At 37.0% G+C, this 144,179-nt stretch overlaps 1 protein-coding gene across 1 annotated transcript; it reads right to left on the reverse strand.

Moving 5' to 3' along the window:
- Positions 1-15,059: 15,059 nt before the first annotated feature.
- Positions 15,060-118,681, reverse strand: CABCOCO1 (ciliary associated calcium binding coiled-coil 1). The gene is made up of 8 exons (XM_084903333.1): positions 118,565-118,681; positions 111,269-111,372; positions 103,501-103,670; positions 96,029-96,173; positions 91,148-91,220; positions 23,229-23,351; positions 22,664-22,804; positions 15,060-15,951 (listed from the first exon to the last, which is right to left on the reverse strand). The coding sequence occupies exons 1-8, from the start codon at positions 118,646-118,648 to the stop codon at positions 15,877-15,879; spliced, it is 915 nt and encodes a 304-aa protein (XP_084759459.1). The 5' UTR covers positions 118,649-118,681; the 3' UTR covers positions 15,060-15,876.
- Between the last annotated feature and the right edge of the window lie 25,498 nt (positions 118,682-144,179).

The raw sequence follows: 144,179 nt of genomic DNA on the forward strand, positions 1-144,179 counted from the left end.
TGGATGCTTGGAGGGCCAGTGGCATTTTTATTTCCTGTTGTTTAAGTAATGGATTATTGGGATTTTGGAATAACAGTATCTTTTTCCTCTCACCCAGACACTTTGCATCACTGGAGCAACACACTTCATGGCAGTCAGGCAAGGGTCTGGAGCACCCCAAAGGCAACCCATTTGGGGGCTGTTAATGACAGGAAGCCCTAAATTGACAGGTGAAGCCTGACCCTGGGCATCATTACTGTAATAAACCATAGGCTTTCCAAACAATCTGAAAGAGCATTTGAAAGTTTCTATGTAACTTTGATGTTTTTAAGTGTTGAAAAGTTCCCAGTGGCATGGCTGGTTGCCTAGACTACAGCATTTTGTTGACAGCTCTGGTCCTTTTCCTGGCAACTGAAAAGTTGGACAGTGACCAATGAGAGGGCAGCATTCTATCCTGGACTTTCCATTAGGCTGGTGATTCATTTTGAGACCCACATTTTATGAATGCTGTGAAGTCAATGCAATGTAGCTGTTGAGGTGTCTACATTCAAATTGGATTCCATTAACTTTACGGTGTGATTAACTGTCTGCATCATAAGGACTCAGGATTGAATTTATGTGCCTTCTGAAAGCACTTTCAAGACTGGCAGCTTTGATGAATGCAATTTGATGCATGGGATTGAAAGAACAACCCTAAAATGATATCAAGGATATCTCAAATATAACAAGGATCTGAGAATCGACATTTGAGAGTTGAGGGTAGTCACTTTCAAATGTACAGAGTAGAGCTGTTTGTCAGCATGCAATTTTTTTTCCTTCAGAATACTCAATTGTTGGCATTAGAAGGGGCTTGGTGGTCTGCCATTACATGCTTTTCAAACTAAGTACTAAGACATTAATTTTGGTGCTTGTTAATAATGCCAAGTTCTAGGTCCTGCCCTCTGATTCTGAAGGGCTGGAGGAATGATAGACCTTTCTGGGAGAAACACTGCATTAATCACTTTACATTTGGAGAGGTGATGGGCCTCATCCCTGGCCCTGTTAGAGCTAGTGGTCAGAGAGGAAGACTCAGAACTACATTTCTTTGTGTTCCTCAGGGATCTTTAATCATTTACTTAGTTCATGTTCATCTAGATCAGTGGTTCTCAACCTTTCTAATGCCGCGACCCTTTAATACAGTTTCTCATGTTGTGGTGACCTCCAATCATAAAATTATTTTCATTGCTACTTCATAACTGTAATTTTGCTACTGTTAATGAATCATAATGTAAATATCTGTGTTTTCCGATGGTCTTAGGCTCTACAGCAGCGGTTGCATTAGAAAGGTTGAGAACCACAACCACTGATCTAGAGATATATATATATATATATATATATATATATATATATATATATATATATATATATATATATATATATATAAATTCCCTCCCCCCCCCATGTTAAAAGAGGAAATTTATTCCGCACTAACGAGTGAGACAGAAAAACCAGGATTAGAGGAGAAGGAAGAGGAGAAGGACCCGCTGGGCTGTCTCGCAGACTGGCGAGAGCAGCTAGATCAATATTTTTGACATGGGAATTGTCAGATGGGAAAGCTACATGTACCATGTTAGAAAAGTAGAGAAGAACATGGGGTGATTGAGCAGCATTTTGCAATTTACCAAAAACGAATTCTAATATCTCATTTAAAAATGTAACGTACCCCTCAACACGTAGGAGTTAAGTGAGAACTGCAAATACCAGTCATATTTTAGCCAATTTGGAGCAATTCCTGCCATAAAGATAAACAAAATACTTTAATTTCTATTTTTCTTTACAAACTTCTTTGGCTTTAAATATACCAAACACATAGAATTTGGATTTTCCAAAATTGATTAAATATTTTTCCATTATTGCTGAAAATTTATTATTTATTTTGTGAATCATTTGTTTAGATCCACTGGGAATTTTCTACAGAATTATAGCATTTTTTATTGATCTTAAATAGCAATTTTTTAATATTATAGTTATCAACTCCATATCTGTCACACATCTTGCTGAAAGTATTTTTATCAGATTTTTGTTTACTTTTATTTTTACATACAGTGAATTTTCTATTATAAGGAGCAGCTCAATTTTTTCCCTGTAGTTAAAATTATTCTTTCTGCCTGTTTCTGGGATGCTATTTCATTATTTTTATTTGTTGAAGTCCTCCCCATCACAACACTATAAAAAAAAATCTCTCCAAGTAGCTATTTTATAGTGTTAACATTTACATTAATGCTTTAAAACTTGTTGACATATTCTGCAAAATGTAATGTATAAATGTAATTTAAATGATAACATATAAACCGTTTTCTTCAAAAAAATTAATTCTCCCAGCATCATTTTTTATAGATTTCTTTACTTTACCTTGGTTTGATTACTACCATGTATTGTATAATCTGGAACTGTGCTAAATATTTTTAATGAATGTTCAATGTTTATGAATTTGGTCCTTACAACAACATTCTAGTATAGTTATGTTTATCCTCGTTTTACAGGTGAGTGAACTGAGGCTTAGTTTAAATTGCTTACCCACACGGAGCAGATCTGAGAGGGGATCGTAGGATTAAGTGACTCCAAAGTTCATGGACTCAGTCACCAAGTAGATTTCACTAGAAAACGAATTCTTAGTATTAAGGTCATTTTGGGGTTATCTATTGTTTCACTAATTTGGCTACTATTTTTGCAACTAATATTATACTTGTAAGTATTTTAGCTTTTTGAGGTTCTTAAGGCAGAAAATCTTTGCCCTTTATTATCTTTTCAGTATTTATGTTGACCTCAAAATCAGCAAATACAAATCCTGTGATTTTCAATAGAATTACACTTACAATAGAGACATCTTCATTCTATTTAATTTTTGCCTTAATGCCCTTTAGCAAAATGCCCTTTAGAAAAGTTTCATATTTTTCTTCAGACAGGTCCTTTACATTTCCTATTTTCATTTTAAATATTTTGTATTAGAAGCCCAGTGTATGACATTCATGCACTGGGGGAGGGAGTCCCTCAGCCTGGCACTGAACACCAGGGGGTATCTCCCACATTGAGTGACTGGTGGTCACTGTGCATCATAGCGACCTGTTGTTCCAACATTCGGTCAATTTGCATATTAGGGTTTTATTATATAGGATGTTTGTTTTTACCCATTATATTTTTAAGCATTATTAATTTACATAAAATCTATTTTTTATATTTATTTTTATATGGCTTCTTATTGATTTTTAAGAACAGTTTTCATGGGTTTTCAGTGTACATAACTTTATAATCTACTAATAATAATGATTTTAACTCTTTGTTAATTATACTTTAAATTTCTACATATTGTCTTATGGCAATGCTAAGAAAAGTTAAATATCAGTGGTAAAAATAGCCAACCAGTCAGTGTGTCTGCTTGTCTTCTGTTTTTTGTTCTGCAAAAATATTTATGAAGTGTCTACTCTGTACTAGGGACTGTGCTATACACAGTTGCTGCCCTCCTAGAGCTAAAGCCCAAACTGGGAAATGGACATTAAGTATTTACACAGTTATTTCATCAATTAGAACACATTCTTGATTTTAATGGGAATGCATCTGGAGTTTCAACTTTAAGCCAATTTGAGATATTGTTTTACATGCTGTGTTCCTTTAAGACTAGTTTCTAGTTTTTTTTTTGTTGTTGTTTGTTTTCAAATCAGAAATGCCCTTTGAGTTTCAGGGAAAGGCTTCTCAACTTTGCCTCCTTTTACCTATTGTCAGCCCATTTGTTTTATACACACTAAACCTGAGGTGCAGTGGGGGAATGAGACACACCCCACATCACACATTTGTGGAGACAGAAGCCTCTGTGGAATCTAGCTCTAGAAGCTTAGAAGTATAAATAAAGGCAACATGCCTCTGTATCCGATGCTGTGGGCATGTCTGTGTAACCAGTTTAGATGGGAAGTTTCTTCAGGACAGGAGGTGTTTCTAGGAGGCTCTTGGTGCTTCCCAGGGTCCAAACAGTGCCTGCCCCATTCAAATGGCTGGGGTTGTAAAGACACTCTACCTGCCCCATTTCCGTGGGCTGGTCCAGAAGCTGGTGAAGGGGCAATGCCACTGAAAGTGAGGGTGTAGCATAAACCTACTGTAAGCAATGTTCATTTCTTATTAAGAATGTATGAAAATTCAGGGGAAAATTAAATCACCTGTAATCTCATCATTAGAGAACACCCATTTTCTTTGAATGCCTTTTCTTTCCTATCAATTTCCCTCCACAAAACACACATATTAAATGATTGATTTTCCATCCTCTTTTTTCATATTACATCATATTAATTATAGATATTATATTATATTAATTATATTATATTAATTATTTAATAGTATATCATATCATGAACAATTTCCCAACACTGTAATTGCCTCATCATTTTGTTTTGTTTCCTCAGTTTAACCCTGACCCATGTTTTGCTTTGTAGTGTTCTGCTGACTCATCTGGCTGTTAATTTTGAAACAGTTGTAACAAATAAAGGAGCCCATGAGGACACCTTGAATAAAGACTCTTAACTGAATCTGAAATGGCCACACTTGGTTGAATGAATGATGACCATGTCATCAAAATTTCAGCAGATAGGAAACTGTAATAATAATTCAATATGAGTGTAGCACCTTAAGAGCAGAATAAGCTTTGGTTTCAAAAATTTCTAGCCATTTTTCATAGACATGTTGGAGTGCAGTAGCTTCTTCTATGGCAAACCCACTTATATTAATACAAAGCAAAACAAAACTAAAACCCACCCCTACACAGAAATAATAATGAGTACCAGTAGCAGAATCTTTGAAAAAGGAGATCTAGTTAAATTTGAAATTGAAGAATGCTGAGAAGGCTAGGCCAGTGGTCGGCAAACTCATTAGTCAACAGAGTGGTAAACCACAGTTTGCCAACCTCTGGGCTAGAACATTCCAAAGTATAAAATGTGATGCAGGTGAAATCACTTGGTGGACTAGACATGACAGTTGCCTACCCAATAGCCACTCTACCCTTCCCCCCTCTATCTGACAGAATCCCAATTTTGTTCAGCTATTGGCTGACAATGTGTTTCAGAGCCACTCCCCAGCTCCGGGAGATGAATGCTGACTCACCTAAGTCAATCCTGATAATTCTACTTCCCTTCCCAGTGTCTGGTTGAGGATTGGCCAGGTGATGCAGGAGGGGTTCTCCTGGCAGACTCTGGGTTAAGTTTTTCTTATTCTTATAGAGAAATGTAAAAAAAGAAAAAAAACTTTCTTGGAGCTTTTGGTTCTTCAGTGAGAATGTAGTTGCCACTTGGGACTATGAGGGGACAACTCTGAGGACAAAAGCTGAGCTGCTGAAGAGGACACCACAGACAAGTATCCGGGTTCTCCATGATGTCGCTGAGGATTTTTTCTTCCCAGTTTTCTTTTGTTTTAGATAATATAGTAAACTTTTGGTATTGTTTGATCCATGTGTTTAGAATTTTACCTGTTTATAGCCCAAAAAATTCTGATTAGGTGGTGGCTGATAAAAAGGGAATTAGTGATTGAGCATGGTTTCGGGAGGGACAAACTAAGTTCTATTTGCATTTCCAACCGACTGCCTTTCAGTTTAACCTTTGGAACTATCTACTATCCAAACTAGAATCACACCATATTAATACTGCTACTAAAACTACTACTAATATATTAGACTTTAAAACGGGATATAATTAATATCAATAGTAGCTAACACATTAATATTTACTCCAGTAAATGACTTAGCCAGGTACCTGGATTGGAATTTGGTAAACAATTTTTAGTGAATTAAGAAGTATTTCAACTGAGGAAATAGCCTTGACCTAAGGGGAAAACTATTAGCAAATTAATAATTTAAAACCTTGTTTATACTTTTCTTATTCTATTAGAGAAATCCCAAGCCAACCATAGACATTTAAAAAATTACTAGCCTCACTTAAGGTAGAAAGTATTTAAGGTGTGCCCTCTCGTGGGAAATTCCTGAGTGTACAATTCATCACACTTATATGGCTCAGTCAATTATTTCATAGAATGTCAGTTTAGGAGGGACTGTAGGCTTATATAAACTGAGAAGTAATTACTTATGCAATAAAACTAAAAGTAGGTCCCCAGTAAATGAATTTGCTAGTTGTTTTCCAAGTTTATAGACATTGACCCATATGAGACATATTACAAATGCATAAACACAGACAGACATATTCATTGCATTAATTAGGGCAAGTTAAATAGCTATATTAGATAGACCCAAGAATGAAGTCACTCTAAAAAATGGAAGCTTACTTATCCCTCATAAGACAGTCTGGAAGAGTCATCCAGGTTATTAATTGCCTCCTACCATGTGTTCTACAGTAACCCAGGCAAACAGTTGTTCTATTATCTTCAAATTGCCACTCTCCTCACTGCCATCCAGCCAGCAGAAAGGAGGAAGACAGAACATGGAAGAGGTGCTGTATGGTCTTGAGCAACACCCTTCAAGCAGCACATTTCATTTCTCCTCACATTTCACTGCCTGAAACTTGGTCATTTGGTCACACCTAATTGCAAAGGGCTCTGGGAAAGGGAGTCCAGGCATGTGCTGAGGAGTAATGGAAGCCTGAATTTTGAGAGACAGCTTCTGACATATGTGTGGTGTAACCGAAAGAGTATCAGGCTGGGAAAATCTCCCAACTGGGGTCACCCCATCCTTTCTAGTCTCTTTTCTGTTCTCCCCACTACAAGTAGAGTTATCTCTGCATAGTACAAATGTGTCTGCCCTTCACCAATCACCTCCATGCCTCTACTTAGAATCTTTCAAGAACTTTTCATTGTACTTAGGACAAAGACAAAACTCTTTATGCTGACATACAAGAATGCATAATCTAATATCCACTTACCTATTCGTTTCCAATTTTGGAAAGTGCCTCTTCTCACTTTTGAGGCTCCAGCCCCCTAGGCCTCGTTTTCACATTCTCTGCTTTCCACCTTCTCTTTCCACAGGGATTCTGTACTTGTTTTCCCTGTGCCTAAACTCTTTTCTCCCCTCTTTGCCTAGTTGGTGCCCATTTATCCTTTAAGTAGACTCTCCCACTGGAACCTTCTTTGATTTGGTCAGATTCTTCTAAATAAGCTCTCATCACAGAACATTCCTCCCCACAACCCCCAAAGTACCGATTACACTTATTCTTTTATAATTGTGTGATTAAAATCCACCTCTCCCACTAGACTTGATTATGAACTTCTAGCATAGAAGATGCTCAGTCAACATTTGTTGAAAATAAGCATATTTGAATAAATGAATAAAGGAAGGGAGGGAGGAGAGAAGGTAGGAGGAAAGAAAGGGGGGAGGGTGAGTGGTGGAGGAAGTTCTGGATTCTATTTCCTGCCACAAACTAGCACTGTGATCACCAAGACTTCATTTTTATGGGCCTCAGTTTCTTCATTGTGAAAGCATTCAATTAAATGATATTCCAGGATTTCAGCACCATGGTTCTATGGTCCTGCTATTTTAAAATTGAATCCCCTAGGTCAGTGATTTGCAAACTCAATAGTCAACAGAGCGGCAAACCGCAGCTTGAGAGCTGCATGTGGCTCTCGAGCCACAGTTTGCCGACCACTGCTCTGGGTCATTAAGTTTATTCAATCACCCAGTTATGTTTCCTAAGTAGATGTAACAAATTGTGGATCAGGCAACATGGAGTAAGAACACTTTTATTCTTTAATTTCAAATTTTTTACTATTACAGATTCAGCCCAAATTTTTACTTTATCCTAGTCCATAGAGTCCAATAACAATAAAAAAGGAGATTGGATGTTTGTGGAAAAATAATGGCATCAATTATTATACAGAAAAATATAAAAAAATAAAATCCACAATTGACCCTATAGGAAGATAGAAGATGAGTACTTTGTTCCTTTTATTCTGGTTGAATTTGGGCCTCCATATTATGAATACCATGTATTGACAATACATAATATAAAATTTTACTAGTATAAGAACAGAGGCTATTTTTTTCTTCATTTGATTTTGAATTTATATTTCGTTAAAAAGCTTAGGACAATTCTATAAGTGATTGGTCTTTTTTATTCAGCTGAGAGATCATCCTATCATGTTATATTTTAGAGAGTTTGTTATTTAAAAGGAACCAATCTTGTCTTTGCTTTTATGAACTATACTAGTACAGTTATAGAAAGTTTCAAGTTCTACCAAGGAACAGAAAAAGTAAGGAGCGGACCAGGACTGATGAAGTTAGAAATTTCCTCTTTAAAATGGGATGATCCATTTGACCCAGTGATCCCACTTCTAGGAATATATCCCAAGAAACTAGAAACACCAATCAGAAAGGATATATGCACCCCCTATGCTCATAGCAGCACAATTTACCATAGCAAAGATTTAGAAACAGCCTAAGTGTCCATCAGCAGATAAGTGGATTAAAAAACTGTGGTACATCTACACAATAGAATACTATGCTGCAGTAAAAAATAAGGAACTCTTACCATTTGCAATAGCATGGATGGAACTAGAAAGCATTATGCTAAACAAAATAAGCTAGTAAGAGAAAGATAAATATCACATGATCTCACTTATTTGTAAAATATAATGAACAACATAAACTGATGAACCAAAACAGATCCAGAGACAGAGAAGCATCGATCGGACCATCAAAACCTCAGAGGGAAGGTAGGGGAGGGTGGGGAAAAGGGGAGAGCAACCAATGCATGCATATAAGCCTAACCAATGGACACAGACACTAGGGGAGTGAGGGTATGAGTGGCAGGATCGGGGGAAATGGGGTGATAAGGACACATATGTAATACCTTAATCTATAATGAAAAACATTTTTAAAAATGGGATTATCACTTTCTCCTTTATAAGCATATATATTTCCCCTCTATTATTCAAAATGGTTATACAGTACTGATTTTTCATATGTCCTTTATAAGGGGGTATCATCCCATCAATAGTGAAATATGATAGTGGCCATCTTTTCTTCTAACAAATTTTGGTTTGTTTTCATCAAGATTTTTTGAAATTTTAACTTTTTTGAATAGTTTTAGATTTACAGAAAGATTGATAGTACAGAATTCCCATATACTATCTCCTTCCCTCTCTACAGTTTCCCCTATTATTACTAATTACTATTATTACTAATCTTATATTAATATAGCATATTTGGTATAATTAATGAACCAGTTTTAATAAATTTATATTAATTAATATGCATATTTTACATATCTCCTTAGATTTCCTTTTTCTGTTCCAGAATCACATCCAGAATTCCCTATTACATTAGTTGTCATGTCTCCTTAACTTCTTTTGGTTGTAACATTTTCTCATAGTTTACTTTTTTATGACTTTGATAGTTTTGAAGAGTACTGATCTGCTGTGTCATAGGATGCTCCTCTATTGGAATCTGCCAGATGTTTTTCTTATGAGTAGACTGGGATTGGTAGAAAGAACACAGAGGTAAATATTTTTATTTACCTATTATCTATTTTCTTTATCTCATATCAAATGTACTTGCCATCAATGTGATTTATGACTATTGTTGACCTTGATCATCTGGCAGAAGTAATGATGGTCAAATTTCTTAACTGTCCAGGTACTACCCCCCCACCACTTACCTTATTGTATTTTATTCTGTTTGAATTCGCCATGCACAGCCCACACACGATGAGTGGGAGTTATGTTCCTCCTTTTCTGGAGTGCAGTACCTACTTAATTTATTTGGAATTCTGCAAAGGAGATTTGGAACAAGATTTTTTTTAAGTAGGTGGGCTTATTTGGGTTGGGAGTTATACTGATGAGCATTTTATTTCTATAAGTCTATCTATTTTTTTTTTTTTTAAAGACAATCTGGTCATGCCAATGTGATGGAATGGCAAAGCACTAGATTAGTAGTGGGAGGATCTGAGGTTAAAAACCACCCTGGTTATTTCCCAGGGTCAGGCCTTGGGGATGCCCTTTTTCCTGAAAGCTGCTTTGAGTGATCAAAAGTTCTACTTAGCAATGCCACTTTACTTGATGTGTTCACTACCTGGATCAGAGTTCCCATGGGGGGGCCCATGGCTGGTGCCTTCTCTTCTGGTCAGTTCCAAAGTCATTCCTTTACAAGAAGAGCTCCTGGAGCACACCAGGTACAGTAGCACTCCCACATCCCAGAACCCTTTATCCCACTGGCTTTGCATTAATCATTGGCATTATTTACTGTTATCGAAGGTTACCTTATTTATTTACTTGCTTATCCAGTGACCTTCTGGTTCATAGGTCGATGCTTAATCACTGAGCCATGCCAGCTGGGCTATCATCTGATTCTAGATTATAAACTTTAGCAATTCCATGAACTTCGTGAAGTCAAGGACCTTAGTTCATCCAGTGCCTAGAAAGTACCCAGAATAAACTATATACTAGATTAAAAAGAAGAAACAAAAACCAATTGACCACTGGAGACATCTACACTGAACATTGTCTGGAGCCAACAAAAAAAGAAAATAACAGAATATTTTGGCAGCTCTGACAAAAAATGTTAAGCCAATCTCCATTGCTGGTATTTCCATGAAAATGGGTGGAATTCTAAAAGCATTCTCTGTTTTGGAATTTGATTTCCAACAAGATGGTATTCCTTAGATCTAGATTATTTTTGCTTAAGAAACTTAAATAGGTACTTTGGCATCCACAAAGGGGTTCTGACTTCTCTAACTTAACAAATCAATTAGGAAAAACCCCCACAAAACTTTGATGTCCAGAAGAGGGTCGTCTTCTTGAGACTCTGAAATTTGAGATGTCAGAAGTACTTCTCTGCTATAATTGTTGGAAAAAGGAGCATGTTGATTCTCTAGGGGAACTGAAGCATAATGAAATGCAATCTAAGAACATGCAAACTTATTATCTACCAGGATGGTTGAATAGTTCCAATCAAATGGAGGATAGAAATAGGGGCTTTATATTCAGATTTTGAAAGAAAAAAAAAATGACTCCCTAGCTATATTTAGGCACAATAGTGCCTGCAAATACCTGTGATAGTGGCAGACTGTGGTTTATTCTTAACATAATGAATATATTGTCTTTGAAACTTATCATGGGGGTAAGAAAAAAACACCCCAAATTATTCCTACAAATGGAAGAAAGATACCTTACTGTGGATAAGAGAAAGCCAGCTGCTTGTCTAAGTGATAGGTTAGTATTGTTTTTAATTGGCTCTTCAGAGGACTGCCTTTGTGTCAGAGACTGCTTAGAGTAGGTGGACTTTGTGACTTTAAAAAAATTCAGAATTTTTCTTTATTTCTCCCACTCTTGGAAATTGCTGAGAAGTAGAGCTATAGCACCATTAACAGTAGGAATCCTTTCATGAGAATATTTTTTTCCACATTTCTATGGATAGAAATCCTGGCACCAGGGAGATAGCCTTTTTAAAAATACTAATCTGATGTCACTTGCTACTTAAAACTTATCAACAAATGCCCATTGCTTTTAGGTTAAAAATAAAAACCTGTGTAGCCTATGGAACCCTGCAAGTGCTCTGGCTGTGAGCAACTGTACAGCCTCATTTTGCGGCCCAGGGACCTTGCACATGCTTTTCTCTCACCTGGACCCCATCTTCCTCTTTGGTCTTCTGTCCTATCCCTCAGACCCCAGCTCAAATCTCAAAACTCATGGGTCGCTTCCCTGACTTCCTAGATTAAATCAAGTTCCTTTGTCCAACACTTATAATTCTCTGAAGCTTGTCATTTTCACAGTTAGTATTAATTATCACTCCCACTGGATTATTAGACAGAGACCACATCTATTTGCTCACTACTAAGTGCAATGGCACATAGTAGGTACTCAATGAATTTATAGTAAAAGAAATGAATGCATGAAGGAATGAAGGGAACTGGGTAATATATTGCATCCTTGCATAAGTTTTATAAATATCTAATATGGTAGCAACATAAACAAATTTGTCCCCTTATTATATGTGGATAAGAGAAAGCCAGCTGCTTGTCTAAGTGATAGGTTAGTATTGTAGCGAAAAGGTCAGTTTTCACTTTGTTCCATATTGGCTATGACATAACTAGATAAAGATAAAAGTTAAGTATGTGGGTTTTGTACTCATACAGATCTAAGTTCAAAACCTGGTTCTACCATTTACTGGCTGTGTGGTCATGGGAAAATTACTTAAAATTTCTGTGTTTCAGTTTCCTCATCTGTAAAATAGGTCAGACCTGGGTTTGAAGCCCTGATCCATCAATTATTGTGTGACTTGGGTCAAGTTAATAATCTCGTAAAGATTCAGGCTTCAGAACTTGTAATAAAACAAGGCTAAAAATATCTGTGTATCTTAGGGTTATTATGAAAATTAATATGTATATATGTCTAATTTAAGTGTATATATATATATATATATATATATATATATATTATATAATGTGCTTATAAACATATGAAAGGTGCTCAGTCCATTTTGAGTAAAACAATAAAAGCAAATTAAAACAATATTGTAACACTAGAGGCCCAGTGCACAAAATTCATGTATGGGGGGTGTCTCTCAGCCCAGCCTGCACCCTCTCCAATCTGGGATCCCTTGGGGATCCCTTGAGAGATATCCGACTTCCCATTTAGGCCTGATCCAGATAGGATAGAGCCGACTGGACATCCTCTCACAACCCAGGACTACTGGCTCCCAACTGCTCGCCTGCCTGCCTTCCTGATTGCCCCTAACCACTTCTGTCTGCCAGCCTGATCACCCCTAACCACTCCACTGCCAGCCTGATTGATGCCTAACTGCTCCCTTGCCAGCCTGTTTGCTCTTAACTGTCCTCCCCTGCAGACCTGGTCACCCATAACTGCCCTCCCCTGTAGGCCTGGTACCACCCAACTGCTCTTCCCTGCAGGCCTAGGTGCCCCCCAACTGCCCTTCCCTGCCTGCCTGGTTACCCCTAACTGCCCTCCCCTGCAGGCTTGATCGCCCCCAACGGCCCTCCCTTGCAGGCGTGGTCCCTCCCAACTGCCCTCCTCTGCTGGCCTAATTACCCACAACTGCCCTCCCTTGTAGACCTGGTCCCTCCCAACTGCCCTCCCTTGCAGACTTGGTCCCTCCCAACTGCCCTCCCCTGCTGGCCATCCTGTGGTGGCCATCTTGTGTCCACATGGGAGCAGTCATCTTTGACCACATGGGGGCAGCCATTTGTGTGTTGGAATGGTCAATTTGCATATTATTCTTTTATTAGATAGAATTTGATAAGATAGAGGCCTGGTGCATGGGTGGGGCTAGCTGGTTTGCCTTGAAGGGTGTCCCAGATCAAGGTGGGGGTTCCCTTGGGGTGTGGAAGTGGTCTGGGCGAGGGGCCTGTGGTAGTTTGCAGGCTGGCCATGTCCTCCAGTGACCCAAGTGGAGGCCCTGGTATCTGAGATTTATTTATCTTCTATAATTGAAACTTTGTAGCCTTGAGTGGAGGCCTGGGCCAGCTGGAAAGCTTGGCTTCCTCTATTGCCAGAGGCAACTCAAGCTTCCTGCTCTCTCCAGCTCCATGGCTACCGTCATTTTTGTTAGTATTTATTTATCTTCTATAATTGAAACTCTAGTTATAACATACTAGAGGCCCGTTGCATGAAGAGATTCATGCAGTGGGCCTTCTTTCCCTTGGCTTCTAGGACTGGTTTTCCTCCAGCACCTGGGATCTAGGCCTTCACTCTGCCCAGAGTCTGCCGTCTTTGTCTTTGTTGCAGATTCAGGCCAATGTCCGTCATCTTCACTACAGACTGCCATCTTCATCTTTGCTGCAGACTCTGGCTGCAGTCTGCCATCTTGGTCTTTGCTGCAGACTCCGGAGTCTGCAGTTTTCATCTTCGCTGTGACCAGAGTGCTGCTCCTGTAGATCCCAGCCCCCTACCCCTGCCCTCTTTCTTATAGCAGGTGTCTTGCCCCACCTGGCCACTCTGAGCCTGGAGAAGCTGCATGGCCGCCATCTTTCTCCTTCTAATTTGCATGTTCCCTCCTGATTGGCTGGTGGGTGTAGCGGAGTGATGGTTAATTTTCATGTTTCTCTTTTATTAGTGTAGATTATCTCTGTGCAGTGTTTAGGGATCCTATTGCAGTTTTTAATATCTTTGGAAGCCACTTCGATCAGATCTATCAAAATTGGAAATGCAAATAAAATTTTACCTAGAAATTTATTCCTTTTAAGAGTCCTCAGTTTTGGACTCTTAATTTTTTATTTATTTATTTATATTTTTATTGATTTCAGAGAGGAAAGGAGAGGTAGAGAGAGATAGAAACATCAATGATGAGAATCATTGATTGGCTACCTCTTGAATGGCCTCAATTGGGGATTGAGCCTGTAACCTGGGCATGTGCCCTGACCAGGAATCAAACCGTGACCTCCTGGTTCATAGGTTAATGCTCAACCACTGAGCTACACCAGCCAGGGTGGACTCTTGGTACCTTTGCTCAAAATAAGCACTCTGTTGAAAATTCAGGTCCACTCTGTGCCAACAACTACATTTGGAGCTCTTTGGTAATTTCTAGAAGCTTCTCTATTCCCGGTTTGTGGTTTCTCTAGTTTCACTTCTGTTTTCCCTAGAGAAAAAGACTACTTGATGGAATCAAGATATGTGAGCACCCCTAGTGCTCTGCTGTGGCCATGAACATTGCAATTAGTGAAGAGAGCTTTAGGGGGGAAAAAAAAATCTCAGCACCTCTGCAGGCCTTCCCATCTTGGAATTACATGAGCAATAGACATGGTTTCATCTTTAGGACTTCGCTTATACTGCTGATCAGTCTACTTAGAAAATTACCAAATGCTGCCAGATCTGCCTCTCCTCCAAATAAACACATTTTGGGAAATCTCTTTGGAGCTGATGGAGAAGGTAAGGTTATAGCCTGAGGTTAGAGCATAGACAGAACATATCCAACCAAGTACCACCCAGATGCAAGTACCGTTGGTTCCAGTATAAACTGGAAACTATTTTAAGGAACTGTCCCCTCCTAGCAACCTCTCCATTCTGAAATACTCTGAAGTCTAAGATGCTTGGAAAGGGCCTAAGGAGTAATTAATTTAATTTGTCCAACTAGGGATAACCAGTTGGTAAATAGATATTTTTCTTTTGAAATTATATTTTAATAAAGCTATTTAAAGGCTTGAGATGTTTTCAATTATTCTACTGCAATATAATGGTTAATTTTAAGAGCTCTGTGTTTGATTTGTAGTTAAGATTTTTATGGTCTATATATAGGTTGGTCTTTAATAACCATTTATACATTGCTTCTTTTTATATAGGTCATGTATTCTCCTGGGAGAGTAACAAGATTAGAAATAACAAATACAGTACAGAATAAATTAAAGTGCTTCAAACTGCATTATGTAATTTTAGAAAATTGGTTTCACACTGAAACGTTCAAATAAGGAAACCAAAAGATTTAAGAAAAAATCCCCTAGTATATGCATTTGAATAGCTATTGTTTACTAAGTTTTATACTTTGTAGTGTGGTAATAGTATCTATCCACAGTGCTTCATTTATGGGGTAGTTCATATGAGTCAATATGGATAAAATTATCATTATTTGTCTTTATTTAGAAATGTTGGCTTCATTCTCCTTGAAGATGAATAATATTCATTAGTCAAAATGTCAAAGAAGTATTGTAAAAGTAATTGTATTTATATATATATATATATAATTCTCCAAACTCTTATATACAAAATGTTCTTATTACACTCAATGCAATAAATTCAGAGGCTGCTATGGGACAGGAGATAGCAAAATTGGAGCCAATGCTTTTCTAATTACTTACGATAATCAAAAGTGGGGCTTGGTTTTCCTTTCCCAACTAAATAAAGGAGATAGGATGCTCTAGAGAGTCTATTATTCTGACTGGTTTTGTTTGTTTCTGTGAAGTTTAGCATTACTCTCTTTGTACCGAGTCCTCAGGCCTTTTTCAATTTTTCTATTCGTGCATTAAATGCCTCTTCCTGTGTCTGCAGCTTCTCGTTTATCTCGGCCTGTGAAGACAATCATAAAAAAGTGGTTATGATGGAGCTATCTTTCGCTGCACATTGTCTTTGTGGTTTTGACATACTATAGTGCCTAAAGACAGACATTATCCCTCACACACCTTCCTGTTTTGCAGACATAGCTGTGTTTCAGCCTGTAGTGATGTGATAACACTTTATCATATTTCTCTGCACATTCCCAATGTATAGCATGTCTGCTATGAACAGGAAGTGGTATTTGGACAGCCATTTTTCACATAGCCTTGTGTTGGAAGATAGGATAATTTATCTGTATTTTCAGACAGACTTTACCAAGAAGCACCGAATCAGAATAACTGCTCAGGGTTCAGTTATTGCAATGTTGTTGGTGTCCCTACTCCTTTGCAATAAATGTTTTTGTCTCCTGTGTAGTACATTCTAAATGGGATCCCAGAAAGCTTCTGTTGTGAAATAGCAACACAAATAATCTCACAATTAGAACAATTTCCTTAATTAAATGTATTCATCAAACATTGTAACTCCTGGGATTATACCACTTGGTGGTATAGTTTTGGTAGAAAAAAGTCAGTGATTGCTGACAGATTCCAGTCCTTGCTGCAGCGGTGATGGCATTTAGCCTCTGGCAGTGATATTCCATGGACTAACATTGCTACCTGCACTTTCAGAAATACTTCCACATTAACTGAACTTTAGTAGTACTGGAAATGTCTGCTCTTTTTCATGATGGATAATAAAATCACATGTAGAGAAACAAGCTGTGGGCAATGTGGTAAAATTGGTGTTTTTGTTTAGATGATATAAAAAAATCTACAAGTATATGAAGAGTAAGTAGCTTATACATATGTGTTAATTACTAATTCAAAGTGTAGAATGTTCATGTCTATAACATAATTTGAAGTTTTCAGGGAATTATACTTTAAGAAACTCTTATTAATTTTACATAGAAATTTTAAAGATCAAATACTGTTTTGGTCCAGATATATCTTTCCATTCTTATTTCTTTCTCTATGAGGATAACTATAATAGATAGTTTTGAAGTACCACATCTTGATTGCCTTATCTGATGAGATTTTGTTTTACCTTCACAGTAAGGACTGATATTTCTGAAAAGATCACGCTGGTGTCAATTCTAGATTCTCATGTAATGCCAGAGTATCAAGTATTTTTTGTTTTGTTTTCCTTTGGTTCAAGTATTATCAAGCCTTAGATCAAGCTCTGTCCTCTGGTTTTCCATTTTGTTCTTTCTTGGTGATTGGGTGAAACAGCCAAAAAGGGATGAAAATGGTACTCCAGGTTACAAAGGAACTCTTGTCATTTTTTTAGGAATATCTAATCCCTCAGGCATGATTAGGGTAGAGCTAAAAGGAGCACACAGGTCTAGGAGTGTGGAGACCTAGGGATTAGTTTAGCTATTGTACCCCTGGGCAAGACACTTAACCACTTAGGGTCTTAGTTCTTACCTGAAATATTGAGCAATTAAAAATTAAGTATTAAGTTAATATTACATGCTAACTTTTAAATTCATAATTCTAATTCCTAATTTTGTGATATATTCATCAATGTTATATTTCAGTGACATGATGTTATGAAATATTTTAAAAATATGTTACTATTTCTTCATGCCATTCACCATATTAGACCATATAGGGATAAAATGGATGGAAGAATAATGTGGTCAAAATTCCAAAGGATTTGGAAGTTTAAACTAAACTGACTCTTCCCACTTTCAATTATAGTCCCATGCCACATAAGGACATTTTGGTCCAAGACAAACCATATATATGACAGTGGCCCCATCCTATCTAATAAAGAGGGAATATGTTAATTGACCCTCACACTGTTGCAAAGATGGCAGCACCCAGAGCCAATAAGGAGGGCATATGCTAATTGAAGCCACGCCCTCAAAGATGGCAGTGCCCATAACCAAAATCTGATGGCACCCAGTCCCTTCAGCCCCAATGGGGCAGTAGGCGCATGCCTGCCTCCAGAGTCTCACAGTGCCCTCAGCCCCCCAGTGATGGTCTGAGGTACAGGCAAGCCTTGCATGGAGGCTGGCCAGCTGCCCAGAGCCACCGGAGGCTCAGGTAACCAGGGCCAGCTGAGGCTTGCATTGCCGGCAGTGACAGCCGCAGAGGTGTGATTGATAGGGGTTGCCTTTCCCTGATTGCTGGGTAGCCTCCCGCCCCTAAGGGCTCCCAGATTGCAAGAGGGAGCAGGCCAGTTTGAGGGACCCCTCTCCAGTGCATGAATTTTCATGCACCAGGTCTCTAGTTCTATATATCGATAATAAAGAGCTATATGCTAATTAGATCAAACAGCAGAATGACCATCCAGCAGACCTTCCAGACGACCACCTGGATTACATTCTGGATGAGGCTATGAGGGGCTGTGAAGGGCTGAGAGGGCCAGCTGGGGCTGCAAGGCCCTGCGAGGGCCGGCTGGGGCTGCGAGGGCTGAGCCCCTTGCATGAATTTTGTGCATCAGGCCTCTAGTAAGATTATAATAAAGATGAAAAAAATCCTATTGCCAAGTGATAATATAGCCAGTAGAATGTCGTAGCATAGCACATTACTCACATGTTTATGGTGATGCTGGTACTGTATAAACAAATGTACAATCATATAAAGGTACTAGAGGCCTGGCGCATGAAATTCATGCACTTGGGGGGGGGGGCGTTCCTCAGTCCAGCCTATGCCCTCTCACAGTCTGGGAGCCATTGGGGGATAGTTGGCAGTTACACATCCTTAATGCTGACCACCAAGGGGTTAGTTCCTGCATTGAATGTCTGCCCCCTGGTGGACAGTGCACATCATAGCGACCAGTCATTCCACTTTTTGGTTGATTTGCATATTAGCCTTTTATTATATAGGGTGTAGCCCATACAATAATATTCAGTGCATACTACTTGATAATGACAATTAACAACTATGTTACTAGCTTATGTACTTAATATACTACACATTTTGTTATTATTTTAGAGTGTTCTCTTTCTACTTATAAAAAGTGTTTTCTGTTTCATAGGCAGTGGACTCATACATCTCATGATTACTATGTTTCTTGATTGCATCATTCTCACCTAAACTTAATCTTGTGTTGTTTTTCACAGTAACATGTTCTATATGCTTGTAGCCTAAGAGCAATAGGCTACATCACATAGCCTTGGTGATGTAGGCTCCATGTTGTTTGATGTTAAGTATACTCTCTGATGTTTGCACAATATTACCTAAGAATGCATTTCTCAGAATGTATCTCTGCCATTAACCAGTGGATGATATAGTGTTTTCTATGCCCATCAATAATCTCATTTCTTGCCGGGACCGGTTTGGCTCAGTGGATAGAGCATCGGCCTGCGGACTGAAAGGTCCCGGGTTCGATTCTGGTGAAGGGTATGTACCTTGGTTGCGGGCACATCCCCAGAAGGGGGTGTGCAAGAGGCAGCTGGTGGATGTTTCTCTCTCATCGACATTTCTAACTCTCTGTCCCTCTCAATTCCTCTCTGTGTAAAATCAATAAAATAAAATAAATATATTAAAAAAAATAGTCTCATTTCTTTTCAACTAGGGGCAGATGTTCTATCATCTACCAGCTTCTGTTTCACTGTCTCACCAGCGTTTTTTCACATTAACCTGGAGACCTTTCTGGTATTTCACTGAAACAGAATTCATCTACACAAGTGTGAGCTTTGGGGAAAAGATTCCTGGAGACAAGTTGCACACCTAACAGAATTGTGTACTGACAGAGGGGGAGTTACATTTAAGATCACCATTGTGGTGATTAGACTTCAGTTCAGGCACATCCAACAGAGCCGGACAAAATACTCCTTGTCTGGTCAAAACACATTGTCATTGGTCTACCAGCTCTCCTGGTTCTTCTTTAGAACCCTGCTGAACAGATAAGCTATCCCACACCCACTAGGCTTGGGTATGCTCTGTTTACTTCCCGGGAGAATGGGAAACATATGCCCTGGTTCAGTAGCCTCTCAGTGATCACTTCTTTGAGGTGATCTCACTCTCCAGTTTTCTAACCTGGAAATTCAAGTTGACCTAAAATCTCTACAGTCCCAAGATGACAAACTTCCCTCAAGGTTTTCACTTTATTTTACCCTGTTGCTTAGACAGAACCAACAGCCAACATTTAACAGCAAGAACTTAGTGTTAGCATTCATATTTCTCTGAAATGTAATTCTTTAAATATATTAAAATTTGCTCCATTGGGTATGATCTTTTATTATACAATATGGGGCCAAAATAATTTCATTTTCAATGTATCCTTAAAATTAAAATAGCTAAACTATATAACCTTAAATGTTTGCTCTATTCAGTATAATTTTAATTAACATATCCAGGCCAAGATAACTTCATTCTTTTGAATTTTTTCTTCATTCTTAATAAATCTCTAAAACTATAAAGTGAGTCAATGGGAAAGTAAGTGAATCAATATACAATATTTAAGGATTCACACTCCATTTTCAGAAATTTCTGAGTTACAGGAAGTAAAATATGCCTATAACCACACTAGAGAAGGAGCTCTGAAAAAATTGTACTTAAAACATGATTTCTCTACTGTCTTTTACTCCAAAAAAATATAATAATTATATGATTTTAAAATAAATGAGAAGAAAAACTATTGGAAAATTTTAAGCAGCTTACAATTAATAATTCAGTAAATGTTTCTACAGCAGACCAGTGTATTCAGGCCTACACACACACTGGCCACTGGCATGTGGCTACCTTTGAAGGGGGATGCGGCAGATTTTAAGAGCCAGTGACACTGGGAGGTAGGTTTTAGAATTGGAAAATAACTTACCATCTAAAACAGGGAGAGAAATTTAGGTAAGCAGAGAGTAATTACCCAACTTGGAATCAGACCAAGACACAAGGGCAAACACTGAAAAAGTGCCACACCACGGGAGTATTAAAATCCAAAGTAGTCTGGTCGTGATATTAGAGGTTATGTGGTTTTTGCGGATAGCTCTGGAATTCAAACTAGAACCCATTTTACAACTCCCATTCAGAGTCTTTCATCAGCTTCTGACCTTGGAAACTCTGAACAAATGACTCAGTCTTCCTGCATCTCTCCTTTTTCAATTTATTTGTCAGAGAAGTGCCTGCCTAATTTGCCTAGAGTTTACTAGAATAATTGGTAGAAAATACAGAAAAGGATTTGCTATCTTGAAGCATTGCATAAATCCACATCATCTTGTCATTTTATTGAAAAATTGGCAGTAATTTGGCCCAGGCTAATCCCTGAATCCACTTAATATGGAAATGATCGTAGCACCTTCTCCTCTGGTCCAGATTCTCTCTATGTCTAATTATACTATTTAGATGACCCAACTAATGAACTTCTAAGCCCAGTAAGCATCGCTTCAGGCCAATTGGACAATCATGTATGTTTGCAGCAATAATATTATTTCTGGTACATAGTAGTGTTGTAATGCTGCAGACTCTAATATTTTAAAAAAATCAATAAATAGTTAAAAACACACTCACTACGTGGAATATGGCCTTGGTAAAGATGTTTTCAATTTTTCAGGCCTGCAAACAATTCTATTACTGTCTAGTAGTTCCTCGGCAATAATTTCAGAGCCACAGGATTGCAAAGGAGCCCAGGGCCATGATTATACATAAACTATATTTAGATGAAATGTTATCACTTCTAAAAAGGAGATATGTTCTGAACTCAGCTTAATTCAACTGCACTCTGCCCTTCCACACAGTAACCAGTTATTACATTCATGGAGTTGCTAACAATACAGCTTTGTGTAAAACGTGTTCTTCCACTATTTCTGGTAAACACTAAATACTCTTTATTAAGCCAAGGACTTTGGCTGATTCTGTTGGCATCAAATCATTAAACGTTCATGTAAATAGTGCATTAACATTTGACGATTAAACAGTAACAAGGTATGCTTATGCCAAGCTAATCTTTTGCCCTTTCTAAATTAGTTGTTAATACAGTGTGCTTTTTATATACAGTCTCATGCTCAGATATCAGTAAATCGTTCCCTAAGATGCATTAATATTTTAAACATGCAGTAGACTGTCTTATTGATTCACGGTCATTTCCACAAGAAATTATAAATCCTCTCAAAATATGCAATTCACTTATTTAATCATTTTGCCTGGGCAATGATGCAAGTCTTTGTGTAGAGGTAGAAATGTGCTTTTTTGGATGGGGGGAAAAAAAAAAGCATAAAGCTAAGCCGACTGATCCATCATTGGCAATTGCTGCTGAGCTGGCTGTTGCCAGCACCGTTTTCATGCATCCTTTGGTGTAAACTGCCTAGCTATTAGTGCTATGTGAAAAGGAGCAAACTATATGAGAGGGAGTTCAAAGATTTGGTGAGAAAACTTAGCTGAGAATTATGCTGTGATCTTCAGTGTTTACCGCTTTTAGCAATGTACTCTAATTACTCTCGCATGAGCGATTTTGTTATGACAAGGCATGAAGTCTTTACCATGTTATTTTTTGGGTCTCGATGCTGAAAGATTTTTCAAACTGATAACACTACACTATGTGCTGTTGGCAAAGTTATTTTGTGATCTTATTGAGTCTCAGATGACTCAACTAAGAGTTATGTGGAGATGTTAAATTGAACTCTTCCATCATAAGCCTTGCTCTTGCTAGCTGAGTGTAGGTAGTGCTTACAGACATTAAGGATGAGGTTGGCTAATTAACCAGTAATGAAGTAAGCAAGCACATTATCAAGGCTGAGCACCTGAATGCCGATTAGGATGTCATCTGTGACTTGGGCAAGCACTGATTTTATATCTTCAATGGTGAAACCAGCTAAAACATCTGACTCTGAAGTGCTGGCTGCTGGCTGGGACTCCGTCGGGCCTTGCTCTTGATCCAATCCCTAGAATATGGAAAGAAAACAATGTTCAGGTGATATCTAGAGTATTCGGGGATTTATATGGAGCCTCAAACTTTGGGGTCATTTGCTACCAGGACTGATGTCAATCTGCCAGGAGAGTGCAATTTGAATCATCCTGCATTTTCATTATTTATGAGCATCATGACAGATCAAGTCATGGTGCTAACAGTGCTTACTTTGAGAAAGTGAAAGTGGAAACTGGGGAAGATGATGGAGTGGAAAAGATTAAAATTCCTGAACCAACCTCAGCTGGCCCACCTGCAAATTAATGGTAAATAAATATTTATATTTAGCTGGGGAAAGTCACAGGGAGAGAAAAATGGAAGAACATTTGCTTCCTTTCCTCCCACCCCTTAGAAAGACCCATGCTGAAATAGGTTGAATTAAGAGACAAAAGGAAACATACCTTCATTTCTGTATCCAATATTGGGGGTGGCTCTATGAATGTTGAGTAAATATCAAATGAGATTCCTTCTTCTAGAGGGTTGGGGAAAAGGCCACCTGAAGACTTGACAACCTCTACCATTTGCTGGAGGGGAAGAAAAGAGCTGTATTATGATAAAGCCTTTTGTGTGTAACCACAATTTACAATTTCAGTACCGCATCTGATAATTAGCATTTTATTCCACCCACTGTCTAATTCTCTTTCCATCCTATGTGGTTTAGGTCTTCATTTTGTACTTCTCTGAACTTTCATTGTTCATGGGTCAGTATCCCCTTCCTCCTGCTTACAAGCTCTCAGTACTCAGAGACCGTGGTTTAGATCCCCTGTATTTCTTCTCAAAGTTTGGCAGAGGGTTAGATGCTTAAAACACTCAATAACAGCCTGATTGTGATAGACGTTACCCAGTAAGATACAGCTGTTCTTGGAGGCAATAGTGAAATGATCATTAAGAACTTGTTAAAGGCTCTAGATTACTGTATAAAGCCAGCACACAGTAAATCAGAAATGCTTGCAAAATCAACCAAGAACAGAGAGGGTAGGGTAAAATTTCACTGTGAGCAATAATTCTATAGTAAGAGTGTATCAAATAGAGGAAGGGGGATCATGGTTGGTAAACATTGAAAATGAAGAAACAGGAATTAAAATGTCAATTTAAGTCCTGGCTGGTTAGCTCAGTTGGTTAGAGTATCATCTGATAAACCAAGGTTGTGGGTTCAATCCCCAGTCAGGCACATAAAAAAATCAACCAATTAATGCATACATAAGTGGGCCAACAAATTAATAAATTAATGCCCCTCTCTCTCTCTCTCTCAAAATAAACAAACAAACAAACAAATAAATAAATATAAATTTAAAAAAAGAAGTCCGGGGAGAGAAAGAGGATATGAGGGCACTGATTTCCTTAAACATCTGAATCATTTTATTAGTTCCTCTTGTTCTGATTCTAACCCAACATTTTTATCATAATTTGACTTTCCATCTCTCAAATGATCTATGAAGATATGCCTACTTTCGTGCTCTGATTCTCTTACTACATTCCTTAACACTGTAAATCAATAAATTGATGTTCTAGTTTATATAGTAAGCGCCATGACCCTGTTTTTGTGGCCCTGAGAGGATGCTATCCTATTTGCCGACAAAGTCAGACTGGGAGCCTTCCAAGTTTGAAGACAATACTCTGGAAATGCATAAATTTACCACATAATTACCATACCCTGTAGTCTGGAAAAATCCTAAAATCATTGTATATTCATTTTTAATTTCACAATAGTTCAGATAAACTTATATAATATTTCATCACTTAAATATTACTATTTATTTTTACTTATATGGGTTTTGAAATGTACTGGAGGCTAAGTTATTGCTTATTCATACCAATGTATCTTACATTGAATTCATATTTCTAACTTTAATTTGATTTTATAGAAAGTTGCTGCTTAGTATACATATAAAGTATACATATAAGTGTCCTAACTTTACAGTGAAGTGAATTGGAAACCAAGAGATTAAATGACTGGCTTAGTCAAATAATTGCTAGGTCTGGGAGTTAAACCCTGGTGTGCTAACTTATTGGCTTATCCAGTTTTCAGTAAACTGTAATGTGTCATCATGTTGCCATACTTGGAAATTATTGATGTTATTGAGCACTGAATCTCTATTCTGTTAGATGACATCATTCCAGATTGTTTATCTTCAGTTGACTAGTAAATGTTAATCAAAATAGAATATTAAGAAAAAGCATAGCAGAACGATTCTTTTCTCTAATCACATTCATAAGCCCCAGTTTTGTTTTTTTCCTAAATGGAGGCATTTTCAGCTTCCTACAAAATTATTTGTATCTTTTTTCATCACGCTTGATTTTTCATCCTCCTACATTTTAGATTGCTCTTTATTTTACTAAACTGGGACAATGAAACAGCTAAATGTATTTTAGTGCCCTTTGAAACATTATAGGCAAAATAAATATGCAGCACATGGGAATACAGAGCCAGGGAAGAGGACGAGTGATACAGACTTTAATATAGGCTGAGAAATAGAAATATGGGGGAGTGGTGGTGGGTGAGACATTGACAAAAGGAGAGAGAAAGAACTGAAGGGAAGTTACTGAATTTCCTGCAGGCATAGAGAAAATAAGCCTGAGCTAATTGGCAAGATACAAGTATGTCCTTTTAATGAAGCTAAATCTTATTTGTTGCTGTGGCCATATCTGTCCCACTGCTATGCACTTCCGTATACAGGCTAGGCCTTTCTGCTAATTCTCTCTCACCTGGAGGTGCAAGTTCTCAGTAGATTCCCTATTTCCTCTCCACCGTGTTAGGAGCAGATTCTACCGTCTGCCCACCTGTGCCCCATCTTCCATCAGATTATACACTTAAATGTAAGCAGATATTTGTGCTCAACTCTCTCATTTTATCCCTGCCAGCCCTCCCTATGGACTGGATTTCTTTAGGAAGCTACTTTGAACTACCTGCCAATGACCCAGCACTCCTGGTCTTCGGCGCTGGGGTGTATACTGGGCATGCACTGGGAAACTTGGAGCTCCTCAGGCCCACATCATTTCTCTGGTGGATGAAGTTCCCATTTATTCCTAGAACCTGGAGCTCTGACTGAGAGTTGGGCTTTTCTTCTACTTGACTTTTTGAGTGCAGCTAATACAGCTAAGTCACTTGATTTACCATGAGCACCAAGCTGGAGCGGGGAGGGGTAATTTCTTTTCTTCAGGGTGTTTACACTATCAGGGGACCAAACCATAACTACACTTTACTTTAAAAAGGTTTTTTTTCTTTTCTTCAATCTTACACTTTTCTTTTTCATGAAGAGTTACATTTGGCTGTGTTAGTAAGATACTGTTAAGGGAAAACATATCCTAATTTCAGGCGAGGGTAAATACAAAGCTGTTTAACTAATAAGAAGGTATACAGTCAAATATAGTTCACAGAAGCATCACAGTGATTTTTTTCCCCCCATTAAGTGGCATTTAAGAAAACCAAAACAGTTTAAGAAAAATTAGAATCAATAATTGTGGTGAGAGCACAGAGCCAGCCAATATATTTAAATGAAACTGTCTGATGCAATACTTTCTTTAAAAAAATACAATTAGGCCTTTGTATTTTTTTTTTTTTTAACAAAACCTCATGTTTTACAACATCACTGGTTCTGTAATAAAATCTATTTAAAACAGAGAGACATGGTCAGCTTTATTAAGTTAGATTTTCTGAAAGAACGTTATAATTTCCTCAGTCTATGAATAGTTGAAGCAAATTAAATAAAGCTAGTTTTATAACTATTTTTATACATTCCTATAGAATTGTAATTGTCTCATATTTTTTTTCCTCAAAAGCCTAATATGTTACCTCTTAAATCTAGAAAAATAAAAACAGAAAAAGGATCAAGTATGTTTATTAAAAAAACACTCCTATTTGGTACCCTGATTTAGCAACCGCCCTTTTTCTCTAAGAGAATAGCACCCATAATCTTCAGATTGAGAAACAAAGGGAACGACTTTAAGTGACTTGCCCGAGGCCTAATGCTGAGATTAAAACTCAGGAGTTTCTGATTATACACATACATCCATTTGGCCAAATGATTGGTTTTGCTTGACTTTCAAATACCCCCTAAATATTACTTTGAATGTAAAGCAATAAATGTGTTTCTCTTGCCATTTTTGAATGCTTGCACACAAGTGGATATAATAAAAACAATCATGTTGTTCCATGTGAATGCCATTTATATTTTTTCAGATAATGAGCAGACCATTTGAACCAAGGTGAGTACATTAAAAGCTCTAATAAAGAAGAGAATAGATTTCTAAACTGAATAATCGACTGTTAAGTGAACATACAATAAATAACATCTACAGATGTGGTGGCTAGAAAATTAGTTTTCTATAGCTTACCAATACATATTTCCTCCAGATGTTATCTGTTATATGAAAATTAACTTAAGTTAGTTATATTGTTCATTACCTGTACATTTCATTAGTGTTATTTAAGACGGTTTACATTCCAAGCTTTAGTTGAATCATGCTATGGAATTTAAAGAATATAAAGTAAATGGCTTTTTTGGCATAATTTAATACTTGTAAGAACAAATTTTCATTATCAACCATTATGTAGCTTTAAAAAAATTCAAGAACTGTACTTATAAGCCAAACAAAATCACTAGAAATCTTTCAAGAATTTTATTTACATATGCAGTAGGAAATGAACCTCTATCATGGGAATCAATGGTAAGAATTTTGAACCCTCTTGGAACTAAGTACAGGGTCAGTTTAGTTTTAAAAACATACTATACAAATTAAAGTCTGCTTTCAGATCTTACCGTGCCTAAGAACTATAAAGATTTTATCTGAAAAATGTTACTTCATGCTTTCTTTTTCTACTTTATGTGATAACATTACTAATAGTATTAATTCTGATTTATTTTTTCTGTTACATTTAGTTATTGTTTTTGTTTATTGCTATTTGCTTATTATTTTCTTTGGAGAAAGTGCAGGTGATCGGTGGGTAGGGTTTATACTGCTGAAATCTATGATTAAAGTGTCAATTACTAAATTATTCAAAATATTAAAAATGTAATTGAGATGACAACTTTCCATTGTTTTAAGTGGCAGAAAGCAAGATAAATCTGTTAAACCCTTTTGGAACTAGTGGAACACATACAAAAACACTGGCTTGCTTGAAAAAGACATTTGTTTGGAATTATCAAAGGATGGTGACTTCATGTAAATCAGAACTTACTAAAAAATGTCAAAGTTTCAAATAGCAAACTTGATTGCAAACTTTTCCCAATACAAGGAAAAAAGGCACATAAATTCCTGTGATGTTTTAAATATCCCCCCCACCCCAAAGAGAAAGGCATTACTAATTTGCAAGTCTAATTAAGAAGAACTTGTGTGATTCTGGAAATTTTGATAAAAAAATTGTAACCCGTTGCCCACAATATACTGCATGTAAAATAACAACATATGAATGCCACCTGCAAAATGCAATAAACTCTGCTAATGTCATACTAAGGCCATAAATTTAAAATCAAAAGGGAGTAAATTCAAAAGCTATGATTATCAGAGAAGCAAAATTAATTCATTTCTAAAGTGTTTTTCTTTTGTGTTCAGGCCATTAAAACTCTTAATATATCCTGTAAATGTAGAATATCAATTCTGCTATGAGATCCTCCTCCCCCTTTGCATTTTTGACTTGGAAATAAATTTGCAAATGCAGCACATTAATTTTCTTTCCTATGCTTAATATGCAGTATTTACATTTTGAAAAGGTTCAGAATGTTGCCAGGCTTCTGCAGAGTATGAATAGACATCTAATAGCAACTTCTATTTTTACTCACAGCATACTGGTAGTTTGAACATTTATAACTTAATAGAGCATTGAGACCATCAGATCCACATGCTAATCACCTAAACAGTGAACGGTAACACAGTACAAGTTAGGACAGGAAATGAAGACTACCCCTTCCAGCTGAAGCTGAGAGAGGAATTCAAGTTGGCAGGCCACAGTAAACCAATTTGCAGCCTGGCTAGGACACTCCAGCTAGCACCTCGTGCCCATTTTTATTTATATGTCTTCATTTGATCTTGTTTAACTTGGGCTTGGAATTTAAAAAACTAAAGTCAGATAATTAAAGAAACTGATTCCAGATTATTTTAAACATCTTCAGCATTTCAAGCGGTACTTCTGCTTCTGGCCAACACAATTTGAAAAGAAATCTGAGTACTCCTTTCTTAATGACCTAAGAAAACAAAATCCTCTCTAATGAATTTGAAAAAGAGTACCTTCTCAGAGTAAATGCAATTTAAAAGGGAAAGATCTGGCTCTTGTACAAACATTTCCTCAGGGATAGAACAGTTCTTCAGATGCCCAGATACTTTCTAACGACGGCAATAATCTGGAAGATAGACCACTGCATTATAGGCTTATCCTTGGCTCTATTCCTAACTGTGAGATGCTAAGAAAATCCCTAGGCCTCAGTTTATTTATCTGTAAAAGAAGGATAATGATAATTGCTACCTGGCTACTTCATCGAATTATTTCAAGCACAAATTAGATAATGTGGGTGAAAATAATGGAAGTCCTTCAAAGGGAAGCTATTATTAAACCCAAAGGTGTGTTATTATAATTACTGTTATTATTGAAAGGGTCTTCTCTCTAATTCTAGCATTGGAAAACAGATTAGAGTAGCCACGGGGAGAACACTGGCCCATGTTATTTCCATGTGTAATCGTTAATATTGCCCAAGGAGTCTAATGACCTCAGAAGAATTTGTTAATGAGGACATGCTATCAACCTGTTTCCATACAGCCAGTCTTGATAATATCAAACATATATTCAGTCCTATCTGATTTTAAGAATTCTGTGGACTCAACTTTTCTGAGACCTGGATACCATGGCATAATTAGGTAGTTACGTGGCATGGTCAGAACTAAGGCAAATCACCTATTTAGATAAGGAGAGTGTTTACATCTAACTTTTAAATGAGAAAAATCTGTCACCCCCTTCATAGCTCAATTTATTCTTCTTTTTTATCTTTTGTTTTTCAGCATCGAGTGTGGTCTGTGGTTGCCCAGATTGAGTTTATTTTTAAAAAATTTCCTTCAACAAATTTCATCAAAAGTAAAGAGTTAGGGCACAGAGGGCAAACTTTCAACAAGTCATCCTTTTAAAAATTGAAATACCAGAGATCTTCAAATTGCTAAATTCAAAACTGTATTTTTTATTCTTAGATTGACCTTATCCTCCAACTTCCTCAGTGTGAGAGATGGAAAGTATGGCAGGTTCCATTATAAATACTTAGAAAACAACTAATGCTTTTCAAAAATATTTTTAGAAGCCACTCAGAGTATATTTGTTTAGCTTACTAAATTATACTCTAAAAGGCATATCCTTGAACTCAGTTGTAAACTATTTCAATAGTTCTAATCATGGATACATTTTTGTTTGGTTTCATTTAGAGTGCTCTATTTAAATTTTAGGTTTTAAATATTTAAAGTATTTAAAACATTAATAGGAAATACTCTAAATTATCTCTTGTTTTAAGAATTTGAAATTAAGTATCAGTATCTGTCAATTATAATAAATATGAGTTTGCTATTATCTTTGTGGAAAACCTGTTTTGAATTATCTATACTAATAAAAGAGTAATATGCTAATTAGACCAGGAGACCTTCCAGAGACCTTCAGGACAAAGCCGGGGGCTTGGCCAGCTTGCAAACCACTCCGAAACGACCCTCAGCCCTTGCCCAGGCCGGCCACACACCCAGCGGGGAACCCCACCCTGATGGGGGCATGGCCAACCTGCAAAGGACCATCAGCCCCTTGCCCAGGCTTGCCACTCCCCACCAGCAGGGACCTGGACCCCGATGGGGACACAGCTGGCCTGCAAACCACCCAGCCCCTTACCCAGGCTGGCACGGCTCCTAGTAGGGACCCCACTTCGATGGAGGTGTGGCTAACCTGCAAACAGCCCCAGGCCCCTCGCCAAGGCTGGCCCTGCCCCCTAAGGGGATCCCCACTCTGATCGGGGACCCCCTTCAGGGCAGACCAGCTGGCCCCCACCCATGTGCACCAGGCCTCTATCTATACTAATAAAAGGGTAATATGCTAATTAGATCAGGAGACCTTCTGGGAGACCTTCCGGAAGACGTTCCGAAAGGCCTGGATGTCCTTCTGGACAAAGTCATGGTGGCAGGGCTGAGGCAGAAGTGGTTAGGGGCAATTAGGCCAGGAGGGGAGGGAAGCTGGGGGAAGCAGGCAGGCAAGGGGGGGCCAGTTGTGGGTGAGCAGTTTGGCAGGGGGGACCGTTGTGGGTGAACAGGCCAGCAGGGGTGGGCATTTGGGGGCAATCAGGCTGGCAGGGTGGGTAGTTGAAGGCAAGAAGGCAAGCAAGGGGGCAGTTGGGGGCGAGCAGGCTGGAAAGCAGAGTGGTTAGGGACAATCAGGCAGGCAGGCAGGTGAGCGGTTAGGAGCCAGCAGTCCCAGATTATGAGATCGGGCCTGTGGGGTCAGACCTAAACTGGCAGTCAAATATCCACTGAGGGGTCCCAGATTAGAGAGGGTGCAGGCTTGGCTGAAGGACACCCCTCCCCACAGTGCACAAATTTTGTGCACCAGGCCACTAATCTATATATATAAAAATCCAGTAACCAGAACACTATAATGACCCAAACAACGGGTCACTATGATGCCCACTGTGGCCAGCGAACTGGCCTGATCGGAGGGTGGGGCAGGCAGGCCAACCTCCTGCGGCCCCTCCCTCCAGCCACATGGCCCCTGTTCAGCATCTCTGACTCCTATCGAGGGCGGGGTGGCTGGCCAACCCCCTGTAGCCCTTCCCCCCAGCCGGCCCTGCCCCTGATGGTTCCCCACCACCTCTATCGGCCTGCAGCTCCTCACCCCCAGCCAGCCTGCCCCTGATTGCCTCCCAACCCCAATAGGAGGCAGGGCCAGCCAGCCAATCTCTTGCAGTCCCTCCCCTAGTCGACCCAGCCCCCACTGGGCCCGACCACCCTGATTGGCCCACAGCCCCTCCTCCCAGCCAGTTCTGCCCCCATCAGTCCCCCAACTCTGATCAGGGGCAGGGCGGGCTGGCCAACCACCAATGGTCCCCCAGGCTGCTGACCCCTGATCAGCCCCCACCCCATTCAGGGGCAGGGCCGGCTGGCTCACTGCCCACAGAACCTCCCCATGGCCAGCCCTACTCTTCCTCAGCCCCCACCACTCCAATCGGCCCACAGCCCCTCCCCCAGCCAATCGGGGGTGGGCTGGCTGACCAACCTCCCGCTGTCTCCTCCTGACAGGCCCAGCCCCGATCAGTGGATTGGCCCTGATCTGCTGATTGGGGCCGGACCGGCCAGACCCCACCCGTGTATGAATTCATTCACTGGGCCTCTAGTCAAATATAAATTTAAAAATTTTATTTTATATATGTTGCATTAATTACATTCTAAAATAGCTTATATGAAGATGAAGCTATTTCATAGCCTTCATATTTGAGAATATTCCTTTTGAACAAGTTTCTATATTTGCAGAAATCAGATGAGCTAATAAGCCCCAATGGTTAAAAGAGAAACTACAATGGAAGAAGCCTAAGTATTTGCTTCCAGTCTTTCTCTTCCTGGGCATCCCTGTTATTTTTCACAGTTTAAACTACCCGAGTAAGAGGAGTCTGAAACCTTTTGGTTAAGTATACATGTAATTTACTTAATTTCAAAGCACACTGAGTGAACTGCATTTCAGTGCTGAAGTCATCAGTAAGAATAAAAATCTTAAAACTATACTGAAACTCATTTCATGTAGAAATATAAAGCTTTTTTAGACAAAAAGAGAATGTTTGTAAAGTACTATGAAACCTTTAGAGAAGTCAACATAATATTATTCCTGTCCTCTTAGACCCAAGATGTCTATTTTAAGTAATCTGACATTAAAAATGTGCTGACAAATATAGATTAAAAAACAACACAGGAAGTTGTAAATCAGTTGGTAACCCTTAGCATCAAGGAAATAAGAGACCATGAAAATATAGTCATTTGCTTTAGTCAACCTCAACCTTAATTTTTAACTAAAGAAAATTTGCAGAAGGCATGATGTTTACATACTGGATATTTTACTCATAGTTTGTGTGTTTCCTTTTTCTCCAGTAGGCTCATAAATTATTACAAGGAAACATGTTGTCAGTTATAAATATTTCCCTCTCTGCTCAGCTCCCTCCACCATCCCTCCCCCTCCTTTTTCAAATCTCCCCTAACTGGTTCTGTTACTGTATTAGGCACTCTTCCTTGGTCAGCAGGGCATGGTTTTCTTTCTTCAGAGGAAACTGCTGTCAGTTACTCTTCTGTGCCTGACATTCTAGAAACAGGGCTCTTGCAGGAAGCACCCCACCCTTTCCTTCAGCAGCCCCTTATTATGTACACGGTGTCATTATTTTAATGACCTGAGAGGAGTCATGTCTTTCCAAGCAAGAAACAGCTCTAGGTACCCTAAGCTTCTGAGGCTTTTCGTGGAATCTGAATTCTTGGAAATCAACTTCAAAAGTGATTTTATAGACAATGGTTTATACAGCAATAAATTTTTCAAAAAAAGACCTTTCATTATAATCTGTAAACCATGCTAATTTAGTTAAAAACAAACAAACCAGAATAACAACAACTCTGAAAAGTTTACATGGTATCTTATTCCAGATCTGAATGTTTCAGAAATCTGGATCCCCCGCCCCCTCCCCCCCGGCCTCCCCCCCAAATGTGTGGAGCCCTGTCACTTAACAGAGAGTATGTCTGAGATGTGGTATCTTTACTTGTAAAATTAGGTCTTCTCTAGTCTTGTTACAGATGGTATATCCTAATTTACTTAATTTCAAGTGGCTTTTCCTCTATCCAAACAAGACTCAAAGTTGCTGGTCAGTGAGGATCCTCGGGTACAGTATTTTTCTCTTGTGGTGTAGAAGAATATTTGGATCACACACCCAGAGCTTACTGAAATTTTAGACAGGCTGAAGCTTGTCCATCTATTTCTACTTAATTATCTTCTCCAAACCTGCTCCTCCTCCATTTCCTTAGCTCTCAATGACATCAGCAGCTTTTTGTGACCGGACTCAAAACCCTGAGGTTGTCTTCAGTTGTTCCCTTTCCCTAACATTAAATCAACCACAAAACATGTTGGGGGCATCTCCGTGATGTCTGTTTCATCACAATGACCACTGTGTAATCCAGGGGCCTCATTGTTTCCCCTGGACCAAATCCTCTACTCTGGCACCCCCAGTCCCAGTCAATGTGAATGATATCCATTCGACTTGTGGCAGCATTTGCCTTCCTCCAGGAAAATGAACACTGAAGATGAAAAAAATAATAATAACCCAAAATAAAAACAGCTTTTATTTCCCAGAACCTACTCTGACTTTGGCAGTGGCCTACTTAGAAAGCACATTATAAATATTAGGTCCTTTAATTCGTAATGCATTGTGAGGAGAGGTTTAATCAACCTCAGTTTTTGAATGAAGAGCTTAAAGCTCTAAGTGTTTAAGTAACGTGGTCAAGGTTATACAACTAGAGAACAACAAATTCTGTCAGAACTTGAACTCAGATCTATTTCACTCCAAAGCTCATGCACCTAGTCCTTGGGGTAAATGGAACCCCACTGGCTCTTTATGATCCCCCCAAAACATTCCTCTCCAGTTTCTAGGGGAGTAAACAGAGGTTCGGGAAAGCAAGATGATAGATTGCACAGCAGGAATCTGGAGACATGGGTTCTCTGGGAGAGTCAGAGAATTTGTTCACTGGTTCCTCATAGCATTTCAGTGCATGTTCCAAAGTAAGCCAATGAAAGTAAGGCGGAGAGGACTGATTTTTTTTTTTTTTTTTTTTTTTTTTTTTAAGAAGGCAAGATATAAAAAGCATCTGGTTTATAGAGAAATCTGAGATCATACTTAATTCATTCATGTAAACAGGAAATATAGGAGCATCAGTTTGCTTTTGGTGACTAAAACTGCATGTTCCTGCTCAAATAGCAATTTGTCCTATTTGTTGTAATTTTAATTACTATTTTCATTGGAATCACAGTTTGTTTTTTTCCCCCCTAGAAACAGGCATGTAGAAAAACTACCAATAACCTAGACAGTTAAAAAGCACATTGAAAAATGAGTATGATTGTGCGAACAAGTCTCTTGTGATTATTCTTCCACTGTGTGCTGCAATGTGCTATAAATCCATTTCCATATTTTTAATTAACACTTAGTTCCAAAAAACTTTCTGGAGGCCATTAAAATCACAAATGGGGGGGAAAAACAAATTCATTTTATCAGAAAATTGACTGTAGACTATTTTGGTGGTTTTTATTATTTTTACATTTTAATGATTAAAATTAAATATAGCTCAATTATTCATGACAGAGGGCAGTGAAATAATTTTCCTGGATGATATAATTTTGAAGTCAAACCCGGGTTTGACTTTATTAGTTCTGCTGTGGATGAGTGTCATTGTCCATCCTGCAGCTCTAATTCCTGATCACTTCCAACCACTCATAAAGGAATCAGACAGCTGTACCAAGTTATACTTCTCCTAGAGACCCAGTGGTGCTTTGGCTTTATCTCAACAGCATTCCTATGGGGACTGTACCTTCTGTCCTATGAATTTTAGGCATCTATTTTCATAGTTTGAATCATTCATTTCTTTATTTCCTTAATGGGAAAACAGACAACGCATGAGGATTATTTGAAAATTTGTTGCACCAAAAAACAAAAACAAAAACAAAATAAAACAACAACACCTGCATCTTCTGCTATTTTGAGACACTTATTTTGTCCCAAGTAGAAGGTATAAGCAGCTCTCTGAGGCTACTTATACATTCCTGGTCCCACGGCAATGACCACTGTTTCCTCATTTAGAAAATGGGGGTAACAATAGTTAACCACCTCGTGAATTTTTGTGAGGATTAAATCAATATACATAAACCACTTAATTCAGTGCCTGGCATGTAGGAAGAGCTAAAAAATGTTAAGTCTGTTTTTCTTCATATTTTTATGTCGCATATTTATGTCTATAATGATGCTAAACAAAACTCTCCAAGAATAGGGATTTGGTATCTTTTGTTCCCCACTTCACTGCCTGGCAGGTGGCTGATAAATATGGGAAAGTAATAAATATTTATTGCTTAACTGTAAGAAATCATTATGGACTCATGATCAATAGATCATTTTACCTCTATTTTTCACCCTATTATGTAGTCTAATGAGATAGAAGGCACTACTTTTTTAAGATTTTTTTTCATTCCAGTCTCCTCCCCCCATTATGACCTATGACTCAGGATGCTCCTCATCTGGGGTCCAGCCCAGCTCCTTGACTTTACCTATTTCCCCCCTTCTGATGGTCAAGTTCTTCCTGTCCCATGCTAGATGGAGTTAAGCAAAATGAATAGATTGTAGTGGTAAGACTGGAATATCAGGATGAGTATAGCCTGTTTTTGATGAGCAACTTGTTCAGGCCAGGAAAACCCTCGAAGGATCATTCTGATTTTCATACTTGTATGAACACAGCCTTAGTATGAGGGGTTGCTAATGAAGCCACAGAATCTGGCCTAGCATGTTAATTTCAATTCAGGGACCTTCCAGGTATTTATAAATAAATTCCATATATTAGGCAACTGATATTTAGATAAGGAAGTCAGAAAGCACATGCTGTAATATAGTGCTTCAACAGATTATAATATCAACTCATTCTAGCAAAGCTAACATAATTAAAGTAATCAAAAACAAGCAAGGACAATGAGCTACTGTTTTGAAATTCTTCTGCTAGAAATAAGAAGCCAGGACTAAAACCATGCAAACAACAAAGTAACATTGCAAAATTAAACCATAGTATTAATGGGGTTTATCGGATTATATAATCTACGAGGAAGCCATAACAGATTTCAGATTGGAATACCTTTGGAAACATCAGTCACCTGATTATCATCATTGCCTTAAGAAAAGATGAAGGTTTACTTTGAAGGATCTGGTATTCAAGGCAAGTTTTGAAGAACAGATAGAGTATCAAAATATAATGAAAAAATACATTCAATTTCTTTAGCTTCTGTATCTATCTGAAACATTTTATTTTGTTTGGCTCAGCAATGACAGTAAACACTAAGAAATGATGGAAAAGAGTATTTTACAGTAATTCTTTAGTCTAAAAAATACTCCTTTCCTTATGGCTTATTTTGCTATAATTATTTATTTGCTTATTAGTAAATAATTTTATTTTGACTTTAGACACAGAAATACAATATTGTAACTGATTTATTCTTTTATGAGACTGATCTTTCTATTGGTAGAGCATTAGATATTATTTAAATAAGAATTTTTTAAAAGCATTGGCTGTTATATTTCGGAACATAGGAACTTCACCATCTCACTAGCATCTGTCAGATTTAATCACACACAGAACTACCTTATAAAGATTATCTTATCAGAAAAAGTGTCATCTTGTGAGCTTAGGTGTGAGAATTGCAAAATAAAGCTGACCCACACTAACAACTGCTGTGCTAATTTATTGTAAATTATGTTGTTTTTTTTTGTTTGCAGATATAAAACATGAGAAGTGTTTCTATCTTAGTAAATTCGTTTCCTATTATTTCAACATAAATACCAAACAGCTAGAAAAGAAAAAAGTGAGAACAGAGAATATTCTTTAAATTGGTTCTAGTGACAGTGAAATTTATTTTCTAAGCTACCGGTACCAGTCATGTCATGCCATTCTAGGTGCAGAAACCGGGCAACACAATTAAGACAAAGCATGTATGCTTAAAATGCTAGATGGAAATTGCTGATCGTCATATGAAGAGTGATGATTTATAGGATATGAACTGGAAATAATTGCATAGCAAGCTGGTCTACAACAAAGCTTTAATTCATTGGGCTGACACTGTAAACTCATAATGTGTCGACCTGGCACCAGCCATGATAGATTACAGCTGTTCAGAACACATAAGCATGTCCTTTTCATGAACATTCTGGGAACCGTAGTTCAGATGACCCCAGTAAAAAACTGCAATGTTTTTAACCAAGCTGGTTCCCTCAGAAATGTAAAAACCATGATGAGTCATTATATTATTAAAATTCAGAACCAGGTGGCAATGAATCACATGAAGTTATCACCTGTAAATCATCAAAGAGAGTATAAATTGGGTTCTATAAAGTACCACGAGTCGCAATGCATTTTAACAAGCTAACCTCTTATATAAACACAATTTTATTAATATATTTATTCTTATTATGAAAACTAGAGTGAAGTTTAGTGGCAATAAAAGTGAAGGGCTAATGTTGCTAGCTTGAGCCAGAAAGAGTATAGGCCTTTATTTGTATACTGCTTTATTTATGTAGTTCTGTCAGTAACTTTGACCTACATTTGTTCTTATGAGTCAATGTCAAACATAGGAAGTTGTATGTTTCTTTTAAAAAATGCATTAGTGGACTGGGCATGTGGCAAGAAACACTCAAATTCATTGTGTTTTTTTTAATCTAAATTAGAATTTGAACTCTGGTCTCAAGAACCAGTTATGGGTCAACCCGACTATTTTGCACACACCCCTCCACCACTTAAAAAAAGAAAAAAAATACACACACACACACACACACACACACACATATATATAGGATTTCAAAGAAAACGGGGTAGAAATACTATTTTTAAAAAAATTTGCTGGATTGCTGTGAGCTAGTAAGCTTTATGTTGTACCAGATCACAGATTTTAAAGAAGAATTTGCCTCTTATGTACGATTTAGATATCAGTTAAATTTAATTGGTCTGGGCGCATGCCATGCAGGCAGACACATCATAGGCAGACTTCTGCCTTATCAGGGATTACAGTCGAGAAGTGGAGTCAAAAGGCAGGGGATTCAAATACCTGTACAATCAATTACAATAATATGTGAAAATGGCTACAAGTGGGCTAGATTAGGGTACTATTGGGTCATTCATACTTTATTTAGCTGACAACTGAATGATGTACCAATGAGAGAATCAGACAGACGAGGAAAAGAGCTGGAAGGGAAGGGCATAGTGAGGTATGTGTCAGCTAGCTAATTTTTAAAAATCCTCACCTGAGGATATCTTTTTATTGATTTTAGAGAAAGAGGAAAGGAGAACGAGAGAGAAAAACATTGATTGGTTGCCTCTTGTATGCGCCCCGAGAGTGAACCTGCAATTTAGGTTTGTGCCCTGACCAGGAATCAAACCCACAAACTCTTGGTGGATGAGACAATGCTCCAACCAACTGATCCAACTGGCCAGGGCAGCTAGCTAATTTTTATAATAATTACTCAAAATCATAGGAATAAGTGACATTAAATCATTTTAATATAAAAACATGCTAAAATAGCCGAAACCGGTTTGGCTCAATGGATAGAGAGTCGGCTTGGGGACTGAAGGGTCCCGGGTTCGATTCCGGTCAAGGGCATGTACCTTAGTTGTGGGCATATCCCCAGTAGGGGGTGTGCAAGAGGCAGCTGATCGATAACTCTCTCTCATCGATGTTTCTAACTCTCTATCTTTCTCCCTTTCTCTCTGTACAAAATCAATAAAATATACTTAAGAAAAAAAATATATATATATATAAAATAAAATAAAAATAAAAACATGCTAAAATAAACTCAGTTAAGCATAATTGTTAATTGCTGATAAATATTGCTTTATTATAAAGATGATCAGAAGAAATATTTTTGGTTAATGGCTATTTTTACTTAAAATATTTATAGTTGGAGGGACACAAATAGACCTCTGTGGAAAACACATTTGATAGCTAAATATAAAAAAATCCAAATATTAATAACTACTGACATTTATGTAGTCTTTTTTTTTTCTCCCAAAGCTCTTGACAAACATTACTGACCATATACACACAGAAATAGTAGTGAAATGCTGCTACTCTTTCAAAGCACTAGACATTAATCCAAGAGTAGCAAATGGCTGATCTACTTAAACACAAATCTGCAGAACATAGTTATGTATTTGGAAATGAAAACTCACACCGCAGCACCTCCCTCTCAAGTGTTTGTCGTATTTTAAGTTTATTAAATAACTGGTGTTATCTAACTTCATTCTCTTACTAAAGTCAACAACGGTGTTTGCATTTTTTTTTTTCTTAGATGGCCTGAGCTGGTTTATGATTGATGTGAGGCAGTGAAGAAGTACAAAGGCTGATGGCACCTCCTCTCTGATATCCGTGCTTGCTCCTTAGCACCTCCTAGTGTGAGGATGGTTGATATGCAACCCAAGAGTGCCTCCAGATTTGGAACTAATCAATCATGAGTCAAGTTATTTGAGACAAGCCAGTTCAAACAAGTTTCATTTATAAAACACTAGAGGCCTAGTGCAGAGGTGGGGTCCCTTGGCCTGGCTGGTGATCGGGCCGATGGGGCCATCTCGCCCAGTGCCCATCAGGTTGGCCACAGGTTGGGACCACAGGAGGTTGGCTGTGAGAGCACACTGACTACCAGGGGGCAGCTCCTGTGTTGAGTGTCTGCCCCCTGGTGGTCAGTGTGTGTCATAGCTACAGGCTGGATATCCAGTTATCTGGTTGTGAGGGTTGTTTAGGTTTTTATATATATAGATTAGATCAAAATCAATTGTTGCAGGGCTGCTAGGTGACACTGATTAAAAAGATGCCATGTTTGTTGTACTTGCTTGAACAAGTGTAAATTACATGGCAATAATCATGTGTAAAATGTTTAATGTCTATATTGTTAGGGCTCCTAACTGTAAAATATTAACTATTTTATGTTATTCTCACAGTATGACTGGCAATGACAGAAATATAATAATATTCTTTAATTATATATAAAAATATATAATAATACTTTTTACATTTCCTGTAATGATGTTATACATTGGAAATTTTCAATTAGGATTTATTATAAATACTTTGCTTTAAGTTTTAACATCCTTCCTCTCCTCTATAAATCCAAATGTCTTTAAAAATTCAGCCTAACCCCAAGCTCCTCCATAAAGCTTTCATAATTTTTTTCAGAAAACAAGGCACTCTATGATTTTAAATCCTCATGATTGTATAAATGTATCTTCACTGAGCATGTACTGTCTAGGTCCTGAGGATTCAGGCACGACCAACACACAATCATAGACTTTTAAGGAGGGCACAATCTGTGTGTGTGTGTGTGTGTGTGTGTGTGTGTGTGTGGTTGGAAGGGATGACACACAAGGTAATTTGCAGAATAAAATAATCATTAGGATTATATGTAGGGTGTCTGAGACATATAGAGGAAAGATAGCATTTCACACTAGTGGGAAAGAAGACAGGAAGGGTTTTCAGGGAAAGTACAATATAAAGGGACGTAGGTTCCTGAGTTAAATCTTCAAGGGTAAGTAGGGGTTACTATACAGATAGGGTTGAATAGAGAGAAAAATCCCAGGTTGAAAGACACAGAGACATAAGGAGAGCATTCCAGGACAAGAGATGTACATGATGTTGGTGAAGAGCTGGGGTCACACAGGCCTGGGTTTAGTCCCAGCTCTAGTAATTATTGAATAACTATACAACCTTTGGGCAAATCATTTATTTTCCTATAAGCATTAGGTTTTGCACCTGTCAAATGGTTCAAATAACTTAACAACCATCAAATTGGCAGAGCCCATTTTCTTCAACATTTTGTGGGAACACATATAGAAAATTTTAAGATCACAATAGAAATAAAAATTATGGTGTTAAAGTCTAATAGTAAAATTGAAAATTTTATTTTAGGGGTGCTAATATTTTAAATATTTAAAGTTTAAAATGTGATTTATAGTCTTTTAGAGTAAGTTATGTCTACAAGTGTTTGTCATTTGCTATAGCTACATAAAAACAAAAAGTAAATAAAAAATTCAAGAGATTCATTTTCCATATGACCAAACAATATTCAGCAATTTAAAAAACAAGTTTAGCAGAAGTTAGAACAATGTATTTCCCTCATCATTTGCTGAGAGGAAGCCTACTTGATTAATGTGATTAAAGGGTCGCTTGTAACTCAAGACTCAATTTAAAAAAATAGATTTGGCCTTATTACTTTGCTTCCAACTGGTGGTTTTCCTAGTGTGATTTTTGAGCTACAATCTGTGGCTGCTTTGTTCATGACACATGAATTGTTTTAGCACATCCTTTCCCCTGCTGTGCATATGATTAAGAAAGCAGAGGTTAAATATTGCAGTAAAGAATTGGGTAAATTCATTCTATTTTTGCTCATAGTGAGTTTTAGTCCTCCTCCCCCTTTTCAGGACTTGAAGAGTACAGAAATCTATTATCTTCTCTTGAAATTCCTTAAGGTAACTTCTCTGCCACCATTTTCTGATACACTGATTTTGTGAGGCCTGTGCAAATGATATTATTATATTGGCATGGAAACAAAAGGTAAGTGCAGCGTTTTTCAACCGCTGTTCCGCGGCACACTAGTGTGCCACGAGATGTTGCCTGGTGTGCCGTAGGTGCAGACAAGACAAGAATTTTATAATTTTTCACTATTTTGTTTACTTAATATTTCATAATAAAGTAATTATAAAATACTTTCTTTGTGTTTATTTGTTTCCTATTCAAGAGAATTACTTTATATATAGTCAATATAGGCACAGAGTTAAATTTTTTAACATTTTCTAATGGTGGTGTGCCTCGTGATTTTTTTCATGAAACAAGTGTGCCTTTGCCCAAAAAAGGTTGAAAAACACTGGGTAAGTGTATCCTACCATTTATTGAGTGCTCATGCGTGCTAGGCACTGTGATAAGCATTTTATTTATTTATTTGTTTGTTTATTAATTTATTTATTATTTTCTAATCTTCACCCGAAGATATTTTTTTTCCATTGAGAGAGTAGAAGGGAGGGAAAGAAGTGGGGAGCAAGACCCATCCTCCCACATGCATCCCAACTGAAGCCTGGGATTGAACCTGCAACCCAGATACACGCTCTCTTAAAATATATATATACATTTATTGATTTCAGAGAGAAAGCGAGGAGTAGAGAGAGATAGAAACATCAATGATGAGAGGGAATCATTGATTGGCTGCCTCCTGCATGACCTTCATTGGGAATTGAGCCTGCAACCCAGGCATGTGCCCTGACAGGGAATCAAACTATGACCTCCTGGTTCATGGGTCAATGCTCAACACTGAGCCACCACGGCTGGGCCAAGGTACCTGTTCTTGACTGGGAATCAATCCCCAGATCCTTCCTTCTGCAGGCTGATGCTCTAACTACTAGGAAAACTGGCCAGGGCTGTGATAAGCATTTTAAATCCATTGTTTTATTTTTACTTTGTGATAATCCTATGAAATAAGATCAACCATTCTCATTTTTAGATGAGAAAGAAGAGGCTCTTGAGAGGTTTTGTTATTGTTCCAAGACTCCACAATTAGGTGACAGAAGCTAAGGTGCTAATATGATATTTCATTCTACATTTCACAGTCTATTTCATTCTAAACCTGGGTTCTCACCCATCTGCATTTTTTGTAGGTAGCATTTGACTCAATTATGGCGGAGTCTCTTATATATAGTTGGTGCAATACATGTTAAATTCAATTGAATGGAAATTGTATGTTTATGAGGGCAAAGAGCAGTCAGTTGCCCTCTTCCAATTTTTAATTTAATGTGGGGATGACTAAATAAAAGATGTAATATGGAAGCATGAACGCAGTGTAGTTTGTAGGGGAATCATGACAAACTCAGTATGTCCAAAGAAATTGTTTCTTCCCTTAAACCTGTTCCTTCCAAGTCTTCAGGGTAATGATGCTAATACCCACCCAGCTGTTCAAATTAGAATTCTAGGGATATCCTTGATTCCTCTCTTTTCCTCACATACAATTCATGATCAAGTTTTGTCATATCTGCTCTGAAATAGATCTGAAATCTACTTCTATCTTCCACCCTTCCAAACCATCACTACCACAGGCATCACCTTCTAACTGGCTTTCAGCTCCCTCTACCTAGTAAGACCCATGTACAAAGAACAGCCAGAGCAGGTTTTGTGGTACATGAAACTAAATTATGATATCAAAGTGAATAGATAGAAATTGCAGAAGTGACTATATAAAATGATAGATTAATAAAAATTATATATATTATAAAGCTGACAAATTCCACAAATTTATCTCTATAAATATATTTAAAACAAACTAAAAATTATTAAAAGCTTGACCCATAATACATTTTAATATATTTTTGGGCTTTATACTCTAATGCTCTTTAGATGCCAAAAATTTTGTAAGATTATTTTCACATAAAGAATAGAAAGATCATCTAGCCTTTTCTCTAGCATGATTATGGAAAATTGTTTTTATTAGTGATAGTAGAGGCCTGGTGCATGGAATTCGTGCACTAGAGTGGGGTTCCCTTAGACCAGCCTGTGCCCTCTCGTAGTCCGGGACCCCTCGGGGGATGTCCGACTGTCCTCCCATTAATGGGCCTAAGCAGGCAGTCAGACATCCCTCTCATAGTCAGGGATCCCTCTTGCAGTCTGGGACCCCTTGCTCCTTACCACCTGCCTGCTTGCTGCTCCTTACCACTCAGCTGGCTGCTCCTAAGCGCTGCCACTACCGCTGAGCTTGCCAGTTGTGAGCCCGGCTTCTGGCTGTGCAGCACTCTCCCTGTGGGAGCACACTGATGACCATGGAGCAGCTTCTGCCTAGAGCATCTGCCCCTTGGTGGTCACTGTGCGTGATAGCAACTCGTCATTCTGCCACTTGGTCTATTTACGTATTAGGGTATACATGAAAATTTAGGAAAATTTTAGCATCACAACTCACTATTTGCAAATCACATACATTTTTAGAACTAACGTCAAATTTCAGAGAATCTGTAGCAAGTTTCCTTCATACATGACCTGCAAGATTTAAGGTTCTTTTCAGGTTCTTTTATGCAACAAACAATTTAAAGTATTCTTTCCTTCTTGAATGGATGACACTAATTAACCAATTTGTGTCGATGTCTTCACAGAAGAGGTATTTTATACATTTGCTGTTATCTTCATTGATGTTAGAATTTTTTATAAAAATGCAAGAAATTTATCTCTCTTGAGACAGTGTTCATATGCTTCATTCCTCTTCACTAATTGGACTTATCAAGCAATCTAGAAGCCTATTATTGCTTCTATTTAAAATATATTTCTTCTTATTATTGAATTACTACTGTTGTTATGATCTGAATTCTTGGGATTACAATTTATTCATTGATGTCAGAATACTTTTCTATTGAATTTAATTGCTCATCAGTAATGCTCTTGTTTTATATTTTGAATTTTTCTCAGTTCTTTAATAAATCAACTCAAGGATGACAAAAGAAGGTACTCTGAATATAAGTCCAAATCAGAAGTTGTAATTTCCCATTTGTTGAACAAAAATATTCCAAAAGTCTGCCCAAATTGCAACTAAATTGGTATATTCAAAATTTATTGAATAAAATATTTGCATTTCATTTGCACTTGAGTTTTTACTCCAAGTCTTCAAAAATATATTTTTAGAGTTCTTAAAATGTCATTTAGTTTTTACTGCATGACTTGAATAATATTTTACACAGCTGATGATTATCAGAATTTTCCATAGATTAGCTTCTAGCTCCATACATTTTATACCTGTTTCTCTTCCACTACTTACTCTTGTCCAGAGTCTGGCCCTAAAAGACACTCACATTGCAATATGACCTTGGACCTTGCACCTTTGTATCATGATATCATAGTGAATGGTAGAAGCCATATCTGCACAAAGATGGTTAGATATAGTTTATTATACAAGATTTTCTTCTTCCAATTCAATCAGTGACCTTTATAATATACTTACCTAGCTCTATATTTTTAACTCTGTGTAGGAAGTTTCTATATTATCATTTCAGTATTACATTAAACTTAATGTGCTTAACATTGTCATCATCACAACTTTTAATATCATTTTGAAAAACTGTTTTTCCTAATTATGTCACTGACACAATTACTTTTAGATTCTTTGCACAAATCTGTGTAAGTTTTGGTTGACCTTAACTTCTTAGTCTTTTTCTTTCAAATGGTCATAATTTCTGTTAAATTTTCTTTGTAATATTTCTGACATATGTCCATTCCTTTCCATTTCCATTGCTGTATTCTGATAGTAACTGGAATAAACTGTTAATAAAATGTTACAAGTAGACACTCTGGATCTATTTTAATGACTAAAAACTCCCACTTCATTTATAATTAGCCATGTCCATTTGCATATAAACACTGAGCGCTGCCAAATTTAAACCTTGTCCTAGTCCAGAGAGCAAGAGGCTGTTTATAAACAGCCCTCATGTAATATCGTCTACATTATGTGTCTCTATTCTCTTATAAAGTTTTACTGTTAGTGCAGACCAGATTGATATGTCCAAAATTCTGAGTTATTTGTGTTTGAATTAACTAAGTTTTTACTGTTTATAATTTTAAAAAAATATTCAAAGTGCTATATCTACTGTCCAATATAATAGTTAACATATAATACCATGTATATAATAATTTTTGTGTTAGTATTTAAAAAATATAAATATTTTGAGAGGTGAAACTATAACATAATATTCTATTCTAGAGCTATTATTAAAATATTTTTAATGTAATTTTAAAAATTAAAAGTGGACAATATTTGTTCACAATACAAAGTAGTAACATTGATGTATTAGGTTTGCATTTAGCTATTAAAGTGACAGAAAACCCAAAATTCAGAAATGGTAAGGGAAGAGACTATAGGAGAGATTAAGTGAGAATTTTTAGCATCCCCTCAAATGTTCCTTTCTTCCCTCATTTATCTGACTTGGTTAACCATTCTCTTTCTCGTCATTCATCAAGTCTTCAGAGCAGTTTGGCCAAAGCTCACATGACAGAGTAAAGAGGGAAAAGGAAATCTCTGATTTAAGAAAGAAAAGTTTCCTGCAAGGAACGTAAGTGATAGGCAGTGATAACATGGATATACATAAGGTGAATCACTGGTAGGCAAGGCCTTCATCTTTTTAAGAACGCCAGGGTCTATGGCATGGTAGAAGCTTAAGAAAGGGCAGAGTGGGAGGGCTATCTACACTGTTTTGGCACCAGGTTGATTTAGTTCTCTAAGCTTGGCTGCTCCAAGGCTTCTGGTGGGAAGCTAAGACTCAAAATTTAAGGATTTCCATTATCTAGTAAGAGATGACTTCACCTCCCTGACTTTATCTGATTTTATTGACAGAAAACTGCTCTCAGGCCTGTCTCTCCCTCTAGAAAGAGCCATCAAGTTTCTGTAGATTCTGAATTAGCTTTCTGATTATGGACCATGTGATTGATGCTCATTTTGTAAATGGCTTTTGGGATTTATCTTGCATCCCTTTGAGGGAAAATTTCTGGCTGGGCCTCAAATTTATTTAATTGATTTTACTGTTCTACAAAGATACTTTAGATTTCACCATTGCTTATCAATGGAAATCTCTTTGTCCGTGGCCTTAGAAAATTCTATTCTTCTGGATTCTTTTAGAAAATGGAGGAACAAGTATGCTCAGAACTAAGCATGATTCATCCAAAATAATAAGATTAGCTTTAATTTCTCAACGATGGATCTAATCTTACCTGTTCTAATTAACTAAGCTATTTTTACTAAAGGAAACTAATACAGTCCTCCACTCTGTTCCACATTGTCTCATTCTATTTTTGCTTTAAAATATTCTTTTTTCAGCACTTCTAGTTTGGATGAGCTTACTCATAATCTCTTTGATCATGGCTATTGCTTCAGAAAGAGCTCTACTTACTTCTCTAGTCATGAGTGTTGCCAGTTACCTAATAGTCTGTAATTATAGACGTTTCAACTTTGAAAACCCAGTATTTTCTCCTTTCCATTCACAGGAGACAGACTGAAAGAGATTTATGTGAGGAGACAAAAATCCATTGTATTTGTTATTGACATAAAATGCTACAGATAGCTTTCTGGTTTTTGTCTTGGTGTTTTTCCCTACTACTTCTCCAAGAAATTCATAATTAGGTTCTAGTGCTTCTAAACACCTATTTAATTTCCCATTTAAGAAGGAGGTGGCCTTTAGGGTTTGAGTAGTTAGCAGGAATCTTTGGCCTTAGCAAATGGAAAAGGCTGGGAAGTAAAGCAGTGGGCTACTTGAGGAAAAGACTTAAACACAAAAGGAACCATTGAACACTAAAATCCACCCATCTAAGAATATAATCCACACTGAACTTGATTATAAATGTGCACCAAGAGTAAAGAGTTTGTGTGTGTGGGTGTGTGTGCATGTGTGTGTGTGCCACATGTGGTAATTAACTTCACATTTCCATATCCCTGAAACGAAGAGTAAAAGAGAGTTTAGAACTGAGAGGAAAAACAAACAAACCAAAGCTTTGAAATAAATACTTAATGTGTAACATTAATTTATCTCTAGAAAGAAAGTTTAAATCTGGGGGGAAAAACTTGGGTTTGAATAAAAAGTCACTTTTTGCATATTTCATTGGCAAATAGAAATGAGTATATATTCTAGATTAAATTTTGTAATTTTCTCTTTCATAAATTAAAAATATAGTCTTTATGCTTCCAACAATAAACTTCTGTTTTCATTACATAAATCTGAAAGTGCCTTGGCTGAATAATTTACCTTTCTATTTAAGTATTGATTATACCCCTTCCTTTTTATTAATTACTTATTTAGGGAAAAATCAAGAAATCCATTTTAATAAAACAATTAAGGAATGTAGATAAAAGACAACATGCCTCAGTTTGTATTTTGAACTGCAAATCTTCTGACCTGTCAATGCTTTCACATTGTAATAGTAATTTAACGTCGTTACAAATGAAAACAATGACCAAATTATATTGAACTTGGGTAATTTGTCACTTAGCTTGAAAATCAATCTCATGGGCACAAAAATGAAGTTTTAACCAAACCTCCACAGGAGGGCACTATAGTGTGACTCTGGTATAAATTGCAACTACAGCAACCTATTCTGTCATAATCTGGCCCTTGAGGGAACATCCAAAATAATGAGTCCTCCTGAATTAGAAAATTCTGGTTTGCAAAACTCAAGGTAGTTGATCTCACATGTGGAATATATTTTTTATTTGGTTAAAAAGGACTATAAGTAATTTAATTTTTCTTTTGTGGCATATATTCAACATAAAACATATTTCAAAATACAGCAAAATTTGTAAAAATCCATGGTCTGGATGAAGGAAAATCTAAATAGTTTAAAAGTATATAATATTTTAATAAATAGTGGGACTATTTTAGAACCATCATGTTAAGCAATCAAAAGGGAAAGCTATTACAATTGATAAATGCATTTATAGCATTATGTATAAATGGTATTTATAAATAGAATATATAAATAGTTTACATAAATACATAAATATCACTTATAAGGTTATTACTTATAATCATATGTCTAGATAACAAGACAATAGATAGGTAAATCAATATTAGTGAATATAGAAATATATCAAAACATATATACCAAAGCATTTCCTAATTGGTTCACCTTGTTTCAATAATATTCTAAAAACATTCACTGTAATGATAAATAAATATGAAAATTTGGTCTAAATGAAGGTTTGTAAAATGCCCTTGATCCTTTTAATTTCACTGGTATATTTTAAAATTGTTCCTCAGGAGATAAAATATTTTGATATTTTACTAGCATTAACTCAATATGAAATTAATTGTAATCGTTTCAGTTGCTATGTGTCTTTGTGGGCCTTGCCTTATTTTTTTGAGGACTAAGAATGCTGTACAATTCCAAGAAAGCTATATTAAATAAACAGTTTCATTAAATTAGAGAGTAACAAGAACAGTGGTTATAGATGTTACACAGTTCTATAACTTTACATAACAAATATGTTTCCATTAGGAAATTACTCATTACAGTTTTGCACCCTCAAAAAAAAAAATGGCATTTAGGTAAATTCTAACAATGGGGAAAGGACTGATGAAAATCCTTAACTTTGGAACAATACAAAGTTCTGCCTTTTTATAGACTAATATTGATAGCTTTAATATTATGGAATTTATAGTTAAATCAAAATAATCTCACCACTGTACAAATCTGACAGCTTTTTGAATCTGCATTCTACATTGATGGCATCATATTTTCATACCAATGCAAAGCACTTGCTCTAAACTTTTGATGTTGCACACCTGGGTTGAATAATTAAATTTGTTGATAATTAAAATACTAGTTCATCACTCCCTTGGGGATTTAAGGCAGATGGTTCGAATTTAAATATCTTTTCTTTTAGCTCATACTTAGATTCTTTAGCCAATAAAGACTTAAAAAGTAGATTTAAATGTAATAAAAAATAACAAAGTAAGGCTTGGATAATCTGCTTGCACATAATAAAAATTATGTTAAAATATTATTCTTATATAAAATTGGCAAATTATGTAGTTGGATACTTAAATAATAAAATCATACACAAAGTATGATTTCCTTTGCTTTTTAATCTGGAATCAAGTTAATCAGAACATTCAACTTACTAAATATTTTGTATTTTAGAACAAAAATCATTTAAAATGTTTCCTAGCTTTATTGAGGTATACTTTCATATACAAAAATTGCACATATTTGATGTACAGATTTTGATGAGTTTGGACATTTGCATACACCCATTATACCAATTCTACAATCAAGGTAATAAACATATCCATCTTCAAAAGATTTTGTGTCCCCATTTCTTTCATTTATTTTGTGGTAATAACACTATCTACCCTCTTTAACTATAGACACTATAGACAGATCCATAGAACTTATTCATCTTGCATGCCTGAAACTTTATACCCACTGAACAATTAATCCCCTGGCAACTATCATTCTATTTTTGCTTTGACTATTTTATATGCCCCATGTAAGTAGAATCATGCACAATTTGTCCCGTGACTGGCTTATTTCACTTAGCATAATGTTTTTCAGGTCCATCCATAGGTTGAATTTCCTTATTTTTTTTTTTAAGACTGAATAATATTTCATTATATGTACATACCACATTTTTTTTTTTATCCACTTGTTGGTTATGGACATTTAGATAGTTTCCTTATCTTGGCTGCTGTGAATAGTGCTACAATAAGCATATGAGTGCAGACATCTCTTTGAGATGCTGGTTTCAATTCTTTTGGTTATATATTCAGAAGTGGGATTGCTGGACCACACAGTAAATCTTTTTTTTTTTTTTTTTTAGGAACTTATAATTTTCTATCATGGCTACACCATTTAACATTCCTACGAACAGTGCACAAGACTTCCAATTTCTCTACATCCTCACCAACACTTTTCTTTTTTCTTTTCCTTTCTTCTTTACTAACCATCCATCCTAAAACGTGTGAGGTGATACATCACTGTGGTTTTGATTTGCACTTCTCTGATGATTAGTGATGTTAAGCACCTTTATATTTGGTGTCTATTTGTATCCTGCAGGATCATGTAACAAAATCCAATAGAAGCAGGATCCAGAAAATTCGGAATGAGCTTCTTTCTCCTCAGGCACATGAACATTGCCAGCATCCCTAATGATTCAGACCTTACTATTTTAAAAAGATTACAAAGAATTTAGGTCAAAATCTTTTTTTTTTCTGTTGTTTGTTTTATTTTTGAAATAACTTGTTTACTTGTGTCATAGAAATAATACAGTGTTCCTGTATAACCATTGAGATTAAATTGCAGACTAATGCTGCTTTTCTCATCAGACTTCAATGTGCATTTAAGTACAATGACACCACATAACAGCTATTAAAATTAACTTTGATCTAATATTGCCATATAATCTCCAGACTCTGGTAGTTTTGCCAATTATCCTATGTTGTTTATAGAGTCAGGATCCAATCCAGAAGCATGTTTTGTATTTAAATTTCTTTAGTCTTTTTCAATTTATAAGACTTCCTGAGCCTTTTCTAATTTTCCTTGACCTTGAAATTTTTGAAGAGCCAAGAACAGTTATTTTTTAAAATATTCCTCTTTTGAAGTTTATCTGATGTTCCTCATGATTTATGCATTTTTGACAGAAGCACCACAGAAGTGAAGGCATATTCTTCCCTCTGCAGCACAGCAGGAGGCACCAATGCTAATTTGCATCATTTCTTATATTAATGTTTATTACATGAATAAGATTATATCGATCAAGTTTTTCTGCTGTGAAGTTAATTATCCAGTGTGTTTAATAAAAAAATAGCAATTTCTATGAGAAGATATTTTGAGACTATGTAAATATTCAATTCTTTATCAAACTTATACCTTCAGTTTTAGACTAGTTAATCATTCAAACCTAAATAAGTTATTGTAATGCTTATCAAATGGTAATATTCTAATTTAATTACTTTATTATTTATTAGTCTCTTTCTACTGATGTACCTATTTCTCCCACCTATTTTTTAGATTTATGTATTTATAATAGTAATGCTTCATGGATATGTATTTTACTCAAATAGTTATAGACCATTAATATCATAATTTATTTTGATGTTCAAATTGGCTAGTACAGTGGTCGGCAAACTCATTAGTCAACAGAGTCAAATAGTAACAGTACAATGATTGAAATTTATTTTGAGAGCCAAATTTTTTAAACTTAAACTTCTTCTAACACTACTTCTTCAAAACAGACTCGCCCAGGCCATGGTATTTTGTGGAAGAGCCACACTCAAAGAGCCAAAGAGCCCCATGTGGCTTGCAAGCCGCAGTTTGCAGACCATGGGGCTAGTAGGAGACCCTTTAAGCTGATCCTGTGTCCTTTGGATAAGATCCCATCACTCTTGGTATATTCTTTTCTTTCTAGCTCATAACATAGCCCACACCTAGTATCTAAGTTTTTTCCTTCCTCAATCCCAGAGTCAGTCATTTCCTATGGAGCCCTAGTTTCTTCTATTGGACAAGGGCATTTAGAAACCCAGAGGTGAGTGTTTAAGCTTAGTGTGCTTATTACCAAGATATTGTTGCTGTGGGCCATCTCAGCAGGTAAAATTAGAAAAAATTACATTATATACTTTTATGATTATGATTACCTATCCATCTTAAAACCCATTATTTGTTCACACTGACATCTCCAACATCATGTAGTTTAATTGTAGCTTTCCCACTTACCAAATATGGAATTCCCTTCTCCTATAGTGACAAACCCCATTGTCCCTGACATATTTACTTATTTGCTCAGTTCCCCAACCCCAATTTTCAAAGCTGTGCCAATAAAGTTAAACCCTAGTCATATGCTGCCCTTCTGCCCATCTCCTCCCCATTGCCCCCAGCCAGGGGGCATCTAACCAGAATAACCATCTAACCAGAATAACAATCCAAGAAGGGGAATGGGAAGTGGATTAACAAAGGAAGGAGGAGGAATGGCTTAAAAATCTTGGCTCAGACATGTCAGTCCCCTATATTGCCCTGGTTGTGTTGACTGAAAAAGCCGGGCCCTGGATAGATACACTCTCTCTCTCCAGCCCCCAGCTGGGTATGTGGCAGAAACATAGCTTAGTTAAAATTTTTGAAAACCCCAATTCTGAAGTCATCTTTTGGAGTCTATTCAATATTAATTGAAACAATCAGGTTAGCTCTATAAGCATATAAAACAAACTAAATTTTTACATTCCCTTTCCTTAGTAATCTCAAGGGTCCAATGTATTTTTTTCACCTTGGAATTATGATTAAAAAATGCATAGAAATATTATAGATTATTCTTTCTTTTGAATTGAAAAGGGGATCAGTAATGAATTTACTTATGAGGTTAGCTCTCTATTGACATATTTTTGGTCAGAAATCTGCAATCACCTGGTAACATTTGGTGCTGCCTTGTAAATACTGACAGGCCAATTGCAATACTGGCAGCTCTGACTCATAGTTCCATATTTCAAGAATGATGTTTTTATTGCCAAATGTCTAAGAATTGATATGCCAAGTGTTAAAGACCATGAATATAAACATGAGAAGAAACTAACTTTGTGTATTTAAAAGAAAATTAATCAACAATAATAGAAAGAAAAAAAAAACAAAATCACATAACAGCACAAAATAAGACATACATAGCTAAAAGACTGTATACCTGTATCTTGGACCTCTGGCCAAGATAGTGGTGAAGGTAAACATAGTACTTGCCTTCTCCCACAACCACATCAAATTCTAACTAAACTACAAAACCACCATCATTCAGAACAGCCTAAAATCAGGCTGAATGGAAGTCTTACAACTACAGAATTAAGAAGCCACGCCCGAATCCTAGCTATTGTAAATTCTGCTGCTATGAACATAGGGGTGCATATATCCTTTTTGATTGGTGTTTCTAGTTTCTTAGGATATATAGCTAGGATTTGGAAACAGCCTAGGTGCCCATCAGCAGATGATTAGATAAAAAAAACCATGGTACATCTACATACTATGCTGCCAGAAAAAAAGGAATTCTTATCATTTGCAGCAACTTGGATGGAATTGAGAACATTATGCTGAGTGAAATAAGCCAGTCAATGAAAGAAAAACACCACATGATCTCATTTATTTATGGATAATAAGGAACATTATAAACTGATGAACAAAAAGATAGATACAGAGACAATAAAGCAGCAAACAGACTGTCAAATTACAGTGGGGAGGGGAGGGAGATATGGGGGAGATAAGAGATCAACCGAAGGACTTGTATGCATGCATATAAGCATAACCAATGGATGCAAAACTCTGGGGAGGGAGAACATGTATGGGATTGGGGGGGCGGAATTGGTAAGATATGTACACATATAATACTTTAATAAAAAAAATGAAAGAAAAAAAATCAACTGACTGTATAAGGATTTATTTCTGTACTATTAATTCTATTGATCTATGTTTAATCTATACCAGCACCACACTGTCTTAATAACTCTAATTTTGTAACTTTTGAAATTGAGAAATAAAAGTCCTTCAACTTAAAAAAAAAAAAAAAAAAAAAAAAGAAGCCATGCCCGAAAGGCATAGCTCAGTATTTGAACTTTGACCTATGAACCAGGAGGTCAGGGTTCGATTCCTGGTTAGGGCACTGCCTGGGTTGTGGGCTTGATTCCCAGTAGGGGGCATACAGGAGGCAGCCACTCAACAATTCTCATTATTGATGTTTCTCTCTCTCCATCTCCCCTCCTCTTTGAAATGAATAAAAATCAATAGAAAAGAAGCCACTTTGAAACTGGTAGGAGGGTCAGAGATGTGGAATGTGCTGGTTCCACACCCACGTGAGGCATATCAAAATTGGGAGGGATATATTAGCAGTGCAGGTCTTCCCTGAGGAATGAGGGGCCAGTCCCACCTCCCTATCCCCCAGCCCCCCACCCCACCCCAGCCTAGGGTTTCAGTGCCAGGAAGAGAAGTCCCCATAACTTCTGGCAATAAAAACCAGCCAGGATTGAGGCTGAGAGAGGCTGAGGCTGCTGGAGTCCCAGGCAATTCCTCTTAAAGGGACCACACATGGACTTACTCAGACTCACTCCCTCTGAACTCCAGAATGCGGGCAGCAGCTTGACAGGTACCAGAGACATACGGGGAGGAACTGAATTACTTGGCATCAGGGCAAGAACTGGAGAGGCAGATTTCTCCCAGACAGAAGTGCTGGCAAGAGGCCATTGTTCCTTTGATGAGCCTGCAGAGCCAGCAGACCATATCTGAGTCTTCATAAATCTGGCTCACTAAGTTTGCTCCATCCTGGTGATACCAGGAGGCCGCGCCCCATCCAATTTTCAGGCCCACCCAAGCTGCTTCCATACAAATGCCTATCTCAGATTTTCCTGCTTCAGAGTTTCCTAAAATATCTCAAGTGGCCTCTGGCCTCAGCAAGCTCCACACCTCTCACTAAGTGGCCCCAGGCCTGGCACTAACAGCAGCTGGCTTTGGTTCACAGCTTGGTCTCACCTAGGCACCTTCAAACCCAGCACAAGCAATAGCCACCTCAGACTGCTTTGAGCTTATGCAGGCTGGCCCTGGGCAGAACACAGGCAGTGGCTGACCGTAGCCTGCACCTCCCAGGAGGCCCCAGAGCCAGCATACCCAGTGGAGAGCTTCAGACCATGTCGAAGCACTACCACCCAGCCATCTCCACAGTGACACACTCAGGGGCACCAGAGCCCTGCTGAAATAAGTCCTGCTCTGTGTGGTGGAACCCTACATAACTGACCCTCCACAGTGGTCAAGATTGGTGGTCAGTATTAACAGCCAGTCCTTGCAACCAATTGGCCTAAGTTAGTGGTCAGTAAACTCATTTGTCAACAGAGCCAAATAGCAACAGTACAATGATTGAAATTTCTTTTGAGAGCCAAATTTTTTAAACTTAAAACTTCTAACGCCACTTCTTCAAAATAGACTCTCCCAGGCCGTGGTATTTTGAGGAAGAGCCACACTCAAGGGGCCAAAGAGCCACATGTGGCTTGCGAGCCGCAGTTTGCTGACCAAGGGCCTAAGTAAATCCCACCCATTGATGTTGCAACAGCAGTCAAGGCTCAACTACAACAGGAGAGTGTACAGCTATAAGAGGGGCACACCTCGGGTACCCATGGTGATCAGCAAGGCTGTGCCACTGGACCCTACAAGACACCTCCTACATTAGGCCACAGTACCTAGCCTGGGAGGCATAGCATCTCTACCCAATACATAGAAACAAACACAGGGAGACTGCCAAAATGAGGAGACAAGGAAACATTGCTCAAATTAGAGTACAAAATAAAACTCTAGAAATAAAATTTAAGCCAATTCTGAAACAAATGCTAATGTAAGTGATGCTTACTGGCATTAATAAAACTTTCCTTCCTTCTACTTATATATTCCATAATTATACTGTGATTTAAGTAGTTTATATATAGAGAAATGAATGTGGAACAGGAGAAAAGTATTCATCTATTAGCATTCAGAATACGTAATTCAAACATCTAATTGTTCCAGCTCAAGGGATATTTAAAAGCATTACCAGTTAGATGTTCGAAATTATTTTGGTTTATTTCTATTGAGTCATGCTGATCATTGACAAAATTAAAAAATGTTCTGGATCATCATACATGCACACTACAGAAAATACAGAAAAGGAACAGATGACACAATTATCAAGAAAGCGTTTCTGTTTTTCTTTTATTCTAGATACAATAAAAATCATTTTTTTAAAAACAGAGCTTGGGCTATTTGAAGACAGTTACGGATGAAAACAGATATTTCTAGTTATTATTTTTTTTTATATGAAAGAAATACTGTGTGTAAAGGGTTTGATTGTACATTCTTTGAACTCCAATTCTCTTTCAGATGCATTTTAATTAGCTTGGAACAGTTTAAGTCTTTTTTCAATATTCACAGAACACCAGTGAAACATCCTATTATTGTAAAAATTACTTTGAGATTAATTCATTAGCCAATTTATAGTCTTTCCCTTTGTAAATCGTGTAGAACTAAACTAAAATGGAGTCATTTATGTGAAGGACAAAATGGAGATGGTTAGTGCTGGTTCACAAAGGATACTTAACCTAACATTACAGGAATTCACAGCTTTCCTCAGAAACCACAAGGACAATAGCCAATTCCCAAACATCAAGCCATCTCTGGGCTTCCTTGTTCCCATGACTCCGCTACCTTGATCCAAATAAGAAAGAGGCCACTAGGTAACCAATCAGCTGAAAAAGCCAAATAATATCTTTATTTGTCCCATACAAATTCCTTAGTCTGTGATGTGAGCAACTTGGAACTCACTGTTCCTGTAGCCTTGAGTTTCCTGGTTTGCAGGATGAAACCTTGTAATAAACTCATCTTTCTGCTTTGTTTTATACAGTGTGCAGAGTTTGGTTTTTAACACTTAGATTATTTTAGATATATTAATTAGTATAGGTATAAAATTATATTTCTTGAAACGGTTTCAGTTTCAGTTCAATTGGTTTAACTCAATAAATGTTTACTGAGTACTTCCTTATGTTAAGATCTATAAGAAATAGTCCTAAATTCAAGAAGTTTATAATCTAATAAAAGGTAATAACTTAAAAATCACACTTTGTCTTTTATTACTGTAATTTATACAAGTATCATAAATGATGTGGAAGTTCAAAGGAAGTCATCCGATTCTGGGTAATCATATATGATTCCATAAAAAACAGTATTTTCTAACTATTATGAATGAGGAACATACCTCTATCATAGTATTTCCCCACCAATGAAAAGGATTTTATTATTTTCTAATCATAAAATCAATTAGAATGATAGTAAAAGAGATCAAGCAATCAATAAAAATAGCAAAAATATAAAAGAAAAGATGAAAAATCATCCAAATCCTATAAACCATTAACATTTAAACATTTTCTCAAATATTTTCTATATAATCAGATATTTATTAGTACATATATTGCTATATTTACTATTAAATATGTATGTATTTATTTTAAAAGACAGAATGATATAGGCATTTTATTATATTTCCTTTCCAATCTGTGTAAAAGTTAATGAGCTTATCATTTATAATGGGTGTATAGTCTTAAATTAGACAGATGTGCTTAATCAACTTATTAAAGAACACTGCTTTGCAAGTTTCCTGAGTGTAAAAACACTAGGATGAAAATCCTCACTAACATATCTCTGCACATGTTGAATTATTTTCTTGAAATAAAGCCTTCAAGTTAGAATTGCCAGGTCAAAAGTATGCCTTTCTAAAATTCTGATACATTTTAACAAATTACACTCTAGAAGAGTATCAATATAAATGTCCACAAACAGTGCAGGAGAGATTCTCACACATAGGGGAACACAGGGCTGCCAACCTAATAGACTGATATCAAATATCTTATTTGTATTTCTTTGATTACAAGTGAGCCTAATATCTTTTCCATATATTTTGGCCATATTATTTCTTCTGTTATGAAATGTTATTTATTTTATTGTTGGAATGTTTTAATTTTTTGTATTCACCTGTGAAATGCTAGGGATGTTATTAACCATTTGTTTAACATGTATTACAAAAAATATTTTTATTTAAACATTTTTCAAACTTGTTTTTGGTTCCTCTATTAAAAATGTAATTTTTAAGTTTTACAATGATCAATCTTTTGCCCATGCAAAATTATAAACAAATTAGAAATGAATTCACTCCTCTTTTCATTTTGTTTTAGTATGGTTTAATTGTAAAATTTTATATATTTTTCTGACATTTTCTTTGATTCGATGAGTGAGCTGATAATGAGCATTTTTCCATTTTCCATCATTGATTTGAATGTCATTGATAGCACATATTAAGGTCCAATATAGACTGACAGCTGTTTCTAAACTTTTTATTGTGCCACATTGATATATTGGTCCTTTCCAGATCCTATAACATTGTATTTGGTAGGATATGTTGCTCTTCATTATATCATATTTTTATTGTTCCAAGTGGAAGGATAATTTTGTTTTAATCTCTCATTAGTCTATATACTCCATATTGAAAGTATGTTAGCCACAAATTTTAATAGAATTTTAAATGGTATAAGAGCTTAAAATTTCACAATATTGAGTATTTCTATCAAAGAAGAAACTATGCCTCTTGTTCAAGCTTTCTTTTGTGTTCTTCAGTAAAGGTTATAGTTTGTTTATTTGAGTGTTGCAATTTATTTTGACTTTCATACATTTCTAAAACTTTTCTTACTTTTGTGAATGGAGTTTTTATTCTAATATATATTTTAATTATATTGTTTAATATATGTCATAAAATGTTAATGGGAATGTTTGTAATATTTCATATTTTAGCTTTTTGTTTTTAGAATTGCATACTTTTATATTATTCAGTATCATATTATATATTTTTAATTGAGGTAACACTGGTTTGTAACATTATATGTTTCAGGTTTATAACATTATAATTCAGTATCTGTATACATCAGAAGTCTAGTTTCCATTTGTCACCATTTATTTGACTCCCTTTACCATTTTGCTTTTCCCCAAGCCCCTTTCCTCTGGTAATCACCAAATGTTTTGTTTTATATTCCACATATGATTGAAATATGGTTTTTCCCTTTTTCTTAAAAAAAAAAATGTTTTCATTGATTTCAGAGAGAGGAAGAGAGAGGAGGAGAGATATATAAACATCAATGATGAGAATCATTGACAGGCTGCCTCCTTCACACCCCCTACTAGGGATGGAGTCCGAAACCCAGTCATGTGCCCTGACCTGTAATCAAGCCATGCCCTCCTGGTTCATGTGTCGATGCTCAACCACTGAGCAACACTGGCTAGGTGTCCCATTTTTTTTTTTTTTAAATTATTGAATTATTTTAAAGAGAAAGGGAGAGAGAAACATTGCTTTGTTTTTCCACTTACTTATCCTATAGAATAAAAAGGTAATATGCAAATTGACTATCATGCCCTCACAAGATGGCTGCCTACGACCAGGCTGGCAGGGGAGTTACTAAGGTACTACCAAACAGCTGAACAAGCAGGCTGTTGTGGGGTGACCAGGTCGACACAGGGAGCAGTTGGGGGTGACCAGGCTGGTGGAAGGGGAGCAGTTGGGGGCAACCAGGTCAGCAGGGAGGAGGGGGCAATTGGGGGTGATTAGGCTGGCAGGAGGGGGCAGTTAGGAGTACAGGCTGGCAGGGAGGGAACAGTTGGGGGCAACCTGGCCAGCATCAGGGGGCAGTTAGGGGTGAACAGGCAGGCAGGTGAGCAATTAGGAGCCAGAGGTTCCGGACTGTGAGAGGGATCGGGCCTAAATTGGCAGTTTTACATCCCCTGAGGGGTCCCATATTGGAGAGGGTGCAGAGTGGGCTTAGGGGACTCCCCTGCCCCCGTGCACAAATTTCATGCACCAGGCCTCTAGTTATTCATAATTTGTTTTACCAAGACCTGAGAAAGCAGTGATCAGACTACACGTCTGGTTTAAGATACAGGAAGTCAGGACTTTCTTAATACTTCCTAAAACTCTAGGCATTTAGAAGCAATTATATATTGGTATTATTTTACTCCATTAGTAACTGTATCCAACAGGTAATATATTTAACTGAATGGGTTTCTGTAAAATTAACAAAGTGTTTTTAAAGCATATTTATGAAAAGTAATTGATGAAAGTTTTCCATTTGGCAATTATGCTGGACTTTTTATTATTAATTGGAAATCAATTTCTAAGCACCTAGAAGATACAGGCATTTGATAAAAATTAACATTTTTTTCCTAAGAAATATATCCCATGAGATTAATAAAATTTATTTCTAAAATAAATTTGACAAGCTGTTAGAATAATGCCTGTATTAATATTTTCCACTAGGTAAGCTTACAGTGGCTTTCCCCATTGAATTAGTAAATATTTATTTTTAAACTTAGGGTTTTTTTTTTTTTAACTTTTTCCAGTAAATTGTCTATTTGTGAACTAAAATAACTAACTTGATTGGCTGGCTTCACTCATAGCACTAACCTGTCTTTTGAGCACCCACTTTAGAGATTAAAACATGCACACCCATGCCCACACACCAATACACACCACACACACTACACACCAAAAGTCTGAACTTTGCTTCATGTTTAAATAATAATCTCTATGGAAAAACGTGCTTATTTTTATAACTTTCTTTAACAAACTGGGACTGCTTTTCATAAATAATTTATAACTATTTTAATTTAAACATGGCTGATTGCATGTTTTCCAGTGAATTGACTACTTCTTCGATTGAACTGAACAGCTATGCTGTATCCCGAACCTGACCCTGACTTTGGAAATTAAAACACCCACACACATCATCGTGTTCGTGGGCACAAATACACACCCAAACACTGACCTTTGCTTCATGTCAAAAATAATAATCTCTTACGGAAAATCATGCTGCATTTATGCCAAATAGGTAGGAAGATTTCATTCCAACTGTGCTTCAGGAAGAATTTTCCTATGTTAAAACTCAGTCCAGGTCGCTTTAGTCCATTAAGTGCTCCTACAGGCAAGTGTGTAAATGGCTTCAGCTTGTTTACTGCACCAAGCCTGAACCACATGGACTAGCATCCATTTAAAGCCTGTCATGACCTAGCCTTTTACCCATTAAGTTGCATTTTCCAATATTCTCCAATACATAGTTCTGGTCAAGGTGAGCAGTCTCTTCCCTGTTTTCTGGTTAAAATGTAACTATCATTCTTGTTTTCATGCCCTTGCTCATACTGTTAATAATTTCCACCCTCTCAAGTATGAAATGGTCGTTGCTAACTTTCCTACATTCTGCCCTTCTTTGTAGGCCCTCTTCTATTCCTATCTCCTAAGCAATGTTTTATTCTGCTGTAAAATTCCACAATGATGCTTCCCTTTCCTGATCTTTTATCTTATTTTTAAACTAAAGCTTTCCTGTTAATTCCCTAAATACTTAATTTTACCTTTTCAAGTAGATTGCATATTTTCTAACGTCAGGTACTATATGCTACACTTAAAAAAAAAATCATCATCCAAGGATGTTTTGTAAATCCTCCCTTGATATTTTTCCCCTTGGTTTTTAGAGAGAGTGGAAGGGAGGGAGGGATGGAGAGTGGAAGGGAGGGAGGGGTGGAGGGAGGGAGGGAGGGAAGGAGGAAAGGAGGAAAGGAGAGAAAACATGGATGTGAGAGAGATACACTGATTGGGTGCCTTCAGCATGCACCACAATTAGGGCAGGGATTGAACCTGCAACACAATTACATGCCTTGTCTGATAATCGAACCAGAGACCCTTTGGTGTGCGGGCCAATGCTCTACCACTGAGCACACCAGCCAGGGCTGAAGTGTGTTTTTCTTCATTGATTTTAGAAAGAAAGGAAGGCAGGGAGAGAGAAACATTAATGTGAGAGAGAAACATCAATGAGTTGCCTCCTTCCTGTAGGTGCCCCAACTGGGATAGAACCAATAACCTAGGTTAGTGGTTGGCAAACTCATTAGTCAACAGAGTCAAGTATCAACAGTACAACAATTGAAATTTCTTTTGAGGGCCAAATTTTTTTAAACTTAAACTTCTTCTAATGCCACTTCTTCAAAATAGACTCGCCCAGGGCAGTGGTATTTTGTGGAAGAGTCACACTCAAGGGGCCAAAGAGCCGCATGTGGCTCGCCAGCCGCAGTTTGCCGACCATGGACCTAGGCATGTGCCCTTACAGGAAATCAAATCCACAACCTTCCAGTGTACAGGGAGATGCTCCAACCAACTGAGCCACCTGGCCAGGGCCAGATCGTTCTTATTTTCAACATCTTAAAGCACAGTACTGAGCACATAATAGTTTTTGGTTGTTAAAAGTATCAGAAATCTGTTTAATTTTCTCTATTTATAACTGGATTTTTACCTTGAGGTAGAGTCAAATTATAAAAACAAACACTAAGTTATTGTTAGGCTTTTCTTTTCCTGTATAAGTGTTTAAAGGATTTAATTTTACCTTAAAAATAACATTAAGGTAATATGAAGCCTTTGATGTTCCAGTAAGGCAGAATATCAATGATTTTGTTCTAAAAAATAAGAATTCATATAAACATGGGAAATGTAGATTCTAATTCAGAGGAAAGATAAACTGTTTTTTGTTTTTTAATATATATATATAATCCCCAAAGTCATTTCCTGAATCTGTTCTTAGAATCTGTCTTTGTTCCTCATTTCTTGGTTATTTCTTCCTTTTCTTCAAATCCTTGTCAGGCTGTTAGGAGGATGAAGTTCTCAGAGCTGTGCCTGACAGTTAGGAGCGCAGTAAGTGTTAGCCGTTGTGTTATTTTCTTTTGTTTCTTTTATTATGGCATTCCCTACCCCCCAATGTGAGCCTGGTAAATTATACAAAAACATTACTTTGTGTTATCTTGCTTATTGGTATCTAAAAATATGGTTAAGGATAAGAATAAGAGAGTAGCAAGCTAAATGCTCTCAGAAGTACCTAGTATTTGCCTATAAGAAAGTTCAGATTTTACTCCTACCTTTCTCAATAAATGTTTATTAATGATCTCATAAGTATAAAATAGTATGGGGAGGCACATAATATTCAAAATTAGATCCTGATAATTTTCTACAATATGACTATCTTATTTCAGCAACTAGAAATAATGTTATTTAAAATGTAGAGGAGGAGAGACATAAATAATTCAAGATTGAAAGTTAAAAGAGCCTCAAGAAAGGTACAGATAAAACCACAGTTCACAGGGTAATGGAAGAGCTATTTTCAGTTTAGGGGGTTAATAATTCATAAAAGAGAGAGGTTTTGAAATGAACTTTGATGATAGAGCTAGTTTTGGACAAGCATCCATTGGAGGGAGGTGGGAAGATGTGATAGATTATGGATGGCTGCAAATCTGTCATTCCCCACCTTGAGAATGTCCTTTACTTCCCCTCTACTTGAATGCTAGCTAGTTCTGTGACTGCTTTCATCAGTGCACCACGGGTGTGGTCAATGTGACACTGTGCCAGTTCTGAGCCTAACCTCTAAGGGACGTGGAGCTTCTGTAATTAGCCAAGCTAACCACATGGAGAGATTACATGTAGAGCCCATGTAGAGAGAGGACAGCTTCCACTGCTTTGCATTTTCTTGATGACTAATAAAGTTGGACACATCTTTTTATTTGGGTATCTTCTTCTATGAAGTGGATGCTTAGTTTCTTACCCATTTTTTCCTATTGGTTTATCTGTCTATATGGATTTGTAATTTTTTTTATCAATTATGGATATATCTTTTGTCACATACATTTTTATGAAAAATATTTTCCCCAATCTACCTGAAAATTTGCCCTAATTGTGTCTTTTGTTGAAAAGAAGTTCTCAATACTAGTGTAGTACAGTTTATCAGCATTTTCTTTTGTGGTTAGTATTATTTTGTGACCTATTTGTGGCCATGATGATATTTTTCTGGTTTCTTCTATAACTTAAAAGTTTTACCCCTTTTAAATCTACAGTGCATCTGGAATTGGTCTTTAACACTGTGAGCTAAGAGTCCAGATTCATTGTTTTCCTTATGAAATATACACTCAATCCAGCATCTCTATTGAAGAGGCCATGTTTCCCCCTTTGCACTATAATGACACTTTTGTCATAAACTAAATGGCCATGAAAGTGTAGGTCTCATTCTCCACTCTTATGCTCTTCCAATGGTCTACTTGTCCAACATTAAACTCAACACATTGCTTTAATTGTTGTAAATTTATAAATCTTAAAACAGGTTAGTATAAATACTTCAAGTCTCTTCTTCAAGATTGTTTTAGGTCTTTCTTTGCCTTTTGCAATTCTTTAAACATTATAGAATCAGCCTGTCAGTTACATGCACAAAACAGGTTAGGATTTTTAATGAGATTATGTTGAGTCTGTATATCAATTTGAAGAGAACTGACATTTTTACTATATTGATTCCTCCAATCCATATCTACTATGTATTTCTCCATTGTTTAGATGTTCTTTACTTTCATTCAATAGTATATATGCTTTACACATTTCCAGTTAGATATGCTTTTTTACTAATTGTTTGACTTTTAGAGAGAGAGAAAGGGAGAGAGAGGAAACACTGATGTGAGAGAAACATCAATCAGTTTTCTCCTGCACATGTCCCAATTGGGGACTGAACTCACAACTTCGGCATGTGCCCTGATTGGGAATCAAAACTGTCATCTTACAGTATACAGGAAGATGCTCTAACCAACTGAGCCACATGGGCCAAAGCCAGTTGGATATGCTTTTTGATGTGATTGTAAATTTTGTCATTTTATTAAATTTTATTTCCTAATTGTTTCTTGCTAATATATATAATTCTCTTTTTTTATTGATCATTTGTCCATCAGTTTAGAATATTGTTTTATATGCTTGAATAATTTTTCAGTAGATTCTTTTGCACTCTAAATATATAATCAAATCAAATGTGAAAATGAAAGCTTTAAAATCTTACTTTCCCTTATCTACACTCCCATTTTTCCCCCTGCCATATTGCACTGGCCAAGATTGCCAATGTATACTGAATAAAAGTTTGGCAGCAGACATTCTTATTTCCATTCTCAGGAGGAAAGGTTTCAATATTTGACTATCAGTTATGATAATTACAATTATTAATGTTTTTCCAGGTTTGCTAACATATTTTATAATGATTGGGTATTCAATTTTATGAAATGATTGATGTGTTTCTAATGAGATTGATTGATCCTGAAATATTAAACAAACATTGAATTCCTGAAATAAACTTAACTTGCTCATGGTGTTCTATCTTTGCATATACCACTGGGTGTGATTTGTTAACGTTTTGCTTAGAATTTTTACATGTATGTCGTAAGGGCAATACAGCAAGAATTTTCTGTTTGTAATGTCTTTATCAAGTTTAGATATTAAGGTTATGTTGATATTTTTCTAAACTTGAAAAGCTTATTTAAGATTAGTTTTATTTCTTTCTTAAATATGAGAATATATGGCCTTGGAAATTTCCTTGTGGAAAATACTTTAAAACTTTTAATTACATTCATTTTCTTTGACATGGAACTGTTATAATTTTCCCAATGTTAGCATTTTATCTAGTATAAAACTTAGACATAAAGTTCCTTATATCATCATCTTATTTTTTAACGTTTGTGTGATCTTTTGAGGTGCCCCAATTTATTACTGACATTTCATTCTTTCTAAAGAATCACCAAGTAGGCTTGTTAGTTTTCTCTTTTGGTTGTATAGCTTCTATTTTTATTAATTTCTGCTCTTAGCTTTTTAATTTCCTTCCTTATCCTTTCTTTGAGTGTAATTTGGTATTTTAAAAATTTTACTTCTCTAACTTGATCTCTGGCTCAGGAGTCTGGGATCTTTTGCCAGTATCCATAAAACTGTGAAAGCTAAACTGTAAAGTATGTAAAATCTCAGACCCTCCACAGTTCTTGACAATGCTATTCCCTTATTCTCTTTCCAATATTTGTAGACATTTTAGTGATGTCTTAAGAATCAGCCCATGCCTACAGTAGAAAGCTGTCACAGAGTGTCAGGCTGACTTCTATACACCCACCTTCTTCCTGTGATCTTTATCTCTTAATCCTAGCAGACTTGGTGTTTCCATACTCAAATTTTTTTCCCCTAGATTTATGAAACTGCCAAAAATTGGATTGGCTTCTCTGTTTTTTAGGGGCAGCCTTCGTTGTTTCTTGATTTTTGCTTTGTACGCCCTAAAACTAATGTCCCTAGGGGAAAAGCAGCACACAAGTATTGGGCTTACTTTAAAATTATTGGGCTCAATTCTCTCGGAGACCATGGTTCTTAAGTCTTACTTCCTTGGAAAATTTCCAAAGCCTTCAAATAGATTTTAAAAAATGTATTCACTTTTCTCTTTGCTCTTGATTAAAGCATGGTCTGTTATAAGATACTCCATCAGAGCTGGAAACAGATGTGCAGAATGGTTGTTTCTTTAAATAAACGATTTTTCACATTGGAAAGATATGTAATTATTTGTAAATTTTGTGCTTTATTTTTTAATGATTTCCCCCCCCAAAAAAACATGTTTCCACTATTTGAACAATGATAATATATTAGAGTTCACTGTATATTCAGGAACTATCAATAGTATCACAACTACTTTTAGGATCCAAACTCTGTTCAAAAGAAACTTAGGGTTTCAAAAGAAACTCAAGACATCCTTAAAGAAACTATTATAATGAAGTCTCTATCATTATTTCTTTCTCTATATCTATGTTTACACATACCCAAGTGCCCACATGAGTTCAGCATCTCTAGCCTCCAGTCACAATGCTGTGTTAGGAACTAAAATCTGTACATAGAACAAAAGGTTTCCATGGACTGTATACACCAAAAAAAGCTCACCAAAATATTTATTTAAAATAGTAATTAGGTAAGTTCTTCTTGTTTTTTGGCAAATAAATGCATTACAATCTTAAATCATTGTCTTCATTTTGTATATAAAAATTTAAACTTCTCAATTATGTAAAATGCTTATTTTATGAAGTCACTCATGCTTTAATTCACGTCCTTCACCCTTTAATTCACTTTATACTTTTGAAATAGCAAGTGGAGCTTATGTTACCACAAACATTTCCTTTAATCTAAAAAATATGTTTTTAGAAAAGCCACTCAACTCAAATAAGGCCCTAAGTAAAGCTTCTTTCTCTAAATCAGTTTAAATTAGTTGCATTTTAGATTGTGATGCAGTGCTGGAGCCCTAAGAAAAATGAGAGAAATAGCATTCAGTTTTGTCAGTTATGTATACACAAAGGCCTGGTGCACGAAATTCGTGCATAGAGGGGGGCTCTCAGCCAGGGCCTGCACTCTCTCACTATCCAGGACCCCTCGGGGGATGTTCGACGGCTGGTTTAGGCCCAATCCTGCAGGACAGTTGGACATCCCTCTCATAATCCAGGACTGCTGGTTCCTTACCACTTTTGTGCCTGCCTGCCGGCCTGATGCCCCTAACTGCTCACCTGTCTCCCTAATCACCACTAACTGCTTGCCTGCCTACATGCCTGATTGCTCCTAACCACCTCTGCCTCGGCCCCCGCCACTGCAACTTCATCTGAAAGGACATCTGGAATGACATCGGAAGTTCGTTTGGCTTTCCAGTCTAATTAGCGTATTATGCTTTTATTATTATATATTTTTTTCTATTTGTAGAGAAGAAGAGAAGTCATGCCAATGGCAACTTAAATAAATTTTTTTTTAATCTTCTTTTTGTCTTTGTTTTTAGTGGTTGTTGAAGTCCCTTTAGGTATGCAAACTGAATTTGTGTAAAGGCACTGATTTTGTGTATTTGTGTAAATGTACTATGCATTTACTGTGAAAATTTAACTGAGTTTTATGCTTATGGAATATAGCTAATAAAACAGTCCAAATATTTTAGCCATGTTTTAATCAAAGGTGACTATCTTAAACTAACTTAATTCCAAATGTCTGGCCTTATTTTAACTTAATGGGTCTATGTTTAAGCACTAATCTAATTTTAAGCTTTTTGTTTATTCCAAGTAAAGTCAAACAATATGCACATTTGTTAAGAATAATCTTTGGGCAACACTTGAGTTGACATATCCCATTAGAAATGATTTGGGGAGCCTCTTTTGAGTAACCTATCCAAACTGTTTCTTCTTAAGATCTGTAGAAATAAGAGGAATAAAATTAACTGTCTTCTACTAAAAATTAACTGTTGAATGTTAAATATTTTCCACATCTATTCATTTTGGATTTATTGAAATAAGTTTCAGAAGTGGGGCCTCTTCCAAATTCTTAGAGCATTTTAACCATAAAAGGCTAAAAATATTTTGCAATCCCATGGGCAGTAATCTGATATTTAGAAGTTTTTTTTTTTAAAGGAATTAATGGAATATAAACTTTCACAATTAGAACTCCATGTGTGATCCATCACAGACATTATTTTGATGCCTATAATGTGCCAGGAACTTGAGATACAAAAGGGGCAAAAGAAACGGAAATAAAATTTATGGAGTACTCCCTATTTTCCAGATATTTTAACTGTTACCTAGTTTACTTCTTATAGCATTCCTATAAGGATAGGAGGTGTTACCTCAATTTTAAAAACAAAGATCCCACAGCTCAGTAGGATTAAGTAATTTGTCTACAACTATAAAGGCAGCAGATGAAGATGGAATTTAAACACAGGTAGAGGAATGAATGGAAAGGAAGGTAAATCATAAATTGACCAATTGCTTTTCATTATCAAAATAAAACATTTACTCATTCATTCAATTATTCAAATAGTTGGTACCTGGTATGTGTCGGTCTATATGGGGAGCACTGGGGATGCAAAATGAGGTAAGTACTGGTAGAGATGGACCCTGAACTCAAAGGTTCATAGCACAGTGTGTGGCACTAGGTTGGAAGTGCTGTGAGAAAGGAATGCCCAAGATGCTGAGCCTAGAAGAAGGGAAACTCAATTAGTTTATTAGCTGACTCGCTCTCTTCTATCTTGCTTATCCTTATAGCTATGGGAGGCAAATATGATTCCCCTTATTTTATAGATGAAGAGCTTCAGAGATTGGGCTTCATAAAGATTAAAAGAATTGTCAATGACAACCCAATGAGAAGTGGGGAGGGCTTACCTTTGAACCAAGCTCTTGCATTAGTTTCTGTTTTCACTTTGTGCTAAACCTGAAGTAAGACTTAGTACTTGTATCAGCTATCAGAGAATATTTATTGAAGCGTTGTGTCCAATGTAGATCTTACTGGAGATTTTTTAAAAAGGATTTCATTCAGCACTCTTTTCTCACTAATACTATTAAAAATTCACTTAGTGTTTAAGAATGAACAAACACGTCATAGGAATGAATAATGTAATCTATATTCCAAACATGGTTCCCAATATCCCGGGGATGATGGTTAGCAAGCATAAACAGGTTGCACATTATTTAATCTTATGGAACAATCTGGATCCTCCCTCTCCTATGACAGGGAAGTTCTGGCGCATCTTCATAATTGACTTTAGGTCACCACTGAGTCCCAGCCTTCAGTTATCCACCCTAGCAGACTAATAAAGCCTCTCTGGGGTACTCAAGCCACACTTTCAAGACCTGAATTCTGAGTGAATGCCCTACGTGAGTCCGTACCTCCTGCTCAATCTCTATGATCTCATTACTTGTTTCATCCTCTTTTGTCTTGTACCATTAAAGTCAACTCAACCATGCCCCTTAGTGTTACATCACCCTTCCCCCCTCTCCTGGCTAATAAGTTGTCTGACTACCATACACATATTTGGACAACCCAGTTCAGAATCCCATTTTGAGGGTGAGTTTCCTGAGGCCACTTCTGTTATCAATTACTATGTAATGAAAAACAGCACACCTATGCTAGGTAATTGATGATAACTTAATAAAGGGCTATTTACAAATACAGTATATAGCCCAATTAGGGGAAAGTAACAAGGATGGTTTGGCATCTTACATGTTCTCAACCCTGGGTCTAATGGGAAGGCAAGGGAGCAGTTTCCAGAATAAAGAGAGAAGAGCTATATAGACAGGAGAGGAACTAACCTTCTGTAGAGGAAACGCCCAACATGCAGTCACCCAACTGGGAGAGAGTGGGGAGTAAAGACACCTCAGCTGCACTTTTTTCTCACCCATGTTGCCAACTGGCCCAGCTAGATATCAGAGGGTAAAAGTGGCTATTGGTGATTTCCATAAACTTTGGCCTTCTGAGCATAGAGTAGGCTATAAAAGGTAGAAAGTGGTTCTGAACAGGCAAACAGAAGACATCCAACATAACATATAGCATAGGGAGCATAATCAATAGCATTGTAATAACTCTATGGTGCCAAATGGGTACTAGACTTAGGGTGATCTAAGGCATATATAAATATCTAATAACTATGTTGTAGACCTGAAACTTATATAATATTGTATGTCAACTATGATTGGGAAATAAATTGCAAAAATACATCTATGCAATAGGCTAAATATTTAATGTGGGGTTGTTTATGGTATTTAAAATCTATGTAATACTATTAATAAAAATGTACAAAATAACAGAAAGTAATAAAAGCTTAAATAATTAAAAATGTATTTAGGAAGTAGGTATATTCAATTATAATTATTTTTTACCTATTTAACTAATTATGTTGAAGAGGTGACTGCACACATTTTGTGTAAATGGAACGGTTAAATATTCAGAACTTTAACCAGAGTTTATCTTAAGAAACATTTCAAGTTTTAAAAAATTTACATTTATATCACATTTATGCTCATTTGTAATTAATGACCACATTACTTTGAAACATTCATTATTTAACAAAGAATAATAAAGCACTTTCCTTCTTCTTTCCTCAATTTTGGCTGTAATTTAATATACAGTAGAGTGTCCATTTTCATAAACTATGTAAGAAGAAGCATACATATCTGGATAGCAGTATGTATTATACAAAAAAGGACATCTGGGGTTCTTGGGTAGAAAGCATAAAGAATTTGAAAAACTTGTAAAAGTTTTAAGTAATTTAAAATTACTTAGTTATAATATTATTTATATGATTCTTTACTTTTTTAGAGAGTATGTTTGGAGGGTAATAAAGTTATGCCATGTCCTCTTCTGTTTGTGTTTAATTGTTGAAACTTCTGTGGGTAAACAATATTATGACATACTGCTTCACTTAAAAGTGGTCTAAAGATTTCCTTAAACCAGCGGTCTCCAATCTTTTGGACCTCATGGACCACCAGTAACTTCTAGTCTCCAGATCTCCAGAGATCAAAGGAGTATTTGTGATCCATTAATCCCCAGTGAAAGCTCTCTAATACATCTCTCTATCGTTACCTGTATTTTTTTCTCTACAATTTTTGCTTATAACTATTTTTCTGTGGGTTTATTAATGTCCATTTCTCTCACTAGACTATTTAGAATTATTAGTAACTATATTTTGTTTTGTTTTTCTACCCAATGTCACATACAGGCAGTAAAAGTAATATTTATAAACAAACTAACAGTAAGTTCTCAAAACATGGCACACATACTACATTTATAATTCTCTTGATTATTAAAGGTGGCAATATACACAAAACTGAAAATTACAGGCAACACCTCGAACTAGACCTGCATTTACAAGACAGTGACCTTGAACCTGCAATTGTTCCTTAGGGCAAAGCTTGTTTAACATTAACTGTCTGGCATCATTTCCCCTCAGGGACTCAAATGCATACCCATTCCTGTTCCTGAAGCCAAAGAATGCATTGAGTTCAACATCTGCCTGGCTCAGGCGCCAGGTGAACTGGATAGTATAGTCATCATTAGTAAGTCTTGCTTATAAAAAACAGCTTCAAACACTTAAACACTTCTCTTTATAATTCTAGTCTGAGTTGATAAAAAAACATAGTTTTCAAATTAATGATTTTTGTTTGCACAACTCAAAAGAAATTGAAATTTGGTTACACAATGAACAGATATTTATTAAGCACCTTTTATGAGCAATCTAGTTAGGAGATGAGCTATGCATATGGATATTTCAATTTTTTACTAGAATTACAGGAGACTTCTTTGGGAGTGAAGAGCAGGCCAGAGTGCATGGTATAGAAGCAGCCTGACACAAGGGAGGCGAAAATAAAAGACGAAAAAATGAACATTTGAGGGTGATTGAAATAATGAGAAAAAGAGATTTCAGCTATTGTTGTGAACAAGAAGTATATTAGTTATCTATTGTTGTGTAACAAATTTCCCCAAATTGGGCAGCTAAAAACAACAAGCATTAGTATCTCACCATTGTGCTAGTCAGGGACCTGGGAGTGGCTCAGCTGGGTGGTTCAGGCTCAGGTTCTCTCATAGGTTGCAGTCAAGCTGCTGCTCTGTCTCGCAGTGATGTCAGGCTCACCTAGGGAAGATCTTCCTAGCTCACTCATGTGGCTGCAGGCAGGCTTCAGGGCCTTACCCCAGGGCCTCTCCAGAAGCTTCTTGCCTGTCCTCACCACATAGCAGCTGGCTTCACCCAGTGCAAACAATTAAAGAGAGAGAGAGAGAATGAGAGAGAGAGTGCAAAAGAGTACTAGCCACAAGGTAACCACAATTTGGAAGCCACAGTTTTTTCACAGCCTAATCCTGGAGGTGACACCATCATTTCCTCCACATTCTAGTCTCTAGAAGCTGGTAAACTAAGGCCAGCTCACATTCAAGGAGAGAGGAATACATCTCTTGAGAAATTTATGAGAAGTATTAAATTTGTGAACATATTTTTAAAAGCGACAGAGGAACCATGGAGGGACATGGAAATATACAGATCCCTTTGTGATGCCTTATGTATAATATCTAAAGATATAAAGAGTCAAAGTTGATTTCAACTCATAGGAATCAACTGGGTGTTTGTGTGTATATGTGTGTATGTCTGAGTGTGTGTGTTTCAAGAGGCAGCAGCCAACTTCAAGACAACCCTGCTATATTGAGATGACATACAAACTGACAGGCAAGGCATAATGCCTTAAGAGTCAAATCTCAAGAGTGGTTTACAGAATTCAGCATGGTCTAAGGAAGTCAAGAATGGTTTCATAGAGGGAAGCACGAGTTACCCCAGATTTTGCATATTACTATGTGATATTGATTTAATATAGTTTGCAATTTATTGACAAAAGATAATTCAAATCAGATTTTCACTGCTTAAATGGAGTAAAAATATCTGTATTCATTTGTTAGTTACATGTACAATTTTTCCCATCTAAAATATTTAATCTTTAAATTTCCACACATTAAATATGCAGGGCAGAAAAATATTCTCTGAATAATGGACAGTATCTCCCCACCAGCCCTGGCAGATGTATATGATCCTGTGTGTACTATCAGGCATACAAATCCCAAAATAAGCTACAGTAGGTTCCTGCTCCCATCTAAATTCTTGTTAGTCCAAAGCCATGCTCTGGGAGCTATGAAACTTCATATGCATCGGTTAAACTTGCCATGTTTGCTATTAGTACTTTATGCAAACAGAAGAAATGAGAAACTTAAAAATAAAACAAAACAAAATGCAAAAACAATCTACCCTTATCTTATTTCCTTGATCAGCTACAGAGCTAGTTTGCACAGAAAACTCCCCCCACTTCACTCCTATAGTGTCAATGGTGCTGATGCAGCCTAATTTGCATAGGAAGTTGCTCAATTCCAGTCAGAATAGCAATAAGGTGACCTGTTTCTAAGCATGTCTATTCTCTCTTGATTGACTCTTCACTTGCATGCTTTTCTGCACAATGCACACTTGCATATTCTCAGCCATCTGTCAAACATTCACCAAGCCTTAAGATTGGCCTAGCAATCAAATTTGAATACTATGGAAACATTGGTATATGGCCCAATATTATAAAACTATGACCAAAATTATTTTTAAAGAAAGTAATCAATAAAAATATATCACCCTACAGTCTCCCTTGACATATTTGATTACATAAATTTATTAACACTTAAGTCTGCCTTCACCAAGACAGAGCTAGCATTTATGACTTCCTACTTATAAACAACAATAGCTCTCTATCCACACTACTGTAGCAATCCAACATGATTTCCAGCCTGTAGGACAGAATCTATTTTGTCATTCTATTATCCAAAGTAAGACAGGCTCATTATAAATTGTGGACTTTACTACCAAAAAGAACATATGGAGGTATACTTATTGGAAGAATAGGACAAAATAGTGTATATTGGAATTGTCCTAGAAAATCCTAGAAGAATTTGGGATGGTCAGGTACTTATAAAAGACGTGGCTCAATCTCCTATCCAATGTTTATTTTTTATTTTTAATATATTTTATTGATTTTTTACAGAGAGGAAGAGAGGGAAGAGAGAGGGATAGAGAGTTAGGAACATCAATGAGGGAGAATCATCGATCAGCTGCCTCTTGCACACCCCTTACTGGGGATGTGCCTGCAACCAAGGTACATGCCCTTGACCGGAATCGAACCTGGGACCTTTCAGTCCGCAGGCCGATGCTCTATCCACTGAGGCAAACCGGTTTTGGCTCCTATCCAGTGTTTAAACAACTTTATAAAATATCTTTTAACAAAAATCCTATAGTTAAATTTGGAATATAGTCAATGAAGATATAGCTTATTACCTCATTCAATAGAAAGTATTAAGTGCCTTCCGTTTGCCAGGACCTGTGCTAAGTGTTGGTAGTGAAAAAGTGAGGAAGGTACATCTTATCCTTTCCATTTCTGGATATATCCATTGTTTAGATAGTGTTGCATATATTAGTCAAAATTTTCCCCAGAAGAGCCAGCCACTGGTATTTGGTCTGCCATCTGGGAGTTCTACAGATAAGACAAATCTTTTTTACTTTGCCACACTGTAGATTTGCAGACAGCTATTAAATCTTTGAATTTTTCTTCTTCAGAGGCCTTTGGTCCTGAAAAATCCAGGTTCTTTTCCTCTGAACACATGTTGATTTGAATGTATCCCTTTTAAAATGTGCCTTGCTGAACCTTAGTCTATTTTAGACATGTCTGGACATTTTCTTTAAACCAGAAACTTGGATTATTAATGGATTTTGCTGAGTATGTAATCACAGACTAGAGACATATTGATTTTTCTTAGACTCCATTCTTCCCCCTATTTCTCACCATCTATTAGCCAGATAGCATGTTAAATAATAGAATAAACCCCTGTAGCTAGATTCCTTGTTTTTTAGGTCTTATTGTGATCACCCTGGACATTTTGGTGATTTATATAACTCATGAATAATAAAATGCTCATCCTCAAGTAACAATTAAATCTTCATTTGCAATAGAACCTTTTGCTTTAGGGGAAAAGAACACTGCCTAATCACATAAACATGAAATGCACATCTACAAAACAAAACAGACATTTTCATAATGTTATGCAATCTTTTAAAGTTAAATAAGCAAGGAAAAAATAATACTGAAAAAACACACAAAAGGACACAGATAAAACTTAGACAGTTTAAATCTTTATCTTAAAAAGCAACTGCATTCAATAATACATGCTGATTGCCAAAAGTAATTTCAGGATGTATAGACAAGTGCGGGGAAAAAAAGCAAAAATTATCTGGTATACTGTCAACATCAAATGACTAACTGCTAACAATCTGATATTTGTCCTTGAGGAACTATTCTCTCTCTCTCTCTCTCTCTCTCTCTCTCTCTCTCTCTCTCTCTCTCTCGTATATATATATATATATATATATATATATATATATATATATATGTATATATGTACTAGAGACCTGATTCACAAAATTTGTGCAAGAGCAGGCCTTCCTTACTCCAGCTGCCTGCACTGGCTTCCCTCTGGCAGCCAGCAGGCACCCAGGAACAGGCTTCCCTCGCAGCCCTGGTTTCATCCGGAAGCTCGTCCAGTCTAATTAGCATATCATGCTTTTTATTAATATAGTGTCCTGGTGCATGAAATTCTTCCATGGGGGTTGGTTCCCTCAGCCCAGCCTGCACCCTCTCCAATTGGATGTCCCTCTCACAATCTGGGACCACTCACTCCTAACTGCTCACCTGCCTGCCTGCCTGCCTGATTTCCCCTAACCTGGGACCACTCACTCCTAACCGCTCACCTGCCCACCTGATCGCCCCCAACTGCCCTCCCCTGCTGGCCTGACCACCCCTAACTGCCTCTGCCTCAGCCCCCACCACCATGGCTTTGTCAGGAAGGAAGTTGTCCATAAGATGGCCGGTAGACCCAGTCTAATTAGCATATTACCCTTTTAGTAGTATAGATAGATTATATAAGATAGGATTGATTAAATGGGGTGTATGTAGGGGGGAGCCTTTTTTAGCAGAAGGAGATGCTCTTGGCAGACAAAAATACATAATCCCTAATCTAGACTGATAGCCAGCCATATGCACTATACTGCTAAACTGGTCATTAAAAATTGAACCACTTTCTTACACCTTACACCAAACAACTGTTGCCCTAAAAACCCCTCCTCAGCCCCCACCTTAGGTTCTGTGTTTCGCAGTTCACCCAGATTAGGTTCTGATTGGTCAGTTTCTATGCCTGTCAGCATCAAAAGCTCTGCCTCCTAGGCAGCCATTGGCTCCTTGCAATTCACCCAGATTTGGTTCTGATTGGTTGGTTTCTATGCCAGTCAGCGTCTCCAGGCCTATCACCAGGCCTGATCAGAGATGCGGGGCTGATCAGCATCCGCCCCAGACTGCTGGCAAGCGGGATGAACTGCTGACCTCTTGGAGAGAGAGAGGTCGGTCTAGCTGCTGGCAAGCCCTGGAGAAAGAGAGAGAGAGGCAAGGGCTGATCAACAGTTGCCACAGAGGCTGCCGATCAGACCCTGCTTCTCTCTCCAGGCCCCACCAGCAGCTGTGGCAGCTGCTGATCAGTCCCGCCTCTCTCTAGATCAGCAGTTCAGCCTGCTCTCCAGTCCCTGCTCACCTGAGCCTGGCATTCGGTTGTCCCTTTGGTTGTTGGGTGCTACAGACCCTAGCTCTTTATATATACTAGAGGCCTGTTGTACAATATTTGTGCAAGAATGGGCCTTCCTTCCCCTGGCTTCGCTCCCGCTCCCCTGGGAGCCTGCAAGTCCTCGCTCCTGGCCAGAGCACCGCTCCTGTAGTTCGCTCGACCGTCCCCCCTCTCCCCTCCCCTTCTTAGCAGGCATCCTGCCCCTGTCAGCTGCTCCACCATCTTTATTGGGTTAATTTGCATAATCACTCCTGATTGGCTGTAGAGATGTGGTTAATTTACATATTTGTCTATTTTAGGTAAGATATCTATACACTTACAAACTGCAATCACAATAGATACATTTAATAGTCTGTTTTTCACTTAACACAGTGTGAATAACTTTCCATCATAAGTACAACACTGTATGAGTACTCTTCATGATGACAGAATTATAATGAGGAATCACACATTTTTAAAACTTCCTGCTAATGATAAACATTTAGGTACTTCACCATCTGACAGTTTTTCTTCTATTATAAACAAATATATTCACACATAACTCTGTCCACTTCCCTGATTATCTCCTTGGGATAAACTCAAAGTAGTATAATTTTTGGCTCAAAAAAATAAACACATTTTAAAATTTGATATATCATGCCAAACTTCTCTCTGGAAAGTTTACCAAATTTACATTCCTACCATCAGTGTATGAGAGTCCCCCCTTCATCACTCTCTCACAAGACAATGTGTCAGCATTTTAATTTTTAAGAATCCGATTATTTTAATTTAGTTTGCATTTCTTTGAGTACTGCAAAGCATGAAATTCTTTGCATAAGTTAACTGGCTACTTATGTATATTCTCTTCTAAATATGCTTTGTTATCTTTTCCATTAGCATGGTCACCTTTTTCTCATTGATTTGTAAGAAATAATTATATAGGATATTAAGACTAGTAAGCCTTTCTGTCATTCATAGTGTAAATTTTTAAAAGTCTGTTTGATTTTTGTTTTTCGGTATTCCCTTCGTCAAAAATAGAAGTTTTAAATTTTGATGTGGTAAAAAAGATTAGTGGTTTCTGGGATCTTAGTCTCAATTTATAATAGGCATACCTTTTAAATATTAAACATTCCCAACGTGGTCCATAAGAAGTAGGAACATAATTAAAAATGACTAAGCATATTTTATTCTAAAATCAGCTTTTAATTTTCTAGATTTTCTAGTAATGGGTTTAATAATTACTATTTAAAAAGGTTAATTTAGATTTTTCAGTCTATACACCAAAATTATATTTCAAATAGAACATTTTGAAATTAATCAAGGAAATTAAAATGTCCTTTTTTCACATTGATTTAGTAAATAATTATTGAAAACTAGGTGAATGTATATAAAGTTGACCCTTGAACAACATGGATTGGTTCTGAGACCCATGAGAATACCAAAATCCATAGATGCTCAGGTCTCATAAAATGGTGTGGAACAATGCATAGAGTTTGCCCTCTCCTTTGGGATTGCCAACCCTGGATGAAAAATGCTCTATTTGACCTATGATTAGTAGAATCTTTGGATGCAAAACCCAGGAATAAAGAGGGCTGGCTGCATATTTATTAAAAACAACAACACATATGTGGACCTGCACAATTCAAATCTATGCTGTCCAAAAGTCAACTGCAGTTCCTATATTGAGAAAATAAGAAAAAGTGAGTTATCCAGGTCTCACAGAGTTATAAGTAGCAGCACTATAATTAGAAAGTTAGTACTGAGGAAATAAGTAAAAAGTAATGTCAGATAAAGTATTTTTCCCTCCCTCCATGTTTTCCTTTTTTTCTATTTTTTCCTGTCTTTCTTTGATTCTTTAAGAGAGATGTTCCTCACACTAAGCTGAGAGGAAATATATTTTGGTTGGCAGACAGAAGGTTGGAGAGCCTTTTAGGTAGTAGGAAGAGCTTACTTCAAGGCAGAAATAAGTAGAAACCTGTAATTATGAAAAGAACAACATAAAACTCCATAGAGAACTGGTCACAGCGGAGCTGAGATTAATGCTAGTTGGCCCATTGATGGGAAGACTTGAGTGACAGGTTCAAGAGTTTAGGTGCCATATGATCCTTGATGGAAACCATCTTTAAATTATGCTCCTGCCATTTATCAATTATTGTACTGGAGACAGATTCCTTGAATTTCTCTTAAAAGATTTATATTTAGGAAGGGGTGATTATTTTTCTGTGCTTTGGAGAAAAAGAACTAGGGTGAAGTTTGATAAATTGTATACCCAAGTGTCAACCATTTTCTTTAAATGATAGCTTCTAAAGTCAGTTAGTCACACATGCCAGGTGGAGCAGATTTTAACACAACCATTTTTGATTCATTTTCTTTAGCAACACCCAATGTGAGTAGGTCAAACTACAAATTATGTCCTGTGTGATTTTCCCTTCCAGCAGTTTGTTAATACAATCATCCAAAAAGAAAAAAAAGTGCTTTTTTCAAGATTACAAACATCATCTGGATAAGTTTAGATTATTTTGATAGGTACATCTCAAGGGTAAACTGAAGAGGAAAAAGTAACCTTTATAGCTACGCTTCAATTGCCTTCCTCCTCTCCAAAATATGATCCGACATGCAATGTTGTTTTTGCCTATTTTTTTTTTTTCCATAAAAGGGTGAGTGTTTACATAAGTCTCATATTTTGTTTATTTGGGAAACTATAACTTTATAAAGACAGAAAATAAAATTTATGTTTTTACCTGATCCTTTTCCCCTCAAAGCCTAACAATTTTTAAGCACAGTGTCACTTACACCCATAATCTGTGTTGATTTTGAAGGAAGAAAAAAAGTGTTTTCTTTATTTTGTTTTTGCTTTAGGAATAAGTGCTCAGAACATGAAATTATATACAACTACATTCACTGCTTTTAGAGAGGTCTGAGTTTTCTACATTTGCTGACTTTAAGTGGTATTATTTTGGGTTATGTAAGGCTGCCAAAATATGACTCTAGGCAAGGTAACTACTTAGGTATATTTATCATACCCTTTAAATATCTAAGTTTATCACATTTACAGTATTCAGGTTCTACTGTAGGACTACTTGTGAAAACGGCCTCCACCAACAGCTGCATAGACTGGGCAATGAACAACTCCATTAAGCACAGAGACTTCATTGTGAATAGTACCCTCTGGAATTATGTGAGGTTTGCATGAAAATGCCCATGTTACAAAGTAAAATTCTGAAACATGTAATGTATGCTGGCTTAAATGAAAACAAAACTACACCTATTACACTTGGTAAATTAAGGAAAGTATTAAGGTGGACAATCTTATGAGCTTTTCTACAGTGAAACACAAATAGGTGTATATGTGTGATTATGGATGTGTTTAAATACTTAACTATATAATAAAAGCCTAAGAGACCATTACAGTGGAACAACCCGAACAACCAGTCACTATGATGAGCACTGAGCACCAGGGGACAGCCACTCAATGCAGGAGCTACCCCCTGGTGGTCAGTGTGCTCCCACAGAGGGAGCATGCTCAGCCAGAAGCCAGGCTCAGGGCTGGCGAGCACATGGCAGTGGCAGGAGAGGCTAAGGAGCAGTGAGCCAAGTAGTAAGGAGCAGTAGACAGGCAGGTGGTAAGGAACAAGGAATCCTGGACTGCAAGAGAGATGTCTGCTGACTGGCTTAAGCCCAATCCCCGTGGGGAGTGGGCCTAAGTCGGCAGGCGGACATCCCCCGAGAGGTCCCAGACTAAGAGAAGGCGCAGGCCAGACTGAGTCACCCCTCCCACTCCAGTGCAATTATTTCATGCACCGAGCCTCTAGTATATAATATGACCGTTGAAAGTATAAATGATCCAAGATGTGATGTGTTGTAACATTGGTGAAATTATACTGAATAAATATTTTTAAAATGTGCTATATCTACATAATTCATGATATCAAGTTTATTTTCTTAGGGGAAATTTGGGATGTTACAGCATAACACCAGAATTTTATTCTATAAATAACTTATCAGCTAAATCTAGTTTATACTTAAAATATGGCAGCAACACAGTTGTAAAATATTTAATTGTATGGATCAATAGTTCACCTATTTTATCGTATTTGGTCTTTCATTTTATAAACACCAGATAATATCTCTCTGTCTGTCAATATATTAGTATGGAAGCTGCTTGATATGCCTACACTTAATGTACAAAATGTGCCTACATTCTCCTGAGAATGAACTAGGGAGCAATTTTACTATTGTACAAGTAATATATGGAGACATTCACATTATAAATGATTAACATAAATCTGAAATATACAAAATAAAATGTCCCTCTTTATGTCCTATCCAATTCTTACTTCCACTCCATTGCCCAAAGATATGCCATGTTAATGGTTAGTATAAATCCTCCTAGTCCCTTTATTATCACTTACATACATACATATTTTCTTGTTTAATCTGCATTTGAAAATAAATGTAAGCTATGGTCATATTGTTCTTCTATATTTTTTTTTTCATTAAGAATATGTTTGAGATCTTAACATAACCATACATTCCTTTTAAAGACTAGGTAGTTTCCTATAGTATATCTAGAGGCCCAGTGCACAAAATTTGTGCATGAAGGGAAGGTCCCTCAGCCCGGCCTGACCTCTCTTGCAGTCAGGGACCCCTTGATCACCTGCCTGCTTGCTGCTCCTTATTATTCATCTCGCTGCTCCTTAGCGCTGCCATAGAGGCAGGGCAGGCTCCCACCACCACTGCTCTTGCCAGCTATGCATGAGCATGGCTTCTGGCCACCTGGTGGTCAGTGTGCATCGTATGACTGGTCGTTCTGGTCATTCTGCCATAAGTCGCTTAGGCTTTTATTATGTAGACTAGAGGCCTGGTGCACAAAATTTGTGCCCAGGGGGTTGTCCCTCAGCTCAGTCTGCACCCTCTCTAATCTGGGACCCATTGAGGGATGTCTGATTGCCCGTTTAGGCCCGATCCCACTTGGAACGAGCCTAAACGGGCGGTCAGACATCCCTTTCACAATCCAGGACTGTTGGCTCCCAACTGCTCACATGCCTCTGCCAGATTGCCCCTAAGCACTACTACCTGCCAGCCTGATCACTCCCTAACCACTCCACTGCCAGCCTGATCGACGCCTAACTGCAACCTGGCCAGCCCGACTGTCCCTAATTGCCCTCCCCTGACAGTCTGGTCACCCCTATCTGTCTTACTCTGCAGGAATGGTCACACCAAACTGCCCCCCCCCCTTGCTGGTCCAGTTGCCCCTAACTTCCCTCCCTACTGGCCGGGTCTCCTCTGCAGACCTGGTCTCCCGCAACTGCCCTCCTCTGCCAGCCCGGTCATCTCTAACTGCCGTCACTGCTAGCCTTCTTGCCCACAACTGCCCTCCCCTGGAGGTCTGATATCCCCCACCCAACTACCCTCCCCTGCAGGATGGGTCCCCCCAACTGACCTCTCCTATAGGTCTGGTCCCCCAAAACTGCCCTCCCCTGCAGGCCTAGCCACCCTCAACTGCCCTCCCATGCTGACCTGGTCATCCCTAACTGCCCTCCCTACAGGCCTGGGTCCCCCCCAACTTCCCTCCCTTGCTGGCCTGGTCACCCCCAACTGCCCACAACTGCACTCCTCTTCAGGCCATCTTGTGGCAGCCATCTTGTGTCCAAATGGGGCACTCATCTTTGACCACATGGGGGCAGCCATCTTGTGTCTTGGGAGTGATGGTCAATTTGCATATTACTCTTTTATTAGATAGGACTAGAGGCACGATGCATGAAATTCATGCATGGGGTAGGAGGGGTATCCCCTCAGCCCAGCCTGCACCCTCTCCAATCCAGGGCCCTTCAGGGCAGTCAGACATTCCTCTCACAATCCTGGACCACTGGCTCCTAATCGCTCACCTGACTGCCTTCCTGATTGCCCCCAAATGCCTACCACCCACCAGCCTGATTGCTCCTCACTGCCTCTGCCGACCTGATTGCCCCTAACTGGCCCCTGCTGCTGGCTTGGTCACCCTTAACTGCCCCCTGCTGCTGACAAGGTCACCCTCAACTGCACCCACCTCACCAGCTTGATCATCCCTACCTAACCCCACCAACTGGCCTGATCACCCCAACTGCCCCCCTCACTTCCGCTGGCCTGGTCACCCCCAACTTCCCTGCCTCACCAGCCTGGTCGCCCCATGCACCCTGCTGTTCAGTCGTTTGGTCTTCCCTCACTAACGCCCCTGCCGGCCTGGTCGCCCCACGCAGCCTGCTTATTCATTCATTTGGTCGACCTTCACTAATCTCCCTGCCAGCCTGGTCTTGGTAGCCATCTTGTGATTTGTATATTACCTCCTTATTATATAGTATTATACTTCATTTTATTTAACCATTTCCCTTCTAACTGACTTTCCACAACAGCTTTATATAATACTAGAGGCCTGGTACATAAAAATTCATGCGCTGTAAGGGGGTCCCTCAGCCCAGCCTGCCCCCTCTCACAGTCTGCGAACCCTCAGGGGTGGGAGGCAACCCAGGAATCAGGGGAAGGCAATGACCCCATCACACCTCTGCTGCTGCCACTGCGGGCAGTGCAAGCTTCAGCCTGCCCTGGTTACCTAAGCCTCAGATGGGCCTGGGCAGCTGGGTAGCCACCATCCGAGGCTTGCCTGTGCCTTAGGCCAGCCCTGGGCAGCTGGGGGACTGAGGGGACTGAGGGACTTCCAAGTCAGGAGTGCGGAGCAACTGGGCCCACCTGGGGGCAGGCCTGGTCTTGCTGTGCACCTGCCACCTCAGCAGGCCTGAGGGGACTGGGGTACTGGGTGCCATCATCTTGTGGCTGTGTCTTTGAGGGCGTTGCATTAAATAAGCATATTCCCTCCTTATTGGTTGTGAGCACCATCATCTTTGTGATGGCGTGAGGGCCAATTAGCATATTCCCTCTTTATTAGATAGGATTGAAATATCCATGGGCAAGATACTTATTTAAATATATTTTTGTTGACTTCAGCGAGAAAGGGACAGGGAGAGAAGGAAACTGAAAAAGAATCATTGATTGGCTGCCTCCTGCATGCCCTCTAAATGCAACTTTTGGAATTTATTTCTACCACCAGACTCCAATTTTTGTTCTCCTAGCTCCATGTGTTTACCAAAACTCCACTTCTAAGTGTCTCAGATTCTCAGCTACCTTTTACAAAATAGTAGCTGCCTATAGTACAAACTACTTCTAAATGTCAGGTTCACTTCTTGGACCCATATATATTTTTTTAAAGCTTTGCCAGCTCCAATACTTTCAAATATTTAAATCTTAAGAAAAATCTCACGCAACTTTCTTAGTTTTTTTCATAGAAGTTTGGGAGGACAAAATTATAGTGTTACATTATGGGCTATGTCTATCATTATGAGAAATGAATCTCTTAATGAATTAGACTTATTTTCAAGTTTGATGTGAAGTAGAAATTGAATTTTTTTAATCAAACATATAGACAATTATCCCAACTGATTTTAAATGCCACTCTTCTAAATACTTGTATATGTTCTACACAAGAAATATACATGTTCATGAGTTTAATTCTAAATTTTATATGGAAGTAAAAATGAACTACTACAGGTAAACTATATAATCAACCAAATATTGAAATAAAAACAATGAGAAGGCACTGTCATATCAAATAACAAGACATTCTATAAAGCCATGCTAATTAAAACAGTATGATATTCAGACAGAGATTGGTAAATAGGCCAATGGGATACCTGGTCAAAGATGAGACATCCTGAGAGTTAATAATAGCAATTAAAATTCATGAAAAGAAAACAATTGTGTGCCATTAGCCCAAATCTATGTCAGGTTCTTATTCCTGCTATAACTAATTATCACAAACTTAGTGGCTTAAAATAGCCCAAATTTAATATCTTACAGTTCTGGAAGTTAGATGTTTTCCACTTAACATGCTGACAGGGCTGCTGCGTTCTTTATCAGCTCTAGAGAAGAATCTGTTTCCTTGCCTTATCAATCACCTGGAAGTGCCCATGATTCTTTAGCTCCTGGTCTATTCCGCCATCATGAAGGCCAGTAGTATAGCATCTTGGAATTTCTCTCCATCTCTGATTGACTCTCCTTCTTTGCCTTTCCTCTTATAAGAAGCCTTGATCCTACTTGGACAATACAGAATAATTCTTGATCTTGAATCCTTTAATTTAGTCACATCTGCACTCCTTTGGCCCAGTAAGGTTACATATTCACAAGTTCCAGGAGTTAGTATGCAGGCCTCTTGATTTGGGGGTGGGTGGGAATTATTCAGTTTACCGCAGTCACTTTTGGAGGATACTAAAAATCTAAGTTATTTGAAAACTATTAAAGAAAGAAGAATCAAGCACTTATCCTGTCTATTCTATTCAAACTATATCTCAGTTTAATAAAAAAGTGAAGGGTGACAGTTTCTATTCATAAAAATGACCATTTCATAAATTAGAAAATAATAATTAAATAGCATATCACCACCTGAAATGACAGATGTAGCCAATTATGATCTGTGGTTCCTAACATAACAAAAAAATATTAAACTGTATAAAACCACCTATAGATTGTTTTTGCTAGACATTTGAACTGAAATATGGTCAGTCTCTAAACCGTAAGACCCCATTTAGTAGAAATATTGGAGACAGAGGAGCATGAAAGGGATACCACAGGAATGCAATTAACAAACCAAGCATTGGGAAACTATAGAGAAGATGTGTATTCTTCAATAAATAAATTGCAAGGAAAGAATAAAAACAGTAGTGAACTTATACATTAAAAATGACTCAATCTAATTGCAAATCAAATTTGGATGCTACTTCAAACAATAAATTAAAACACAAATATGAACCATTTATAAGATAATTAGGGACTTTGTTCATTTGTTGCACATCAGATGATATTAAAGAGGTAGTTTAAAGTCACTATTTTAGAGTTATATTAAATTATTTAATAATTTTGGCCTTAAGTTCATAATTGTTGAAGCTAGGTAATAGATATATGAGGGTTAATATTATTTTTTCTATTTTTACATGCCCCACAATAATTAAAAAAATAATAATTACTTGATGAAATGCTATAATTATAATATTTTGGTTGTAACTACCGTGATATGATATTTTCCTAAAATTGAGTATTCTCAACTGGGGACATGTCTATCTGTCTCTATTTACTCAGAATTTAAGAGGGGGAAAAAACCTCTTTATTAAAACTACTTAATTTTCATTGTGTTTTTCTTCCAGATTTCTGTTAAGTTGATACCTAAATATTTTACGGTTTTTATAATTATCAATGTGATCCTTTTCTAGTGGATTATTACTAAAAGATAGGAAAATATTTTCTTCTTACTATTGTGTTTCATACCATCTGCAAACAATGGCGGCTTTGTGTGTTATTTTTCAGTAACCTTTTTCTTCTACTTTTGATTTCTTTTTTGTTTGTTTGTTTATTACATTGGCTAGAAACTATAAAGCAATATTGGTACATAATAATAATTATCATTGTCTTGTCCCAAGTGGGTATTTTAAGGCTTTCATTAAAATATTTCTAGAAAGTTTCTTGGGTTATATTTTATGACTCAAGAATGTAATTATCTATACTGATTAAGTAGGCTCTTTTAAAAATCAGAAATCAATGTTTATTTTTATTAAATTCTTTATCATATCAACTGAGATGATTATTTGGTTTTTTCTTCCCTTAATTTGATAATGTAAAGTACATTAATAAATATCCCACTGTTAAACCATTTCTTCAAATCTGAAATAAACCCTATTTGTGAACATTCAATCACCTGCTCTGTTTCACTTCCTAATATTTTATTTAAGACTTTTCCATCTATTTTCATAACTGAGATTGCCCATAGCTTTGTATTATTGTTTTCCATTTCTGGTTATAATTCATTATCAATTCATGGCCTTTCTCAGGATTATATTAATTTCAAATGAGTTGAAACTTTCTATTTCCTTTTATCCTTCATCACAATTTATAGGAAGGGGAATTATTTACTCTGAAAATTTTTGGTAAAACTCACCTATAAAACCTTTGAGGTACAATGCCATTTCCATGCATACATTTTTTAGTGTTTTATATAGTTAACATTCTATTAAGATTTCCACATCCTTTCAAGGAAATACTGGTAATTTACAGTTCCCTTAATATTAATTTTGTTCATTTACAAATCTATCAATACAAATTGTACCTGATTGTTCATTGAAAGTTTTCAAATCTTATTTAAATTTCTAAGACCTATATTAGGTCACTTTTCAAGAATATAATAAATTTTCAAACACTTCTAAAACTATTAATCAGTCTTCTACCATTAACAAATGGTAGAAGCAGCAGAGAGTGAAGGGGCTGGATGTGCAGTGGCTCGGAAAGCAGTCTCCTACTTGCTTTCATTTATCCCATCTAAAGCTTTCTCCCACTTCTGTATCAATTGAGGATGCCTAAGAAATCCTCAGTAACTCTGTATCATCTTCTTTGCATATATGAGGCTGTGGTTCCATCTAATCAGTAATCTATAAATTTAGATGTCACAAAATCTCTTATCCATAGCATAATGGATTTTGAAAATTTTGGTCTCTTATGAGATTTTGGATGGGAAGAAGAGTTGTGCACGTATGTTTATTCACTCTTTCGATAAAATCACTCTTCCCTTTTGCAAAGTCTCTTTCTGTTTCTTTTGGGTACACGTTAATCTTGTTACCCATTCAATATGGCCTACTTCGGTTTTCTAGTAACTTCACTTCTCTGGCCACAGTGATTAATCGGATGTGGACACATGACTCGAGCTCAGTCTAATGTTAACATTGTGAGGAAGGATCTCTTTGTCTGCAGTTGTTAAATGAGAGCTGCCTGTGTCATGTCTCCTGCCAGTTGGAGGAAGCCTGTCTACAAAAGGGAATGAGGCCAAAACAGAGAATCAGGGAAGTGAAAGAACTAGGCTGAGAGGCGGAGACACATGCATTCATAATACACACTCACATGTATGTACACACGTCATAACACTGACTTCTTAGATCCAGCTGACCTTAGGCTAGCTTACCCACTGTGTTTATCAGTTATTTTGAGTGGCATTTCTTCCATTCATACTCCAAAATTATAATATACTGACTGGCTGTCATTCATAAGCTTTAGGTTTCCTAGTAGATTTCACTTGTTTCTAGAAGCCCTATGGGCCTTAAATCTCTAAGTTAGATGTTCCTCTTTGTTTTCTATTTGTTCCCATAATATATTAACATTATTGGTACTATATTGTAATTACTGATTTATTATTCTCTTTCCTCTCAATAGAGTGTAAACTCCTTCAGGACAAGAATTGTTGCTTATCCCTGTTATACCCAAAACTCAGTACAAGGCCTAAATATAATAGGAACTCAATAACATATGCTATAAAATCAATAAGATTTCTAGATTATAAAACAAACAAACAAACAAAAAAAAACCTCAGGTCAAGAATAATGATTTACTGAAACATGCCTTCTATGATCTAAGAACAGCATGAAATTTCTTGATAAAAGTAAGTAGAAATAATCATTAAATTAAAAAAACACAAAAATTAAATTTTCTTTAAGCTAAAACCAAAGAAAAGTAGGAGCATGATTTATTTATATTCTTATTAATAATTAAAATTAATTTTTATCAATATTCTTAGAGGTGATTTATGTGTTTTGTTATCATCTACCATCCATTAATTTACAAAAATGAAATTTCATCAGTTATGTGGTTTGAATGCTTCCTGAGAGTTAAATTTAGAACACTGGCATGTGGCCCTTGTTTGGTCAGCATGAAAAGTCACATTAGTGGGGCAGGTTCTTGCCTCCGCCGCAAAAGGTTGTTAATTTAAAAAACAGATATTTGCTAAGAGTTATGAGATAATTTTAAAATGTCTTAAAATAACTGCTTTGGCTAATCCTTTAAAAAATCCATGAATGGCCGAAACCAGTTTGGCTTGGTGGTAGAGTGTCGGTCTGCGGACTGAAAGGTCCCGGGTTCGATTCCGGTCAAGGGCATGTACATTGGTTGCTGGCACATTCCCGGTGGGGGGTGTGCAAGAGGCAGCTGGTCGATGTTTCTCTCTCATCGAAGTTTCTAGCTCTCTATCTCTCTCCCTTCCTCTCTGTAAAAAAATCAATAAAATATATTTTTTAAAAAATCCATGAATGATCTAATTCTTGAAGATCCGATGTTTTCTTAAATATTATTTTTATAGTTCTGATCAGCTTGGGGAAAATACAAAAGACAATGGCAAACAGGGAGCCAATTCCTGTTTGATTTCTCCACTTTATCTTTCTGTGAGCATAAATGTCACCTAAATATATCCTTACAGCAGAGAAGAAAGGCATAACTGTACAACTAACAAAGGAAAAAAGGAATTTTTAATGAAATTTTCCTTGACAATTGTAAATATTTGCTTATGCTGCTGTTGAAGCCATTATCATTTCCCAAAGTTTTGCTAAATAAATGAGATAGGATCATATTCCAAAACGATAATTATTGCAACACTATCACACTATATGATGTAATTCTGAAATGGAAACGTTTTCAGTGAAACTTTGTCAAGTGACATTTAGTTTAAGCTACAAGGATATTGCAAAGAAGAAATTTTAAGGAATCTCAAAAGCAAAAGGTTCCTTGTTTTCCTTCAACTCATTTTTAAAAGGGCACCATTAGAACAAGTATCCAAATGGAGGGTGAGTGATAGTGACTGAAATGTTTATGAAATAAATAATTTATAAACAGGAGAATAACAATGCTCTGGAAGATAGAAGAGTTGGCACATTCCATTTGGTTCTTAATATCAGGAAAATTATAAAGATAACATAAATACCCCATTATTCAATGTCTATTTGCAAACATGGCCATCCCTATCCCTTACACTTTTAGGCAATGCAGTCTTTTAAGAGTACCTAAGAAACACATTTCAATGGCATTTTTAGCCTCCTTAAGATGTTCCCTTACGCATAATTCATTTCTGGTCATTACAAATATGTGATTATATGTAAGGCTGGTCAAAAGTGTCTGCAGGTAGACTGACCATAGAACTTCTATTTTATGCACTGCCACTGAATCACTGAAGTAGTGTTAACTGAGAGACTACTATATCCTTTATTATATTGTATACTGTGGTAGGAATGCAGCTCATGACCCTTCAAGGAAATTACATTCAGGTTATAGTTAGAAAACCATGTAACAATTCATTTATATGCTAATTGATTTGGTAAAAGTAGCCAATATTCAGCAAAAAGAGGTCAACTGGAATAAAATAACAGAATGTGATTAAAGAATTTGCCTAAACCCTTTCTTTGCAACATGATGTAATTAAGGAAGGTTTGTTTCATTGAGAAAGTAGGAATTGAATTAAGCCTTATACGAGTAGACAGAAATAAATGTGCAATTAGAAGAGATTTAACTGAATTAATTTATCTCACTTTTCCTGATTTTATTTTTATGAAGACATACATATCCTATCCATTTGAGATTTGTCAAAGAATTAATCCATAAATACATAAAGATATGTGGTTAACAATGCTGTTAATGCCAAAAGACAAATTATTTTCTTAATCCCAAGTCGCTTTATGTGATTATTCTTTTTTTAAACTACTAGTTGGTTATATTAACACTTGAGTAATCTTGACAAGAAGTTGCTTTAAGCAGTTAAAGATCCAGATGCTGATCAGCATGCATTAAGTGATTCAGCTTAATTGGTGCCATCTAGATAAATTACTTACCTCAGTTCCTATCACAATTTCTTCCCTGGTAGAGTAGAACAGAAACTCATATAGCTTGTAGTGTTGAAATAAGCTGAAATATAAAACAAATGTGCAACTGTGAAACATTTATTTCAGGAAAAAAGGCAAATATGTAAGAATGTTTATTAAAGGAAAGCTGTTGACCAAGCTAAAGACCTTAAACGCTACTATGGAGTTAACCCCTTCTTTAATCCAAAATAAATTTATTTAATTTATAAGTACTAATAATTTATTTTATTTATAAGTACTAAGAAATTAAAGGTTTACTTTTTTGAGACATTGACAATATAACAGTGCCTAAAATAATATCAGTAAATTAATTGTGATGAGTAGATAGGTTTGGAATAAGGGAGCAATTATATTGCACCTTAACATTTCCTGGCTTACAACTAAATAATGCACTGCCCCTAAATAACACCAAACTTGACATTAGCTTTATATTTTGTTCCAAACTGGAGTCAGTTTCTTTTAGCATAAATGGCATAGAATTCTACAACCTACTTCCATATCAATTACTTCTTCTCACGTTCTAAAATCTGTTTCAAGATTAAATTAATCTCTGATAACTCTTGAAAAATGATGCAATATGAACTAAAATCCATTTAGAAGATGTCTGATTTTCTTGCAGAATATTTGATCATACATCAAAGAGTGGAATTAATTTAAGGAAGATGATTTCTTCTATTCCTACCCTAAAGATCAAGTGGTTAGTGTATAAAAAATTATAAAGAGCCAAAACACATATTTCTAGTAAGTTTAAGGATTTCAGCAAGGTATTATTAAAAGTTAAAATTTTACTGAAGGGCTGATTTTTAATATCCTGTTTGTGATAATATTTGGATTTTTCTAATTCTCTTCCTGCTGGTTGGGAAAATTAATAGACTCATAATGCAGCAAAATGCCCAAGAACAAAAAAATGTTTTAGCGGTTTCTCTTTCACTCTGGTGCCTTTTGCTATTTAAGAAAATTGATTTTAATATAACTGAGAAATTAACATTTGCAAAATGTAGCTACAGAGCATGTATAATAATGGCTTCTTCTGAATGCTGTAATGGATCAAAGTTTCAATTCATTTGAAATCAATGAAGAAATCCTCAGGCAGCTGGGTCTCTCTGAGTTACATTTTCAGTTGATCACGACTAACACAATCCATTAAAAGGTGATGAGTGTGCAGACTCACTCATGGTAATTTTTTTTTGGGGGGGGGAACCTTATACATTTACTAGTAAATTAGTCATCAACATTCAGAAAACTAACTTATCTTTTGACATTACTTTGATTTGTTGGTTAGAACATACAACAAGATTATTGAAGTTTGATGATTCAATGAAGCAAAATAAATTCAAATTCTCCCTCCTTACATTGCTTACCTAGAGAAAGCTTTAAGGTTAAAAATATTACACTGGCAATAACTAATTTTGAGTAGAAAAAGTAAAAACTTTTAAACAGCTTGGCTTCCTCTTAGTGAATTAGTATAAGATTTTTCTTTCACCAATTTAATGTTAATTCATAAGTCTTCCTGAAATTTCATCATCTTTCAGCATTATTCTCCTCATTACATGCAGTGATTAGATTTTCCCAGGACAAAGGGAAATTTGTGACATGGATGCAGTGATCAAAGATGCAAGGTTTGGGTGAGGCCAGGATTAGGGCGAGGCAGAGGAGGGGAGGGAGGCACCTTCCTCAGGGGCAGGTCAAGGTGCCTCCATTGCCCCACACTGGTCCTCACCTTGGTTGGGGTTCTCTAACTTTACCAAGAAATATTAGACGACCTCCCATGGGAGCCAACTGTGACACCTCCGCAATGAGAGTACATTTCTTCCCTCTTCCTTTAGACTTCCCACGGGCTCAAGCCTCAGACTACTTTGCTAAACAGCCTGTCTTAGTCATAAATCAAAGAAGAAATACCGAGAATGAAAATGGGTCAAGGCATCTGACCCTATGCCAGAAAGTTCAATTCCTTGTTGTGCACAAAGGGGCAGTGTTGATTTTCTCATATTGCATATATGCCTGTGCACATTACCTGCACCTAATTCCAGGGGATAGGTAGAATATGCAATAAAAAATGTGTGCTTCCAGATATTTATCCAAATTATGTCTTAATTAAAAAGCTGCAGCAGTATTTATATTTATACTAGAGGCCTGGTGCACAAATTTGTGCACAGGTGATGTCCAGCTGGCCCCCCACAGTGGGGGCTGATCCAGCCAGGTCCATGGGGGGGAGAGGATGTGGGAGATTGGCTGGCTGGCCCCACCCCCAATTGGAGTTGGGGGGTCAATCAGGGGCCAGGCCAGCCAGGGTAGGCGGCTGCAGGAGGTTGGCCAGCTGGCCCTGTCCCTGATCTGGGCAGGGGAAGGGGCTCCCCCTTCCCCACAATGAGGCTGATTGGCCAGTTGCAGTATGTCTCATAGCAACCAGTTCTTTTGGTTGCTCCAGTTGTTCCAGCCACTTGGCTTTCACATATATAGATGGTATACAACATTTGCAAATGTGTATACTGCTTAAGAAGATTCATCCTTACTTACAGTATTAGTTTTTTAACCTCACAGACATATGACAGAATATATAATTTATACCAGCAATTTTCAACCTTTTTCATCTCATGGCCACATAAACTAATTATACTAAAATTATGTGGCACACCAAAAAAATATATTTTTTTGCTGATCTGACAAAAAAATAGGTATAATTTTGATTCATTTACACTGGATGGCTATTGTGTTGGCTGTTGTCATTTTTAAATTTTATAATATAAGGGAAAAGAGGTCAGTGCCCCTGACTAAATAGTGAAATATTACGTATTTTAAAAATTCTTATGGCATGGCAAACTCATTAAAAATCACTGATTTAGACACTATTAACAGTATCAAATGAGATTTCAATTTTATGCCAGTTAAGTTTCATGTTCTATGGGGTCATGTTCTAAAAACTGCTCTCCCTAAATTGACGAGCGTTTTCACTGGTTGAGTAAATTTAATATCAGGTTAAATTGAAGCATGCTCATACTTTCAATAATTGAGTTAGCTTCATATTTATAAAATTTCTTTATAGTCATTAAAGTGAAAAATATATGATTTAATTGCCACTGAACTTACATTTGTGGATCTATGAGGCATTCTGAACAGGTGTTATAGAAATGTATTTCTCTTTATACAATTTTTGTATCAATTCCAGGTATCCTACTAACTGATTTTTTTTTTTTATGTAACATGTACATTGAAAATGTATAATTTCTTTAAAGTCACAGTATAAAGATTTAGTAGCATCAAATATAGTTCTGATTTATTTTGTATACTTTATATGATGACTCTCTGAAACAGTGCTTTTGTTTTAAGAAGATGAGGGACTTTTGGTAAGTGGTTACCCTGGTTAGGACCTAAAGTGACTAAGACTGACATTTCTCCTGAACCATTTTCTGAAGTAAGAAGTATATTGATGAGAAATATGAGATGAAAGAGAAAAGAGCCACCATCTTTCCTCATCTATCGAATAGAAAGTGTTATTATGGTGCCTGCATGGGTTTTGCTGCTGTGGTTAAGGACCAGTTCCAATGACCATTATAAGCCTCTTGGGCCTAGAACTTAGATGTAAAAATGTGTTCTGCAAAAGAGACTTAGCAGTTTCAAAGAGAGAGGAGGGGAAGAAGGATGCTATATGAATGTGCAGAGGATTCCCCCTGCCCAGTGTCCCAAACCCTGAGAGACAGAAAGACCTGGGACCAGGTTCCCTCCAGTCTGGATTTCCATTCCCTCCTCTCCCCTGACAGGAACTGCTTTATTCTAATTGATATGAAGACTAATGTGGCTTTTAGTGGGAGAGACACTTTACAGGTATGTTTTTATGGGAAGACATCATATTATATTAAATGCTATTATATAAAAACATATTATATCATGTGCCATTATTAATTCATGCCAGAAATCACTATACAAATCTTATCATATTAAACACATTAATATTTAAAAAGCTCCCAGACTACAACCAGGATCCTTGCCAAGCAAATCATGAGCATGTCTAGGACATCATGTAGCACGCTTTATTTTGAAATTTTAAAATTTAAAGTTGGAAAACACTGCAGTATACAGTATTAGAGAACAAAGATATTCCGGGAAGCTTTTAGTAAGACAAAAGAAATATTTTACCAACTCTTGTTTAAATATTTTCAAACTCTAAAATCTCTTTTCCCTGGGAGAGAAAAAGAACTCTAATGTAGACTCTGTGACAGATTAAATAAAAAGACAGATTTCTTAATTCACTAAAGAATAATCACTGTAATAAAAATACTTTCCCTCCATATACCACCATTTTCTATGCAGAAAGAAACAATTACTGAGTTTAACTGGTCAATATTACCAAATATTTCCAGACAGCTAATAAATTTGAGGAAGTATATATACATAAATCTTTTAAATTTCTAGTACAAAGCATTTAAAATAAATATTTAAGTGGAGATGAATGTTGCTCTTTAAAATGTGAAATTTTGACATAAAGGCCATCTACATAAAATATAGATTCCATTGTAATCATGTCTGATAAATCAAAAATAATCCTTTTATTTATAAAATGGTATTAGAGACTTAAGAGAAAAAAATAAATGCATAGATCAATTCATTATAAATAAAACTTTGCTTGTCCAACATGAATTTCTTTTTAAAAATGCAAGTTAGCTAAATTGATAAATATCCTTTTATTTATTGAATGGATGATTAGAACATTATCTAATTATTAGTTGGGTTAATTACTATATAACTTCTATAAATGTCAAACTTTGCTAGAAACTGAATTAGTTTCTATTTAGAAGATATTTTCTAGAAGATATGAAACAAAAAAAATAATTGTGATTAAAAAGAAATCCATACCTGATTTTTAAATAATCAGTGATAGCATTGGCTTGTTTTATATCAAAGATACTCCATTTTCCGTGTTTCTGTACATGGGCTGGTCCAATTTCAGCCATAACTTCTCCAAGCCATTGTAAGCTATCTTTTAAGGACATATGCAATGCTGAAATAAAATTCAGAGAAGCTTTAAGCAATTGTTTTGATAGATGTTTTGGAACAAAAGAATCCAAGATGTCCTTAATGTGAAAACATGTGCTTTCAGTATTTGTGAGGACAAATTTTAAAACTATTGTTTCTTTTTGATAACTTAATAATTATATTTTGTGTAAAAAAACAGCAGCTGACACACCCAACATTTATAAATTGTCTAAAGATCTTATGTTTTCATTTTAAGACACAAAAAAATTTGAAATCTAAAGATTACTTTTAAATGAAAAATAAATATTTTTTTTTTATGATCTCAAAATAAGAGCACATATGGAAACAACACAAAAGTTGGTTGGATTAGCCGGTGAGGAAGGCCTGCATAGTAGATTCAGTCACAGTAGACAGCAGAACTGAACTCAGAGCTGAAAATATAAATGAGCAGTCGACCAACACTTGGCTTTAGCTGATTGTTACCATGTGGGAATTTGGGCTTGGAGATTCTCAATAGATGCCAGAAATATGGATTTTTATGTAAAACATCAAGATTTTTTTTCTCTTCCAAGCTATAGGCTTATAACTTATGTAAGCTATTTCTCAAATTATGGGTGGTGGTGATGGTGAGAGCCAGATGACAGTGCAAAAGAGTGACAAGGACTCCACTTTGCCACCATTACCAAAAAACAAATAAGTCCATGGTTGAGGTCTGTTAATGCTATCTTTTATGGAATTTGTTCAGCTGAAAAAGAAGTAAATGTCAAAAACCATAGAGAACTTATATAGTGTCCATAACACATATATTATCTCTTGTCTTCTTTTCATCTTTGGTCATATTATGCTAGTTTTACTTGTGGCAGGCAAATATCTAAAATTCACACACAACCTCTGCTCCCCTCATCCCAAGGATGAATCCAGGGATATGAAGAGTCCAGAGTGCCCTTTATATGCTGACAAATGACTGTGGTATGGAAATAAAAAGGAGGAGTCTTGGGGTGGAGAGTTGAAAAGCTCTAGCTAAAGCAAGGTTGGACAGGCTGCAGGTGGGAGATGACTGGGCTTTAGGGAGAATGGTGTTGCTCAGTGTGAACCTTACCCTCTTAATCCCAACCAAACTTAGATATCTTTATTTTTAGGAAACCATCAATAAACTTCCACTTCCTCCTAAAGGAGTGACTTTTTCTGGGAGGTAGGAAAATAGAATATAGAGGAATTATGAGAACACTAGAGGCCTGGTGCAAGAAATTCGTGCATGTGTAGTGTCTCTAGGCCAGGTCAGTGATCAGGGCGGTCAGGGCCTTCCTGCTGCTGGCCAGGGCCTTCCTTTGTTCCACGCTGCCCCCTGGTGGTCAGTGCACATCATAGAGAAAGACTGAATTCCCGGTCTCCAGGTTGAACTCTCAAGGGACACTTTGCATATTAGCCTTTTATATATATATTATAGATAGGCTGACTGTTGGACCCAGTGATTTCTGGGTTACACATCTACTTTTTATCTCTGGGATGTAACTGCTGCACCCCCAAATTACTAATAAAATGACAGTAGTTTAAAATTTTAGGAAGATACTATGAACACTAATTTGTAATTTGTTTAATCTAGATTCTTTCCTACTTATAGAAATTAGAAAGCAAAAAACTTAACTATGTAACAATTTAATCTGGTTTAATAAATGACAACTAGTACATATTTTATAGGCTCCCTCCATCTTTTATGTATGTCAGATAGATACACAATTATTGCTGTATTACTAGGCTTTCCTGTATCATCCTAAGAGATGCTCAATTATTATTGTATATTTCTTTTTCCATACCAAATTTCTTTTGATAATAGTGGGAGTAACTTCAGAAATGAAAAATTTGTTGTATAAAAGCAATTCAGAAAGGAATGGATTGAAAATGTGAATTGTTTTACTAATAAAATGGTATTACTTAGAGTTTCAGAAAAAAAGAAATTCTTAGATAACCTATTATAATTTTAAATGTAATTATATTTATCAAGCACAAAATACATGTATATGAATGACTACTTCCTTATATTGAAATATAACTGACTCTTTAAAACTGTTTTTCAATTTCTAATGTTTTTTTATAGATAACAGCTTTAAAAATTAAGAACATTTTCACTTATCTAACTGAAATATTTGCTCTTCTAAAATCACATTTAGTGATGTGATTAAAATATAAAAGATTAAACCATTTGAATGGTAGGAGCTGTTAGAAATAAAATGTGTCTTTCAAATTTTAGGGTAATGAAAAAACACACGACTTATAATCAGTTGGAAGGCTTAAGACTGTACCTCATAGCTGCCACTTACTAGCTAGGTGATCTGAGTTTCATTTTCCTTATCTGTAAATGAGAGTAGTATCAATTTTCAAAGTGACAGTGCTGTTGTGAGGGTCCAATAAGAAACACATTGAAACTCTTGGTAAACTGAAAAGATATATATCCTAGTATATTACATGTGTATAGGGCTTTCTAGAATTCATCCCAAACGCAAGCACATTTGATACAGTAATCAGTAGGACAAGCTTTCACTCAGTGGGGTTGAACCTAGTGACCTTAAGGAGTTATTGAACCTCCCTGAATCTCATTTATTTTTCTCACTTTAAAAATGGGGAGAATGATAGAACTATCTCATAAGATCATGTGTGAATTAAATGAGACAAAGCAGATGACACTGTGACAGGCACAAGTTAATCATATACATTTTACCTATTACTATTTTTATTATCATACCAATATGGGGGAAAACAAGTCAACTTGATAAAAGTATTCTATGGTTATTTATTAATATTCATGCTATAAACAGGGGAATCAATCTAGGTCCACAAACCTTGAGAGAGAAGCCAATACCCAGTCTGTCTAATACTTTACAGTTTGTCCTTGGTCAGACCCTGGAAAAACTAAGCCCCAAAATGTATATTGTTAGGACAACTGTACAAATCCTGTATCTTTCACAATCTTTCAGTTGATCCCATCTGATTCCAGGTGGACTGATGCCTTGTGGATAGATAACACAGCACCAGTTTGAGACAAGAAACAGATCAGAAACCGAGTCAGTGTAAAATGCAGTTTCCACACTAGTTTTTATTAACAATGATCAACCACACTATAGCTAACAGCCCAGACTGGGCTCCTCAGTTCTTTTTCTATTAGAATGTCCTGGGGTGGGAATGCTCACTATGGCCCACGACTCTTAATCTTAGCATTTTACCTCTTCTCTAGCACACTTGGCTAAGATTACATTCTTTCCTGATTATTACTATAACCTTCCTGGGATTAAAGGCTTGAGGGAATTTTTTTTTTTTTCTTGCCAGAAGGAAAAACGAGATCCCTTGCCTTTTTCTGGTTAGGTTTTACATATGTACTTTCACTCTCTCATAGTTAATGTGGAGTTAGATGGAACCTGCTCAAGTTTAAAAACTCATTTTTGAATTGATATCAACAATATGAAATTTCATGTAAAAGAAAGTCTTGGGTCAGTTATAAGTTATGGCAAAAAAGTTAAAAATGGAAATATCTTGTCAGATTTGGAATTGAGGTTTATGAAAATGTTTTACTTTTTAAAATTCTGTTTCTAATTTGTGAATACTTAGTTCAGAGTTTGCAAAAGTTCATGTCATATATTCTCTTTTTACAATCTAGTTTTTGCATAGGTGATATATTCACATAATTCAAAAAATCACATGTGAACATATATTATGAAAAGACTTCCTTCAATTCCTGTTGCCCATATGCCCAGTTCCCACGCCCCTCCCTATAGAAGATTTTGATAATTGTTTTTTCCCCTCTGTATTCTCTGAGCATTTCTTTGTACATATAGCATGCAAAAGCACACAATTCTTCACCTGGCTTTACTCAGTAACAATATACAGTTTCCTATGCAATACTTAGAAAGCTTCCTCATTCTTTCTTTTTTATAGCTGCATCATATTTCATTTTAGGGAGAGACTAATCCCTACTAGTTGACTTTAATGTCAGCATACTTTTAGATTTACAGAAAGGTTGCAATAATATCACAAAGAGCTCCCATTTCCCCCATAGACAGTTTTCCTCATTAACGCTACTATGGTACATTTGGCACAACTAGTGAACAAATACTTTGGGGGGATTTCTTAGCTTTTATTGAAGACTTTTCCCCTCCCAGGATCCCATTCAAAATACTCCATTGCATTTAATCATCATGTCTCCTTGGACTATACAGTTTTTGACTTTCATTGTCTTTGATGGTTCTGACAGTTTTAAGAAATACTAGTCGGGTATTTTGTAGTAGGTCTTTCAATTTGGATTTGTCTGATATTTTTTACCATGATTAGACAGGGGTTAATGGTTTTAGAGAGCGAGCCCACAGTGCCATTCTCATCACATTATGCCAAGGGTTTATGCTATTTGATATGGCTTCTCACCAACAGTGTTGGCCTTAAACACCTGGCAGAGGTAGTATTTGTCAGCTTCTCTACTATAAAGTTACGTATTTCCCTTTTCCATACTGTCCTCTTTTTAGGAAAATCAGTGTGTAGCCCACACTTAAGGGGTGGGGATTTGTGCTTCAACTTCTTGAGGATAAACTATGTACATAAATTATTGAGAATTCTATGTGGGAGATTTATTATACCCCAAGTTATTACTTATTAATTCATTAACTTATATCTGTGGGTTAAAGGATGTTAATTTTACATTTTAGATTATAATTTAAAATTGTATTTTTTAAAATATAATTTTATTGATTTCAGAGAGGAAGGGAAAGGGAGAGAGAGATAGAAACATCAATGATGTGAGAGAATCATCAATTGGCTGCCTCCTGCACACCCCCTCACCCTAACCCGGGACCCCCTTCAGGGCAGACCAGCCATGTATGAGGCATGTGCCCTTGAGTGGAATCGAACCTGGGCCCCTTCAGTCCATAGGCTGACACTCTATCCACTGAGTCACATAAGCTAGGGCAATATTGTATTTTGTTCAAATTGTTCCAGGTTTGGATATTGGGGGCCCCCCATCATTTTCATTTTTGAGTACTTGCTTTTGGCCACTAAAGTTGCCCCAGGCTAATCTTTTATGCCTTTACTCCACTACAGCCATTTTTCTAAGGAGCCTTGGTTTCTTTTACTGAAGAATAAAATTATAAACTAAGACCTGGGTTCTGGGTATGCTCATTGCTCCTGAGATGTCATTGCTTCTAGGCCCTCTCTGTGGTCAGAGCTAAGAAATATATGTGTGTATATGTATGTGTATGTGCACTAAACCAGCAGTCGCCAATCATTCAGACCTCACAGATCACTAGTGGTCCATGGAACAGCGGTTGGCGACTGCTGCACTAAACTATCTATCTATCTATCTATCTATCTATCTATCTATCTATCTATCATCTATCTATAAGGCTAATATGCAAAGTGTCCCCTTGGGAGTTCGACCAGGAGACCAGGAGTTTGATCGCTCACTATGACATGCACTGACCACAAGGGGGTGGCAGCCAGCAGCCAGGGAAGGGAGGCCTCTTACCTGGAATTGAAGCCCCATCCTGGCATGTGCCGTGACTGGTAATGGAACTGGCAACTCTTCAGTATAAGGGACAACACCCAACCAACTAAGCCACACAGGCCAGGGCTAAAGGGTTTTTTTTTAATGCATAAAATAAAAAAGCATATATGTTTTCTTCCAGTTTTGTCAACTGAGGATGTTACCAGAATTTTACAGTTTTGTCAATCTGATATATGATAAATTACATTTTGGTGTAGTTTCAGTTTGCATTTTTCTTATTAACATCAAGGCTGAAGTTTTCATTTGCTTAAGAATCACTTGCATTTATTTAGTCACATTTTTGGCAAATTCTTCTACTGCATTATTGGACTTTTTCTTCTGCTTCTGCATGCTCTTTTCTCTTTTTTATAATTCAGAACTTAATTGTTTGCTGGTGTGCAAGAGACAATAATTCCTAATTTCTTTTTCTTCTTTTGATTTTTTATTTTTTTTTTATTTTTGCTTTGCAGACTTTTAACTTTTATATATCAAATTTAACTCCTTCATCTTTATGGTTCTATAGTTTAGAGGCATAATTATAAATGTCTTCCTCATCCAAGGTAATAAAGAAATTAAACCATGTTTTCTCTTAACATTTTTATAGTTCCACTTATTTTACATTTAAGTGTTTGATCCATTTGGAATATATTCTGGTTTATGGACAGAAAGAAGCTGGATCCAATTTTATTTTATTTTCTTCTATTATAGATGAATACTTAGTTGTCCCAATATTATTTACTGAATAGTACATTTTTTTTCACCACATATTTGAGATTTCATTTTATCAAATACTGAATTCTATTGTGTGCTTGAGATTATTTCTGAACTTTTGCTCTTCCTGCTCATTCACCACTGTGTTTAAAGTTTTGAGATTTCATAAACACTACTGCATACTAATATTTTTAATGCAATATATGCTACATCTTATCATACTTTTAAAAGACAGTTTTTCTTGCTATATGTGTGTATTTCCTATATTTTTGTTAGAATCACCTTATCTACTAACCTATCATGTAGATAAAACACCAACAACAAAAAACTAGGTATTTTTGTTGGAATGTTAATATTTTTAATTAATTTAATGAGATTTAACTTTGTGATGTTGAATCTTTCAATGATTGTTGATTTTTCCCAAATATTGAAAACTTCCTTTGTGATCTTAAAAAAAAAAAATGCTTAGAATTTTTCTTTTTATAAGATGTATATGTGTTGTTTTTTAGTTCTCACACGAGGACATGCTTATTGATTTTAGAGAGAGAAAGGAGAAAGGATGGAGAGAGAGAGAAGGAAAAAGAGAGGGAGTGAAAGAGAGAGAAAAATACTGATGTGAGAGAAAAACATCAATCAGTTGCCTCCCATTTGCCCCCTGACCGAAGATTACACCCCTAAGCTTTTGGTGCACAGGGCAATGCTACAACCGAGCCACCCAGCCAGGGCACATGCGCTCGCCATGGGAGTGTGTGTGTGTGTGTGTGTGTGTTTGTGCATGCATGTGTGTGTGTGTGTGTGTGTGAGTGTGTGTGAGTGTGTGTGTGTGTTTTATAAAAAAAATATCCAACTAGATCTGAACTACTTGATATTTTTTGGATAGATGCCACTGAAAAGATTTTTAAATGAAATTAATATATCTCTAGTAAATTAATTGTTAAAGAGACTTTTATATTGTTTAATATTATTTGAACTTTTACAACTTAATGAAAATCTGATTATGGTTTTGCTAAACCAAGGAAAAATATAATTTTCACTGAAGGAATCATAATACAGTTAGGAACTTTGCTTGACAACACAATTTAAAGAAAATTTCATTTCTTTAAAGGAAAGAAGTATTTACCTTTAAGATTATGAAGCGAGGTATGTAGTAAAGTCATAAATTTTGAGTACTGCATAACAGAAAAGTCCATGTCTCTAGCCCACAAAAATCCAGATACATAATAATCTAGTAGAATGGCTTCTTTTAAACAGGATTTAAGATTTTTGAAATTCAGAAATGTGGCAAATTTTCTGTAACAAAAAGAAAAATTCAGGTATTAAAATTAGATTAAATATTGAACAGTCCCTTTTTTCAGTTTTAAAAATATAAATATTTTTATAATGCTTATAATCTAAAAATATTCATATCTAAATTCTAAGTCCAAAATGAGAAACAGAGAGGAGAGAGAGAGAGTGAGAGATAGAAAGGGGAAGGGAAGAGGAAAAAGGAAGTGCAAGAAGAGAGAAAGAGGGAGGGCAAGGGGCAGAAGAGGGAAAGGAAGAGAGATCTCTCTATATATAAAAGGCTAAGCGAGTGGCTGAAGGGTTGGTAGGTATGTTGTTCACTGACCACCAGGGGGCAGATGCTTAAAGCAGGAGCTACTAAGGGACAGCAATTTTGCAAGTGCCCTCTTGCATTCTGGGACTCCTGGGAGGGTGGGGGGGATGTCAGACTGCAGGTTTCAGCCTGATCCCTGCAGGTCCAGGCCAAGGGATCCCACCTGCTGGAGGGACCACACTCACTCCTCAGATGCCCTTGGGAGCCCTGGAGCTGCCCCAGGTGCTGCCTGGTAGGAAGAGACCCCAGGAGGTTGGCTCCAGAGTGTGTCCCACCCATCTTGCCCAGTCCCACCCCATATGCTACCTTCTAATTAATTTCCTTTCAATGTGCACAAATCCATGCACTGGGCCTCAAGTAAAAATATAAAACCATATTTGGTCTTCTTTCTCTTCCTCTTCATTCATTTCTAATTCTCCTCCTTTTCCTAGTCTTCCCTTTCTTGTATCTTCAAAGTATAACAACTCAACTAATTTTTTTCTCTGAAAATCATTATCTTTTTCTATTATACAATCAAGTTTCTTTTCCTTCTGACAATGTTCTGGAATTAGATTGCTAAATATTTGTTCTTTTTTTAAAAAAAGAATTCCAATTATGTGTATTTTACTCATTTTTTTCCCCTAGAGCTACAATTTTCTATTTGACCTTCAAATTTTTTTCAAATCAATTTTCTTTTAATTTTATATACTTTTCTCATTACTGTATTCTATGTCCCTCAGTGTTTTCAGAGTGTTAATTATCCCTTGGGCTGCTTTATAAATTTTATTTCTGCAACATTGTTTTTTTCCTACTCTGGTTTACATATTTTGTCTCCTTTTGTTTTGTATCTCTTCCCTTAGTTTTGTACTCTGATTTACCTTGTGATGATTGCTTCCCGTGTATTTTTAAAATTCATAATAAATATTTTACTTTATTTTTATCTGCTCATGGCTATATTTTTCTGATGTAAGTATTATGTCTACGACTTCTTTACCCTATTCAATTTCCCCCCCTTGCTAGGTCTTGCGTGCATATTCCTTATTTAGCACTCAGACCTGGCCATATTACAAGCTATTTTCTGTATGACATAAGTTTTTGTCAATGAGTCTAGTTTTATTTTTGTTAATTAGTAGGGAAAAGGAAGAAAGAAGTAGGGTATGATTTCTTTACTATCACACAATCTATTCTTGTGAATATGGGAAGCATCTGCTCCCATCTCTACATCCTGATCGTGCTGTTGCACCCAATGCTTCTGGAAATGCATTACACGGTTTTCTCTTCCCCTAGGAGACCGAGTATAATTTTACCTCAGTCTAGTGTCTTCAGATGTGTGTGTGTGGATGGATGGATATATGTATGTGCTTCCAATCCTTTCTCCTGCACTTTTGTTTCCAGCAGTTATCTTCCTCCTAAGTGTTCCCTCCTTCTGCCATTTCTATGCTATGCATTTAAAAATGGAAATATTTGGCCTGAATGTATACTTAGTGTTTGGTTGTATTTAAATGAAGGTAACTACCTGAGTAAGAATATTTTAGTGAAATTTCTTTGACATCCTCCATCTTTGCCTCTTTCCCATATCCCCTGCACCTCTTCTCCTGGTACCATTTAGATGTTAACCTTCAATTTGAAGTGCAAGACTAACATTTCTATTCTTAGTTCAGTTATTTCACCCCAAAGGAGATTGTGCAGGGAAGCATTTGGAGCAAGATACTACTGTAGTTTGACTGCAGTTTCGATATCCTACTGTCAAATTTGTAAGCTTTTTCTCTAGGGATAAGGAAAGATGAATGGGGGAAGGGGAGAGATGGCCACATCTGGGCATGAGAAAATGCAGGGAAAGAGAAAGATGCTTAATAGTGACTTAAGAAGTTTTGCTACCCTGATAAGTGATATAACTATCTCACCAAGAATTTTTCAGTAAAAATATTACATTATTCTTGCATGCTCTTGAAATTGGAGTGCATTTTATTTTTTAAATATGATGATATGCAGAAATAAGCCTTAAGGCAAGAATTGAACAGCTCATGGAAGCCCCGTTATAGAAAGGTTATTAAAAGATCTCTTAGTGTTATTTCTGTATTTAAATAGTTATTTTAAATTTTGTTCCTATCATTATTTCAAACAAGATTTGAGTAGATGTATTCATAAAATCAGAGTTACATTAAAATATAATTGATAGTACTTAGATCATGAGAAATGTACCCAAACATTTAGCTTTATGTGAAGTATATGCCACAAATATGTTTTAATGATCCTTTAATGTTTTACTTGGTTGGCTGCTTTTATGGAGTACAACTTTTAACTTAAAAAGGTAGAAAATATGCTAATTTCCTATAATTTATTTTTAATAGGTATATTGCTTTGCAGACTGTATGATTTTGGCATACTTCTGTCACTTAGTGACAGGATACCTAAATTATATTTCTGTTATGTTGAAAGGTATGTAATCCCCATTTATGATGATACATTTTAATTGAAAAATGAATGATTGATTGTAAATATTTCCAGATTACTATTACAAAAATCATTAAAAAAAAAAAAACTTTGCAGAGCAATGACTCCTTACATAACACTGGTGTCATTTATTCAAAATTGATGTCTTAAATTTTGAGATTACTTCAAATGATTTCTATTAATTAGACAGTTTAAAAGGTCCACATATGTTAAATCTGCTTGTTTCTATAGTGCTAACTTCTGTATCAACATCTGTATCATTTCCTTTGTCCTAGACCTCACCTCTTAAAGATTAAAATACTTTCAGAATTTAGATCTTAAACAACAAAAGAACCAATAACTGAAAAATAAAGATTATCACAGAAGATATGATACATAGTACAACTTATGATGCAGTAATGAGTCTTGAAAGCATTTGTCTGCAATACCTTTTACTTAGTATTAATTGCATAGAAGATAACATGTTTTATTTAATATTTTAAAAAATACTTTGTAAACTATATTAAATATGCATCACTTCATTTTGCCTAGTATTAAATACCTAACTTTTATATTTCAATAACCAATAACATTTGGGATTACTTAATAAGAGAAAATAATATTTTACTTAAAAGCATAATCAGTGATACTAATGAAATTAATAAATTTTACTAACCAATTCTGACACTAAAAGTCAGAATTCCCAATGAGCATTCATTTATACGAAAATGGTAAAATCACCATGAAATACTTGTTTTAAAATCAGTAAAGATTTTTATTGACTAACTAGAGGCCCAGTGCACAAATTCGTGCACAGGTGGGGTCCAGCCAGCCCAGGCCCAATCGTGGCAGATTGGGGCTAGGCTTGTAGGCAGGAGGAGATGGCAGAAGGTTGGCCAGCTGGCCCAGCCAGATTGGGGCCCATGAGGCTGGACGGCTGGGGTGAGGGGCTCAGGTGATTGGCAGATAGGCTCCACCCCAAATTGGGGAGGGATACAGATCAGGCATCAGCACTAGGGGAAGGACAATGTGAGGTTGTCCAATTTGGGGTGGGGGCAGATTGAGGGCAGAGCTGGCTGGGGGTTAGGGCCAAGGGCTGATCGGGGTAGTGGGGGCTTATCGGGAGCGGGCTGGCTGTGGGGAGGGGCTGTGGGTGGTGGGCTGGGCGGCCCTGCCCCCGAATGGAGTGGGGGGGCACATCAAGGGCCAGCAGCTGGAGGGAGGGACTATGGGGAGTTGGCCAGCTGGCCCCGCTCATGATTGGTGGAGGGGGACAATCAGGAGTGGGGCTGCCTGGGAGGAAGGGCCTTGGGAGGTTGGCTGGCCGGCCCCACTCCCAATGGGCATCAAAGCGACCAGTTGTTCCAGTTCCTGGCTTTTTATCTTACCTAATAAAACAGTAATATGCAAATTGACCATCACTCCACTACAACCACAAGCCATGCCCACCAGCCAAGCCCACCAGCCAATCCGAGTGGGTATGCAAATTAACCACAACCAAGATGGCTACCACCACAGAGAGCAGGAGGGAGGCTTGGGTTTCCCTGGCAATGGAGGAAGCCAAGCTTTCCACACACCTTGGCCATCCTAGGCCTCCACTCAAGGGTACAAAGTTTCAATTATAGAAGATAAATCCCAAGAAAAATGGTGACAGCCATGGAGCTAAAGAGAACATGCTAGGGTTTCCCCCCATAACTGAGGAAGCCAAGCTTTCCACCTGCCCTGGCCAGCCTAGGCCTCCACTTCAGGCTACAAAGTTTCAATTATAGAAGGTAAATAAACCCCAACAGAAATAGCTGCACCAGGGAGCAAGCAGATAAAAGTTTCAATTGAAGAAGATAAATAAATCCCAGATACCAGGACCTCTGCTTGGGTCGCCACGGGGCATGGCTGGCCTGTAAACCACCAAAGGTCCCTCGCCCAGGCTGCCCCATGCCCCAAGGGAACTCCAACCTGATCTGGGACATCCTTTAAGGCAAACCAGCTGGCCCTTACCCATGCACCAGGCCTTTATCCTATCTAATAAAAGAGTAATATGCAGATTGACCATCACTCTATCACATAAGATCAGGATAACTACCTCATGTGGTCAAAGATCCTGCCCCCATATTGACACAAGATGGCCACCACAAAATGGCCAGCAGGGGAAGGCAGTTGTGGGCAATCAGACAAGCAGGAAAGGGCAGTTGGGAGGCACCGGGCCTGCAAGGGAGGGCAATTGAGATGAAACAGGCCTGCAGGGGAGGGCAGTTAAGGGTGACCAGGCTGGCAGATGAGGGAAGTTGGGGCACAGGCTGGCAGGGGGGCAATTAGACATCAATCAGGCTGGCAGGGCAGTGGTTACGGGGTGATCAGTCTGCAGGCAGAAATAGTTAGGGGCAATCAGGAAGGCAGGCAGGTGAGCATTTGGGAGCCAGCAGTCCTGGATTGTGAGAGGGGTCCCAGATTGGAGAGGGTGCAGGCTAGGCTGAGGGATACCCCCAACCCCGTGCATGAATTTCGTGCACCGGGTCTTATATATATATATATATATATATATGTATATGTATATGTATATGTATATGTATATGTATATGTATATGTATATATACATTTATAAGTGTGTGTGTATATATGTGTGTGTGTGTGTGTGTGTGTGTGTGTGTGTGTGTATATTTATAAAGATGCAGAGAGTCAGTAGTTTGGCCGAATCACACATCACCAGCATTTCCAGCAGGATTTGCAGGCGCTGGAGGTGAAGAGCATCTTGGGAAAAGGCCTGTCACTGGTATTCCCCTGCTCTTAATATGCTTTCCCTTCTCAGATTTCTCTCCCAGCCAGTATATCTGTCATATTCCTTCTCAGTAGTAAATCACCTCTATTCCATAATATTTGTGAGATTTGCAAATGATAACCCCTGACAGAGTCATTTTCTATTTGCCCATTACAGTCCACAATTCCCTGCTAAAATGTGGATGACTAGCCTGCGGAAATCTTACATAGGGACATTACGGTGCAGAACAGCACATTGTCCCACTCTCCACCCATTACAGCCAATTGGAGTTCCATTATTAGAGCTGATGATTTTTAAAATCAGTGATTACTAAAAACAACAGTTAGGTATTTGTGTGTTGGATATATTTGACTAGAGTTCAAAGTTAAATGCTCTACCATAGAAATCAACGGTCTTAAATATAATATGTACACATATTAGCATTATTGCCTATAAATTCAGTTATATTTACATTTTTAAGCAAATGTATGAAATCAGAGTACTCAATATAGCTTCATATCCAATAAAAATCAGAGGTGGATGGCTAATATTCAGAATTTCCAAATAAAATATATATTATTAACACTACAGAAAATTACAAATTATTCTTTTCAAGATGACACAAAGACCTAAAAGCTCTTATGAATATTGATGGTTTTAAGGATGAAAGAGAAAAAGAAGTAGAAGATAACATATGTTAAAGGCTGCTTTTAACAATAAATCCCTAATCTCAGTTAATATTAACAAATTGGTTTGAAATGCATTTCTCCCATAAAGAATACTGAGTGGTGCAAAGTTAGTTGGTTAAGATTTTTTTGTGTACAAGAGTCTGAATATATCTTATCTAATAATAGACAAACATGTAAATTGACTGTACCTTCACTATGCCTATAGCCAATCAGAGTGACTATGCAAATTAAGCCCCGAAAAGATGGCGGTTAATTTGCATACACAGGCACCCAGGGCCTGTGTCCCAGAAGCATCCTGGCACCCAGGTCACTGTGAGATAAGGCCTTGGCAGGAGCAGACCCCTTGCTATTGATCACAGGGACACCCTGCGATCGATTGCAGGGAGCTGGGGTCTGCTTCGGCCTGGTGCAGGAGTGGAACCCCTATAATCAATCGCAGGGAGCTGGGGTCCACTCCTGCCCAAGAGGCTTTAGGCTTGGGCAGGGCCCATTCCTCGATTGGCGTGAACTATAGAGGAAACACCTTTTCTGACTGCACATTAGCTAAGCTTTCTGTATGCCACTGGTAATATTCTTAGTAACTTGGGTAATAAGAATTTAAAAAGGTGATCCAGGGTTTTTCCACCACACTTTTGGAGAAAAAAAATTGAAGGTCTGCAGCTGGAGGACTAAGAAATGTCATATCCTACCTTAGCCAGTTTGACTCAGTGGATAATGTCTCAGCCTGCCGACAGCAGGGTCTGGATTTGATTCTGATCAAGGGCATGTACCTAGGTTGCAGGCTCCTCCCTGGCCAGGGCCCAGATCAGGGCTCAAACAGGAGACAACCAATCAAAGTGATCCTCTCACTTTGATGTTGCTCTTTGTCTTTCCCTTTCTCTTCTACATTCTCTAAAAGTCAATATAAACATATCCTCAGGTGAGGATAAGAAAAAGAAAGAAAGGAAGGAAGAAAGGAAGGGAGGGAGGGAGGGATATTCTATGTAAGACACATCTTGAAAATGCCTAAGGAAAGTTGTCATGTTTTCATGGTGAAGGCACTGGAGTCCATGTTGATGAAAACACCTTGGTGGCTGTGGTGATTGGCAGTGGCTGCAGCAGCAGGGTGATGGGGCTGGTGCCTTCCCCTGATCAGCCCGATTTCCTCCCAGAAAGGGAGGCCAGATTGCAGCTTAGGCCTGCTCCCTGTGAGGTGTGGGCCTAAGCTATTAGTAGCATATCCCCTGAGGGCCCCCAGTATGTGAAAGGGGGCAGGTTGGGCTGAGGGGCCCCCACCACCAGTGGAAAAATTTCATGCACTGGACCCCTAGTATCTATATATAATACATGTGCATATAATATGTAGAAAAAGTTTCAACTCTGTAGTAGAATATTTTGGTCAATTATAGATGCAGAGCTAGAATTGTTCGACATTTGGTTGTAATATTGAAGTGCTTACTGTTGAACTCCATCTATGTCCTCTGCTAGCATTTCGGAGATTTGGGCAACTGAGAGAAAATCTGAAGACAGAATCTTGTCATGGTCCTGAAATTCAGTATCTTTCTACAAAAGAAAAGAAGAGAAAAGAAAAGTGGAATGAGTTATTACAATCATATATTTTACATATTAATGCCAAGGATATCAAAATTGGTTATTACTGTGAAATCAGAAAAAATTTTTTTAGAACAACACCCTCCTAGATAATCTTTTTCTGTTTTTAAGTAAAAATTGAATGGCTAGTTAATCTATCTTTTGTGCATACTTAAAACTGGGTAATGATTTTCAATAACATATCTGCTTCCAATAGCATATATGCCCCTGTGTGTGACCTAGACAAAGGCATCTTCTCTAGGAGCAGCAAGTGTTAAGAGTCAACCTAGGCCCAAGTGCAACACTTGTGAAGATGGTATATTTCAGCTCCTGCTCAACCCTCAGCTAAGTTCTTTTGTTTGGGTTACTGTCTGCAAAATCCATACATGGTACTCTCCTTATACAGAATAGAAATAGGAGATTTGGAAAATGATGCTAGTTTTAAAAAGGCAAGACAATGAGTTTGGTTTCAGTGGTTGAATTTAAGATGCAATACGCCTATCAAGAAAGAAATGTGTAGAGGTTAATTAGAAATGCTGGCGTGAGAAAGGTCAAGTTTGAAGATCCTCATTTAGGAGTACCTCAAATGTGAGAATAGATGGAACTGCCCAAAGGAGAACAGGAGAAGAACTGTGAATGGGGGTGAAAAAGGAGACAGACACAGTAACAGCAACAGCTCCATAAAAATCAAGGACTGTGAAGTTTAGGGATAACGGGGGGCAAGTGTTTTCCATTCAACAAATAGTGGTACATCCTTCCATATGAATTAGCTCCAATAAATAAGAAAAGCAAAATTTTATTAGATAGGATAGAAATGTGCTTTGCTATCCTATCTAATAAAAGAATAATATGCAAATTAACCACCACTCCGCTATACCCACTAGCCACACCCACCACCCATGCCCACCAGACAATCAGGAACAGGTATGCAAATAAACCCAAACAAGATGGCTATGGCCACAGAGAGCAGAAAGGCGGCTTGGGTTTCCCCAGCAATGGAGGAAGCCAAGCTTTCTGCTTGCCCTTTCCAGCCTAGGTCTCCACTCAAGGCTACAAAGTTTCAATGATAGAAGGTAAACAAATCCAAATAGAAATGGCAGCAGCCACGGAGCTGGAAGAACAGAAGGCTAGGGTTGCCACCGGCAATGGAGGAAGCCAAACTTTCCACACACCCTGGCCTGCCCAGGCCTCCACTCAAGGCTACAAAATTTCAATTATAGAAGATACATAAGTCCCAACAGAAATGGCAGCCGCCACAGAGCAAGCAGAAGGCTTGGCTCCTCTCCAGGCTACAAAGTTTCAATTGTAGAAGATAAATAAACCCCAGATACCAGGGCCTCAGCAGGCCTGTAAACCACCACAGGCCCCTCGCCCAGTAAACCACCACAGGCCCCTCGCCCAGGCCGCCCCACACCCCAATGGAACCCCACCCTGATCCTGGACATCCTTCAGGGCAAACCAGCCAGCCTCACCCATGCACTAGACCTCTGTCCTATATAATAAAAGAGTAATATGCAAATTGCAATCTAGGGTTAGCAAATTAACCTAAACTAGATCATTCTATTAGATTATAATCTCAATTAAGCCAAAATACCTTAGTACCTAATATATAATAGCTTGCACCTAGTAGGCACCTTAGATACTTGGGAATTGAATTAAATACACTCCGTTTTTAGATAGGATAGTATTTTAGTCCACAATATATTGGCTGTATATTTGTTTAACTGTTTATTCGCTACATTTTTTTTTATTATTAGTAGTAGTATTCCTATACTGTCAATCCCATTAGATTATGAATTCCTCAGGGACAGTCATTCAATCTTTTATTTCTTTTGAGAATTCTGAAGATCCCACTTATGTTAACATAGGTTGTTAATAGGCTGCCTAAATTCATCTCCATCATTTGATGACACTGTTGGGTGATGCAGCTTAATGAAAAGCAAGACTTAGATTTGGATATCTCATGAGGTTTGACAACTGATTAATTTTGTGTCTTACAGCAAGTCATTTCAATCTAAATTTGTATTCATATTAAAATAATTTTGATATGTTTTAATATATACAAGACTGTTATTATTAATAATGAATAAATATATACATAAAAGGTATTTAGATCAATTTTATTAGATTAAAATTTTTCTGGATAGGAAAAAAAATATGTCACACAAGAACTATATTGAAAAGAATGCAATATTCAACCTTTTGTATAATAATAGTTCTACCTAAGATACCTAAAATCAGTGCCTCATTTTTTTCTAAAACTTGATAGCTTAAGATAATCATCTTGTAGGAGGATTTGCCTCTGGTTTCTTATTTTCTTTGTTTAAATTGAAATCCTGAACCTATTTTAAACTAGAGCTCTTTTTTGTTTGTTTATATACTGCCTTGAATTAGAAAGAATACAAGGTGGTTAAAAATCTTTAATCTTTTAAGACATATATTCTAATTTGTATAAATCAAACATATAATGGAAAATTCATGAATAGGCTAATAAAAATGTGGATATGTAATTGTGGCTTTTTCTGTAAAATTACATCTCTGACTAGGAAAATCTGTAAGCTAAACTGCACTGTAATTCATTTTATTCCACCACCTGGTGGATTTTAGCAGTTATTCCAGAAGCAATAAAATTGAAAACCTGATATTATTTGCCAGATAGTGTTTTCTCTGAATTTTTTCTCTTATGTCACCTAAACCTTGTATATATGTCTTCCTTCTAGAATTTAAGGTTTCTGGGGGTATATTTGTATCCATCACTGGTATTGTCTTAAAAGAATATTAAGGAATGTTCATTAAAAGAAAAATACATTTCACCAAAGATGACTACAAAGGAGTTTCACAGTCATACAATGGTCTACAATTTCCACATTTTAAAAGACTTTCTTTAATCCTGAAAATAAATGAACTAAGGAGCAGCACTGTGTTGAACCATGTTGGAGCCTGAGGCAAAAGTGGGGCAAAATCAGTAATACTAATGCTGTCTTTATTTAAAAACTTTGACTATTAGGGATTTTTTTTTTTTTGCATTAACATTGATTTTTTAAAATACTGCATTAAAATATTATTTATCTTGACTACTGAATTTTTGGCATCCCTTAAATTTTGTGCCCAAGGAGAGTGCATCACTCACCTCACTGTTGTCCTGACCATCCTAAAGAGTTAATTTAAGAAAAAGAAGGAAAAATCAATTGAAAAAAAACAATATGTTAAAGCAATAGCTAGTTTTTTTAAAAAATAATAGAACAGGCAAATCTCTGCCAAATGTGATTGAAAATAAATTAAAAATATGCCATATAAGTGGAAATACATTTTTAAATTACAAGGAAATGGGTGATTTTATAGGATTTATCTAACTTGACCAGAGGTAAGGGAGAATTGACTAAACATGAACTAAACTGGAAGTCTACTTCTTAAAAAGTCACCATGCCCAATAGTTTTACACTTAAAGTGCTATGTAATAAACAAGAACACAAATTCTGGTAAGTGTAATAGACTGTAGATAACTCATTCTAAAGAAGCCATTATAATCTACACACAAAAACATGAACTAATACAAAAAGAAAATGCCTTCTTGCAACCTGGGACTCGTCAGGGGATGCTGGAGAGCTGGTTTTGGCCTGATCCCGCCAGACCAAGGGACCCCACTGGTGCACAAATTCATGCACCAGGCCTCTAGTAATGTTATAATGTGATAGCGCCAGTCAGTCCATTCTCTAAGAACAGAGAGGATAGTTAATTTAGTTAAGGAAGCTAATTTAATTGATGGTTCATGTCTAGAAGAAAACAAAATTAGCTTCTCATTTCAAATCAAATGCTATCTATCAAACATTAATTTTAGCTGTGTTAAAAACCTAGTTTTAGTATATTAACACTTTAAATACTAGAAAAAGATTGAAGTTTATTTGTGCAACCTGAAAGGGAGGCTGAAGGGGACAGAAGTAGGACTTTTAAAATAAGACAGGAACCCAAAGAAATGCCCAAATGTTTGTCAATATTTCCATACACACAGCCACTATTCTCAGTGTCTGATAAATAATATTGTATAATGACATTTTGAGGTATATTAGTAGCATTTTCTCAATGATATTTTAAGGAATATTTTGGAGCCCTCCCCTTGATCCTGCATAGGTTGACCTACTCTCTGTGCTGTGAATAGTTTAAATAAGTAATTCTTGAATAATACTGTAATAGCAGAAACCTCCTCATTTTGCTGTTCATATTTAGCCCTAAGTGTTTTCTCTCTAACCTGTCAATAGAGTGGGGGCTGGTTCCAAGTTCTGTAGAAACCACCTAATATAGAGATAATCGTCAGTGACCTCTCCTCTAGGACATGGTGAGGATCTCTAAGACAAATGACATTCATCTTTCCGCTCAAGATTATGTAAGTGTCCTCTGTGCTGATAAAGCCCAGAAAGCAGTGAATAAGTGTCATCCATCAGGGGGTATGGTGACACTAAGGGACATTATTCAGAAGAAGCAATTGGGTGGGACATAAACATTTACATTTCTTTTAGGTCTCTACTGTGTGCTGAAGTATAGTCCTTTTAAGTATACTACTTAAATAATTATATTTCCTCCAAAGTCTTTTCGAAAATATTATGAGTAAACTAATAATAAAAGACTGATTACTGAATTCCTAGTTTTCATTTTTAAATTCAATTGCAAACTCACTTATAAACTCCTTTCTCTTACACATACATATGTCTTCAGCAAATATTTATTTTCAGATTTTTGATATTTTTCTGTTCTTGTGTATTGATACAGATATCTGCTACAAGTTTGGTCTTACCTTTTGTAGGGAGTCATTCACTCCAATGTTATTAAAGAACCTGGAATGTTAAATTCAGAGTTGGCAAGAAGAGTTTACGCAATGTCATATTTTCCTGGACCTGCATTTCGTGTCTGCTTGTTCACAGTACCTCACAGAGTAGATTTTAGTCTATGATAACTACTATCTTGCCTGGCATACGTCAGTCTTATGATTTTAACTAGTTATATTTTATTGAGTGCTTACTATGTGATTGCAATAATTGGTTTTCATTCTAGGGAAACCTGAGACTCCTGGAAGCTTATGTTGTAGTTCCAATAGACTTAGCAAGAAAAGAAATATTTCACTGCTGCTTGGCTGAAATAACTACAATACATGTTCTACTGACTCAGTCAATTTGGATACCAAATATATTAGAAGTGACACCATAAGGGACCAAGTCTCAAGGGATCATCTCTGGAAAGAATGTGATCGGAGAAGAATCTTTCAGTATCTAACTGAAAAGCTGTGGCCTTGGAAGACTCCAAGAGAGAGAGGTTTTGCCATCTTTTCCATCTAACCCATGAGCCCTCCAGTTAGCACAAATGGGTGGCTGGCAGAACTTGTCAATCTAATGAATGACACAACTCTCTATGGATCAACTCTCTCCCCTGTGGACTACAGGAACTCTGCTAACATGATACTATTCTAATATCTCTAACTAGCTCATTCATCTGCCTCATCATCCATTATAAAAAGTGATTCCCCCCACCCCCCGACCATGGCATTTATTTGCATCTTTAAAAACCATGGTGAGGTATTTCTTTCTTTTTCTTTTCTTTTTTTTTTAAATATATTTTATTGATTTTCTTACAAAGAGGAAGGGAGAGAGCTAGAGAGCTAGAAACATCGATGACAGAGAAACATCGACCAGCTGCCTTTTGCACACCCCCTACCGGGGATGTGCCCGCAACCAATGTACATACCCTTGACCAGAATCGAACCCAGGACCCTTGAGTCCACAGACCGACACTCTACGGCTGAGCCAAACCGGTTTCGGCCTTTCTTTTTCTTAAGTACAGATACATATCAATTGGTTTGGCTCCTGTACCAATGAAAGTACTCAAATCTATACATCTCAAATTATCAGTCTTCTTAGAAAGGACATTATCTACATGGATAAGTATATGTAAGTGTACACTGAAAAGTATGCATTGTCATAAGTATGTTTTTGTATTTATTTAACAGAAATTTATTGGGAAATTTCCTACGCCACTTTTGAAATTGTATTACATTAGAGATCACAAGGGAGTCACTGGCAGTTTATCACATTAAGATGTGTTTTTAAAGAATGCTAATTTCAAAAGGCTCACGGGAGAGAAGGCATGCCTTAGCAGTCTGCAGATAGCAATGGGAAGAATCTGGACTGGGAACAACTTTGTCTATATCTCTGAGCAAGGAACTGAATTATTGGCTCTGTGTTTATTTAGAATACTGCAGCTAATACTTCTGCACAGAGAACGCTGTTTAGGCTAATGAGGGAGCGGAGCACACAGTGTTAATTACAACATTGTTTACCTCTGGGGGCCTTAAGAAGCAGAAAAACACTTCATAGGAACAACAGGGCGGGCTCGGTGTGTGAAGACAAACATTTTTTTTTTAGTACTATCTGGCACACCAGCTATGTTCTTAATAAACATCTCAGGGTACCAAGCTCCTGGGAAACTGATTTGTGATTGAGAGGTGATGTTGGGCGGGGCCTAAAGGTAAGTCTTGATTGAACACCAGAGACCACTGTGGCCCAAGGGGGTGAAGGAACTTCCCAGAAGACAAAATGGATGATGAGCAACCTAGCCGCAGCCAGAAGGTCGCTTTTACAGGGATGCCTCCTTTGTCCCTACCTCCTGTCACGTATGTGTTTATAGAGAAATGGTAAAATCACAAGGGAAGCCCCAGCCTTCAAACATTAATCAATCCAGTATTAATGACAGACACCATTTCAACAATGGGAACTGTGCTTGTTAAAAAGAAAAAGAGTAGACATTTCCAAAAGGGACTGATGGCCTACTTAAAATGCCAAAACCCCTTCAGGAGAGCAGAAAATCCAGGGGGCAGCGCGTGGGGAGAGTCTCGGGGCCTAAAACCAAAGCGCCGGCGGAGGGAGGACGCACCGCCTTCGCCCTCGAGGGCAGAGAGGGCGGCTGCCAGGCGGGTGGACCCGGCCGGGCAGGCGGGGCTGAGGGAGGCGGGGCGGAGCCTCCGGACCCTGCACCGCCCCCGGGCCCCGCGCTGTCCCCCTCCTCCACCCGCACCCGGTCCGGGTGGGACTCCTCCCCCGGGCGGGCCTGGGCCAGGGCCCCGCGGGCCTGTGGGGCGGGCGGCGGGGGGTCGCGGGTCTCGGGAAAACGGGCGACGTACCTCCGACTCCGGCGAGGTCCCCGCCAATGGCACGGTCAATGGCCCGGGGGTCGTCCCCCCGACGGTTGACCCCAAAGTCGCCATGATCTCGCCTCGGCGGCGGAGCGGCCCCTGGTCGCCTAGGCAACGGGGGCGGGGCCGGGATCCCGGGCCACGGAGGGCGTCCCGGCTTCCGGTCGGAGCCTGGGCCGCAGGGGAGGGTGGGGCCGGGCGGAGGGAGCTGAGGTCTCAGGCCAGGGGTGTGGGGGCGATGCTGGGAAGGCCCTTTGAGTATTGAGACAGGTTCCTTCCCTAAATGAGCGACTATGTGGAAGTAAGTTGCTTGTGCCAATGCCTTAAGTTCTCAATAAACGTTTAAGCGAGGTATATTATTGGAACTTTACCATTGATTGGCATTCGATATTAAGGGATTATTTCAGTGTTAAGACGCTGTGACGTTATTGTCGTGTTTAGAAAGAAAATGGTGTCCTTACCTTTCGGAGTTACAGGCTGAAAGATTTATTGGTGTCATTGGAATGATATAATGTTTGGATTTACTCCAAAATAATAAGGGTTTGAGCATGGGACATGGGTGGAGGTATAGAAAATGAATCACATGGTGTGTGTGTGTTGGGGGAAGGGGGTGGTCATGATATTATTCTTTCTAGTGTATGTATGTTTGAAAATTTCCATAATAAAGCATCTAAAAACAATATAGTTATTGGCCCTATGGGTATTCATTTCTGGATAATGCCTGCTTTGAAAGTGAAATGTACGTTGCTTGCAACCACCTTCCTGGGAATTGCTGTGCAGGAAGCTTACTGGAAAAAAATCAGACATTTATTTGTGTGTTTCAATTCTCTCATCTGTAAAATGGGATAATAACTGCCTCACAGCATTACCATGAGGATTTAACATGTCAATATATGGGAATGTTTAGAAGAGTATCTGGCACCTTCAAGTGTGAAATATTGTTAGGATTGGGATTAGTTTGCATAATTTCTCCTGATTGTAGCCCGTCCTGTATAGAGCTGCCAGAATAATATCTCATGTTTTCCCATTGCCTTTCAGACCAAATTAAACACTTTAGCTTTACATAATCTCATAATAGTGCCTCTTCTTAAAATTGTCTCACAGTTCAAGTTATGCACATCTAGTATTCATGAATTGTCTCCAGTTTTATGTATGTTTGGCCAATTTTTCAAGTGGATTGTAGTGGTATTTTCATTCTTAAAGAAACTGGTTTAGTTCTTAAAACACTATTCATCCAACAATGCATCTATGACTTCCAACCCCCTTTAGAAAGAACTACCTTAATTAGTGGAAATACAGTCAGTTTTTAGTGATCGCAGAGTTGATACAAGAGCTACCTACCACCTTATAAACTCATTACAATGTATATTTATTTGTTTCTGATGGATACTCCAAAGACACTAAAAATAGCAAGTTACCTTCTGTTAGGTAAATATATATATATATATATATATATATATATATATATATATATATATATATATATATATATATATTCCTTAAATTTAGCATTTGGTAAAGTGCTAATGTGCTCATTTCTCTAAAATATAGTTTTAGTTTCCTCAAAGATCTGATTTGTTTTTCTTGCTTTTCATTTTTCCTAACAGTCTTGAGAGTTATTAGATTCCTGCTCCCTTTTTATTTTGGACCCCAGAACTAAATGGAGTACTCCATTAAAGATAAAGTCAATGTTAACAGAGATAGGAAGAGGGGAATTGTTCTGTAGGAATTCCAATTTTACCTTATTTAATGTTGCAATTTGTTGGAGAAGTCAGTTTTGAGGAGGTAATTTAATCTCATGCGGCACAATTAGTTTTTGCCCAGGACGGAGTGGTGTGGGAAACCCATTAGCCTGAAGGTTACTTGCAATTTTCAAAAGTCGAAGCTGATTGTAGTCTCCCACTTCTTTCATAGGGAGGTGCCAACAAGGAAGACACATCTCAGTAGATGATATGCCTTCTTACATGGGAAAGTCCGCCGTCTTCCTTCTCAGGTCTTTTTTGAAGATAAAGGCTTCTAACCAAAGCCTGCGAAATTCCATTTGCTATCTTGGTTTATTGTTTCAGGACTGGAAGAGAAAAGGAAACATATGGGTTTTGTAGTTTACAATTATTTTTGTAAAAGACCTCTGACATTTATCTCATTATAGCAAAATATGGGGTAGCTTAAGATATTATTGTTTCATCAATTGGTTTGGCTCCTGTACCAATGAAAGTATTCAAATCTATATATCTATATACCTATGAAAGTACTCAAATCTATACATCTATATACATTTTACAAATGGAAAATTAGATGTTTAAAAAGACCATATTTTTATTTGTTTTGTATTTTAAATCTTTATAGTTGAATGTATTACATATGTCCCTCTTTTCCCACCGTTAACCCCTTCTAGCCCGCCCCCTCTCCCCTCAGGCCTTCGCCACACTATTGTCTGTGTCCATGGATTATGCATATAACTATATGAATTCTTTGGTTGATCTCTTCCCATCCACTCCCACCTTCCCTCTGAGATTCAACAGTCTATGCTTAAAAAGTCCATACTTTCAAATACCAGAAACACATTCTAGGAAAGGGCTATATACTTCTATGGTGGACATGGATGGGCTAGTGTGGAAATAGGTGACAAGGAAAACTGAGATTTCCGCTGTCTTCTTAGAATGAGGAAATATTTCTGCTCCACTCTTCATGGTTCCTAAGTTACTGGTTCATTTTAAGTGTGAATGAAGTTCTTTAACAATACATGAAATAATGTCCCTAATGTGATTAACGGCCTATTAGTAGTTCAAGCGCTGTGATTCCTGAAGTAACACCCTTGATAGTCTCAAGTGGATATAAAGCTGGAAGAATTCTAATTTGTCCTTTAAATGATACTGAGAAGCCCCAAAGTTCTGGAGGTAGAATTTACATAACACATTTTATCTTTGTCTTGAAATACCTTTGAAATTGTGAAATGTAGGAAAAATATATGGAGCATTTTATTTTGTAATTAAAATTTAGTCTTTGTTTCATATTAATTTTTAGCAAAGAAAGTATTTCAATAGCTAATTATTCTTGAGATAAACTTAATTTTCTTAAATCTTTACCTAATCCTTAAATCTTCTCTTCTTATTTCAATCAAGTGCCTTAATCTGTTCAAGTCATATATGAGAACATTTTAAAGTCTAACCTTAATAAGAACACTTTTAGGAGATGGCATAGTAAACCTACTATAGCAGAATGCATTCTAAGACTAAGAATCATTATGGGAGGTAATGAATTCCAGTAAACAGTTGATATGATTTTGACAGTATTCATGTAATACTGCAACTTGTCTTCAAAACTCTACTTTCCCACTGTGGGAATACCTGTTTATTCCTTGTACAGTGGATCTTTATTCTCTTCACCTGAAAATTCAAAGTTTTTGTCCAAAATCAGAAAAATACTCTTTTCCTAATCCAAATACGTCTTTCAGATAGTTTTGTAACATGATCCTTTTCTTCCTGATCAATTTACTGAAAAACTGGACTCATTCATCCAGCTCCATGCCTTGCCATCAGTCTCTTACTTCCTTTGCTCTCCTAAAGCTGTCCTGTCTTTCCTGGTATGTGGACATTCTCTGTTTGCCCTCTTATTCACTCTCTACCTTCTCCACTTGCCAATGTGCCCTGGAAGGCTGACCCTTATGATCTTCATCAACTGGATTTGCCACATGCCTTATCCTCTGACTTGTTTGCGGTTGGGTCTGATCAATGGGAACCCCAGCAGGAGGTTGGAGAGTGGATAGGGAGGTCAGGGTTCACATTCTCCCTGCTCTTTCATGCAGGATTGTTGGTTGGGATTAGCAAGTTCCTACCCCAAAGCGCTTGAAGTCCACTCATGTCCCTCAGCTTCTCCACAGCTCTAGCCCTTTCTGGGTTTGGTAATCATTACCCCTTCACCCCTTCAGGCCTAAAGGTGGTAATAGTGCCCTCCTGGGGTTGCCTCCCCTTCCCTTGTTGGTTCCCTTATGTCTGCCCACATTTTTACAAGTAGCTCCTTTACTAAAATATTCCTTGTTCTCATCTGTACGCCATCTGTTTCCTGTTGGTACCTTGACTGATATCAGCCAAAATGAACTCCAAAGCATTTAACATGGAAGACTAAGCCTAGCTTGTTCAACACCGTTGTTGCCCACCTCTTAGCTGTCGTGCAATGAGCAATTATCTAGATAGACCTGCACCCCACCTCTATCCATTTTCCACCAGGAGGCACCGCACCCAAGTTCCACTGCCTTCAGAATTGATGGCAGACAGAGGGACTCCTCATGGGACCTGTACTAGCCATGTCCCGGGCAGCTCTCTGTCCCAACTTGAGTAAACTGCTGACTCCTCAAGTCCTAACTTTCTGATGTTGAGCAGTCTGTTTAGTTAGTTATCCAGTTGACAAGACATCTTTAAAACCTGACCTATAAAACTACAAAATGGCAGATCACCTGGGCTCTGGCATGCCTTGCCATGGATGAGGGAGAGTGTGGGGAAGGAATAGTGCCTTCCTCTTCTCTTTCTTGCAGATTCTGACCTTCAAGCTTTGATCTTTCCCAATAAAACTTTATCCTGTGTCATGTGATGATGTGGTATTCAGGAGGGACATACCAAGCAGGGGAGGTTGCTTGTGAAAATGCATATCATTCACAGATTCACACTGAAATTTATAATCTATATTTGCGTGCAAGTTAATTATTTTCACTTACAAATTGTTATTTATTGTAGTATTTGCCTAAGTATTTTCACCATTCCTTTTATGCTTCAGTGAACTACTGTTGAGTCGTCAATTCATATATGTGGATTGGTAATTTAATGCAAAATACATATTAAAAAACCTGAGCAATGATTTAATATATATTAAATGAAAATGCTTCCTCTGACAAAGAATCAGTGCCTTGTTTCCAGAGCGTTATCAAAAGGCAGGCTGACTCAAATTAAAGTGCAAGCAGAATCTTTAGAAACATGATGTGAGTTACCCATAAAATTAAAAAAAAGATCAAAATTCATCCTACATTGTATATTTGTGAAATATGTGTTATCAAAATAGTTTCACTGATTGTTTTTATTAATCTATCTACCAGTAGAAGTAATTGGGTGCCACTGAATTAATGGCAGCAGACTCCCATACTGTTTGAGTATGTTTTTCAGAATACTTACCCTGGGTTATTCTGAAAAGTACTTTGTCTGAGCAATCATTGCCTCTGTCTGTATACTGCCTCCCATCTTGCTCCACTGTTAAATGTAGCAAGTCTAATTTTACCTGTTTTACATAATAGCTTTCTTGTAAATTTCATTAGAAGGGAGAGTTTTGAGTTTCAGAAAGTTTGAAAGCCAGTGGATAATCTCTAAGGAAACTTTATCTCTGAAAATTTGATTGCATTATAATTTCCCAAAGCATGCATTGTCAGAATCATTCACTGACAAATACACGGTATTATTAAACATTTCTGATGAACATGCATGCTTATGATACTAGGGAAGTAAAATGACATACATTATCTTATTTAATCATTAGAACCCACTGTCATGATATTCCACATAGCATTGCCTTTTTTCCCCTCATGTTATTTATTTAAAATCCTTATTGTTGAAAGTATTACATATGTTCCCTTTTTTGATAAAAAAAATAATATTTCACTGCAAAAGAAGTGTAGCAATGGGCCAATGCTTATGGATTCACTGGTCTTTCCATGTTCACCTCCAGCCGGAGGTAGTCTTGACAAACCAGTGGAATGGCCTTTTGAAGACTCGGTTACAGCACCAGCTAGGTGGCAATACCTGGCAAGAGCTGAGGCAAGGTTCTCCAAAAGGCTGTATATGCTCTGAATCAGCATCCGGTATATGGCACTGTTTCTTCCATAGCCAGGATTCATTGGTCTAGGAATCAAGGAGTGGAAATGATTATTATTCCATTACTATTCTAATGACTTCCTAGCAACATTTTTGCTACCTGTTCCCATGACCTTATGTTCTGCTGGCCTAAAGGTTCCAGAGGGAGAGATGCCTCTATCAGGAGACAAAAATAATCCCATTGGACTGGAAGTTAAGACTGCCACTTGACCACTTTGGCTTTCTCATGCTCTTAAATCAACAGGTAAAGAATGGAGTTATGGTGTTGATTAGGATGACTGATCCTGACCCCATGGGGAAATTAGGCTAGTGCTCTAGAGTGGAGGTAAAGAAGACTATATCTGGAATATAGCAGACGCCTTAGGGGTTCTCTTAGTATTTCCAGGCCCTGTGATTAAGATGTAAGGAAAATTAGTATTTTGGAAGGCTTTTTTTCTATGTGAGTCTGAGAAGTTAAGATCAGCAAAGTGGGTGACAGTTTATGTGATGTGATGTCACTTTAACTGGAAATCATACCCTACTGCTTGATGTTTAATAGTTTGTTAAAAAGTGATACATGTTATGGAAAAAATAGAGCAAATGGATGAGGCATCACAAATGTGAGGTTGGGATATTATGTGCTAATTACAGTTTTAAGTGGGATGGCCAGGATAGGCCTTAGAGAAAAGATGACAACTGAACAAAGCTTATTGTCACAATTATCATAACTCATCTTCTGTCTAATTGCTTTTTGTGCATATACTTCTTAAATATCCCAGCAGGTGTGATCACTGAAACAAGCTTAAAGAAGTTAGGTATTTACCCAGCATCACACAGCTATTTAGTGGAGGTGTGATACTGTTTTATAGAATCTAAACTCAGGACTATCTGAATAAGGGCCCATGTTACTCTCTGTGTTGTGTCTGAAAACAGTGGTTGACAAACTGTGTTTGGAGGTTGTACTAAAATTTCATTTGATACTAATTTTTCAAAGCATTTATTATTACCCATATTTTAAAAGCTATCTTTAAAAACATGTACTCAAATAGACTATAACCCACATTAATATATTGGAGCATCTCAACCTGTTAAAATGTGGGGTAAGCACTTTTTGCATATGTGCAAACATTTTCTACCTCGGTGCAGATATTTGGACATTGTATAAATGTTTCATTGCCTAGGAATGTTTAAATTTTGCATGATTCAAAAGAAACTCAGGTCTGAGCATGTCTGTTCAACATAAAAATTTTAAAGAGCTCATGTGTAGTACAAGGTAGAATCAGGAACATCTGCTGGTTACATGTTCTCATCATGATAGAATTGTCGACAGCTCATTCACAAGAGAATCCATAACATGTTTATATAATGTCATGAAAGGTAATTCTAGTAATGTTTGTTAGGTTTAGATGTTTTTTGAGAAAAGCTGAAATATAGTTAGTGACTGACCTTGATTTTATTTTGAGCTCTGAATTACTTAATTAAAGAATATCCTGAGACCCACAGGAAAATTTTGTGGGGTTTTTTCTTTCAACCTACTATTTGAAATTACTTATATGGATCATGTTTCCTTTTTAATACAACTAAATCAAGTCAGAATATTGGAATAAATTAAATATTGAGACTGACATGGCTGGAAGAGTCTCATTATGCTTATTTTTAAAGCTATAAATAAGTATATTTAATAGCAACTAAATATGTTTTTAGTTACAATGCACATGTTAAAATAGACTATAGGTAATATATTTATATGAATAATTTAAAACTTTCATCAACTTACATATTGATTAGTTTTTTAAAAATCAGCAAGAGAGGGGTAATGGTTGACATCCATTGATATAGACACGGAATTAGATTCTAAAATGGCAACCACTTAAGGAACATAGATTATGCCCATAAATGAAACTATTGCTTCTTTTGTGAATATAAATAAATAGTCCAATAACCAAAATAATTTGTGTTTTATTTTACCAATTTTAATGAATATAATTGTACCATTAAGGAAGTAGAATAATACAGAAACCTTCACAATTTTATTATATCACTCAGCCATAGACTTTAGGTGATTGAACTTGGAGGATGGTTATTGCTGGGGTGTTGGGGCTAAAGGGACAATTCACTAGAGTTTAAGATTGCTACTGCTATGTCCACAGGCTTCGAAATTGTAGACCTCACCCCTTAACTCAGTTGTAGAATTACACCTCAAGTTCACTTTGTTATGTAGGCAGAATACAAGTTGATATGACAACTGGACATTCATAGTTTCATTCGCATAATTATTACTTTGGCCACTTGAACTGAATTGTCTTCAATGGTTGATTAATACATTGAAAGTTGTTTCATTTATTATATGTGGAAAGCATGTATTAATGTGAAGAATTTAAGACATAAAATATTAATCCAAAACTTACTTTGTGCTGAACTAGTAGAATTATTGAAATGGATATGAGGTAAGAAGAAAACAAAACTTTCCTGCCCTCTTCCCAGTGGAAAATATACAAGGTATATATGAGCATATCTCAAAAGAAGAAATACCAATGAAAAGAAAAACATGAAAGAGGTTAAACCTCACTAATGATAAAAGAAATGCAAATTTAAAAATCATAATATCTCTTGCCTATCAAGATTCACTAACATGTGGGGCAGTGGACATTCTTAGGACACTTCTTGTGGACATGTGAATTTATAGCATTTCTGGAAGTTCATATGACGGTATACATAAAAATATAAATATTTGCATACTCCTTGACTTGGAAATTACATTTCTAGAAATGTATCCTAAGGATATAATCACAAATATCTGAACACGTCATCTATATTTTTTGGTATAATCTTGTTTATAATCTTGGAGTGAAGAAGAAAGAAATAAAATAATCCTATATAATAAATGCCTAATATGCAAATTGACTGAACGGCTGAATGACAAGTACAACTGGTCACTATGAAACACACTGACCACCAGGGGGCAGATGCTCAATGCAGGAGCTGCCCTCAGCCCACAGGCCCCAGGTGAGCCAAGGAAGGTGCCAGTGGGGGGGCCCCTCATCACCCCACCAGTTGCTCCATAGAAAGGCCCTGATTGCTGGCAAAGCTTAGAGATCCTACCTGTGCACAAATTTAATGCACCAGGCCTCTAATGTTTAATAATGGGAGAAAGTTAAAATAAATAAAGTTAAATCCATAAAGTGCAATTTTATATTCTTACAAAATCATGTTTGAGAAATCATTCATGATAAAATAAAAGAGATCACAGAGCAAAGTAAGATATAAACAGCATGATACTCATATATAATCTATGCATATGTGTATTGTTTTATATGTATTTAGTAAAAGAATTGGAACAATGTTCAATAAATTTTTTAGTATTATTGCATGATTTCTTTTTTTTGCTTATTTGTAATTCACAAATTTTCTGTAACAAATAAACAATATTATTTTTTACTCTTGATATAAATTATACAAAAGTAGAGAGAATAGGACACTAAACCTTCACTTAACAATCATTCATTTCAATTATCAACCAAAACCCTTTAAAAAAATTTATTTTTAATTCAATTACCCATAAACCATTGTGCTCAAACCTCCTGGAGTTGCATATTAATTATAATTCTTTATAAAGAATTTCTCATCTCTTCCCTTGAAAAATATTTTGTTTCCATTGCCCGAATCCTGTTTCCAAAACATTGGATTAGTCACCCAAATTTTTTGTAAGAGAAAGCTAAAAATATTTCAGTGTTGTTAATGAAAACAGTAAATCAATAATGTGATTTATTATTTTTTTTATCAAAGTAAAAAACATATCTGTGTTTGATGGCAGTTTATCATTGTTTCTTGAATATACAAACAAGAAAGTTTTTTTTGTATAAATGACATTTGAACAATGACAACTAAAAGGCAGAGTGGCCAGTTGTGCCTGGTCCTTGCCATCTCTTTCTTTATCTAGTGTAGGGATTATTTGGAATTTGGTAAAGCACATTTAAGGAAAATTGTCTATACACTCTGCAGTCAGTTTTGGGAGCACCTTCACTCTTAAATTCAGTATCTCAAATACAGAACATGTTACACAAGCAAATGATTTTAAGGAGCATCTAGAAGTTAAGAGCCATGTTTATGCCAAAGGATTAGGTGCTACATGTTAAAAAAAAAAAAAAAAAAAAGACTCCAATGAGTTTAAATATTTTCTCCCCTGAAAAATAAGACACAAAGAAGTGCAACAACCACCATCTAGTATATTTATAACTGAAAACCTCTCCTCCAGACTCCTCAACCTCTAAAGGCATATTTTTACACCCTGTGTTAGGAGTGTATGTGTTTTGGTACACATACTAACCCCTCTAGCGAACTTCAGTGTGTTGTGTTTTGTTTTTTTAATTCCGCATAAATTAGTTTTAGAAAAATGGAAAGTTGTTGTTTCTTTATTTCCATAAGGCCCAATACAGTGGTTCCAATGCACTCAGTATAACTGGACCATAAAAATAATAAATGTCTGACAACATGGTATAAAGATAATAAATATCCTGCTTTCACATGGCAAATTGTCAATATCTATTGACATTTGTTCTTATGGCATCTATGAAGGCCACACCCTATTTATTAACTCTGGTTTGATTACACTGCTCCATTAACTTGCTAATTTCATTAGAGCTTAAGAGGGATTTTAGCTGCTGAATTTAGTTTAAATTTTATGCACAAGCCCAGAAATCCTTGGGCAGTAAACACATTTCATATATATCAAACAAATAGTTAACAAATAAAAATGATTTTAGAGAAGCAGAAAACGAGAGAATCAGGATCAGATAACTTTTTAATAAGACAATCTGAGAAATTGCTCAGCAAGAGTATAGTCATAAACTGTGTCATGTGTATTCATATGCTTGTTAGTAACAGGCTTTGGAATAGAAATATCCATATCATAGAGAAACATTAGCTCTGTTAGAAAATAGATGCTAAGCCCAAGTAGCATGAAAGGAAAAGAAGATGCTTGTATGGGGGTAAGAGGCTGAGTACATTTGTTTGTTTCTGATCTAATTTTCAAACATGACATTCAGATAGATACTCAATGATTAAAATGTTCCCCTTCTGATAAATCCCACAAAAGTTTCCAAAAAAACCAGTCAAGAGAGAATATATTGGCTAAAGGCCTCTCTGGTCTATAGTTAATCTCGTTTGAAAAATATATATAGAATAATATAGTCTGTGTTATGTGGCTACTTTCTATTAGCAAGTCAAAAAAACTACATTTGGGTTTGACCTTTCAGTTCTCAGCTCACTAATTTGTTTAATTTATTGTCCTCCCTAAAGGCACTTAGAATATAAAAAAATGTTTTAAAAGCCTTGAAAACAAATGAGTAAACACATGTTCTACTTATCATTTTGTCAGATCGAACAAAGCTCTCTGGATGTGCTCAACAGCTCTTGGATGAAGACAAACACAATCAGTTAAATAAATGGATGATTTCATTGGGATCAGAAAGTTACAGCAGAAGCTATTAATTTTTATGAGAATGAACTGACAAAAATCTATCCATTTGACATAACCTAGTATCTACAACACAGTCCCTCCATGTTAACATCAGGAATAGTGAATCAGGCAATTCAGATAAAAATTGTAGCATATGGTAGAATCTTTACAATGGTGGGGAGATACACTAAAAATTATGTTTGTAAATTTCAGAAATGATTTCCAGAAATGCATTACAGGCTAAGTGCTTTATGCGGTATGTATTGTTAGCAGGTGTTGCAAGTACTTTATTTCTTACACACAATGCTGACATTTTACTCCTTTATACTCTTTAAGGGAACAAGCAGCATAATTGGAATTCCTTTGAGGATGATTTGTTAGTTATTTTGGCCCTTTGCAGGGAGTAAATGGTAAATAAGAGCTGAGTTTTTGGACATTAGTGTCTATTGGTTGAGCAGATTATGCTGTAAATTTTAAAAAGGAAGGGCAATTTAGGCAATGATACTAACAGCTGTATGGTTATTGTGTAATAGTGGCCCACCTGGGCTGAATTGTGAATTGCAGAACAACGCTGAATGCTTTCAATTCCGTGATGTATTATGCTACACGGGAAGCTCTCCGCTAAGCAGACTGTAGAGCTACTGTCAGACCATCCCTCTGCCAAATTACTACCGCACTGAAAAATGACTACAATGATATCACTTGGTGAGATCATCACAGTCCACTTCTCTTAATGTTTCCATCATTTCTGGTCCCAATTTTACATCTCAGTAATTTATTTTTGGTGATGAGTGTTTTTTTTTCTCTCTCACCTTTACTTTGGTAGAGCTTGTATTAGAAAATGTACTCAGCTCTTTGAAAATAAATTAACATGAAATTTTCTCCCTCCTTCATCAAGAAGAGTATAATAGGTGAACAATATCTAGGCAATGACTCACATGTTATGATATATATAGTTGGGGTCCCATCAGGACCCCAACTCTGCATTCCTATAATTTTCCTCTGTACTTCCTAGTGGTAAAGAGAATGGATGCTTCTAGAAACATGAGTTCTTAGAAAAAAGGAGTTGAGACATAGGGAAACCATGTGGTCTTGCTGTGAATCATCACAAATAGGAGCCAAAGAAAAGTTGGGCATTCTACCAAGCATTGTTTTATTTCCAGGTTTTGTTAAGTCTGGCCGAGTTTTACAAACACTTCAAGGGATGTGCAGATTTCTGCATCTTTTTCCTAGATCTTTCATATGACCCTGAGAAACCACTTAGGCTCACAGATGTGCTTGAGATGCGTTCTGAACCACCTTTCCAAATATACCAGAAAAAAGATGTTTGTTTGGATGTTTTCTCGTCACACACACTCAGATAAAAGCATGGGAACTGTTATTATATTTTGATGTAAAGAATAATTCAAATTTTTAATAAAGCCAAATGGCTTCCTGGATAAATCAGTTAATCAGTGTTCTCTTTCCTTATTTTCTTTCAGTAATGTGGTTTCCATTAGACATTTCAATTCTGTCTCATTGCTGGTAAGCATCTGTTTTAAAATACAGTTAGAAATTGGCACTCTTGGTCCAATTCCAAGGGGCAAAATCATCAAGAATAAGTAATCCCACAGCCTTCAGAGAACCTTCTAAACCATGAAAGAAAAAAGTATTAAGTACTAAACTTTGAATAAAAGAGCCATAAATGAGTCTGGAAGCCTCATTTACATTGTAATGTGCATACCAGCATGATGTCATTATCAATTAGTGTGAGTATTTTCTAACAGCCAAGTATGTAGTCATTTAGTTTATGGTTATGATTGTAGGGTGTGTGTGTGTGTGTTAATATCAGAAAGTGAACACAAAAGCGGCAATGTCCATGGAATGTAATAATACAGAGAAAGTTTATGCCAGCCATGAATCAGTCCCACTTCATCTACTTCATTTAATGTTATTTATTGATACAATGTAGATATAGTACCTCAATAATCTATGCACGTTGACTAGAATAATAAAATCTGGCTGTAATAAAATCTTTGTATTGTATGAGTTAAAGCAACATATATATATATTCTCTTTTTGTTAGTTCCATCACACTGTACTTTTTAATATTTCATCCTGTATTTTAAAGTCTAGCTCAGTTTCTCTGCTTGTTTTAGGAATTCTGTGCACTGATTAGGGAAGTGGTGTCTGAGGTGTGAGGTGAGACTGTACTCTGGAGTTTATGGTTTGTTCTTTGTAACTCCAGGCTCTCTGGGAGGATAGAGGGGAATCTAGAGCAGCTTGCATGGATATTGGTGTTGTGAGCAAAGCAATCTTAATGAGACACAGTGCTTCTCAGGCTTGCTTTCTTGGTTCTGGGCTGTCATTTAAATTTTAATTTGTTTCTATTTATTTTTGTCTGCTATGAAATATTCCATAGCTCTTGAAAAATTATTATTATTGACCTTTTCTGCTTTGCTGCATTTCTATATATTAACTCACTAGAGGCCTGGTGCATGAAATTTGTGCACATGGGAATGTGTCCCTCAACCCAGCCTGCACCCTCTCCAATCCGAAATCTCTTGAGGGATGTCTGAATGCTAGTTTAGGCCCTAACTGCCCTCTCCTTCAGGCTTGATTGCCCCAAACTGCCCTCCCTTGCATGCCTGGCCCCTTCCAACTGTCTTTCCCTGCTGGTAATCTTGTGGCGGTCACCTTGTGTCCACATGTGAGCAGTCATTTTTGATCACATGGGGGCAGCCATCTTGTGTGTTAGAGTAATGGTCAACTTGAATATTATTCTTTTATTAGGATTCCAATGATTAGGACCTTGGTTAACATTTTTTAATTTTAGTACATAGATAATTAGGATGACTGAGAGTCACCAGTGAAAGATATGCAAGTAGTTCCTATGTATGTGGAAGTCATCCTATATAATAAAAAACTAATATGCTCTTAGACCGTATAGCAGAATGACGATCTAGACAAAGCTGGGGCTGTGAGGATGAGCCCCCTTGCACGAATTTTGTGCACTGGATCTCTATAACATTGTTTCTCAATAATATTGGTGAAATATGTAAGAGGGTCACCTGAAAAATGATTACCTTGTTTAAAAATATATGACTTAACATGATCCTTGATTTATCCATGTAACAAAGGGAAAATAGTTAATAAACAAAACAGCAACAACAACACTCTGTTTTTGGACTCTGAGAAGTGAACATTTTTAGCAATAAGACTGGGTTCCCGCTGGACAGTGCACACCTTCCATTGTCTCTGCTTTCCGACCAAGCTGTGATGCTTAGCTCTGAGCGTGCTGCAGTTAGTGATCTGTGTAATGTTCTGTGTCTTTGTTAATCACACTATAGAAGGATTCAACTTACTGAATCATTTGCTTTATTGCATCTCCAGAACAGCACTGTAACTGCCCTGTGGGAACTCTTGGAGCGAGTTTTTCTCTGGAGTCAGCCGCTATGCAACTACATCCCTCCTATCCCTGAAAATGGCACCAAGACATTCTGCAGCAACTCACTTAGGAAAAAAAGACCCTTTTGATAAGCTTTCCTAGTGGAAGTCCTTTAATGCTGCATTTAATAACTTCATGGCCTGCTAAATCGCTAGAGTATTAATTGAATGGGGTGATGTATATAAAAGTGTTTTAGGTGATGTGGAGAACTCCACATATGCTACATGTCCAGCACCTATGCTGGCTCATATCTATATTTCTTACATTAAGTTTCAAATGGGCATTCATTTAAACTGTTGTTTGAAAAATTCGATATGCCTTCCTCATTTTCCCCCAGTGCCCAAATGTGTATTTTTTAAAAGTATATAGAACTCTCCCACCTGATCCCATCCTCTCTCGCTGTTTCCTAGAGTTTGCTCTATTTGGCATGACTCCAGTCCACCATCCTCTTTCTGCAACTTGTAAAAACTCTCAAGACCTGTCCATAAAACATAATACTTTTCCTTGATCCAACCTTCTCTTAAGCAATTGACTTAGGCTTATTCTTCCCTTTATAGCCAAACTTCTTTAAAAAAAAAAAAAGCCATCTACTTTATGTTACCCCCTCTCCCACCCCCCAACACACAATTATCTATATGATTTGAAAAACAACAAAGATATATAAGAACAAATAGAAAGATACAGTGGTGTGCCTAACATATATAGGACCAATTGCAATTGAGTGTTAATCAGCAAAAGAAGAATCTGCCTCTCTAAGTCAGCTTCCCAGTGTCTAAATTATAAGCCTACATTGTAATAATTTGTCTTACGTACTGTGAGGCATGCCAAGAGAGGGAAGGCAAGGATTTTCTCTTTAAGTTGCTTATGAACTATATAATTGTGGAGAGGACCACATATATAGAAAGATAACAGACGAAAAGGGAGGTCCTTTGGTTAGGAGAGGGGTGGTGGCAGATCAAAGCTGGATCTAATGGCTAGATCGAATGTGGCAGGGTTGAGGAGATCAATTTTCAGATGTAAATATGGTTAGTGATGGAAAAGGTAAAATGTGTTTGGTGGATAGAGAGGAACAATCTATCTAGGAAATAAATTCTTATGTGAGAGTGGTGCAAGTCATCATAAGAATACTTATCAATTTGTACTCTATTCAATAAATATATTCACAGAAAAATAAGAACTGATATATCTAGGTTTTTAATAAAGAATGACAACTGGCTCTCTCAGGTTCTCATAGTATCCAGTCTTATCTTAGTGTAACGAGGCAATTGTGTGAAATATTTCAGGTCTATAGGTGATGTACCATTTGCTGTGTCAATAATTAACTGGCACCTGTCATTAATATACTAATAGTGAGCATGTGATGCTACATTCACTGCAGTGTGTCATGGACCTCTTGGATGTTATTTTGATGGTTATTTGAATGCTATTCCTGTCAACTCAACTTCTAGTAGTAACTAATTCAATAAATCTGTGTTCACAGTAGAAATTGGGTTGACAGGTGATACTCTGTGGGGCAAATTTAGGGAGGAATTATGCCAATTTCTAAATTACCAGGGCTGTCCCGGGTGCTGGGTCATTTTCAAATCTCATCAAGTTTATGAGAATGATAAGAATAGGGCCATAAAATGGTTCAATTAGTCTAACTTTCCCAAGATGTAACATCCTCTTCAAAGCCACCTATCACATGGCTGGAGTCCATTTAATAAATAAATAACTTCTGTGCACTAGATAGGACCTAAGAGACCTGAAGTTGTTCATGTGGCTTCATGTCATCCACAGACCTTCTATGTTTAGTTACCCCTCTGTGGCAATATTTTATTGATGTCCTATATGATCATTTTCAGATTGGGTCATTCTGTGTAATGTTGCAAATTATTCTGATTTTTTCCTTCCTGAAAGACTGTGCTCCTCTAAAAGCTCTCTGTAATATCTATCCATTAGTAATTTTGAGATGTTAAAGGGGTTGGAACTAGGGCTCTAGAGGGAGAAGGGGGTAGCCAGGTTTCTATTAAAACTGATAGATGTCTACGAAAGATGGAGTATTATTATTGAAAACATTAAATCAGGTCTTAATTCAGTGACTCGATATTAGCCTTTCATCTAAAATTGCACCATCAAAGGAATACTATGAAACATTTATCCAACTCTGATCCTTTGAAAGCAATCAATCAGAGTAGCTTTTTCTTTAACATTTGAGTTTGACCTACAGCTCTTGAGCCAATTTGGAAAACAGTGTGTTAAGATGAAAAATAATAAGACTTAACAAAAATACTTGTCTTTCTGATTTTTCTATTGGAAACTCAAAATGAAATTATTGGTAGGAAAGCTCCAAGTGTTATAAGTAACATATTTTAAAAATCTACATAATATAACAGAATCAGCCAGCAATTAATCAGAAAAATCAGAGCTAGACCAAACAATATACATGGAAAAGTATCAGCCGCATTTCTTTGAACACAATATTATTTCCTGGTTGTATCATTCCTTTGATCAGCTAATCTGGGGATTCAATTTGTCTAGCCATGATTCAGAATCCCTTTAATGAAGTTATAAAAAGGATATCTAAAAAAAAATATCTACTTAATTACCACTCAGAAAGATGAATTTAGTTCCATATTTAAAGACTGAAAATGTAACTTCACAGGAGTTTGCTCTGAAATCTTCCCCTGACAAGGCTTATCAGACACAATGAACTTGGAAGGAATTTTTAAATTATTCAGTCCACCAGGTCACTTGCAAGATGAGGAGCCTGAGACCCAGGGGATAGCTGAATTACTGAACTTCCTGTAAATGGGCCACTACCCTGGCACTACCTGGCACTACCCTGCCACTTGCTTGAGGATGTGGGAGTCTGAAAATTCTCTGAGATTTTACAGATTCATCATTTTGCTGTGGTTTGGTATTTTTTAATTATTATTATTTTTTTTCTCGTGAGTGAGGAGTATATTTCCCTAGAGATGCAAACTTCTGTTAAGCAATAATTATAGTTAGTCTACTCAAGTTCAGAGCATGAGCTTTGCTATCTGATAGACACAGATTCAAGTGCTGGGTTGGTGACATTTTATATATTACTTAATCTAAGCCCCAATTTCCTCATAAGGAAAATAGCTTTTGTTTATTATTGTGAACAAAGTGAGTAGTCAATAAGTATTGCTCTCATTATTATTTTTCAATAAATGCTTATTGGTCAGTTGAATCTAGGAAATTTTCTGGTGCTTCATTACTACATTTAAAAGTATTTATTTTTCCATATTAATCAAAAAGTGATAGTGAGATGAAATTTGTAAATGTGTTCAAGAATGTTATTTGTTGATAGTATTTCTAGATTTTTAGACTTCACGAGTTCATCTGTGTAATATAGAAGAAAAAAAAACAGCCAAAAATGTAATTTATTGAGTTATTGGTGAATCAAAAAGGTAGGTTGGAGTTTAAGCAAGATTTGATTCAGAAATTAATGGAGGATGGAGTATGGAGTTTCCTTAAAAAATTAAAATGGAACTACCATATGATCCAGCAATCTCACTTTTGTGTATTTATTTAAAGAAAATGAAAATACTAAGAAAAAATGTACTTCTATGTTTATTGTAGGATTACTTATAATAGCCAACATAAGGAAATAATCTAAGTGTCCATCAATGAATGAATAAATAAAGAATTTTAAAAAAGAATGAAATTTTGCCATTTGTGACAACATGGATGGGCATTCAGGGCATTATGTTAAGTAAAATGTCAGACAGAGAGACAAAATAAGTAAGTCAGGGGATGTAATGTACAGCATGGTGACTATCCTATATAATAAAAGGCTAATATGCAAATAAACTAAACGGCAGAATGACTGGTCGCTATGATGCACACTGATGCTCAATGCCACTCAGCCAGAAGCTGGGCTCTCCCGTCTCACTGCTGGCTTAGGCCCTCTCCCCAGGGGGACATCTCTGTCAGTCAGGCATCACTCAAGGGCTCCCAGGCTATGAGAGGTCACAGGCCAGACTGAGAGATCCCTCTTCCCCAGAGTGCATGAATTTTGTGCACCGGGCTTCTAGTAGTTTGCTTATTTGAAAGTTGCTAAGAGAGTACATCTTAAAAGTTCTCATCACAAGAAAAAAATTGTATAATTATGTATGCTAACAGATGTTGACTATACTTACTTTAGTGATAATTTTGCAATTTATAAAATCATTATATTGTACACCTGAAACTAATATAATGTTATATGTTAATTATACATCAATAAAAAATAAATTAAATTTTAAAATAAATTGTTATTTAATTATTAAAGATCCCATTGTTTTCTTATTATCCTCTCTGCCTGTCAAATTGTCTGCTTCATTCAAGAAAGGGTCAGCTTTAGGGAACTAATGCTTCCAAATTCACCTTAAGCACTCAAGAGAGAAAATCTCTTCTGGAAGCTCTCAAAGAAGAGGGTGGAAATTTATTTCTTCAGAAACTCTCAGCAAAGATCGTGTATTTTCTGACCTTCACCTAGACTCTGGTCATTATATGAGTGACTCGACTTGTTGGCTAGTTTTAGTCAGTCAGGCTCTGGTGTAGGTAATAAGTCAGCTCCTTATTACTAAACATACTGTGTTGAAGACAGAAAAATTCTCAAAAGGAAATTAGAATATGTTTACTAAAAGAAAGACAATAAACAATAGTTAGACCAAACTGTTTGCTACAGCTCTCCAAAGTAAGAGATATGTCTCAAGTTTGAGATCAAATGTTAAATGTTTGAGATCAAATGTTAGTTATTTTATATACCATCAAATTCTTTGCTTTTGCAAAGATTAATAATTATGTGGATAAAAGCATGCCAGCATGAAGATAGTTATTATAATTATTTGTATTTCTATTAAAAATTTCTTAATCTTCTCCCAAAGCAGTGGGCATGGAATAGTTTACTATCGTTGGACAGGAGGTCTAAATTAATTGTATTAAATACTAGAGGCCCATTGCATGAAGAGATTTGTGCAATAGGTCTTCCTTCTCTTGGCTTCCAGCACCAGTTTTCCTCCAGCACCCAGGACCCAGGCCTTCGCTCCAGCCAGAGTCTGCCAGCTTTGTCTTCACTGCAGACACTGAATGGAGTCTGCCATCTTCATCTTCATTGCAGACTCTGAAGTCTGCAATATTGTCTTCGCTGAGGCACTCTGCTCCTGTAGATCTCTTTGCCCTGCCCCCTCATAACAGGTATCCTGCCCCGCCTGGCCACTCTGCGCCTGGAGCAGCTGGGTGGCTGCCATCTTTGGTCTTCTAATTTGCATACTTTCTCTGACTGGCTGTGGGCATAGCAGAGGTACGGTCAATTTACATGTTTGCTATTATTAGGTAAGATAGCACTTTGTAGAACTTCTGAAAGTTGGTGTTTAAAGCTTTGAACTCAAAGACAAATTATTTGCATTATTTTGTATTATGCAAGATAAGAATGAGAATTGAATGATTTAATTTGAATCATTTAGCTGTATTATTTCCACTTTTAGCAAATCATAGTGTTATCAACATGTCATCCTTATTTCCACACATAGTATTTAACAAAATATTGGTCAAATTGGAAATTTTTTTCTTTTCTTTCAAGGAAATTTATACACTCAATTCTGACATCCTATAAACATCACGAATCACAGTGTATGAATGTCTGAGTCTACAATATGTACCCAAGCTACAGTAGACTAAAAATAGAATTATGGCTCAAAAGTGTTTTGCATTCCCATGGAGAATATATACCTCACTCACAGGAAAAATAATCACAGAACTAAATGATACTAAGTACAACAAAATGATGCAACCATAGACTCTCAGAGAACTTTCACAAAAGAAATCTGACTTATTTTGCACTTCATGGTTTTTGCACGTGCCATGACCTTGTGATACTTATTGAGTAGCTGCAATAAGGCATATGTGGACAGTCTGTTGGTCAAAATCATAGATTCTTTAGGAATCAGATGATAGCTACAAATGCTCACACCAAAAAAATCCCCCCCCCCCCCAAATTTCCCTACAATTCAGGGGTTTCAGGAAGTCCCTAAAACTCATTTTTAGTTTTTTATTGGAGTGAGACTAGTTAACAAAATTATATAGGTTTCAGTTGCACAATTCCACAACACATCATCTGTACACTGTATTGTACAGTTCACTACCCCTGTCAAGTCTTCTATCACCATTTATCTCCCCTTTATGCTCCTCCACATAGCTCCCTTCCACCGCCCCTGACAATCAATTTTCTCTTTTTTTGTGCTTTTTTCCCCCTCAATCCCCCACAACCACCTTACAGCTCATTTATAGACTCAAGTACATATAAACCATTTTTTGTTTTTAATCAGAATGCAAATACTAACCCCTCTTTCTTTGAATTTAAAAAATTTGGTATCTGGCTTCTTATAGCCATAGCCTTAGGAAGTTAGAAGAACTGAGTTCATTGCTTCTTAAAATATATTTCTAGTAGTTCAGTCTAGTAGGACTAAGAACATGTAAAGGAATAAGAAACGTGGAGCATTAATAAATTCTTCCAATGCGTCGCACACAGTAGGTGCAATGAATCCTGTAAAAATGAAAATCTGGTCTTAGAATTCTGCCTAATGTAGCAGCTCATCTAATGTCATAAAAGTAATATTAGGTGAATACTTATTAAAATCATCTCCCTTTATTTTGTCATAAACAAGCTACTTTACCATTCTATAATTAATAGTCATCTAAACAGAACTTTCTGAACATGTGAATTCACTAGCTTATACAAAATAAAGTGCATGGCTATATTCCTCCAATTTCTTGCCCTTATTGCTTCAGTGAAATGTTTCTCTAAATAAATACTAGATTATGTTTATGCGTGTACTCAAATAGTTCCATGAAGAATGTTCCTTACAGCTTGTATTTTCAGGGTTATTTTAATTTTTTCTTTTGATCTCTATAAATCTCTAATAAGCTGTTTTCTAAAATCAGTGCTCTCACTGGAGAGGATCCAACATGTCGCCTCAAATGACTGAAAAAACACGATTTGCTCTAACACTGAGTGAAACTATGTGGAAAATTTGTAATGATTTGTAAACATTTCACACTTATTATGATTCAGATATGGACTGTGGCCCAGAAAAGATTTGGATTTATTTTGATAGTCCCTGTAATTAGCTCAGCAATGTTTTTCTAAGTTATGATTTCATGCTGACTATTAGAAATTGCACATTGTTGAGATGCCACATGCAAAGAAGGTACGGTATTATATGGCAACAATTAAAAACACCATAAAGTAAATTAAATAGGATTTCAAACTGCGAAAACATAAATGTGGCATAAATAGAATTGAAAGGGAAAATATCTAGTCTTAACGTTTTAGTTAAAATTCTAAGCACATAGCCCAATTTAGTTTCGAACAAGTAGAGCAAAACTAGAGCACTGATGAGACAATAGAAAATGTGGCCTCTCCGCCTATGTCATTAGCATAAGTATGGAGATCAAGGAAACATTTCCTGGCCTTAAAGTTATACTACTGGTGTCTTTTCTCCCAGGATGCATGACGGGCAAAATTGGCTACCCAATTGGTGGGGCCCCTTACAAAATGAAAATGCAGGACTCCTTGTTCAATATTCATTAAAAAAATCAAGCCCAGCCAGCATTCTTAGTGGTTGAGTGTTGACATCTGAACCAGGAGGTCATAGTTCGATTCCCAGTCAGGGCTAAGCCTGGGTTCTGGGCTCCATCCCCAGTGTGGGGGATCCCCAGTGCAAGAGGTAGTCGATCAAAAATTCTCACTCATCATTGATGTTTCTCTCTCTCCCCCTCTCCCTTCCTCTCTGAAATCAATAAAAAAATGAATATTAAAAAAATAAAGATGACAACCAACATACATTAAACCAAGCACAAGGTCCTGTGCCACTGTGGTCCTGGTGACAGGGAAAAGGAAGTTGTAAAGACACTTTAGAAGCCTGTCTATCTATCCCTCTGGGCTGTGCGGGGATTTTGACCAAGCCCAAGGGAAGGGCCAGTGCCCAATTTGGAACAAGTTTTGAAGGTGGTTGAGATGACAAGGCTCTGCTTCCTTCTGAAATCTATCCTCTAGATAAGTTGTGAGGATTAATGAGTTAATATCAGGATTTGCTCCAGGGCAAATCTTCACTTGCCTAAAAGAGCATAAAATTTTTATTTGCCTTTTATGCTTTCTGACAATCCCTTCAGTCTGCCACTAGGCTTTTAGTGGAGCGTGTGGAGAATTTAGGACAAGATGATGAATCTTACTCAAGGGCATCTCAATAGCTTTGCAAACTTAATGCAATAATGTAGGTCTTGAGCCCTGTGTCATGGAGTAAAGAAAGAGAGCCAAAACTTCAATAAAAGAGGCTGTAGCTCAATTTTGTTATTATTTAGAATACAAATTACAGCAATGAATTTCTTTTTATCTTAGAATCCCTTTTATCATTGCATGTCTACCTAATTTTATTTTGAAAAACTACAAAGCTATAGAAATATTTAAGTGTTTTAGGCCATATTTTGGAATTTCTTATTTATTGATTTATTTGAGAGAGAGAGAGAGGAAGGGTGACACAGGGGAGAGAGAGGGAGAGAGAGAGAGAGAAACATCGATTTGGTGTTTTACTTATTTATGCATTCGCTGGTTGATTCTTGTATTTATCCTGACCTGGGATCGAATTCGCAACCTCAGCATATGGGCATGATGCTATAACTAACTGAGCTACCTGGCCAGGGCTAAGGCCCTATTTTTTTAAATAGTGCATGACAGGTACACTTTGGTTCCTTACAACAAAAGATGATGAAGAAGAAAATAGCCAGGTTGTACAACTGAAAACTGGGTACAGGCCCAAATGAAAACTACTGGGACAACCGGGACGAACACAAAATCATATTGTTTGCACACACTTTTGAGCCTAGTAAAACTGAGGGCAAATTCCTGCCCGGTGCCATAGCCTGGGCTGCAACTAGTTTAAAAAGTACTTGAGAGCATCTACTCTTCCAAGTCACTCGAAAAAAAAGGTACTTCAGGAATTGAGCTGAAAAAGGTAGGCTCATTACAAGCCTATCCTTTTCAGCTCAGTTCTGTAAAGGAATTGAAGAGGAGAAAAGAAGGAACAAAGTGCTCCTATATCTGTGTTTATAGGTATTGTTATATGTTTGGGTAGTTACCTTAGGTACTGGAGGACGTAAAGAAAAAAAAATAAAGGCAAAATAGGAAGTAGGTTTGTAGTGCAATGTAAAAGGAACATACACAACATTGCAGCTCAATCAAGGCAATCATGGAATGTGCCTGGGAATGAGTTCTCTGGGGAAAATTAAAGGACAACACTGATTTATTTGGGAGATGGAGCTGTGGGTAGTTTGAGCCACGGATTCCTTTCTTTTATGTTAATTTAGTTTTTGCTCTAAGGTAAAATAACAAAAGAAACACAAAAGATTTCCCCAAATCTGTATGCACTTGATTGTACCTATAGTGTACAGCAAGCATGTTAAAATCAAAGGCTAATACAGGTCAAATAAACAAGGTTTAAGTTTATATGGGCCATAAAAAAATAAAAGTTTCAATTTTCATATAAACATAGGTTTATTTTGATAGAGACATATTGGATACAAAGGGCTGAAATAGACAAGTAATTGTTAATATAAAATAATAGAACATTTAAATAAAAATTAATATTTTTGTCTTGAACATTAACTTACCAGGCACTGAATAACTGCACAAATTAACAAGTGTAATGCAAATAAACCTATTTTTCTTATTCTCTGAAAGCGAAATATTTCCTGTTGTGCACACCAAACAAGTCAGTCCAAGACTAATGACTTGGTAATCAGCTGCTAAAATATTTGCTGCTAGTATTAGTGGAGAGAAATGGTGCGCCTGTGCATAAGGCACATAAGAGAAATGAATGCAACACAATTATAGTAATCAGTCATTAGTGAACATTGTAGTTTGTTATTAATAACTAGTAGCCCTGCACACAAATCTGTGTGCCAGTAGCTTGCCAAAAGCTCGCTGCCGCCCTCCAGTAACTCTCTGCTGCCCCACCCTCTTGCTGATCGGTGATCCAGTCATTATGTGGTCGGTCGTTATGCTTCAAAGTATAATGACAATTTGCATACTGCATCTTTATTATATGGGATTATGTATAACAGGATATTGTAAAAAATTTTTAATACGTTTTTATATACCATTATATTGGCTGGGCCACAAAAATATTCGTTGTGGGCTGCATGTCTACTGTGGCTTGCCTAGCACCTTTTCAGGTGTGGTTTAGTTCCAATCATTAACAATGAAGAGCATCCACAGACAAATCTGAATTTTATACCTGAGGGCCACAAGTTTGATATGCTTAGTGTACAGCCAACAATGATACATCTTTGGCTCAGAGGCTCCTGCCCCAGGACTCTCAACACCCTCCTCACACCCCCTTCCATCCCTGTATTTCTGCATGGTGAACTAACTACCCACTCTGTTCCCACGGTTTCATGCTGGCCGTGATCAAAATCCCTAACCACACCCACTACCTCACAGGAAACAGTTAAAACGGTGAAGGGCAACCCCTGGGCTTGAAAAGGGACCTTATGCTCCCTGTTTAACAGGGGCAGCCTCCGCTCCAGTCCTGGAGCTTACTGTGTGGTTGCAGGATGGTGAGCCCAGTCCTTTGTAATCGTCCAATTCTTACAGAAGAAGAGTACAACGTTTGGATTTGTATGTGGATGCTCCTCATTGTTAATGATTGGAACTAAGTCACATCTGAAAAGGTGCTAGGCAAGCTGCAATAGACACATTTGCAGTCACACATCATTGTGACTTGAAGGGGAAAGGGTCTAGTTCGATGTTTTGACAAGAGCTCAGGAAAGTTCTGGCTTATGGCTCTTGGGTGGAACACACACAGCACTGTGCGGGTGGCATGGTTAGGATGGGAA

Source organism: Pipistrellus hanaki (genome assembly GCF_964339955.1).
Source record: "Pipistrellus hanaki genome assembly, chromosome: 14".
NCBI classification, from domain to species: Eukaryota; Metazoa; Chordata; class Mammalia; order Chiroptera; family Vespertilionidae; genus Pipistrellus; species Pipistrellus hanaki.

What these genes read in the sequence shown, in the direction of transcription:
- CABCOCO1 (XM_084903333.1), bottom strand. Translation starts at nt 118,648, where the DNA reads ATGGCGACTTTGGGGTCAACCGTCGGGGGGACGACCCCCGGGCCATTG. An exon ending in GGACCTCGCCGGAGTCGGAG is followed by an intron (nt 111,373 to 118,564) that starts GTACGTCGCCCG and finishes TTTCTTTTGTAG; the next exon opens with AAAGATACTGAATTTCAGGA. An exon ending in ACTGATTATTTAAAAATCAG is followed by an intron (nt 91,221 to 96,028) that starts GTATGGATTTCT and finishes TTTATATTTCAG; the next exon opens with CTTATTTCAACACTACAAGC.